General features: G+C 48.6%; 3 protein-coding genes across 3 annotated transcripts in view; 1 reads left to right on the top strand and 2 right to left on the bottom strand.

The window, feature by feature from the left end:
- Positions 1-333: 333 nt before the first annotated feature.
- On the bottom strand, positions 334-43,980 carry mtcl2 (microtubule crosslinking factor 2). The gene is made up of 17 exons (XM_062458369.1): positions 42,766-43,980; positions 40,462-40,686; positions 34,531-34,689; positions 18,272-18,334; positions 16,879-17,046; positions 16,603-16,704; positions 15,881-16,321; positions 14,954-15,646; positions 13,306-13,425; positions 10,936-11,061; positions 10,470-10,700; positions 9,948-10,100; positions 9,513-9,680; positions 6,315-6,584; positions 5,416-5,477; positions 3,823-5,305; positions 334-3,705 (listed from the first exon to the last, which is right to left on the bottom strand). The coding sequence occupies exons 1-17, from the start codon at positions 43,654-43,656 to the stop codon at positions 3,553-3,555; spliced, it is 5,508 nt and encodes a 1,835-aa protein (XP_062314353.1). The 5' UTR covers positions 43,657-43,980; the 3' UTR covers positions 334-3,552.
- A 4,715-nt stretch (positions 43,981-48,695) lies between these two features.
- LOC134018438 (oxysterol-binding protein-related protein 2-like) lies at positions 48,696-63,787 on the top strand. The gene is made up of 14 exons (XM_062458368.1): positions 48,696-48,850; positions 53,698-53,916; positions 56,291-56,414; positions 56,816-56,891; positions 56,978-57,112; positions 57,197-57,294; positions 57,467-57,649; positions 57,756-57,863; positions 58,261-58,350; positions 58,624-58,744; positions 60,019-60,144; positions 60,222-60,345; positions 60,595-60,685; positions 60,863-63,787. The coding sequence occupies exons 2-14, from the start codon at positions 53,880-53,882 to the stop codon at positions 60,963-60,965; spliced, it is 1,416 nt and encodes a 471-aa protein (XP_062314352.1). The 5' UTR covers positions 48,696-48,850; positions 53,698-53,879; the 3' UTR covers positions 60,966-63,787.
- A 4,426-nt stretch (positions 63,788-68,213) lies between these two features.
- bsna (bassoon presynaptic cytomatrix protein a) overlaps positions 68,214-106,433 on the bottom strand; it is a 67,383-nt gene continuing 29,163 nt past the window's right edge. Inside the window, exons 4-18 of the mRNA XM_062460491.1 lie at positions 88,468-88,941; positions 82,973-87,706; positions 82,295-82,333; positions 81,966-82,001; positions 81,538-81,717; positions 81,053-81,294; positions 79,981-80,869; positions 76,941-79,431; positions 75,416-76,245; positions 74,798-74,891; positions 73,986-74,117; positions 73,786-73,841; positions 73,264-73,418; positions 72,939-73,025; positions 68,214-68,822 (exon numbers count right to left, since the gene is read on the bottom strand). Of these exons, the coding sequence (XP_062316475.1) occupies positions 73,801-73,841; positions 73,986-74,117; positions 74,798-74,891; positions 75,416-76,245; positions 76,941-79,431; positions 79,981-80,869; positions 81,053-81,294; positions 81,538-81,717; positions 81,966-82,001; positions 82,295-82,333; positions 82,973-87,706; positions 88,468-88,941 (10,182 nt within the window). The 3' untranslated portion in view covers positions 68,214-68,822; positions 72,939-73,025; positions 73,264-73,418; positions 73,786-73,800. The remainder of the gene's footprint in view (positions 68,823-72,938; positions 73,026-73,263; positions 73,419-73,785; positions 73,842-73,985; positions 74,118-74,797; positions 74,892-75,415; positions 76,246-76,940; positions 79,432-79,980; positions 80,870-81,052; positions 81,295-81,537; positions 81,718-81,965; positions 82,002-82,294; positions 82,334-82,972; positions 87,707-88,467; positions 88,942-106,433) is intronic.

Raw genomic sequence — 106,433 nt, 5'->3', positions numbered from 1 at the left:
TTCGTCATCCTCTCTGCAGCTGCCGAGCGAGGGAGGAGTGGCGACAGCTGGGAAGGAGAGAGGGATGGACGGAGGGAGGAGGAGGCAGGAAAGGGACAAAACTGAAGTCATGTTCAATTCACGTTCTCTGGAAAACTCCTTCAACAGAATGACAGACTGGCCAAATCGCCGTTTTGTTGTCAACAAACATTTATTGGTGAAGAATGACAGGACAAACAGGAGGCAATGAAATCTCAGCTGACAAGCTGCATGGTTGGGCAAAAAAGCGACCAACCCCAAACAAACCCTGCGTCCCTAAAAATCACCCCTGCACTCACTGTTTCCCCCCCCACGTTGTTTTTGTTGTCTTCTTTTGCATCCTTTTTTCAAAATGAATCTATTTACATACGGCTGTTCATGAGTTTTGCTATAAAGGGAGAGAGCTACATACTTCTACAGAGGCTCTGTGGCACACAGATACTTTGCAGATATTCAGCCGATTCTCAAAGCCAGGATACAAAGAGTACAAATATCACCTTAGTGTTTTCTTCTCAAGTTACAAGATAAGCGCAACTTTTTTTGTTCAATTTTCTATCATTCATCACATTCTCCTCCACCCCCCCCCCCTCCCCCAAGTATTAAAAAGAGAAATTACAGTATATAAAGCATATTTACAGGCAATATGACTCATCAATAATTTAGCTAATATTATCAACAAGCTGAAGCTAAGAGTTCATGTACACAATTGCTAGTCATTAAGAAGGGGGCGTTGGACTGGGGCAGGTGCAGTAACATCACACTCTTGACCTATCAAACCTTTCTTGGTTTACACTGCACAAAGAACAGAAAAGGAATGAGGTGCCAGTTCATTGGATCGTACATGGGAGACACTTCTATAGAATCCTAGCTACACTTGACACTTCTTTTTACACTCCTTGACAAAATACAGGAAGTATCATGAGAAGTATCCTCGTGATTGGTTCGTGGGCCATGTTGACCCTACAGGGCTTGTCTGTCATTGGCTACTGTGCGGTGGGACTAGTTACTGTTACCTGAGGGGGAGGAGCAACTGCACATCAGATCGACAGCAGGTAGAAACGTGAGAGAGAGATAGAAAGAGAGACTTTAATGTCATCCTAATTTGAGAATATCTGAACTGTAAACATAAAACCTGAATTATCTCTGGAGGTTTTGTTACCTCACTATCTGAGACAAAACGTCTAGGAATCCTAGTACGTCAAGCCTGGGGGATAACTACACTGTATATTCTGTAAAAATATAGTGTTTCCAGTCTTTGAGTAAACCTCAACCTCCTGCAACAGTTGAATGCACTGAGATTGTGGATTTGAGTCATGTATACTGTAAACCTATTCAATGTCGCAACCCTAGCTTTGAAATGTCTACTAAATGATACCAAAGATTGAAAAACAGAAAATGCTGCTTTTATCTCTGTGGCATCAGCGCTGTTATCAAGTTGGAGACTGTCTCCAGGCGACATCGTATAGAGTAGAAAGGCACTGTTGACCTTCTCCATGACAACGGACAGTGTGGCATGACGACCTGGTGTTATCTCTTCCAGGTCACAGGACAGAGGAGGTAGCAGAAGAAGTGCTGTGGCAGAGAACAGTCAAGGCAGAGGGGAAGTAAGTATTTAGGTATGTAAGTATATACCATTAGTCAGGATTGGGAGGTGTAAACAAAGCAAGATGAGTACGTTAATGGGAGGCTGTTCCACGTTCTTCTTGATAAACGCTAATAAAAGGTTTAAGAGAGCCAATTTTTTTCTTTGTTTCTGCAGTAATCAAAAATGTTACAGTAGAAAGGGTCTGGCAGGCTAACACACTGATGCTGCTAGACCTGCTACACCAGCAGGTCTTTCTGAGTGTCAGGGCTCTATGTAGGTCAGTGGAGCTGGAGGAAACACAGGCTTCCACTTGTAGCCTCCCCTTCTAAACACACATAGCTGCCTGATGCCCTTGTTAAACACATGAGTCATCAGGTACAGCACACACACACAGCCTGCTGGCTAGCCAACACATGCATACCCAGCTTCTAGAAAACGGTGTGCTGTGTGTGTGTTTGTGTGACTGCTATGTGTGCATGTGTCTGAAGTATCACGCCTCCTAGAGCAGCATGGCGGGAGCTTCTTACAGTTTCTATAAACAACAGTCTGTGCTGCTAACAGCACTCAGCACACAGCCTGACACGGGGCTGGTCCAGCATCAGCTCAAATCCAAAACCTTTAGATATATTTATATACATATATAAAACAAATAGAAAGTAAATGTGTTTATAATTTAATTTCCGACAGTCTGGCCTCTCTCATGTCACGAATAAAACAGCAAAAACTATCTTGTCCTTGTCCCCCCCCCCGCAGTAGCGGTTGTTGTCATGGTGACAAGAGGCGCCGTGTGAGCTGGTGGTCTGAGGAAAGAGGGGTGGGGGGCGTTAGAGATGCATTCTAGAACTCTTCTGGAAGTCGATTCGCCCGTACATAGCTACGATACAAACACTCTCACATGAATCAGTAGGAGTAGTTGTTGTGTAATTACAAAAGAGGAATGCATTATCCATCTCCAAAGGGGACGAACTTGGAACACACTTTATCTTAACTGGCAGGGATTCGTCTTGGTTGCTGTATTTCTGGTGCTGTGTGTGTGTGTGTGTGAGAGAGTGTAGCCTTAAGACTACAGTCAAGCCTACAGTACAATACAGTACAGTACAGAACAATACCGGCATTTGGGACATCCATCTTTTACAGCTTACTGTTAAGAAGCTAACCAACATGGCTGCAGTAGACAAAGTCAATTCAGTACCGACAGTACCCATCCTGTTGAACATGGCGAGCCTGGAAACACACTGTGAATGATGTTGTATCCTGTCCATGTTGTAGTCTTGTTGGAGGACACAGGTTTGTTGACCTAAACTCACCATGTTTGACAGAGGTGGGTGTGTGATGATAGTTGACACAAAAGGCTGTCTGGTCTAGTCAGAGAGCCTGATCCACCCTGGAAACTAGGCCAGACTAGACTACTATAATATAATAGACTTGACTAGACCCAGGCCAGGCCAGAATCCCAGTCTGGTGTCTTTGTGTGTTTGTCTTTATGTAGTCCACAGTAGTGTTGTTGTGACATCACGATGTCTCTGTGAGGCAGTCTGATCCTGGGGCTTGTATTTCAGACAGGTAACCCTCAGAGTGGTCCTTGGGTGGGTTTCTCCAAGTTCCAATTGGAGATCCAGTTTTCAACTTCTCCAAAATGTCCATCCATCCACGTAGATACATCCAAATTAATTTTGGGGGGGTTGTGCATCGGTGTTGGTGCGTGTGTGTGGCAGTGAATCTGTGTGGCAGTGTGTGAAGGACTGTGTACATGGTAGGTATATGTACATGAACGGTAAGCACGTACAGTGTGCAGGAGTGTATGAGTGTATCTGTGATGCTGTGCTGTCTGTGGCAGTGTGTAGGTGTGGGGGGCAGAGTGCGTGTTTATATTGGTTTGCGTGGCAGTAACAGGATCTTTAGTATCAGTGTGTTTGTGTGTGTGAGTGTGTGTGTGTGTCACACTTCTGTCACTCTGGGATGGTGTCCCCTTTCTCTTCGGCTGCAATGGGAGACTCTTGGGGGCGGTGCTTACAGTGGCCCAGCGAATGGCGTGTGGCCGAGCGGGAGGGGCGGGTGATGCAGGAAGAGAGAGACTGGGAGGAGCAATCACAGGCCGCGTCCTGCGAAATGGGAGGAACCAGCTTAGGAACAGATACAGGGACATGTATTCCATGCGTCTGTGTGTGTGTATATGTGTGTTTCTGCATGTCGACATGTTAATGTGTGTTCAGACTTACCTCCGTGCTGGAGATGACAGGCAGCTCTCTGCCAGGGTTTCCCAGGTCCTTGGCTGTTACCGTGGTAACGGTAGCCACCAGCTCCTCTCGGGGGATGTGTCTCATGAACCTCTTGTTTACGATCCTGGTCACGCTGTCACTCCCTCCTAGCCCCCCAAGCCCCGCCCCCGACACACAATCTGGCTTCGGCTCGTCGACCATGCCCAGGGAAACCCCGACTAAAGGCCCCTGGGTCCGGCTCCCGCACACGTTCCGGAAAAACTCCTGGACCAGGCCGTACTTCTGGGCCCCGGCCTCAGGCCCCGGCACGGCCCCGGAGGGCTTGCCTGCGGCGGGCTGCTTAGCCGGGCTGGCCCCCTGGCTCTGGCTTTGGCCGGTTCCCGCTCCTCCGTCGGCCCTCCAGAGGGCCTCCACGCTGCCGGCGTGCTCTACCACGCTGAACAGGGACGACAGGCCGTCGTTGAGGCCGCTGAGGACAGGGCTGTCCCTGGTGGTGGTGGACCGTGCCCAGGCCGAGCCCCCCCCTCCACCCCCCCCAGCCCCCCGCAGGCTCCACAGGCTGCGGTCCCGCGATCCCACCGAGGTGGAGGATCCGTCCAGGCGGGAGGCGGAGCCGGCGGAGACTCGGCGCTGCAGCTTGGGGGAGCCGTACTTGGGGGAGCAGCAGGGTCGCTCGATGCGCCCGTGGACCTTGTCCAGGGAGGTGGAGATGTGTCTGGAGCGAGCAGCGGCCAGTGAGGAGGAGGGCCGGGGCGACCACACCTTGGAGTGAAGCCCCACCCCTCTGGAGGGGGCGTCGGTCTGCAGGCCCACACTGACAAACTGCGTGGTCTGGGTGGAGTGAGTGGCCACGCCCCCCGGGGTCTGACTTCCTGCGTCCTTGCTGCCCTTCCTCTCCAGCGAGCTGGAGCGGATGGCCTGGCGAACCACGTTGGTCATCTCCTTCATGTCGTCGCTCAGATTGGCCGAGATCTCCAGCCCCGCCCTGCTCTCCAGGATTGCCCGGTGCTGATTGGACAGCGAGCTCAGCCACTGCTGGTACGAGGAAGAGGAGGCCTCCAGGACCCCCCCGGCGTCTGAGGACGTCGAGCCCAGGGACGGGTGACCCTGCTGGGCTTGCTGCTGGACCTCCCTGGCCTGTCTGCGGCTGGTCTCCATGCGTCGGACAGCGGGGGGGCTGTAGTAGATGCGGATGCCCGTCCTGTCGGGCGCCGTGTGGCTCCTCTGGACGCTCTCCAGGCCTGGCTCCGCCCCCTGGCTGCTGCTGGGGCCGTCCCACGTCTTGGAGGAGTCGCACGGCTCCATCCCATGGGTCAGATAGGCCCAGTTCTTCCTAGTGAGGTCACCCAGGTCTGTGCGGGCCAGGAGAAGGGGCGGGGTCCTGATCTGGCCGCCTTCCTCCTCCTTATTGGTGGAGCCGTTGACCTCATGACAAGCCTCCAACAGACCACCCAGCTCTGACAGGGAAGGTATGGACTTTGTCCTGCAATGGAAAGAAACAGAACTGAGTTTATTACTACGGTCCATGGAGCGGAATAGGTAGAGACTGGGCACTGATTGAACTACAGAGAGGGAGAGCGTTAATAGTGTTACCTTGGTGAGTTTGTTTCGCTAGTAACTGATGCTTCTCCGTCTGACGGTTTGTCATGAAGAGACTGGGAGAGAGACAGATAGAGAGGAGCAGGACGAGACAGAGAGAAAGCGATAAAGAGATACAGAGAAAGCGAGAGAGAGGAGAGATGTTAACAACTCCAGGCCTCGACATTGAAGGCCAAGGACATGAACGTCAGCAAAGTAAACATGAAGAGGCGAGCTGTGTGACATCACCAGGTGACTGGGTCTCTGGGAAGGACGAACAAGCCCCGTTTGTCTTGGCGGTGGATAAACTATGCTTGCTCACACACATACACGTGTAGAGTTGCACTCTCATTTCCTCTCAGTGGGAGGATAGATAAGGGGGGGACGGGTACTGACACCATCAGTACCAGTAGAAAATAGTATTAGTAGCATGTTGTTTAAAGAGAGAGAAATAATGACATCCTCTTGGCATTGCTGTAATGTGTTTCCTGTGTGGTTCAGTGTAGCAAAGAGGGGGGAGAAAAGGAGGGAGAGAAGAGTAGGTCACTGTCCAGACAGTTCCTTCATTATTCTCCCATTTTGTGTGTGCTTGGGCATGCACACTCACACATTCCGACTCTAGGCAGTCATACAGCAACAGAGGCAGCTTCCTGAAGAGTCACACTTTACATCCGTGGCTGTCACCCTACCTACCCCCCCAACCCCCCGCCCCGTCTCATCCGGACCAACCGTCGCCCCCAGCCCATCGCCCCCTCCCACATGCCCCCTCACACCTGAACCATATTACCCCACTGCGCCCCCCCCCCCCCTCAAGTCACACCTGAGCCATATTAACCCTATACCCTCCACCCCATACCCCTTTCACTCCTCCTTACCCCCCACCACCATGCCCCCCCCCCCCCCCCCGGTCTCACCGGAGCAGTCTTCCCCTGCTGCTGGGCCTCTCTCAGCCTCTGCTCCCAGGCCCCTCTCTCCTGGCTCAGGCGCTCCAGGAGCTCCAGCTTCTCCCGGCTCCAGTTGCGCTCTCCGATCTGCAGCTGCTTGGTCAGGTCCATGACGGCGGCGTAGGAGTCGGCCAGCAGGTGCTGGTGCTCCTCCCTCTCCCTCTTCAGCGCCGCCTTCAGGTCTGGAGGGTCCAGGTCACCACACGCCACCGCTGCTGCCTTCCCTGTCTTACCATCCAACTGAGACGGGGGGAGAGAGGGGGCAGCAGGAGAGGGAGAGAGGAGGAGAAGGAGAGGGGAGAGAGGGGGCAGCAGGAGAGGGAGAGAGGAGGAGAAGGAGAGGGGAGAGAGGGAGAAACAGGAGAGGGAGAGAGGAGGAAAAGGAGAGGGGAGAGAGGAGGAAAGGGAAGAGAAGGGAGCAGAAGGAGAGGGGTGAAAGGAAGAGAAGGAGAGCAGAGAGAGGAGAAGAAGGCGAGGGGAGAGAGGAGAGAGGGGGGAGCAGGAGATGAGGAGAGAGGGGAAGAAAAAGAGCGTAGAGAAGGGGAGAAGGAAAGGGGAGAGAGGAGGAGAGTTGAGAGAGGAGAGAGGGGGGAGCAGGAGAGTGGAAGAGAGGAGGAGAAGGAGAGAGGAGAAGGGGAAGGACATGGGAATGAGGAGTAGGAGAGAGCAGGAGAGTGGGAGAGCGGAGAAGTAAATCATTATAAATTCCCTGTCCCTTTGCAGATGTGTATCTATACCGCATAGTTGCTTTTTTTAGCCGCTGCATGTCTATTCCCTCCAGCCTGTACACAGGGCCTTGCCCTCACCACCAGACCCTGAGCAGCTGTCTCTCCTCCTGGCTCACCACTACAGACGGCATGTCTAGGATGTGATGTCATGTGTGTTCCTATGGTGACATCACACACACACACACACACTGGAGACAACAGCTGAAACAAATGCTGGCCTGTGTGTTTCTCCTCCTCCTCTCTTCTCCAACCTCACTCTTTCTTCGTATCTACTCTCTTTCTCTCTCGATCTTACCCGCCAGTCTCTTGCTCACTCTCTCGCTTTTTCTCCTACCTCCTTTCTATCACTCACTGACCCACTGAAGTCTAACTTCAGAGGCCATTGAAGCAGGGGTTTGCTCATTGGTTTATGAGACTGATTCACAGTGCTCTCTCTCTCTCTCTCTCTCTCTCTCTCTCTCTCTCTCTCTCTCTCTCTCTCTCTATCTCTCTCTCTCACACACACACACACACTCTGGGGGAGACCCATTTATCGCTCGTCGTCTCAGAGGGTGATGGCAGGGCGTTGCCTTATAAGGGCTTAATGGAAGCGCCTGGCAGGCAATCTGACCATTACACACCCCGTCTCCGACGGCGACGGAGCTTTGCGCTCGTCTAATGACAAACGTACTGTAACCAGATTTTGTCTTAATGAGCCCCATCACTAACGAGCTCTCTCCCTGAGGGCGCCGAGGGGTGGAGAGGTGGCGTGTGGCTGTGTTTATGACACACAGAGAAACACATTCAACCTCAAGTCCCCGACTTCCATCCTCAGAAGACCATGTGACGAGAGACCTTGAGGCCTGTGCAAGGCTGGCATTAGCTTCCCCTTTAAAGAGATAGCCACGGATCACTGTAACACTGGCATCATGGATTAATTCATCATTCTATAATCACTCAGGACAGGTGGCACATTAGAAGAGTCAATGTGAAGTCAGTAGAATCCACTGGAGGAATCCACAGAGAACAGAGGACATTAGGAAAAGAGAATTAGAAACAGCTGGTGATGCTATGGATGCCGTGCCAGAATGCCATCCTGATGTTGTTGGCAGAGTTGCATTGATATGTGTGTGTGTGTGTGTGTGTGTGCGATCAGCTAGAGATCAGCTGCAGCTATGCCATCCAGATCTGGCCGCCAGCCCAGCGAGTCTTACACATGGATGAATGTTTGTATGTGTGTGTGTGTGTGTGTGTGTGTGTGTGTGGTTCAGTGGTTCAGTAGACCAGTAATTGTGCCTGTGTATGTGAGCATTAGTGAGTTGTGGCAGAAACAAATGGGTTTTGCGAAAAAAGGTCAAAGCAAAATGAATTAAGCCTTGGTTATGCCATAAAGGTTAGTCCGTAAATTTTCTCTCATAAAAACCAGCCTTCCACATGTGGTAAAGGCCATCCTGATATCTATTGTGTCTGGGGGCTTCTCATTTCCTACTGGTTAGGAAGTCACGTGTCACCAATCAGAAGACCGATTATCTTTGACCGGTAGAGAAAAGAGCCAATCACAGCTATTTTTCATTTAGGACACCTTCTTCAAAGCAATGAATCTCAACGTTTATTCACTTACACAACCAGATATCATTCTACCTATATTACTCCCATCTCTCCTGCTCTCCTTCCCTTCACCTCCCACTGGAGTTGAAAATAACATTAGGCTCTGGTGCAAGCCCGTCTCAGAGCTGCTTAATTGAAGTCATTGTGGCTGTTAAGAGGCTGTCTCTGGCACAGGGATATTAAACTCATCTCTCACTGACAGACCCCTTAGACACACTCACTGACTCACACACACACGCACACACACACACACACACACACACACACACACACACACACACACACACACACACACACACACACACACACACACACACACACACACACACACACACACACCCATGAAACACACAGGAGCCAGATAAAAAAAGATAGACTGGTGAAAATTCACCTCAAACAGTTTTCGAGGCGGTAGTCAGTGTGAATATTGGCTGTGATGAACGAGATGATCAAGTTGCTGATTTATATTTCAAAGGCTGACATGGGTCGATGGGTCAAACTCTTATCAACCCCCCTGCCGGCCCAGTCATTCTTGATCAGTCATACAGCTGTAGGCTACAGAGCAGAACGGAACAAGTGGGGTAAAAACAAACATACCCTTTCATCACCCTGCTCTGGTCAACTGGCTCATACGAAGGTCCAGGCAAAGAGAGAGAAACACTACCAAATGGAACGGTCGGTTATTCTACTCAATGGAACATCTCCGAAGGTTCTAAGGCTCCACACCAGACCCAAGACTCACAACCCCTGCTTTGTGCCCTCGGAAACCCTGTTGGTTCCCTCCATCCACGTGCTGGACGGAGCCAGCACGTGTTGTGAAGCCCCGGGCAGGCTGGGCTGGTGGTCTCCGTACCTGGGTGAGGAGGCTCTTGAGCTCGGTCCTCTCCACCTCCCAGGAGGCCTTGGCCCGGGCGAACTGCTGGGTGAGCTCCTGAGAGCCCTGGTGCTCCTCACGCAGCTCCGCGCTCAGGTCCTGCAGTGCCACGGTCAGGTCCGACAGGGTACCACTCACTTCGCTGGACTGGGGGGAGGGGGCGGTGGGGGGGGGGGTAAGGGTTAACATGTTGTTAACATACGAGACAAACGACCAAGCTGTAATCTAAACTATCACAGACAAGCGTACGTTATGAAGCATGCTTGTGTTCCTACCACAGAATAATGTGATGCGTATTCATCCAGTCATGGATGTGTGTGTGTGTGTGTGCCAGACTCAGGTGTAATCGGGTGTGTATGTGTGTGTGTATATACCAGACATAGGTATCATAATAATGAATGTGTATGTGTGTACCTGACTGTAACTCTTGTCCAGCAGACAGAGTTCCTTGATGGTGGGGCTAAGGGGATGCTCCTCCGAGGCGGCCATCTTGTTATCCGGCTGGTGGGAGGGGCTAGTTAGGTTCTCCTCCTCCAATAGCAGGTACAGATCCTTCAGACTGTTCACCTGGGGACACAAAGCACACACACACGTCTGTTAATCACTGGGTGAATCACCTAATCACTGGACTAGGACACAGTTATGTAATGTCTTTACACCAATAAATTAGTCAGTCAATCAATTACTCAATCCATCAATCCATCAATTCAAATCTATATATTCTTGTTCGTAGTCCTCGCTATTTTTCTTCAGTGAGAATTTTCTTCCAGTTCCTCCCTGCATATAAAGAACACCAACCTCCCTAGAACCAGTCAGGGAACGAACAGCTCCCCCCGCCCCATCACCACCCTGGAGAAGTCAAATCAAGCGCACCCTAAGCCACCAACCCTATGTGCAGACAGCATGTGAACCCAGGTGAGCAGGTGTGTTTCCTACCTCCAGGACATCCCTGGCCTCTCCCTGGGGGCGGCGGCCCAGCCGCCACTGCTTGAGGAAGCAGCGCAGCTTGAGGCTGAGCAGCAGCAGGCTGTGTTTGAGCTGCAGGGACTCCTGCAGCAGCAGGCTCCGCTCCTGGCTCCACAGCTTGTGCTGCAGGCGTGTCTGCAGGCTGGCGCTCTGCAACTGGAAGTCCCGGCGCACCAGTGCCTTCTGGTGCTCCTCTTGGAGCTGGAGCACACACACACACATGTAAGTACACGCACACACACACATGGGCACATGTATATATACACACACAGACATGCACATAGTCATACGCACGTACACATCAACACATCAACACCCACACACACACACACACAAACATGTACACACACACACAGAAGCAGACGGCAGTTAATTTTTCTGTCAAGCTTACGGGGTGTGTGAATGAGTGTGTGTGCAGATGTGTGTGCGAGCGTACCTGTGTGAGTGCCAGGGAGCTGTTGTCTCTGTGAGCTTGTCTCTCCAGGGCCAGATCCTGCTGGGCTCTCCTGGCGGTCTCCCTCGCCTCCAGCAGCAGAGCCTGCAGCTCACTCACCTGACGGGCCTGTACACACAACCCCACGAATCACCTTTCATTAGGTTCAAGAAGCAAATTTTGGGGGATTGTTTTAATACCTTAAGTATATGTATTATGGACTGATACCTACTGTAAGTATATGTATACATTTTTGGAACTTGGTTAAGCATTTTTTGGATGCATTGAATGGAAGTGTATGACCCACCAATGTCATCCAATGTTTGGTGTGAGAATTCAGCTGTGGATATTAAAGTAATTAATCTGGGACAGAATGGGACCCCCCCCCCCCCCCCCGCAGCACTTGCTGAATTTCACAGCAGTGTAACATGAAATGGTTTATATTTCACACAGGAATTCATAAACTTGGCTGACTGGATGACAAACTGGACTAAATGAGTTCAGGTCTTCAGTGGTCTAAAGTAGCATTCTGATCGACCAGTACACACCTTACATCCCCAGAACTGTCACATGCTTCGTTTGCCTTCTGAATGAGAGCTATCGACCCCTCCCATTACTGTCTGTCATCCTCCACTAACCAATAGCAGTCCAGGGGCCAGGGCGCACGCCCACAGTCCCGGCCAATAGGACACCCTCCACTCCACACCGGCTTAATCGAATCAACCCAAATTCAATTCTATAGCACTTTTCACACGGATTATTTCATGCTTTGCAGCATAACCAAGCACTCCTGCTGAACCATAACCTTCCATACACTCTCCAGAGCTCCACCAGCCGTTCCTATTGGCTCCCTGCTGCTAACCAAGCAGCCTTTACAGGGTGTCATAACTACTGTGTGTTTGTAAAAGGCGTTCGGTCGGGCAGGGTGGCTGACTGCCAGGAGGCTTGCTGTCTGTTGCCCCCCCCCATTGTCTCCATGACGACCTAATGACAGGCACAGGACAGGCAGCGTGAGCTTCTCATGACTTCCCCCCCTCTGCTGTCCCCTGCCCCCCGCCCCAAGACCATGCCACCTCCTGCCTATTAGCTGATGCGTGGGGAATGTTGGAGGGGGCGGGGGGAGTAGTTGGGGAAGAAAGGGCCACTGTAGAAACCTGAAACCCGGAGGGGGGGGGGGGGGAGCTAGGGATGCTATCTAACGCTGCAAAATGACCTGTTCAGTGGGATGGAAATAATATCACCGTCTGGTACAGACTGACTGGCTGGCTGTGTCTACGATGACCACATACTGCAGCGCGTCAGCGCGGGGCCTGTGAGCCAGCCCAGGACTTCAGCAGCTCAGTAACTCAGCTCTGGGGTTCTGCTGGGATTACATCCAACACATTTCTTTTGGCAGATGGCGAGTGTTTTAGCTTTGCTCAGCAAACCTTTCCCCCACTCGTCATTTATTGTGTGTATTTGTTGTATTTTGAGAGCAGCTTGGGTGTTGTCAGAGAGCTGTTACTGAGCGCTCATTCCAACACACTGCAGCCCTCCATGTTAATAAGAAGTCCTAGTCTGCAATATCTCCCACTTTGTTCATATCTCCTTTTGATTTCTCATACTCTCCCTCTTCAACTAGCTCCTCTTCCTCCTTCAACCACTATTCAGCCCTCACTCCCACCCTACCTCCCTACCTTATTCACTTACAGTGATCTTCCCTAGGCCCTGAGAGAGTGACTTCAGGCACATTCCATTCCTTACCCAAAGTGAGGAGTCTGTGTGTGTGTCTGGCAAAGTGAGGGAGAGTGAAAAGAGCTCAATTTCAGCTAGGTCCTTCAATCAGATACACACGCATGCACACACACACACACACACTTACAGACTCACACACTGAATTTCATAGCAGGGCAGCATGAAACGGTTTGTGTTTCACAGTCAAGCCTCTGAAATGAATCCATTCATATACGGGTACTTGGATGACTGGATGGCACACTGGAGATGGGACGTTTCCAGTGTGAGAGTGATCCACCAGACAGTCGTGTTTTGACTGCATTTCTATTCAGTTCTACTGTGCCTTCTGTCACACTCTCTTTTCTCTGTTCCTTGCCGCTACAGATGCCCTCTCAGGCCCTGCCTGCGCTACCATGGAGACGTCCTATCAAAAGGCCAAACAAACAACACAGACACTTCCTGCTCATATAGCTAATGAAGTCATCGCAGCAAAAGGATTCCAGGGAGAGTGTCGCACATTTACAACAAAAACCCACCACATCACGAGTCAACAGAGGGACTTTTTGTGTGTTCTTGTGTGCATGTGTGTGTTGAGGGTGTGTGTGTGAATAATGTATGAGCTGTGTGTGTGTGTGTGTACTGTGGCTTCATGTGACCCACCAGTGGAGCGTCTTTCTCCTCCCCTTCGTGGTCTTGGCTCGTCTCCTGTTTCCTGTTGCTGTCCGCCTCTTCCTGCTGACCTCTCACCTCGCAATCGGATTGGTCCCTACAGTCAGGCTGCTGCATGTGTGCATGGGCAAGTTAATGAAAGAAACAAAACAAATGAATAAAGAAATAAAGAGAGGGTGAACGGAAGAGGGGGACAGGATGGGGAGGTAGAGGGGGCGGGACAGAATGGTGAATATAAAAGAGAAGTGTGGGAAGGAATGAACAACACAACAAACCAAAACAAAACAATAAGACCCCAAATCATATAAACAAAAGGGCGTCGGAGGTGAACACAATACGATGTTGTAATGGCGGTCGTCACAAGATGAAGAAGAGGATGTAGAGGAAGAAGAGTTTGGTCAGAGAGGCGCAGGACATTGTGGAGAACAGAACCGAAAGAAGGATGAGGAGGAGGAGAAAAGGCTGGAGGAGGGAGGGACGGAGAGGAGGGGGAGGAAGGGAGGGTTTGAAAGAATCAAAAGTGAAGGTTCGGGTGGTGGAGGGACAAGTGCACAAACCGCCGGTCATGGTGCCCATGCAGTGAGAGAATGGGAGGGAGGGAGGGAGAGAGAGAAAGGGGGAGAGTTGGAAGAAGGAAGAGAGGCGGAAGTGAGGAATGAAGGGAAGGAGAGAGCGAAGGGTGTTGGGACTCAGAACAGTGGCCTCTAATGGAGCTGCAGTCTAAAAAAATATCACTAGATAACTACCATCGCACACACTGGTGAGTACTGGCTAGGTATTTTATTCATCAGCATATAACACACTGGTATCACATATTATCTACAAGACAATATATAACACTATGTGCTAGCTATCACAGTTAAAACACACTTACAGGTCATACATCGTTTATACAACTTACATCGTTTTCCTTATTGCTATCTTAGCTTAAAATAACAACACATCACTACGCGCTTCTGAGCTCAACCTGACTGCACATCAAAAGACACCACCACGAATCACCACAATACAACATGCCCAACAGCACAACACTGCTCGCTGACTCCATTCAATACTTCCTAACCAAATATCCCCAAAAGTTACACGTTCGAAACGGCACTGACGATGTCACGACAACGCGTTGCGGGAATGTGGGGAGTCGTGGGTATGCAAGGCTCAGGCTGCCGAGCTGCCGAGTCTAGGATGAACGGACGACAGCGTGGTGTGATGTCGTCCCATGTCATGCAGCACTAGGCTCCATTTGAGGCCTGAGTATCCAGAAGAAGCTATACCAAGTCATGCCTGTGGTCTATGGCAGGTTATAATGCATTGTCCGAGCATGTGTGCGGTCACAGCATTCAGTGCTGGTGGGGGAGGTGGGGTGAGGTGAGGTGAGGGAGGGTGGGGGCTTAGCGCGGTGGCTGGGATGAGGGGGCGGGGTTATTAGTAAGCCGTACCATGGTTTTAAAGAACGCAAGCAGAACAGAATAGAACAGAAGCGAAAACTTGCTCGACAAACTAAACCAAACAAAGTTAAGGAATCGCGATCCGGAGAAAGCGGTAGAGAGAGAGAGCTGGGGAGAGGAACAGAGGGAGAGAGAGAGAGAAGGAAAGAGAGAGAAACAATAGCAAGGGAGAGATCGGGAGCACGTGTTCTTACCTTATGCTGGGAGGTAGCATCCCCGGTCAGCAGGTCAGAGGGACAGGGGGCAGAGACGGGTGCCACGGCCGACACCCAGTCCCCAGACTCGGGCAGGGCAGGTGGGGGTGAGGCACCCTCCTCCTGGTCCCTCCCTGGGGAGCTGCTGAGAGTCTCCACCCGCTCCACGAAGACCTGGAGCTGGGTCTGCAGGGCCTGGAGGCGGCTGGTCAGGGCCCCGACCAGGGGCCGCTCGGCCAGCTCTGGGGCCTGGGACAGTGACAGGACCTGGGGCTTCTCCGGGGCATCTGCCTCGGCGGCGTCTCCTGTGGAGATCTTCTGGTAGAGGGACTGAGGGGAGAGGCAGTTGGAGTCAGGGGCGGTCAGTAGTTGGATCGCCGTGGTGATGAGGCGGGCCTGGTCTCTCATGGCCAGCAAAGTCTCGTGGTCCTTTAGCCCCAGAGCTTCGCCCTCTGCCATCATCATCCTCCTCTTCCTTTCCAACTCATCCAGGGGGCGGTTCTCGCCCCCGACGGGGCCCTCACGCAGAGGCACCTGGCTAGGGAGGCACTCGGCCGAATCGCCGGCCTCGGCGTCTGTCTCCATGGTGATGAGGGCGGGGCGTGCGGGGTGGGAGGGGCCCTGGTAGGATGCCAGGTCGCAGCGCTGCAGGTTGGACAGCAGTACGCGGTTCTCGTACTGCAGCTTCTTCACCTGCAACCACAGTTCAAATCAGTTCAATACCACTCAATTCAACTCAGTACACCTCAATTCAACTCAGTTCACCTCAACTCAGTTCACCTCAACTCAACTTAGTACAGTTCATCTCAAATCATCTCAATTCATTTCAATTCAACTCAATTCATCTCAACTCAATTCATCTCAGTTCAACTCAACTCAGAACAATGCAATGCAGTTCAGGTGAGTGTTTGGTGAAGGAGTAACCACCTTGTTGCTCAGCTCCCCGATCTGCATCCTGGCAACCAGTAGCTCCTCCTCCTGGGGGGGAGGGGCCTCGGCGCTGATGAGCGTCACGCCTTCCTCCTGCAGGCCGCAGGTGGCCGAGGGGTGGGAGGGGCCGTCAGCCAGCGTGAGCGTGGTGTGTGGCGAGAGGGGCGGCGGCAGCTCAGACTTGTAGCGGTTGATGTCGTTCATCAGTAGCTTGTTCTGCTCCTCCATCTCTAGGAGCGACCGTCGCAGTAGCTCCGCCTCCTCCTCCACGAATTGCAGGTGGCGCTGCAGCTCCATCACGTTCTCGGCAGAGGCCCCGCCCAGAACCAGGCCGGCTCCTCCCCCTCCCGGGCTAAGCCCCGCCCCAATGCCACCGGCGGCTGACAGGTCCTGGCCCTTCATGTCGTCCATCTCAGCACGCAGGCCGCGGTTCTCTACCTGGGGGGTCAGGAATGAGATATACAGGACTGTGCAGAAGTCTTAAGCACCCAAGATTTTTTACATTAATATTGTCTTCTGTATATATATAAAAGTTTTTTTAAATTTTTTTATGTTTCAATAGTGTCCAAGGCTTTTGCACAGTACTGTAAATACTGCCTACGTGAAGGGATTCACTCTGAGGGGCATTTACCTGACTTGTACGATAAGCAACCTAACTGAGGTATGTATGCAAGTAGTCTTAAAGAGATGTCCAAAAACATTTTTGTATTCAGTCGTACCTCCAGTTCCACGATTCGTCGGCTGAGCAGGTTGGCCTCCTCTTCCACCAGCTTCAAGTGAACTCTGACCTCTGCCTCTCTGGTGTGGGGTGATTCAGCCACCTGGAAAATACAGGAAGTGCCCGCACTCAGACAGGAAGTTGTCATTGCTCCACACCAGCCTTGGGACAGACTGATGGTCTCGTCTATCTTTCACTTAACCTTTTCATCATTTACATATTTTTGTTTAATTAGTTGAGTAGCTAGTTGGTTTTTGTTAGCTACGTCGCTAGCTACCTCCTCAACGGTCAGCGAGGCGTCCACCTCCCCGTAGAGCGAGCGGTACTTGGCCAGCTGGTCCCTCATGGCCTCGCTGTCCTTCGCCATCTTGGCCAGCTTCTTACACATCAGGGCTGACTCCTCCTTGGCAAAGTGGAGCTGGCACTTCAGGTCTGAACTGTCCTCCTGAGAGAGACAGAGAGAGAGACAGAGAGAGAGACAGAGAGAAAAAGAGAGAGAGAGAGAAAGAGAGAGAGAGAGAGAGAGAGAGAGAGAGAGAGAGAGAGAGAGAGAGAGAGAGAGAGAGAGAGAGAGAGAGAGAGAGAGAGAGAGAGAGAGAGAGAGAGAGAGAGAGAGAGAGAGAGAGAGATCGTGTCAGGTACAGATTTACTGTAAAGACTCATACATTTATACAGACTGTCAGTGGATGTCCAAACCCATTGGTCACAGGTCACATCTAGGAGGCTTACCCCTGGTCAGACTTCCATTCGCAAGATGTCTCAAATTTCCAGGCAAAGTCTAATCCGTCTGAAAAATCAGCCCCAAAGGATCTAACCGGGCCATTTTAAATATTGAAGTGCCACTTATATTTAGCAGAGGATATGACTCAAATCCCATTCCCGTGTTATGTAAGATCCAATGACCCGTTCTGACCCAACCTCCAATATGGTTATGACACCCCTGTGGTGCTACTGGGCTTTCTGGGTCTAGACGGTCTCCTAGGTCGTTAAACAACACTACTGGAGCCTTTTAACAACCATGTACAGTGTGTGGGTTAAACTAATGATACCCTGCAATAACAGAGTGTGGGTTTATGTTTGTGTGTGTGAGAGAGGAAGGGGGGAGACTCAGGCAGGGAGAGAGAGAGGTAGAGATCTATGCAGGATTGCAGTCAGGCATAATAGTTGTGCTGTCTCTCCAGCGAATGACAGCTAATGACCACCTCACAGTACATGATGTAGACATTACTGTTGATATACCACACTGTGGAAAACACCAATCCTGACAAAGATATCGAAGGCATTTTGCAAAACAGAGGGACCTCGTTGTTGCAGCTCCAGCTTAGCACAGGGACCTTGATTAGTATTTCATGGTGGTTATGAATTGCTCTCATTGATTTATCTTGAGGAAGATGTGTGTGTGTGTATGTGTGTGTGAGTGAGGGAATGAGTGTGTGAGTGTGTGTGCGTGAGTGAGTGTGTGTGTGTGAGTGTATGAGTGTATGTGTGAGTGTGTGTGAGAGTATGAGTGTGTGTGTGTGTGAGAGAGTGCGTGTGAGTAGGAGTGTGTGTGTGTGTGAGAACATGAGTGTGTGTGTGAGCGTGTGTCTGTGTGTGTGTGAGAGAGTGTGTGTGAGTATGTGTGTGTGTTTGTGTGTGTGTGTGTGTGAGTGAGGGTAAGTATGTGTTACCTGGGGAGACTGTTTCTTGTCAGCTTTGTTGTTGGGCCGGGCTCCTCTCTTCTTCTGAGAGTTCTGCAAACAGAAAAAACAAACACAGGAGATCACTAGCAGGTCTCACAACAGCACATCCTCAGCGCTCCCTAAGGCAGATCTCAGCCTCTCCCTCCACTGCACCAGGTCAGAGCAGCAGGGCTGCATGACTGGCCCTGGATCTGTAGACTGATAAAAGCTCAATAGCAAACCCCTCCATCCCCACTCCCACTCCCCCAAGCTGTCATCACTATGGAGATATTTATCACCAGGTTGACACTGATATGGTACAGAATAACACTTGGCAGCATTTGTGTAAATAGAGAGAGAGAGAAAGAGAGGGAGACAGAGAAGGATAGAAAGAGACAGAGATAGATAGATAAAGAGAGAGACAGAGAGACAGACAGAGGGAGAGAGAGAGGGAGAGAGAGACAGAGAGAGAGAAAGAGAGATGTGGAAAGGGAGAAAGAGACACATGTTGGATGAGATCTGATAATAAAATGAGTATATGAGTAGCATAACTAATGACACCTAAGAGTTAGCTCCTCAAAAATCATAATTTCCTGCACACACACACATACATACACACACACACTCTTTGGAACACAGACTGACATGCTGCAGTATGAGCTTATCTTGCCAGGACCGTTTCCATGGAAACTGGCAACTCTCTCCGCACTACGTGCTAACAAAGGAATGGGTGCTTGTTTGTGTGTGCGTGTGTCTGTGTGTATGCATGAGAGAGACAGGATGGCAATGCTCCTATCCTGTCTGTGCTTTATCAAATACAAGTCTAAACATCACACACTCTGCCAGCCTAAACAGAGAACTTTACACAACACATGTTGACCAAGAAGAGGAGAGGCTAAGCACCCTAGATAGAAAATCTATGTCAGATCCATTAGCCTCACTTCAGAGTGTCACTACAGCTCTTTTACATGCGTTCATCTTATTGCCCAAGCCCAATTACAACAGAAAACTTTAAACAACACAAAACATGTAAGCACTACCAAGATAAAACCGCCTAACCACAAACTGGTTGGCTACATGAAGCTAGCTAGGTCCTGCTGCTACAGCAGAATAGCCCAGGGTTTGCTGACGTTGTCCTGCTATAGTTTAACGAGCGGCTAACAGTCTTTTAATGTAGCTAAACTTCACTGTTCTGTCAATAGGCTTGTCACAGGGAGATAATATAACTATCGATTTTTAGGAGGCATCGACCACTGTGTGGTTATAGGTCTGGTGTGGCCGCTGTTGTTGTTGTTTTAGCTGATGATGTTATACTATTAGATATTCCATCAACATTATAGCTTGAGGATTAAACCTGAGAGAGAGGGATAGAGAGAAGGAGAAGGGACAGGTAGGAGACAATGGAAGCTGCCCAGCCCAGCCTGGGGCTAGGGACTGGGGGTCAGGGGCTAGGAGTTAGGGGCTAGGGCCAGGAAGGATTTCTGCAACTGGTTCAATAACAAATGTTCAAAAATGGACACATCAAAACACTCACACAAAAGCTTTCGACTGCTGAATGGCATTTGATTGTTCTGTGTGGGGGTGTGAGTGGGAGGCGGAAGAGAACATTGATTTGTATGCAGTGGACGCACACACCCAGACACACTGGCACACCCACACAGACACGCACACACACACACACACACACACACACACACACACAATCACACACACACTGACATGCACACACTTCAGAGTGAGTGGAGACGAGAGGCCTCCTCGGTGTGGAAGAACAGAACGCACCGAACCACAGAAACACAGAAACACATCACCGCCACCATGGCATGGGTGGCATTCAAGGTAACAAAGACAAACATGCCAGGGATTGCATAACCAGTGTGTGTGTGGGAGTCTGTGTGTGTGTGTGTGTGTGTGTTTGCGTAGGAAGATGAGGTGGGTGGGCAGCGAGGGGGATGTGAAAAAGAGAGAGAGATAATCGGACAATGGATCAAGTGTCTTTCATACTGACTGTCACAATTATGGTGGCCTGTCACCACCCAAGTACCACTACTGCCTAGCTGGCTGGAAGCAGAGTAGAGAATAGAGTAGATGATAGATATTTACATGTAAAGGAGCAGTGAGTGGACAGAGAGAGAGACACAGAGAGAGACAGAGAGCGAGAGAGAGAGAGAGAGAGAGAGAGAGAGAGAGAGAGAGAGAGAGAGAGAGAGAGAGAGAGAGAGAGATATGTGGAAAGGGAGAGACACATGTTGGATGAGATCTGATAATAAAATGAGTATATGAGTAGCGTAACTAATGACGCCTCAGAGTTAGCTCCTCATAAATCATAATTTCCTGCACACACACACATTCATACACACACACACACTCCTTGGAACACAGACTGACTGACACTGACTGAGAGAACGAGGGAGAGACTGAGAGAGGAGGGGACTCTCCTCCACTAGAATGAAAATACAGAACTGGGAAATAATAAATCCAGATAAAATACAGATAAATACAGACCAAAACCTTGTTTTGTAATTTCACTGTCTGATTGGCCCAGACATTACAGTACAACGAACCAATCGCAGAGCACCATCATTGGTGCCATTGTGCCATTTAAAAATCTCCAACAAACCCAGAGTGCTCAATTTAAGTTAAAACAGTTTTAGATTTGGAATCAGCGTGATATTGGATGAGGTATGTTAGCACTGTTTGGTGTACCCTCTTTCTTCATCATATAAAGAACTTTAAGTAAATAGCCTATTAGCATAGGAGTGTTGCACTGCTGGTGTGATGAGAATGGATATGACAGCACCAATCTGTAGCATGCTCACCCACACACACCAGATCTGTATAACTGAAGATGACAACAGCAATCTGTAGCACTCACAGAGGAACACACAGACGCACACATACACAAGCACACCCTCTAAAGAGGGGAGTGGAGGAGGGGAAAGTAGCCTTGTCGGTTTTCTTTGTTTGCAGCCTGGCTGCTCGCTCTCAGCCACTACAGGAGGGATGGAGAGGTGTCTCAGGTTCAGGGTCGCCTGTGTGTATGTATGTATGTGTGTGTGTGTGTGTATGTGTGTATGTACGTGTGTGTGTGACAGTTCTTTAGAGACATACACAATGAGAGTCCAAGTACTACTTCTGTGTTCATTTATGTGTTTGTACGTGCGCGTCTGTTTCCTCTTCTGTCTATCTTCTTTTGTGTTGTAGTGCAACAATAGGTGGAGCTGATGAGAGGTTGATGGGAGGAGGTGTGTGTGTGTGTGTGTTCATGTGCGTGGTGTGAAACCAAAAAGAGAAGGGAGAAGGGATATTTTCAATTTTCAAAACAATCAACACAAATGGGGAGTAAAGAGAGCGAGTGAGAGAGCGAGAGAGAGGAGAGAGAGAGAGAGAGAGAGAGAGAGAAAGAGAGAGAGAGAGAGAGAGAGAGAGAGAGAGAGAGAGAGAGAGAGAGAGAGAGAGAGAGAGAGAGAGAGAGAGAGAGAGAGAGAGAAGGATAATTCTATGCTATCTTGTAGAGTTGTTTGATAGCAAAGCCAAGATATGTATAAGTAGCCTGTCATCCTCCTTTCTTTAGGCCACACCACCTTGTAAAAGAGCGGAGAGACACTTATAGGAATTAATATTTGATTTCCCAATATGCCGTTAGGGGGCTTTCCATTAGAGGAGGGAGGTGGTGTTGGAGGGGGTTATACTCCATTATGCTACAGACCATAGCGGGTTCCCGTGGCAACCGCGTCTGCACTTGGGGTTCTGACAGTGGAGGACAACGCAACTGACTGGTGAAAAGGGGAGAGGAGGGGGAGGGGGAGGGGAGGAAGAGGAGGGAGAGGAGGGGGAGGGAGATGGAAGATGGCGGACAGAAATTGTAGCCCCTTGAAAGCCTCTTGAGTGGATTTCTCTCTTTCTATCCCTCTCTCTTTCTATCCCTCTCTCTTTCTATCCCTCTCTCTTTCTATCCCTCTCTCTTTCTATCCCTCTCTCTTTCTTTCTCTATGTAGTGAGGTCCACAAGACCACACGGAGCCAACATCTTGCCACACCTGAAGAGTGATTCAATCACATCAGAATCAGCCCTTGTGACACCCTCAGTATGCTGATTACCCACCAAACGCCGATGCAAAGGAACCATAGAATGGGGGGGGACCTCCCCAATCTACCAAATCAGCCTCCTGCTAGCTTGCAAGCTTCAAAGGGCCTGATTTAGACAACACGTCTCAGCGACCATTTGCTATCCGTTTCGGCGGCGATTTGAATAAAGAACATACCTTGATCAGAACTTTTGAGGAAAGTTCTTGAGACTTTACCACAAGAGTACAAGGTGGAGAATTATGAGAGGGATATTTGTGTTATGTTTGTTACTTTGTTTTAATGTTGTGTTCACTGAAATCTTGATTCTAGTAACAACTCCTTCTTCCTGAAAGATAACCACGTCATTCTTGGTATCTACACGAAGCTATCATAATAAAACAATCATTCAACTATATTTTGTAACTGTACCAAGATGTCCAGAACAATATTTGAACCATCGAATGATCAGCCAGAGATCAGATCACACCTTTGGTAGGTGTGAAGGAAGGAGGGGGGAGTTGAGAACCCAGCTTCCCCCAATCCACATCTGACCCCAGACGGGTCCTCCCTCGAACTGTATAAAGCCCTAAGATGACCATCAATCTCAGACTCCAGCGAAACCGACCATGGCATGAACGCCATCAGGATTGGCGTTCCAAGGACGTCGCCAAGCTTCTCCTGAGATTCAACTTTATAGTGAACGCGTCACTATCTGGACGTTTCAACAGAAGAACCAAAAACGCAATTCCAAATGCGACTTCACTGAGATCCCGCAGACTCAGTCACATGACCCAGCGCAGCCGCGCTGTGACTTCAGATTCTTCAAATGGACCTTTGGCGCAAACCGCCCTCAACATCATTGATCAACCCCTGATAAAACGTAACTATGGCTAACGCTCTTTCCTCCTCGACATGGCATTGGCGTGAGCTCTGTTTATGATTTGTAAGGATGTAATCACTGACTGTACAATTTCTGCCTTTCTTTAAGTTAGACCATTTCATTCTGTTCATTGAAACCAATCTCTCATATCAAACCCATAATCCAACTTTTCATAAGATCTGTTTACCTTACTTGAATAAATTCATTGTAAAGATATTTTGACGTGCGTGTTCACTGATGTTACGATTGGCTCTACTCTTAGAACGAATTCATTCCTAAAGATGAGACTGATTATTACATATTAAACATAGGATTCCCTAATGTCCTAAACCAATATTAGGGTGGTGCCCCAGACTTTATGATAAATTAAGTATTTCTATCTTTAAACGAGCAAACCCCGCTACATCTATCTGCCTGCCAATGTTTCTAGTGAAGTTGAAAATGAGACGATTTGCATATGGCTCCACCCAGTGCTGGCAGGTGCTCTAATTTAAATGGAGTATAGTGCACACACACAGACACACTCACGCGCGTACACACTAACACATACACAAACACAATAACACACAGCAACTGCCAGCAACTTTTATCAAGCATGCAAGTTTGAAGGCTTCAATACGACTTCCTCCATCCATTTCTCTCTCTTTTGCTCTCTCTCTCTCTGTCCCTCGCAACATCCCTCTACAGGACACCTGAGCTCATAGCAACTGTTACTACGGAGTCATGGAGAGAGCCCATATGGTAAAGAAAATACACAAACAAACATTTAGATATAAGCATACACACACTCAAACACATATCCTCAAGCTCTGCCAACACCAGCCATCTGTCCAGTGCTGTGTATCAGAGGGTGTTTCTCACTACATCCAAACACAGCCAACCCTCTTACGGCCTCTATATATATATATACACACACACACATACCCTGGCTGGCTACAGAAGGTGTGTGTGTGTGTGTGTGTATAAATAGAGAGTATAGTTGTGTGGTTGTGATAAACAACATAGTAATTATCATACATTTCAAGTGGCATTCAGAACATGAATACTGAAAAGAGATTTTTATTGAATTTTATTTAACTTTTATTTAACCAGGTGAGCCGATTGAGAACATATTCTCATTTGCAACGGCGACTTGGCCAAGACAAAGCGCAAATGTGCAAGACAACGTAACGAGAGAACGACTTGTTCTGTAACTCTGACCCAGTTATGCTGTAACACTAATGCCCCTTTGAACCAAATAAAGAAAACAAAGCTGTAGTCCTTCTTCTCTCTATTTTCACCTCTCGGTCTACCTTTCAGTCTCTCTCTCTCTCTCTCTCTCTCTCTCTCTCTCTCTCTCTCTCTCTCTCTCTCTCTCTCTCTCTCTCTCTCTCTCTCTCTCTCTCTCTTTCTCACTCTGTAATGTCTTGATCAAACAGACAGACAGTAACAGAGACCAAACACAGCTGCAGCTTCCCCTTTCTTTCATCCTTCCTTTTCATGTCAGATTGATGGGCTGGCTCCCTCGCTCTCTAAGGCCATGAGATGTTCACACACACACACACACACATTAACCTCACAAGGACAAAATGTCGAAGATTTAGATGTTCGACTTCTGATTTAAAATATGATAAAGAATGTACATATCCCAATCCCTCCATCCCCCTCCCTTCTCTTCTAGTTCTATGTAATGAGTGAGACGCAAGCTATTTGATCTGATCCTGGCAATCTGGCCTGTCTGACAGGAAATCAAATGGGAAGTGGCGTGTAAAGTTTAAACGGGTCCCCCAGGGAAGATTTCTGTCCTGACCTTGTCTTGTTCCCCTTCTCTGGGCTCTGAGAGGGTCCTAAGTTTTCTCTCGACCCTGGAGGAGAAAGGAGGTGAAGGAAGGCGAGGAGGAGGAGGAGGAGAAAGAGGAGGCAAAGAAAGTTTCTGAAAAAAAAACAGAGGGGAAATGAAACAAAGATGAAAACAACTGAAAGGAAGAAAAAGAGGAAAGAAAATTAGGGAGCGAGAGTCAGAGAGAGAGAGAGCGGGAAACTCGCCAGAAAGAAAAAAAAAAGCAAGTGAGAGAGTGATAGACAGAGAGGGAGAGGGAGAGGGAGAAAGTGACAGGTATGGAGAGGGAGAAAGAGAGAGGGAGGCTAAGTGGCAGGCCTGATATAACACATTTGTGTGCGGCTGCTTTGCAGTCACCATGAGAATGCCAGTTATTAGACTGCTTGGCTCGCTGCAGTGTCCAGATATTCTATTAGGAACGAGGGAATCGAGGAGAGGCCGAACGGGGAGAATTGATTCGATCACTTTGCTGAGATCGAAGGGAGTAAATCACACTACGAGTCAGCTGTCACAAACACACGGACACACCTAAAAACAAACACACACACACACACACACGAACACACCTCTCATCGACACTCCTCTACTCTTCCTCTCCCTTCCCTCCCCTCGGACTCTCTTCTCTTTCCTACCTTCCTCACCTCACCTCTCCGCGATTGCTAATGGAGTGAGATCCTCAAGACAAAGAGACAGGCACTCTGCTCATAGCTGGTCCCCTCTGCTAGACAGAAACAACAAACAACGACAACAGCATGAACAACAGGGCTCTCTTTCTCTCCCCTTCTCCCTCTCTATCTTTCTCTCTCTTTGTCTGTCTCTCGCTCTCTCTGTGTGTCTTTTGTCTCTCTCTACCACAGTGAGAGGGGGATGAAACAGAGAGGACAGGTGACTTCTCATGGTACTCTCCCAGCAGGCTACAGACCCACTCATTCTCATGAGTGTCCAGTGTTAGTGCTCAGGGTTTCCTCGCTCCTCGCTGGTGGCAGACGAGGATGTGGGGCTCTTCGAGAGGTTTTCTGTAGTCAGCACAGGTGCACTGTTCACACACGACGACACGCGTGGCATTTAGAAATGCTCTCACTCAGACGCACTCCATAAACACGTACGCGTGCAGTACGGGGCGCACACAACACCGGTCCACACACATTGATACGCAATCTGACAATATCACACACCAATCACCAGCTCGTCCAACAGCCACTTTACTCGGCCAGCTCCCAGGGCTGCCAGAAATGCCCTCCTCACTTCTGACTCAAAAATAGTTTACCCCCCCCCCTTCCTTCAACCCCCCCCCAACACACACACACACACACACAGGCCCGTCAGAGCCAGCAGGGAGACGGGCGCGTCTCGCTCCGCTGCTCTGATCTCATCAGCGGCCGGCAGACGGAGCCCTGCTCTGTGTGTGTTCGGCGGTGAGGGGGGCTGTGGCATCCGGGCGCAGCGGGGACTGTACGCACCTCCTCAGGGGTCAGGGGTTACGCACACACTCTTAGAACCCCGCCAGAGCAGTCAGCCTGAAACTTCACTGACACACCATCAAAGCCAACAAACAATTGGTTTTGTGTGTGTGTGTGCCTCTCTCTTTCTGTGTGTGTGTGTGTGGTTGTGTGTGAATTTTGAAGGAATCGACTTGATATAGACTCTTCCAATGATTGTATCCATTAATTATACATAACTTGCGATGCCCCGGTGTATCTATTCTGCCCAGAGTGATTTACCTCTGCGATAATCCCATCACTTCTCATTAATTATGATGGACAAACCTCTATAAAACCACAGGAGGGTGCAGTGATAAAGACGGCTGTTTGAATTGTGTCCGAGCTAGGCTGCTGTGAGCACCACAGAACTGCTCATTAATCTGGGTGATAATGACTTTAAGAGCTCTCTGGTCCATGTGTGTGTGTGTGTGTGTGTGTGTGTGTGTGTGTGTGTATACGCTGGAGCTCTGATAAGGAAGGCTGTGAGTTAGCAGATAACAAGAGCTCAAGGCTGGGATGAGGATGTGATGCTACATCTCTGTAGCATGTAAATACCACACACACACCAGCATGCACACACACACACACACACACACCGACTGTACAAAGGCACCTGAAGTGTGATCACAACAGTGATAGCAGCAACCAAGGGAAAGTGCTTAGCTAGCAAAAGCAGGCTGCGGCAGAGCAGAGGTTAATGTTGCATCCTGAGGGCTTTGATGATGATCTACTGACGTCCTCTGGAATCACCCCTCTCTCTCTCACACACACACACACACACACACACAATCTCTGGTGTGATGTGGCCTTATCTACTCATCTCTGTTCCTTTCAGTTGTTCCATTCATCCCAGGCACAGTAGAAATACAGTCTTTCCACTTTGACAAGGATCACTGAACGTTTTGCGAAGGTCGAGCCACGTAGATGTCAAACTCGATGATGTGATTTCAACCACACGCACACACTCAGAATGTGCGTGTGTAGGGGTAAAGGGTCAGCAGTCAGGCTGAAGGCAGGTTGACCATAACAGACAAGGATGGCCTCCGTGACAGCAGAGTCAGCACCTCATGACAGCCATGCCAAGTCAGACTTCGATGTAATAACACCTTCCAAACACACACACACACACACACACAGATAAACACAGATGTCTGTGCTCCGTGGTCAGACACACTAAAACGCAAACATGTTACACAGATATGAAAGCCAAAGTATTTTTGGTTTTGGCAGAGGAGGTGGTCTAGTCTTGCTGCATAATCAGCCTGGGTGAAACCTCTCAGATCAGCACGATTCAGAACAGCCCTCTCCTCCTATAAGACTCTTAAGCCTGACCCCTCAGCCCTGCCTGGGCCTCTGTCCGGCTGTCTTAACCATAAACGCCATGAGGAGGAAGAGGGGGGGGAGAGAGATAGAGAGAGTGCTGTAGATAGAGAGAGGGGGGATCGAGATAGAGAGAGGGCGAGGGCGAGAGAGGCAGAGTTAGGGGGAGAGCGAGAGATGGGGGAAGAGAGAGAGAGATAGAGGGGGGGGGGGGATAGAGAGAGGGATGGGGGGGTGAATAGATAAAGTTGATGTCAATCCAATATCTTAGCCGGCTGATGGGAGCAGTCATTTCTGTCTCTTATGTAACAAGCTGGGATGATGGTCCAGATCCAGGAGGGATGAGGAGGGATGAGGACCCTCCGTGTTAGATAAGAGTGAGAATATGACCAGGCTTCTGCTTCATTGAACGAGAGAGGAGAGGAGGAGACGGGGAGAAGAGGAGAGAGAGGAGATGGGGAGGAGAGATGTACCAATCTTCCTGTCAGAAAGAGAGAGAGAGCTGTTCTGACATGAACTAATGACATGAGTGCAGAACTAAAAGCATGGAAGTCAGACTTGTATAATGGACCCTGGATTTAGCAAGGCAGATGAACCGAGCGGGTGTAGATGTGTCTGACTATTTCCCTCCCTCCTCCTCTTCCTCCTCCTCCTGCTCTACCTGCTCCTCCCTGCAGACGGGCCTTCCGATGGAGGAGTTGATACCTGGAGGATGGATATACTGGAGACACAGCTTGCACTGGGACTTTCATGGACTCTCTCTGTCTCTCTCACTCTCACTCTCTTCTCTCGCTATGGACAAAGAGTCCACTACTACAGCGTATGGCACAGCCAAATCTTTGTCTGTCAGTCCGTCTGTCAGTCGGCCAGTCCGTCCTTGCCCTAACCCTGCGGGGGTGTCCACACGGGGGTAACCATGGCAACCCTGACCAATAAAGACCAGGAGGCCGGCGTGCCAGCACCATGATACCATGCAACAGATCACAAGACTGGCAACATGGCGATGATGTCAGAGAGACAGAGGGAGGGAGAGGGAGGGAGAGAAAGTAAGAAAGAGAGAGTGTGACAGATATGAGTGGGAGCTTTATTTGACCCTCAGCTCATCAAAGCTCATAAACAGCACTATTAATAGAGGGCAGTAATGTGGATCGAGGCGTGTGTGTGGTTGTGTGTGTGCCAGGTGACCAGCCTGGGCAGGGTTGTGGTCTATCCTAATCTCCCCTGCCCTGCGTGATGTCTGCATGCTAGTCTCCTCCCTGAAGGAGAATACTAATACTGTACAGTAGGCCTACATCCTCATTACTGACACATCTATCACACTTTTGTTTAGAATGTTGTTTTTTGTCTGTAAAATTCGAGTTTCTCTTTTAATGAGTAAGTAGGATCCAAAATGGTTGTTGTGATGTACGGAACTGGTGGCTAGCTGGCAGTTTTGACTGTCCAATTAGGATCTAAAGTCCAAAAGTCCAAATCTCCTCCTCTCTTTTCTTCTGTTCTCTTCTCTTGTCTATCCACTCCCTTTTCTCTTCTCCTCTCCTCTCCTCTCCTCTCTTCTCCCCTCATCCCCTCTCCTTATGTACTGCAGGCCTTACATAGAACCAAATCTAATCTCGTCCCATTTAGCAGAAAGTCAAGTCTAAATACAGACCTTGTAAACCAATCGGACTGAGCATCTCCACAGACAAACAGCCTGGCTGTTTATAACCATTCTCCCCTCATATTCAGATGACATAAGTATGTATAATTCATGTGTAATTCTCCACGTCCTGGAGCTGCTGGGCATCACTCACAGTCTAATGCACGCGGTCACGCCAGCAGACACACATGCGTGCAACACACACACTCACACGCACAAGCACCCCACACAACACTCACACGCTCCCCCATACACACTCGCTCGCTGACGCACACAGGCTGGTAGAAAGCATTAGTGCTCGGAGGAGCTATTAATCTGAGCCACAAAGCCTTGATGTGGACTATTGATCAAATCGTCTGTCTATAACAACCTCCTCAAAACACACACACACACTTTAACAGCTTCTCCAGACAACAACGGTCCCCGGTGAATTGAGCATAGCCCCTGGAATTTTCTAGAAGCCCCAGACTCCACAAATCACACCTGCTCTCAGCATGTTGAGATAATCTGACACTTTAGAAAGCTTTTAATGCCTATAAAGAGCAGGGGGGAGGGGTAGAAGGAGAGCTAGTCGGTTCATGTGAGGTGTGGTGGTAGCAGGCTAGGCTAGCTCGGGAGAGAAACAATGCTGGTTTAGATGTGTCTGTTCCTGTTACCTCATCCCTCCTGCTTTTCCTCCTCCTCTGCTCTACCTGCTCCATCCTGCAGACTGGTCCTCTGATGGAGAAGTAAATACCTGGAGGATGGATATACTGGACACTGCCTGCCTGTCTGTCTGGTAGAAACTGGATCTGAGGGAGTCTTCTCACATTTCAGGAGCATTTCACTGGAGCATGAAATTACTTTCCCAGACCTCTGGGGGCTAAATATGCACATCTTGAATTAAACTGAGTACTGGTGCAGTGAATGTTGGTGTTGTGTGCTGCATTTACACATCAGAAATTAATCAAATCAAAATTATGTTGCTTTAGAGGATCTATCTTTTCTTTCCTCCACCACTGTGATATTGTCTTTGTGTACTGTTATTTTTTTCTTTTCTCTCTCACTCTGTCTCTTTCTCTGTGTGTCTGTGAGTTTGTGTGTGTGTTAAGAGTTTCCAGCTCAGTGCAGCCCCTCTCCAACCCCAGTCTGTCTCTTAGGACTTCAGGCTCAAATCGACCCAGTAACACAGCACTGCTCCTGGGAGTGCTCCTTTGATCCTGGCCTCTCTCCTCCTCACCCCAAAACATCTATCTAGCTTGCTTTATTCTCTCTCTCTCTTTCTTTCCTTCCCCCTTTGTGTTCTCTCAGTCTTCCTAAGGTGTCCCATGGTTACATCCAGTGTTAAGTAACATCTTGTTATTTATTAGCTTCATTTGGAGTCCTCGTTCTAATCAATCACGATGACCTAGAAACACCAAACAAACCTCTACTGTATGCTTGTCTGCCTTGGTGCCATGGAGTGCCCCTACACACACACACGTGCAAGAGCACACACACAGAAACACACACACTCATTTAAGTGTGCTTGGAAAAGCCTTGGAACAAACCCAAAACAACAACTTTCTCCTCACAGACACACACACACAAACACAGACAGCTGGTGATTGAACCCATCATTAAGCAGAGAGGTTTAGTAGGTCACGGTCAGGGTCAGGGCAAGGGCGAACAGGCTCTGGGGCAGAGAAGGAGTCTGAGGTCCTGGTTGCACATTACCAGCTGCCTTGCAAACTAGTCCACGTCTGATAGGTGTACAGTCTGGAAGGTTCTGGGGGGAAGCTGTGATTCTAAGCCACCTTGACCACAGGGGACTGTCACTGTTAATGTAGTACTAGGCAGGGGGAGAAGGAAGGAGAGAGGGAGAGAGGGGGGAGTCAGAGGTAGAAACGGAGAGGGGACAGTCAAGGGAAGGGAGTCAGAGGGGGACAGGGGAGCCATATAGGGAGAGGGGGGTGGAGGGGGTGTTAGTGTGGGGAGTCAGGGAGGAGAAGAGGTTGTTTCTGGGTGATTTGGAGCCCAGGTACAGGCTCGGGGTGGGGTTCAGGTCCACAGACACCACTGTGACAGCCTGCAGGTGTAGGTCAGGATTACTAATCAGCACACACACACACACACTCACGACACACACGCAAACACACCCAAACAGACTCTGCTGGTGATGACAGCCGGCCATGTGGGACTGCTCTCCATGTGGCTTCGGCTCTCTGATTGGCTGATGAGGTCAGCAGGATCAGCAGCGAATCCCAGATTTAACTTGTCAGTTTGGCTGACTGAGAAGAAGCACTCAGGGCCCACCTAATGCAGCTCAACAAGTTTGGATGTGTGTGTGTGTGTGCGTGTGTGTGTGTGTGCGCGCACTATTACATAAATACACAGACACACATTCATCTCTAGCAGTATGCATGCCCTTAAACACTGGATCACCAACGACTGGCCAAAGCCAAGAAGCCACAGAGACAGATATAGAGACACGGCTCTCTCACTCTCAGTTTCTTTCTCGACCATATAAGGAGAGAACTGCTGTATTTGTTTCATACTTGATACAGACCGATGAGACAGAGACCATTGCTCTCATCAATCCAACCGGTTTTAAAAGCATGCGCCGTATTGGATGAGACAGAACTGAGAGATAAATTACTCCCAAAACTACTGCAAATTACTTCCATTCAGGAGTTCCACTGGTCCATTGTTGAAGGCAGCTTTGTAGGCTGAGATACTGAATCTGAAGGTGGGCCTTGACCAGAGTGAGGGAGGGACGGGAGAGAGTTCATTGTAGTCTTTTGTAAACCCCCCATTGTTGTTGTAGGCTACTTCTCCAGTTGTGAGAACTGAAGGGAGAACATGCAGCATAGGAGGAGCCTGACCAGGAAGTAGGAAGTGCCCTGTTGTCACATGACCTCATGTTCCACTGACCTTCCTAGTGCCTCCCTTTTCATACCCCCCCCCCCCCCAACCTCCCTGCTCAAGGTCGCCCCCCTCCTTTCCCCAGCCCCTACAAACAATGGACAGCACTTCCTCTTAGCAATAAATAACATAAGGACTGGCTTTCCATGAATAGTAATGGCAAAATAAAATGCTGTTTAGAGAATGGGAGAGAGAGAGAGAGAGAGAGAGAGAGAGAGAGAGAGAGAGAGAGAGAGAGAGAGAGAGAGAGAGAGAGAGAGAGAGAGAGAGAGAGAGACAGAGACAGAGACAGAGACAGAGACAGAGACAGAGAGAAAGAGGGAGAGAGACCACTAATCTCAACATCAGAAGGGCACAACAGAAGGACATCAAAAGAGAGAAATAAAGACAGAGACAAACACTGTTACTCCTTCCAACCATTTGTCACTGAGGATTTTCCAATTAACAACGTTATCTCTGCTGTCTCCTGAACCCCCAACCAAGAGCACACATGGTATGACCCAGACCCCCCAACCAGGTAATCACACATGGTACAACCCTCCCTTTCTCTCCACATTTGGAGCTACACCACTAACCCACCGACATAAGCCCCCTCCATCTCTTCACCCTACTTCCTAAAGCCCACTCCCCTCCGATCATGTACCCTTATATCCAGCCCAGTCACCTTCAGAGGGTCGGCACAGCTTTGGTAGACACTCCCTCTTTATTTTTTCTCAGGAGGGTGTTGGAATGAACCACCCTCTCCATCCCTCTATCCCTCTGTCCTTCCATTCCTCCATCCTTCCATCCCTCCACCTTTCCATCCCTCTATCTATCCCTCCATCCAAGCCTTGCCCAGTCACCTTCAAGGGTCAAAACAGCTGCTGTAGACCACCTTTCTTTCTATTCACTTTCTCTATTCAACATTGGAGTTAACTACCCCTCTCCATCCCTCCTGCCTCCATCCCTCCAGCCATTCGCTGTTTTATCCAACCATCCAGTGTTGCCCGGTCACCTTCAGAGGGTCAACACAGCTGGAAGGGGGATCAATGTGCTTGGAATGAGAGAAGGAAAAGGAGAGGGGGGTTGCGAGAGGGAGGATGAAGAGATCCCTTGATCAGCAGTCTCTCATGAAGGGGAAAGAGGTGGGATGGAGAGATTGAGGGAGGGAGCAGGGAGAGGGAGAGGAGGAGTCACATTCCAGATTCCTTTGTCCCCCTCTCGTCAATTCCCTGCTAATCAGAAAGCGTTGGCTTGCAAACAAAAGGTGCTAGCAGGCTAGCAGCAAGACGCTAGCACAGTAGCTGAACCCTTTCTCCCTCAGTTCTACAACTCTGAGAGGGCCTTCTAATATTAAAAGACCAAAGATATCGCCAGGCAATGTCCAGAAATGGAATTACGACTGCATCTCCAGGACACACTCGTTGGTTGCTGGGTGATAGAAGCACTTAAAGTAGCAGTCTGGCCACCCCTCACCACAGCCAGCCGCAGACAAGACAGAGGCTACACCAGAAAAATCAATACTCCATACATCTTTAATCCACCTTCATACACGAATGTCTGCCTGTCTTCTTTCCACTGCCTCTATCTATCTCTCTCTCTCCTACTCTTCTCACTCTCTCTGTTTCTATCTATGTATCTGATTTTATGTTCTTGAGATGCCTGAGCAACATTATATCCAAAGCCCAAACAGACATTCCTCATATGCACTCTTTAACAACCCCGCCACCCCATCCCCTCCTTCACACACACACACACACACACACACACACACACACACACACACACACACACACACACGCACGCACGCACGCACAAACACAACAAAGGGGCAGCTCTTGATCAGAAGTGTGTCAGCTATGCAAAGAATCTCCCTCTCCATGGGACTGGCACACAGCAGCTGTATTATCCCAGTTAGCAGAGCGCGTCGACATCCAGCCAGCCAGTTATCCAACCGACGTTCAAGTAAGAAAGAGAGGAAGATGAAGAAAGAGAGGAAGAGTCGAGAAAGAGGAAGTCCCTTTGCCCTCCAGAGACTAATCAACACGAGATAAGGGAGGGGAAAAAGAAGAAGGGGAAAGAGACAAGCCATGAGGAGAGAGATCTAGTGCAGCTCAGAGCCCAGCTCATACGCCTTTTAACCCAGCTCAGCCCGGCAGTCCACCCCAGCAGCCCAGCATCAACCCTCCCCCAGTTCCCTCACCTCTCTGCTCTTCTCCATCTCGGCCTGCAGCACCTGCTTGGCCACCTCCAGGTCCTGCAGCCGGACCCTCAGCTCCTCGTTCTCCTCCTCCACGCGCCCACGCCGCTTCTCCACGCTGTCCAGCTCGTTGTGCAGGCGAATGGACACGTCTTTGGCCACCTGGGGGGTAAGGGAGGGAGAGAGGACCGTGGTGAGAGAGCGGTTGGTCCTCGTCAATGTGACTCTGTGAAATGTGTGCGTGCCCACGTGTGATCGCGTCTAGGGCAATGACCTTAACAGTGACCGAAACCCATTTTTCGTTTTTGCTGTTCATGATAAAGCTGCTTTCTTCTTATCAGAAGGTGCTCTCTTTCCCAGTGGCAGTGCGTGCTCATTAGCAGTATCTGTATCACAGGCAGGCGTTGATATGGCTCTTAAAATCAACAACAGCATGACAGTGCAATTACCCACAAGCCCCTGGAGGTATCATATCCTCAACTCAACAAGTCCTGGCCTGCCCGGTGAAAGATGAGTCAGGTGGCTGAGCGGTTAGGGAATCGGGCTAATAATCTGAAGGTTGCCAGTTCGATTCCTGGCCGTGTCAAATGACGTTGTGTCCTTGGGCAAGGCACTTCCCCCTACTTGCCTCGGGGGAATGTCCCTGTATTTACTGTAAGTCGCTCTGGATAAGAGCGTCTGCTAAATGACTAAATGTAGATGACCAGGTAACTCAGGTCTGATGTAGGTCAGATCGGACCGAGCTGATAGGTCATTCCTGTGTAGATGTAAATACAGCTGAATCACACTCAGCAATCATGAACATGGACACCTTTTGGCAAGGACTTTTGTGACTGATAATCCACTGATTTTTTCTCTGCATCTTAAGACATTTTTATGGGATGTTTGGTCGATTGCTTAACCGACCTTGACAGTGCTGAGAGACAGTAAACTAATAAACGAATTATTATTAATAGGATCATTACTGCTACGATTATGGTGGTCACCCTCTCATAGGTCTGACTATGTCAACACAGATGCCATGGCTGTAGGTTAGATGTGTTTACTGAAGGACTCCAGGCACCTTCAGCCTGTATTGTTCTGGTTGGCAGCTACCAGAGGAGATACATAGTGAGCATTAGAGCTACATTAGCGCTAGTATTAAAAATGAAGCACTAGATTGCTAAATCCATGTTGAGAGCTGCTTCTTGGCCCCAGACAGAACAGTTTTTAATAGTATTTTATAACTCAGCTACAAATCACCAGCGGATCTTTGAATCTGCAGTTGTGTTGGTGTGTAGGTGTACGTGTGCTTGTGAGAGTGTATGTTTTGTGTTTGTTCATGTGTGTGTGTGTGTGCTGGGGATCCTCTCCTTGGCTCTGAACCAGAGCCAATGTGTAGCTGAGAGCCACAATGCTCCTCTGTGCTGCCCATTACAGGAGGAGACAAACCAACCGCCTCGTTCCACCACGCTCTAATTCACCCCTGTGTGTGTGTGTGTGTGTGTGTGCATGCCTCTCACTCTGTGTCTCTCTTTATCTTGCACTCATTCTCACCTTGTCTTTCTGTTCAACGTTCACATTCTGTATCTTTCTACCCCTGTCCCCCCCCCCCCTCTCTCTCTCTCTCTCTCTGTCTCCCTGCCCTCTCTCTCTTTCTCTCTGTCTTTTAGAGGGTCAGAGGTCTGGTGGAGGTACCACATGGTCAGACCACATATCTCCTCCCCCCTCAGTCTGGCCCCCCTCAGTCTGGCCTGGCTCCAGGTTGACTCCCCCTCCTCCGGGGGAGGGAGGTGGGTTGGGGGGGTGTGTATGGGAGGGAGGCTTCTTCTTTATGGAGGCCCGCGCCCATTTTGCCGTTAAACGTCTTTATTAATGGGCTGTTAACAGCCGCGCATTTACAGTCCCCCCGTCCCCCCCGCTGCTTTGTCTATCTGGGTTTCCAGATGAAAGGTGTTGCTGTTCTGATCTGCAGACAGTGAACACCTTGAGTGGGCGGGAGACAAGGGCTCAACACACACACACACACACAGCATCACTGTGTCAACACATCACATTACCAAGCAACCGTTAACGGCCAAACTGATTTATTTTGTGCATGGTTTGCGGTGGGCTAAGAGTGTGCGTGTCTCTTTCTCTCTCTCTCTGTGTGTTGTGGGGGTGTGTGCGCTTGTGTGTGTGTGTTTATAACAAACAGTAGCCTGTTCCTCCTCTTCCTCTGTGCCTGGCAGCGTTCCACGCTCCAGCTGCGCTGCCTGCTCTGCCCTGTTACCCCAACGGCCAACTAGGACTACCCCCCCCCCCCACCACCACCACCACCCCTATCTGATCTTATCTGTATGGAGGCAGTTAAAGCTGGGGGAAGTGTTTGTGTGCGTAAGAGGGACTGAGATGTGGGTGAGGAACATCAATGTCAACCATGATTTCACTAAACCCTGAAAGACCCAGGGCCTTGGGCCCTTTCAAAACCGTGCCCACTTCAGGAATCGGATGCTGTTCTTCAACCAGGTCCTGCTCACATCAAATATTTTCTTTACAATGGCTGAATAGCTGTGAACAACTGAATTAAATCGGTAATTGTATTCTCTGACACAACCTTGAACTTTTGGGTGAGGCTATTTTGAGCTTTTCTCAACTTTATGTATTGCTTTTAAACAACCTTAGCAAGCATATTGAATTTTCCTCTTTGATGATTCATGTTAGTACTAACAAAGGTAAACTCTTTTATTTACTGTATAGTCCAAAGGTATCGATATATACAGTCTAACTAAGCTGTTACTGCATGCTCAGCACCAACTGACTTCTAACAGACAAAGGCCTTCATAATTACTATGATCAGCACTTCAATGGAACATGGTTTACAAATGCATCTGTTTTAATAGATCTATTACCATTTTTTCCTGCCTGCCTTCCCTTCTCCCTTCCTCCACTCTGTTGACTGGGCAGATAATCTGCTGTCCTTATGACAGAGGGAGAGGTTTAAACCCTGCATGATAATGGTTTGGTGGTTGGACCGTGTGTGTGTGTGTGTGCATGTTTGTGTGTGTGGTGTGTGTTGCTCCACATGGTGCGCAGCAGCAAAACAGGCATGGTGGACCAGCAACACTTTCCTGGAACCTACAAAGCTTCATGAACGTGCCAGGGCCTGGTTAACACATGGATACTGACTCTATGTAATATGGGTGTTTCCCCATACAGAACCTCTGCATCGAATCTAACATGCACTAAGAAACAGAATAAGAACAGAAATAAAAGAGAGAAAAAAACACCTCCTAGCTTCCTCCTTCCACCTCTAACCCACCTCCCCTCCCCCCCCCCCCCGCATGGGTCTCTATGCTGTTGCTATGCAGGAGAGCCTCTCTCCTATAGGCAGGAGCGGATATTATTCAGACCAGCCAGCCTCACACCCCAGCGCAATGTAAACACAGGAAGATAAGGAAGAGAGGGATGAAGGAGAGCACTAGAACAGAGAGATGGAGTCGAAAAGAGACACAGTGTGGTCAAAACCTTATCTAAAGTAGCTATAAATACTGGACTTCCTCTTTAGAGCAGAGGAACAGCTGCATCCAGCCTCCGTCAGATAATATGGACTCTCAACTAGTGTGACTGAGCTGGTCCAGTGTTCATAATATGACAACTAAACTAAGCTAACACCTCAGTCTTTAGCTTCTAAGGCTAACGCGGTCTTGCGACACACCAGAAACCCTGTTTCAGAGCACCTCAGACATGCTGAGTCATGAAGGACTAATGCTTGCTGGTCATGCTTGAGTCTGTATGGTTTGAAGACATCGTGAGAAAACTTGTGGCTATGCTCCATTTCCTGTCACATGACGCAGATGTTTACTGCTGGATGTGGGAAGTAGAACAGCATGCGATTAGAGCACAGGACACACACACACACCTTCTTCCCCCTCACTCTCAGGATGCAAAAGGACATGGGATTTTGTGTGTGGGTGTGCTCTTGTTTGACTCAGCAGAAGTCCCCACAAGGACAGCAAACTAAGAAGAAAATGACCTTGTGGGGACAGTTTCTTGGGCTCTGCAACAAGAGACATATTTTCTTTTTTTTCAGGGGGTTTGGGGTTTGGTTCGGAATGAGTAAATAACACTTGTGTGTGAGTGTTTGTATACATATGCTGTCTTAGTGACTTATCTCTCCTTATATTTATATATTTATATGTATACATCTCATTATCTCATTGTGCTGCTTTGTCATAATGTTGCTCTGGTTTAATATGCTAATATGATACACTGCTTTTAAACTTTTAGTCATGTATTACTGTAATAGGTTTTAGGTGAGTTGCCTGTTAATTATTTTTAACTTAATGTATGTTTGTATATTATTTATATTTGATATAGTACATTGCTGGTCCTGAGTACATATTTTGTTCTCATGTGTCAACATGAAACAAATAAAAAACACTATTCATGTGTGTGAGTCATAAATCAAGGCTTAGCAAGGCAACACCATTTGTCTATGAGACGCTAAACCAAGAGAAAGTTCTGTTGTTGCCTGTGTCTTTGAAAAAGCAGGGGAGTGCCATGTCGTCTGTAAGACTAAAAAATAAGGAGTCATTATCATACAGACTGGCCACAGTCACAGGGTGGTTTGCCTGGGAGTAACTTCCTGAATTCTAACTCCAGGATTTTAACGACAGGCTTATTTCTCCATGACTCAACACTGAACCACATGGGGAAAGAATACTTATTTGATCCACTCCTTCTCTGTTGTACACAGGTGTAGTTAAAACTAGCAACACACACCATCCATTAGAAAGATGTTTATACTACTGTAACACACTAAACTGACTTGATAAACGCCCTTCAGGTCTGGGAACTGTTGTTTCAGAGATACAGTGTTGTGGTAGCCAAGGGGGCCAGAGAATGTTTAGAGCATGTCTGACACACACACACGTGCGTGCGTGCGAACACACACACAGAAGGCCCTGGTTGTGTGAGAGAACAGAGAACTGGAGGAGGGGGGGGGGGGGTGAAACCTGATCTGGCTTTGCTCCGGTAGCTAGGGGAAACAATCTGCTATGTGTTGAGAGGAGAGGGAAGAGAGAAGAGGAAGGGGGAAGAGAGAAAGAAAGAGGGAGGGAGAGAAAGAGAGAGAGAGGGGGCGAGGAAGGGGGAGGGAAAATAAGAGGGAAAATAGGCAAAGGGAGTTGGGAACACAGTTTGCGCGAAAGAGAGAAGAGAAGGAGGCCAGGGTGGTTTCCCAGCGGTTTGTTTGGGGTTTCCTGTGTTAATAGCCTCTCTAGACAGCGCCTTCGTCTCTGCGACCCAGAAAGCCTTGCAGCCTACTCCCACTGTGATTGGCTGTCCCAGACTTTAACTCGGCAGTGGAACAAATCTCCCAGAATCCCTTGAGTCAGCACTGCCACGCCGCGAGGCACAATGTTAGCTCGGCAAAAGAAGGGACACTATTCTTCTGTGCTTTCTTCTCTGTTTTCTCTCTCTCACACAATAAACAACGGGAGGCATGGAGAGGAACAGCAACAAGGACTGACCCCCGAGGAATGACATCATTACCCTCTTCCGAACATTCTCTCTCTGTTTTTCCACTCCTCTTTCAAGCTTCACACCTCTCTACCCTCCCTGTCTTTCCTCCGCTTCAATGTCCAACGTCTCTTCTTCGGCTGATGGAAGAAAGAACACATTGTGCGTCCGTGTCTGGATGGAGGTTGATGGAACCGTGTGAGTTTGGGATGTGTAACCACAGCCTGGGGTCGACAGCGGGAAAACCAACAGGCAGCGAGGTCTCTACTAATGAGACCCACGTATGACCTTTGACCTTATGACCTAACTGCGTGTCGCTGTTTCTTGTTCAGATGTGCTGCGTGTGAATGACCTAGTTGCTCGTCATTACTTCAAAGTCCCCCTCGTCGGACCGTTGGACTTTACTGCATCTTTTAACATATCAAACACACACACAGACACTCTCTCTCTCACCTTGACGTCTTGCTCCAGGGTGCGTATGAGCTCCCCATCCACCTGGCCGGTCTGGGCCACCCGCACGCTCCTCCGCTCGGCCTTGCGCAGGCGGTACTGAAGGATGCGGCAGGTCTTGTTGGCCATGTCCAGCTGCTGCCTCAGCTCCTGCAGCTGGTACACATCCTCCTCCAGGTACATGTCCCTCATCTCCAGCATCTCCGAACGCAGCTCCTCCATCTCATCCTGGGGGAAGGGGGGTGGGGGGGGTGGAGAGGGAAGGAGAGTGGGGTGAAGGGGTGGGGTATAGGGGGTAGAGAGGGAAGGAGAGGGGGATTGAAGGGTGGAGAGGAAGAAGGTTGAACTTGAAATGGCTCCTCTGCAATCAAATCTTCCTCAGATCAAACATTGCATCAGACCTTGATCCATTGACCTTCCTCGTGACTGGTACACACAGTACAGTACAGACATACAGTCAGGGAGAACAGCTGTAAAATGAGGGAGTAACTGTACAGAACTGGACTTCTGGGTGATAAGGTTGTCTGATAATTACCCACTGATGTGGACATAACTATTACATCATTATATCTGTAGTAGCTGTAGTAACTAACTGACAGCTACTGCACATGTGTTGCATAACAAGTGTGTAGGCTTTACTACAAATCCCCCTAACCTCAAACAGAGACATAGTAATAAGCCAGATAAAGTATTTATGCTGTAGAGTAGGAAGAAGAGTGTGTATGTGTGTGTGCGAGTGTGTAACAACATTTTCTTCTAGCGTAGCTGATGTGAAGAGAAAAGAGGGGGCCGCTGCGCTGTCATCCAGACCTACTACTACAGCGCCACGAGACGGGAGAATGTGGGTCACACACTGCGGAGGAGCGCGCGTTCACGCTGTGCGCGTGCGGTGAACCCCGGTAACATAAACATTATCGAGAGAGTGAAGATACCGGTGAGGCGCATTCAATAACTAAACATGGGCGGGTTGGACTGCAGTATCTGCACGATGCTACCATCCTGTAACGGTGCTAGCGGTTACCCTAGCGTGCTAGGTGGGGGTGGTACCCCCGGGGTGCCCAACATCTGCAGAAGAGCATGTCGGTGAGACAGAGGGGGCGGGGGGGAAAGGGGGAGGGGAGTCATACGAGTGATAAATGTGTAAGACACAGCACTGTGCTCCGCTACTCCAATGTCACGGATGACCTGATTTCCACAGTCAATTCGAGATGTATAGTTTGCGGAGAGCTGTCCCTGGTTATAGCTATGAAGACTTTCAGAGCCCAGCAGCCAGTTACAGTTTGGCGTGACCACGTAGAGAGTTCACCTCAAATGTCAATGAAGACTTCAATCTCAATGTGAGGGCAGTGTTCTTACACTCAAACACTATGCGGTAATCAATCACTGGTTGGCAACCAGTTAACATGGCTTTACTTATATATGCAGGCCGATTTTTTCAAGTTCAATTACTGATTTGAAAAATAATTTGTCAGAGATGCCTTAAGGATACTTTTTCATAAGGACATATTTGACTCTGTGTCTGATTCTGGCCTCGTGCGCATGTACAGCTACGCCTTAATTCAATTAATTCCTGTCGACCCCCCTCTGAGATCTGTCTACCCTGACGCACGTCACCTATTACATGAAAACGGATGACAGAGTGCAATTAGCCAAGCCGTCTTTACCGCGGTCACGGTAATCCTCTAGTGCGTAACAAGGGTGAACTGCATGACAGTGAAGCCACCTGCGTGCCCCTCCACCCACCTCCGGTGTTTTGATCACGCATCAGACAAGCACAAGCACCTGAACAACAGCTGAAGTAGTGTGTGTTATCAAAGATAACACCACAGACCACCTCCGCAGTCTTGAAATGTTGACTTTTGAAGGTGGAAGCTTGGACGGAAGGAGGCGAGGGTCAATCAATCAATTAGCCTAATCATAATAGTGGAAATATATGGCCTATATATAATATATCCTACCTACATTTAGTCATTTAGCAGACGCTCTTATCCAGAGCGACTTACAGTAAGTACAGGGACATTCCCCCTGAGGCAAGTAGGGTGAAGTTCCTTGCCCAAGGACACAACGTCATTCGCACGGCCTGGAATCGAACTGGCAACCTTCAGATTACTAGCCCGATTCCCTAACCGCTCAGCCACCTGACTCTTGATGATATTAATACATTTATTTATTTCGAAGGGTAGTGGGCTATATCCGAAGAACGTTTTATGTTTTACTGTAAAGTGTGTTTCTTTTAAACCCAAACTAAACAACGTAAACAAACGTAAACATGGGACACATTTGCAGTGGGGAAAACACATCTCTTACTTTGAGGTAATCATTCTCTGATCTCAGTTCCTCGATTTCCCTGACGAACTCCTCATGCATGCCATCCATGTACTCCTCAGTGAGGTCAGAGAAGGCCAGCGAAGTGCTGGCGGGCACTCGGCTGTCGAAAGAGGTGAGAGAGCGTTCGTCTCCGGGAGAGATGCTTCCCTCCCCCGTTTCTACTCCTAGCGAGAGTCGGTCCTTCTCCACCGAAGTCTTGGCATGTTGGTGTCCACGGCTTCTCTCTGATAGCACTTCGTCTTGGGTCCGTGTGTTGACCTCAGGCCCCCCGCCACGGCTGCTGGATTCAGTATCACTGCTGAGAGCGTCGGTGGATAGCTTGTTTTCTTCCGAGGCACAATCGGAAAGCTCCGAGCTGCTGTCCGTTGGAGACAGTTTCCCCGGAGCGCACCCAGAATCTTTACTCAGGTCGTCCGAGGCTATGCTGGCGTCAGATACCTTCCTCCGACCACTTTTTGTGCTTTTTTGCGCACTGGCAACCGATAATGTGGATTTCCCTGTCATTTTTGCTTTTTCTGATTTGGTTTCTTTCCCACCGCCCGGACTGCGCCTCGAGACCCTGCTCCCAAGATGTATTGAGCCAGGTTTGACGCTAAGAGTCGGGGTTCCTATTCCTCCACGAATCTTGGTCAGAGACCAACCGGGAACGTCCTTAGGTCTGGCAGGAGACGGAGCCCGGTTGATTTTCTTCTTCTCGTTCCGTTGAACGGGCGGCACCGCGGGCTGCTCCTCAAACTGGTGCTGCTGTTGCGGCTGAGCCAGCCCGCTGCCGGCGCTCTCGGTCCCGTTGTCCATTTTGAGCCGGAGTCTCCGTTCCTTTTGCGAGACAGAGTGAGTTGGCGAATGAACATCAGCCTTTGTCTTTGTCATTCATTCCGCTTTTACAACAACTGAACACAGAAACGAAACCTCTACATGAAAGAGGCAGAAGTTCAGTTCTATCAAAAGGCAAAACGATCTTTGCAAGCCCCAAATTGATACGCATGCAACAACGCAGAATGAAGAACCAAGGGAGCAAGTTAAACGCAATAAGGACAGGTTTTCGTAGTATTTCCCGTTAAAAAAAATCGAATTATTCCGTTAACTTTCACGTCTTTTGCGCTCTCCCTGTCTCTGCACGGTTCCTCCTTCGCCGGTGCAGCATAAAGTGGTAAAGAAAAGAGAGGTAGTGTGCTCGGGAGGGTATTTTTCTCCGCCCAGGTCCTAGCGGTTCTGTTGGTGACGAGCCGCTGACTGTCTGTCTGGGAAAAGAGCATCTTGGCTGCTCACTGCTGCCCCCCCCCGGCTTGGAAACAAACAACATAAAGAAACACGAGCTAAATTAAATTAAAACACAGGACAGGAGCAAAGAACACAGTAGCCTACTAGTCAATACAGTTCAGTCTAGAGAAAGAAACATAAATAGAAAAATATACGAAGCAACATTGGAGGAATGGCATGGCTGTGTGAAAAGGGGCCAACGAACGGGGCTGTCCTATAAGAACATTGCCACCAGACATTAACATAGTCTTTAAAGGTAGATGTTTATAACTAGCATAGCAGAGTTGGTTCTGAATTGATATTCTGAAGTCTTTCTCTCTCTCGCCTGCAGCCAGGCAGTTACATCAGTGTTTTACTTGCGAAGAGACACATGGAGCTGAGTTTCTTCTTCTTAGGTTACCATTCTGCTTACTGAGGCACAGGGCAGCAGGGTGATAGCTCACATACACAAGCACAAACACACACACACATGCTCGCACACACACACTCATAATTATGTACTCACACACTTTAGCACACACGTTAACTCGCACACGCGTACGCAGCCACACACAAAACATATGCAGACGCACACAGACACACACAAACACACACAGACAGGGCCCGTGGGTCAACACGTGTCATCTTTCGATAGTTTTTCTACACAAGCTACAAGTCAACTCATTTTGCTTCCCTCTTTCTCTGACATTTTCACTAATGCCTTCTTCTTTCCTTTCATTGCTGGCATATTGTTGACAATGAAATGTGCCCCCAGGCTCTATTATACAGAAGACTATCCAGTCACATGAAACATAGTAAGGTATAGTTATTACAGTACAGCACCTTATACAGAGGTGTCATAGACATCATCACCTTCCTGTGTACTAATCAAGATGTTTATGCTTTTGTAACACTGTAGTCATGTTATCCCCTGATCAGGTGCCCTGTCTCCAGGGCGACAGCAGTCAGCCAATCATAGAGATGTATAAGGACGGCATTCTACATGTAAGGGAAAAATAATACTTTATGCACACTGGGACACACACAGATACACACACATGAACACACACGCATACTCACAGGCACACACACTAATTAGTCCATAATGACTACTTAATAGCACCAATGTTCCCATTTAACCTCTCCAAAGGACTGCCATTACCTGGATCTAGAGGACTTCTTCTTCTTTGTATTTGTGTGTGTGTTTGTGTGTGTGTGCGTTGAGGTTGGCAAGACTAAAACGGTATCAATAGTAGAACCCACTGTTCCCTTCTATCTCTATATTTTTCTGTCAATCTTGGTAGTCTCTCTCTCGCACTTTCTTTCTCTCTCATGTTTCTCTGCCTCTGTCCCTTCCTATCTCTCTCCCTCTCTCTTTCTTTTTTTACTTGTCTGTCTGTCTGTCTGTCTGTCTCATCCGTATACTCTGATAGCACGTGACTTCCGCCTCCATTTTTGTACATTCTCCAGATTTTGTTTGCTCTTTGAACAAAAGGGAACTCAGCAAAACATACCTTCTGCTGTACTGGCTATCCTTCACACAAGCAGGTACGCACGCATGCACACTGCTTGGGTACTGCAGAGACAAAACTCTTCTGTGTAGCTGCCTGTTCCTTGGCACGGCAGAGATATGGGTGAACTAAACGTCCCTTCCAGTGTGGGTGTGTGGGACATCCTGCAACACTTGGTAGAAAAAAATGGAAGAAAACTAAAAACAAATCATTTTCATTTTTTGGGACAAAAATGTTTGGTCTTTACATGTAAATATAGACCAAAGAACACAGAGAAGTGGAGAAAAGAGTCCGTAAGGGCTGGAACATGTTAAATGTGTATGTGTGTGAGAGAGAGAAATAGAAAAATATAGGGAGACAAATGTGTGTGTGTGTGTGTGTGTAGGAGAGAGAGTGAGAAATAGACAAATAGAGACAAATGTGTTTGTGTGCTTGTGAGTATTAAGAGAGACCATTACCATCCAACCCTCCTCATTAACGCCATCCACCCCCCACATCCCAGATCCACCGCTTTCTGTCTCTGCCACCAATTGGAAGGAAAGGCTGAATTCCATCCTCCCTGACTGGACAAAGAGAGCTGAAGAACCGCTGAAGAGAAGTGCTGTCTAAGCAGATATGTGGTGTGCTGTCTGTAATTGGAACCCACTCATCCACACGATGGCTTTGGAGAGGTTGTTATGGCCACGGTATATCAGCGGGGCCAGTTCTGTGCTTATGAAGATGTATTCAGAAACAGTGTACCTTAGTGCAGATAGAGTATGGACAGTGCTACTGCAACTACAAGCAAAAACCCACGAGACTGATCCTCAGCATACAGGCTCTTTTCGAGGCACTTTAGCAAACTAGGATAACCAGCGTTTCCTCAAGAGTAAGCAGGTTTGCTAAAACATTAGGCTCATAAAGCCTTTTGCCTTTCTGTGAACAACAGCTTTTTTTTTAACTTTGACACGGTGGGCGCAGAGCCCTTTCGTTGCAAATCCTCTCTTTCTCAAGAGCTCTTCTTTGGACACAGATTCCTGTACTGTGCTGAAGCATTGCTGTGTGCTCATTTCTTTCTTTCCCCCCTTTTCCCAATATCTCCGTGGCCTAGATAAGAGAGGTGATGATGAACACTGAGACCCCCCGCAGCGTGGCTCTGGATCCTCAGAGGGGCTCTGTACAACTCTTACACACACACACGTACACACACACACACACTTACATACACAAACACACATGTACACACCCGTACGTACATATCCACCCATCTCTGCCTTGGCATGGGTTCTCAATCCGCAACCCATGCCTCCAAACCTTGTTCCATGATATGTTTTAGTTTGGCTCACCGGGCACCATACACTACCTGGAAGGAATCAGGAGACACAGGGTCATTACTGGAAATGATGGTACCGTATGGTTGAACTCATAAGGACTGGGATGGATGTAGGAAGGACTGAGTAAGGCATCCTGGGACAGTCCTCTATCGCCACCCTTTGGTGAAAAAACACCAAGCGAGGACATTGCAAGGGCAAACTGGGGCGTGTTTCACAGGAAGGTGAAAAAAAACAAAAACGAATTAAAGCAATCCTGGGTCGAAACAACAACAAACCATCAGTGACAACAACAGCAAGAACAAAACCATGTCCATAATGCATAATTAGCAATGTAAATATTATTTGTAACACAGTAGACACATCTTATCATCAGGACAACTCAGCATGTTCAATAAAATACTTTACATTTACTAAAATGCCAGTCATGTTCAGCAGCAAAATAAAAGACAGAGTGCTGATCCATGGTTGTAATGAGGGAGACAGAGAATGCTGCTTCTTATCAAAATCAGCTGTGGTATTCTTCTCCATGGCCTATTGGTGTAATTACCATGAATAATTCCATTTAAATGACTTTGCTGAATCCTGATCATCAATCTCTCTCCTTCTTTCTCTCTGTCTATTTCCCTCTCGGGCTGTCAAGAACTATTGAAGCAATGTTCTGACACAGCACTAATGATCTGTGTTATTAGTGCAGGCTTTGGTATATTGTTTATTTGTGTAGTCTGTGTGTGGGTGTGTGTGTGTGTGTGTGTGTGTGTGTGTGAGAAGTAGAGATAGAGAGAGTGGACAAGCAGGTCTGTGTTCTGCTGAGGAAGCCGTGAGAGGTCATAATGGAGAAGAGAGACAGTACTCGACTCATCTCATCTGATCACACCATCAGAGTTATGTAATCAGAATTTGTCTGGTCCACCCAGCATCTCTTTTCATACCAAAAATGTAAAACAATTGAAAACAAAAGAGGAGTACTAGAGAGAGAGAGAGAGAGAGAGAGAGAGAGAGAGAGAGAGAGAGAGAGAGAGAGAGAGAGAGAGAGACTGCGATAGGGAAAAGTGTTGCAGCTGCAGTAAATTGCTCTTTCTTTTTCTCTCTCTCTCTCTCTCTCTCTCTCTCTCTCTCTCTCTCTCTCTCTCTCTCTCTCTCTGTCTCTCTCTCTCTCTCTCTCTCTCTCTCTCTCTCTCTCTCTCTCTCTCTCTCTCTCTCTCTGTCTCTCTCTCTCTCTCTCTCTCTCTCTCTCACACACACACACACACACACACATTGACACACGCACACGCATGCCTAGACTGGGTCATTGCATGCCATGGCAGGCCACTGTGGTGATCGGGGAGGGCAGGGAGAAAAGGGGGGATGAGGAAGAGGGGAGGACAAGGCATATATCGGTGATTGCGATATGTCTTTCATTATTGATGAGGATAATACACAGCTGCCAAATATATCCCTCATAAAATATGCACAACATGCTGATAACTGATCCCCACCCCTTCTTTAAGCATGGTCGTTGGCGGTTCTGATTTTGGAGGAGAGGTGGAAAATGTGCTGCTTCTATTCCATGAGGGACTAAAAACTCGATGACACAGACATGGATCGTTTAGAAATGGTTTGATAATCAAGTTATCCGATCTTCTTAAAAGAATTATCGGAATGAAAAGACAATATGGGCATGCATGATCAGGGATTATACATACTTCACCCAAACAATTTATTTTTGAATGTCTCAAATTTCTGAGAAGGAAATCAGTGGCTGATTATCAGATAGTACACGCTGTTCTAACCTTTACACCAGGGGCTTTTCACCTGTCAGTGTTTTTGTGGGTGAGGTTGTCCATTCATCGGGAGGATAGGTCCCACGGATCGGTCGATAGGACCGCCTCTTCCACCCTCTTCCGCTATTGTGTCAATCCAGAGGCACACTTCTGATTACTCTGTTAGCCAGTAAGTAAGCAGCGTCTGCTCTTGGACCTGTCAAACCTCTGCACTTATCCAGGTGTTTTTGCGTCTCAGGTGAGTAAACTGATACCAACGCATTTTACAGCCTGCAAGTCAAATTCGCCAACTTGTTTTCATGTTCATGCTGTTGTTTTTTTTTGCTTCGTATTTGTTTTGATGCCCTTCCTCTCTCTGTTTAGCCGCCCGCTAGCCGTGGGCTAGCCAGTAGTAGCTAGTTAGCTAGTAGCTAGATTGTAAACTGGAAGCTGTTAAGCTCACCCTCTCTTCAAAATCGTGAAAGGGTCGTTATCTTTCTGTGATTGTTGAGCCACCTTACATGGTCCTACAGCACGTTAACACTGGTTTGACAGCTAGTTTGTTTGCCTTCATTTGATTGCGAAAGCAAGTGCGCATCATCTCCAGCTAACGTTAGCTAGCTAATTTCGCCTTGGTGATAGTTACGCCTTGGTGCATACTCTTCCAGTGGAACTAGGTATGTAATTATACTCCAGGTAGGTATAACTCCAGGTTGCACAGTCAGGTGCGGACGTACAGTACCAGTATTTCTTTATAAAAGTGGTTTACATTCTGTTAACTGTGAGCTTGTACATGTGTGGGAGTAAGTGGGCTTGTGGTAGAGTAGGAATGTGATTAAGTGAGGGAGACTAGTTTAAACACAATGCAGCATCGCTGGCATCATTAGGTCCTTGGACCTGTGTCAGTCAGTCTCATCCGACTGAATGGGCTAGCTTGCAGTGTGCGAATATCTCAATTGTCTGCCATGATGGCAAGTTTCATTCTCGTCTTCATTAACAGTAAAGTGAACTTTATTAATCCGTACCTTAGTGTTTCATAGTTAGCACCCTATAGCACCGAGGTCATTTAGATGAATAGCAGGCTGACTGACTGTGTTTGTCTGTGTTATCTGACTGGCCGTGTATTTGAAAGTGTGTAGCTAATAAGCTGGTTTTTAAGTGCAGGAGAGGGGAAGAACAGCCTACTGGCAGAGGAAGTTTTAGGTCAGCATTCTAAACAGTTGGACTATTTATGCTGTGTCCTGTGTTGATGTGTGTGCCAATGACATTGTCAGGGCTCCACCCAGGTTGGGGCTACATTAGAACATGCTGACTCACCCTATCAAGCTCAGTCTGCTGAGGTGTGTGTGTGTGTGTGTGTGTGTGTGTGTGTGTGTGTGTGTGTGTGTGTGTGTGTGTGTGTGTGTGTGTGTGTGTGTGTGTGTGTGTGTGTGTGTGTGTGTGTGTGTGTGTGTGTGTGTGTGTGTGTGTGTGTGTGTGTGTGAGAGAGAGAGTACCTCTTCTTAGTCCCACAGTTGAGAGCAACTTCTTTCGCATCCGACAAAGAGGTCCACACAGACAGTCCTAGCCTATGACATCCATGCTTTACATATAAGTAGCCAAGAATAAACAAGCACTTCAGACTGGGACAGGATCAGGCGTGTGTGCCTGACTGAGTGTGCCTGTTGATGTGTGTGTCGGTGATCTTACTGTGCACTTCCATTTGCTGACTGACTGTCTGTTCTCTTCTATCCTGTACATCGCCTACATATGTCTGGTTCCCAGAGAGTCTGAGTTAAAACTGTGTTACACATCCTCTTAAATACACGTCAGCATTGGCCTGGGTCAGCATGAAATGTTGAGGTTGGGGTAGATTGCACTTTCTGGATTGGTCCATCAGTTCCATTAGCCTAGTGGCCGTTGGCGGCAAACATGTGTACACTTTTACTTCTCGCGAGATCCGTGGCTTCATCGTGTTGTGCAACTCAGCTAGTTCCTCTTTATTTGTCGCAAATCGTCTCATCCAAACAACTTCACACTGTCACTGCACGTCCTTGCGTCCTCCTGACCAATACACCTGGAGAACTTCATACATTCTCTCCCCACACTTCATACAGTGCCTGGTTCTTAGATAATCCAACCGCAGGCACACAGAGATTCCTGCCTTTATAGATAAGATGGCATCAGACAAAACCAATCAAGCGTAGAATTGATTAATCGAAGGGATAGGCTACTTTCGACTAGGTCTGGTGTGTGGCCCACAGGTGAGAGTACTAAAGTGCCAAGAACGTGTAGAAACATGTTTGAGTTGCCCCTTTTGTGTTTTTATTGTCCATTGTTGTCCATTGTTGTCCATTGTATTTAACACCCACACTCCTCACAATCCCAAACACACAGGGGTGGTAGTTTATCTCTTAATGGGGCTCCCAGATGTGTGTGTCTGTTAGGGGTGTAACGATACACTCAGCTCATGATTCGATACGTATCACAATACTGGGTGTACGGTACAAATACGTATCACAATATTTTGAATGACATTTTTTATTAAACAAATTAAATTAACAGATTGCATTTAACATTTACAATAATTTTATTTGTTAATTTAGTTCACTCAGTTCAAGCGTTTTCTGTGAATGCAATGAATGCACGCATGACGCAGGTGCAGAGTAGGTCGCGTGCTGGTAGCTCAACCAATAGCATCAAACGGACGTCATATTGTAAAAATATTGCCATAACTCTACGATACATATTGTAAAAATGTTGTATTGCGATATATTGTTCCACAATATATTGTTACACCCCTAGTCTGTGTGTTTGAACACTCCAGTCATGACCAACAAGCCACTGGGCTAGTTCAGCAGGATCTTTCTCTGAGATGGATGTCTGCTGTTGATGTAATTTCCTATTGCCGTCAAACACACACACACACAAACAGTCCATTTAGACCAGCAGCGGTGTGTGTGTGCATGCAACTCTATTGTTTTCCTGGGTGTGTGTGTGTTTCTCACATGGTAACAGCTCTAGTCTCCCAGGCTCTCACTCTCTTCTACTGTGTGTGTGTGTTTGTGTGTATGCATGTGTGGCTGTCTCTGACTGGCTTGGCTGAGGTTGTTGTTGACAAAGCCCCAGAGGACTGAGCTAGCACAGAGGACCTTCTGAATGGAACAGGAACAAGTGGCAGGCTGAGAGATCAGACCCACTAACAAGCTGCCATCATTAGTCAGTCTGTCTGTCTGTCTGTCTCTGCCTGTCTGTCTCTGCCTGTCTGTCTCTGCCTGTCTGTCGTTTACAACGTGCGTCCTTAATAACATATTGCCAGCGAGTCCAAAACATTGTATTGATGGAAGGATGTACGCGGTCAGCAGTCTGTCACGCACAGAACACAAGTTGACTTTCAGATTTAAAGTTTTAGTTGAGTTGAACAGAGTAGCGCTTAACCTAAAGATGGAGCCAAGCTGCAGAGACTGGTGTGTGAGGAGATCCTGAGGAGACCATTTGTCTCTCTGCCTCTCTGTCTCTCTCTTTCTCTCTCTCTTTCTCTCTCTCTTTCTCTCTATGTCTCTCTGCCTCTCTGTCTCTCTCTGTCTCTCTCGCTCTGCCTCTCTCACTATCTTTGTCTCTCTCACTCTGTCTCTCTAACTCTCCCTCTAAGGGCTTCTACCCCTTGCTCTCATGAAACGTATCCTCCATGTCAGTGTGTGTGTGTGTGTTAGAGAGAAAAAGATAAGGTATTATGTATCTATGGCGTCGCCTACTGTATGGTGCCATGGCTCTCATGCTGACGTAATGACTCGCTAGTGCACGAGAGGGTGGGAGGGGCATGACCTGAGGGGAAGCTGCAGCCAATGGGAGCGCTGTGCGGGGTGGCCGTGGGATTGCAAGGTCACCCGGAGATTCGTGGATACAAGAGTGTGTGTGTGTTGGCGAGGACAAGGGAGCGTTTGTGTGTGTGTGTGTGTGTGTGTGTGGGGGGGGGGGTTCTGTCCCAGACCAGGATTCAAAGTTCAGTCCTGGAGCATCTTGCCTCATGGACACAAGACCGTAAGGTTCTGGGTTCAGTCCCACTGTACAGAGTGGCTCAGTCTGCAGGGAAAAGAACGATACCCTGGACCCTGTTCATTAGGTCAGCTGTCGTTAGCGTGATTGGGTGTTCTTTCGTGGTGGTTTGTGGTTGAGCAAGTGACTTGTTTCATAAGATTCATGAAGGATCCTGATGAAAATAGTCGAGGTACTGTTCTTCTCCAGCCTGGTACTGCTGTGTGAAGAGAACACGTCTGCTTTCCTGCTTTATAGGCTATGAAACACTCACCAGAAGGTGTTGTTAGGTATGCAAACCATATGCAGATTCGGCTCTTGCAGAACCTGAGTGCTAGGGTGAGGCTTGAGACATAGGATGAGGCCTGGGGTGGGAGGTAGGGTGAGGGATGGGAAGAGACCAGGGGTGGGAGGTAGAATAAGGGCTGGGCTGGGAGGTAGAATGAGGGTTGAGACGTAGGGTGAGGGTTGAGATGTAGGGTGAGGACTGGGAGGTAGGGTGAGGACTGGGAGGTAGGGTGAGGGCTGGTAGGTAGGGTGAAGGCTGGGGGCTGGGTTGTGAGTTTCTATGGCTCAGTTGTCATGGTAAACCCAAGAGGAACGTACACCCGATACTAACCTCACTGCTGCTCCTGGTTAAAGAAACAGTGCTTACTGGAGCTAGGAAAAGATAGGCTGCATGTTCTAGTGATGAAGGCAGACAGTAAAGAACTGCTGCACTCGCTGACAGGTACGTTGCAGAAGTTACTAGAACTGCTTTATTCCTCTTTAAGTTGACATTCACGACACTAACAGGGGGCTTCGTTGTAATGATTCCTTTTATCTTGATCACTTGTTAAGTGTGTTTGCGTGCGTGTTTGAAGCCTCGACAGCAAAGCTGCAGTCCCTCTCTTATCAATTGCAAACAAGCAAATGGATGGTTAGTCAAAAGTCCACCTGTGTGTGTTTGAGGCGTTCCTTCTTCCTGGGCAGGGACAGACCAGAGAGAGAGAGAGAGAGTTCAACCAGCCAGCCAGGTCGGTCATGCAGCTAGCCAGTTAGCTGGCCTGCTGTATGCTACAATAAGCTGATTGTGTTGTCACCTCTCCCTAGGTTCCTACAACTGTTCTGCCTCAAGGAAGTGGGAGTTGGCCGATGAACGTTGGATTGTGGCGTTCTGCTAACGTTCCAGGAACCTTCCGGTGGTGTCCTGCTGCCGGTGCCTGTGAGGTTCCCTCATAGAGACCATGTTCTAGAGGTTCTGGGTTCTCGAAGCCTGGCTGAGACTCTGGAAGATGAACAATGAGGACGAGTTCTACGACGCCGTCACAGGTGGGTTTCAAGACATAGTTAGATTCACTAGCTGTACAGATGGGTCTCAGGACTTGGTGTAGAGATGTAGAACAGCCCGGAGGGTCTTGGGAGAAGGATAGTGTTACTTGACCCAGAAACACATACAATTTCAGGGTATTTACATCCAAATCAGGTGAACGGTGTAGGAATTACAATACATTTTATATGTGCCCCCCCCCTTTTTAAGGGACCAAAAGTAATTGGACAATTGGCTGCTCAGCTGTTCCATGGCCAGGTGTATGTTATTCCCTCATGGGAGTTCGTTATTTCATTGACAAGGAGCAGATAAAAGGTCTAGAGTTCATTTCAAGTATGGTATTTGTGTTTGGAATCTGTTGCTGTCAACTCTCAATATGAAGTCCAAAGAGCTGTCACCATCAGTGAAGCAAGCCATCGTTAGGCTGAAAAATCAAAACAAACCTATCAGAGAGATAGCAAAAACATTAGGTGTGGCCAAATCAACTGTTTGGTACATTCTTAAAAAGAAAGAACACACTGGTGAGCTCAGCAACACCAAAAGACCCGGAAGACCACGGAAAACAACTGTGGTGGATGACAGAAGAATTCTTTCCCTGGTGAAGAAAAACCCCTTCACAACAGTTGGCCAGATCAAGAACACTCTCCAGGAGGTAGGCGTATCTGTGTCAAAGTCAAAAATTAAGAGAAGACTTCACCAGAGTAAATACAGAGGGTTCACCACAAGATGTAAACCATTGGTGAGTCTCAAAAACAGGAAGACCAGATTAGAGTTTGCCAAAAAACATCTAAAAGACCCTGTACAGTTCTGGAACAACAACATCCTATGGACAGATGAGACCAAGATCAACTTGTACCTGAATGATGGGAAGAGAAGAGTATGGAGAAGGGAAGGAACTGCTCATGATCCAAAGCATACCACCTCATCAGTGAAGCATGGTGGAGGTAGTGTTATGGCGTGGGCATGTATGGCTGCCAAAGGAACTGGTTCCCTTGTATTTATCGATGATGTGACTGCTGACAAAAGCAGTAGGATGAATTCTGAAGTGTTTCTGGCAATATTATCTGCTCAGATACAGCCAAATGCTTCAGAACTCATAGGACGGCGCTTCACAGTGCAGATGGACAATGACCCGAAGCATACTGCGAAAGCAACCAAAGAGTTTTTTAAGGCAAAGAAGTGGAATGTTCTGCAATGGCCAAGTTAATCACCTGACCTAAATCCAATTGAGCATGCATTTCACTTGCCAAAGTGACAAGTCTTTGACAAAGACAAAACTGAAGGGAAAATGCCCCAAGAACAAGCAGGAACTGAAGACAGTTGCAGTAGAGGCCTGGCAGAGCATCACCAGGGACGAAACCCAGCGTCTGGTGATGTCTATGGGTTCCAGACTTCAGGCTGTCATTGACTGCAAAGGATTTGCAACCAAGTATTAAAAGTGACAATTAGATTTATGATTGTTAGTTTGTCCAATTATTTTTGGTCCCTTAAAAAGGGGGGGGCCACATATAAAATGTGTTGTAATTCCTACACCGTTCACCTGTTTGGATGTAAATACCCTGAAATTAAAGCTGAAAGTCTGCACATCTTGATTGTTTCATTTCAAATCCATTGTGGTGGTATACAGAGCCAAAATGATGAAAATTGTGTCAATGTCCAAATATTTATGGACCTAACTGTATCTAGACTACAACTGATAGACAATACAAGTCAGACCTAGCTAAGACTAAGTGTGCTGGTGGTCAGGTAAAGAGTATGTCTCCGGGGCTGACGATGGCGTAGAGCCATCCAGAGAAACACAACCTGACTGCTTCGCCTGATCGCCTCATCAATAATGCAGTGGGCAATTATTTTGCCTCCATAATTGGCCCTGTCATCTGTCTCAGTGTGTGTGTGCGCGTGGTGAGAGAATAGAGTTGGATGACAGGGCGGAGCACAGATGACATAGGGAAAGTTGTGTGATTAAGGGCTGTTCACAGGAGGCACGCCAAAGCTTTTTGTGCACGTCTAGAGACGGGCCCTTAAGTCTTCTTATACCATGAGGTGGAGGGCGCGTGACTCGGAAAACCCTCATTGTTCCAGGCCTTTCTCTCCCCATCTATTCTTCTCGCCATCTCCTTCTTGTCCTCTCTCTTTGTCTCTGTGAAACACAAAGGCTTGCATTGTCGGTGTAGGTGTGTGTGTCTGCTTAGTTCATGGTGCTCCAGTCATCGAATGGGTGTTATTTGTTTAGGAGTGTTAAGGTGTGGATCTGTACTGTTAGGATACCGTATAGCATTTTCCGTGTCGCTGTGGGTGAATGGTTCTTGTAAGGAACTTGGAATCGTTCTGTAATTTGTGTCCACCCTTCTTTGTGTGTATGTGTGTGTGTGTCAGGCTTGGATTCGGATGAGTCATACGAGGGAGTGTCGGAGGCTAGTTTTAAAGATGCGGTGGTATTTGACGGCAGCCAGCAGAACAATGGCTCCGTTCCACAAGAGAACGGGATCAAGAAACACAGGTACGACTGCATTCCTGCCAAGTCCTCCCTCCTCTCCTCATGATTCCTTATGCTCCATCTCTTTTTCTTTCTCTTTCTTTCTTTCTTTCTTTCTTTCATTCTTTCTTTCTTTCTTTCATTCTTTCTTTCAGTCAGGTTCTCCTCATCGTCTCTCTCCTCTGTCGCCCAGTCTTCCACCATCTCCACCCTCCTTTCTCTCTCCCCCTCGATATCCGTTAAAAGACTGCCTAGTCCACATGCTCAGCTTATCTATCTCTGTGTGTGTGTGTTTAGTAAAAGCCCGCACGGTACTGTTCATCGTCCTGTATCACTGCCACTGATAGACATCATGGCGATACTCAAGGTGCACCACAGTTATGAGGGCGGAGTCATCCTGTCCCTCCTATCTTCTCTCTTCCCAGGGCCAGATTACCAGCCCCCATGTTCTCCAGAAACAACTTCAGTGTGTGGAGCATCCTGAAGAAATGCATTGGACTGGTGAGGGACCTGGCCCTGTAACTTTGGACAGTATTGTGTGTTTTTTTTGTGTTACCAAGCTTCTTCGTGTGTGTGTGTGTGTGTAGGAGCTGTCCAAGATCACCATGCCCATCGTGTTCAATGAGCCTCTCAGCTTCCTCCAGAGGATCTCTGAATACATGGAGCACACTTACCTCATCAACAAAGCCTGCTCGCTGTCCGACTCTACAGAACGCATGCAGGTAGGGGGGAACACGCATGCAGGGCCCTCGTTCGCTCAGTGTATTGTGTGTGTGTGTGAATCCTCAGCGTGTGTGTGTGTCCAGGCGGTAGCTGCTTTCGCTGTGTCTGCTGTGGCCTCCCAGTGGGACAGGACTGGAAAACCCTTCAACCCACTACTGGGAGAGACCTACGAACTCATCAGGTGACCAAACACACACACACACACACACAGATGCACACGTATACACCTCAACAGAGATACACACTAACAGAGACACACACACCAACAATCAACAGAGATCCACACACCTATTGATCCTCATACACATCATCACAGTTGTTCATGTCTCTCTGTTGTACCCCGGCCCCTTCAGAGAGGACCAGGGCTTCAGGCTGGTGTCAGAGCAGGTGAGCCACCACCCTCCAGTCAGTGCCTTCCACGCAGAGAGCTTGACGGGAGACTTTGTCTTCCACGGATCCATCTACCCCAAGCTCAAGTTCTGGGGCAAGAGCGTTGAGGCGGAGCCCAAGGGAATCATTACACTAGAGCTCCTCAAGTGAGTTGGGAGTGTGTGTCTTTGTGTGTGTGTGTGTGTTCTGAGGTATTGTGGACCCTCTTAATATTCTTTACACCCCACCTCTCTCTCGCTCTCTCTCTCTCAGGCACAAGGAGGTGTACACATGGAGCAATCCCTTCTGCTGTGTCCACAACGTGATCCTGGGCAAGCTGTGGATAGAACAGTACGGCACGGTGGAGATCCTGAACCACAGGTGTGCAGAGGTTCAACCTGACCTCAATTGACCATCTAACCAACTAACCTGACCATCTCACCTGACCATCTAACCAACTAACCTGACCATCTCGCCTGACCATCTAACCAACTAACCTGACCATCTCGCCTGACTATCTAACCAACTAACCTGACCATCTCGCCTGACTATCTAACCAACTAACCTGACCATCTCGCCTGACTATCTGACCAACTAAACTGACCATCTCACCTTACCATCAGACTTTACCAACTGACCTAACTAGACAAATTTACCATCTGACCTAACTTTTCTATCTCTAACTTTACTATCTAAACATACAACCTAACCTAACCTTACCAATTAACCGCACCATCTGTGCTGACTGTGTAACCAGAGCCTGTCTGTTCCCCCTCAGTACTGGAGAAAAGTGTGTGCTGAACTTCAAGCCTTGCGGCCTGTTTGGGAAGGAGCTACACAGAGTAGAGGGCTACATTCAAGATAAGAGGTAGGGGTCAACAAGAATATCTGGACTCCCCTCATGTCAACTACATCTGACCAGCTTCTGTGGCTATCTGTACACCTGATATTCTCTCCAGCTGTTAGAATTCAGAATGATTTCTTTTTCACTTGACCCAGTGACCCTCAGTATCTTTTGAACTCTTATTCCAAATCGTGATGGTGGATCAAACCAGATGGGTCCAGATCCTGTCAGATCGCTTGTGTGGCTCTAGATTAGAATGTTTTCCAGCCCCGCTAACATCCCCATCTGCCTCCTCAGTAAGAAGAAGAAGTGTGTGATCTACGGGAAGTGGACCGAGTGCATGTGGAGCGTCGACCCTCAGACCTATGACCTCAACAAGAAGGCAGAAAAGAAGGCCGACCCCAAGAAAACCAAGCAGGTAAGACGGAAATGGAGCCTGCCAGTCAGTCAGTAAGCCAGTCAGTCAGTCTGTCAACCTGCCAGTCAGTCAGTAAGCCAGCCAGTCAGAGCCAGACATCCAGCCATACAGGCAGAACTAGTCAGTCAGTCAGTCGGTCAGCCATCCATCCAGCCAGTCAGTCAGCCACACAGTCAGCCAGCCAGCCATCCAGTCAGTCAGTAAGCCAGTCAGTTAGTCAGTCAGTCAGTAAGCCAGTCAGTCAGTCTGTCAGCCACACAGTCATTCAGTCAATCTACCCGTCAGTCAGTCAATAGCCAAGTCAGTGGATATAGATGAGATAAGACTACAAGAAACTCAAGCTGGCGAGACACAGACAGCCAGTCATTCAGAACGCGCCAGTCAACCATTCACTCGAACGTATCAGTCAATCAATCAGACACATCCAGCTAGTCAGTCAAACAGACCAAGTACCTTACACCTGTACACCAAGTTGAGCCAAGGACAAGACACATGCAGACGTCATACAGCAGCAGTCTAGCAACTTCAAGACAAACACTAAATGAAATGGAAGCTCCGTTTAAACAAGAGCAGCCGACAGGCCTTTAGAAAGCCTTCTCATGGGAATTCCTCCTGAGGTGAGAAGTATGTCATTCACTGACTGAACAAGCCTAGCTATGTTCAGCTGTGTCATGATGACTCATTCCTGGTTTCGATTCTTGTTTGGTGTTGGTAGCGAGCCCACGACACAGCATCCAGGTAAACACACACAGAGATTAGTCTAGGCTGCTGTGGTGGTATTTAGCTGTGTAGTGTTAAGGTGTACTACAGCACAGTGCAGAGTAGTGAATTAGTGGAGTTTGTTGGAAAAACGTGTGAATGTACTGTCTGTGCTTTAGATATGACTGTGTGTGTTTAGTGTTGGTCTGGTGTGTATCTGTGTCTGTCTGTGTGTATGTGTGTGTTTTGTGTTGGTCTGATGTGTGTTTGTGTTTGATGTTAATCCGATGTGTGTATGTGTTTGGTGTTGGTCTGATGCATGTGTGTGTGTTAGGTGTTGGTCTGATGCGTGCGTGTGTGTGATTGGTGTTGTTCTGATGTGTGTTTGTGTGTATTTGGTGTTGGTCTGATGTGTGTGTTTGGTGTTGGTCTAATGTGTGTGTGTTCGGTGTTGGTCTAATGTGTGTATGTGATTGGTGTTGGTCTGATGTGTGTGTGTTTGGTGTTGGTCTGATGTGTGTGTGTTTGGTGTTGGTCTGATGTGTGTGTGTGTGTGTGTGTGTGTCCGTGTCCAGGAGGAGCCTGAGGGGGCAGAGAATGATGATGCGGATGACATGCCTGAGGCCCAGGAGACTGTAGCTGTCATCCCTGGCAGCACACTCCTCTGGAGGATCTCATCCCGACCAGCTCACTCCACCGAGGTAGCCGACTAACACGCAGTAAATACACACACACATGCACACACACATTCCACTGACTCATCTTTGCCTCCCTACAGATGTATAACTTCACTAACTTTGCCATGGCGCTGAATGAACTGGAGCCTGGCATGGAGGGCACGCTGGCACCCACAGACTGCCGCCTGCGGCCCGACATCAGAGCTATGGAGCACGGCAACATGGGTAATGTAGTCTTTTTTTCCCCACAGTACCCTCCATTAGACCCCCCACTGCTGCCTCCTACTGTTACCAGCAGGAGCTCATCGGTTATTGTGTCATAAACACCTTTCACAATCGTAGCCGAAGGATAAATGGGGCTTCATTCTGACTAAATTGCCCCTTTAACAACGGGTGTATCCTAAATAAACCTGCTGTACCAGAAGTAGATTACCTTGGCGAATGTTCCTTTAACTGTTTGTGCTGCGACCGCAGACGAGGCGAGCCGAGAGAAGGAGAGGCTGGAGGAGAAGCAAAGAGCTGCCAGGAAGGAGAGGGCCAGGACAGAGGAAGAGTGGTCCACCAGGTAGGAACCAATCCTCCCAGCTCTGGAGGAAGGAGGGAGCCCCAAACTGTTGCACCCATAGGACTTCTCAATTGTAAATGTGTACTTAGTGAAGTTTCGACGTTGACAGGCCACAGGTGCATCGGAGATTGGGAGTCCCGGTTCCTATCATTCTAACTGTGTGCTTCTGTGTTCCAGGTGGTTCCAGTCTGGCACCAACCCCTACACCAGCTCCCAGGACTGGCTCTACACTGGAGGCTACTTCAGCAGGAACTACACCGACCTGCCTGACATCTACTGAGCCGGGGTGTCGCCACCAACCCCCCCACCCTCCTCACCCACCAGCCCCTTGCTTCTCTTCATGGCCTCCATGGTCTAAGCATAAGATAACGTTTAGACCTTAACCACAGCACATATGTATCTATATGTTTGCAGCACAACCCCCCCTCCCCCTCATACACACACACACAGCTTGAGATGGACAGACAAGATGGAAGACAGAAAAACGGTCGCTGGTGAGATCAGGGCTGTGAATGCACCTTCTGACTGACGATGGATTGATGGACTCAAACGTGCACGTACACACACACTGTGTGTGGATTATGAGGGACAATACAATGTCACACTATTATCTGTAAACACGGACAGGAAGTGATGTAACTGAGTCAGGAAGAGATCATGTTTAAAAAGGGAGATTTTCCCCTCTGCCCCCTCCCTCAATTGGGCCAGAAAGAGAGATTTGACTCCTTTACCTACAGTGAAACAGACCCATGAAAATGGTCTCCTCAAAGTACCGAGGCCCACTCCATATCCATGTTCCCCATTGGTCAGTCATTCTCTAAACTCCGCCCTTCAGCCTGCCACCAACTCTAGCAGTGTTTACACTGTGTCCTAGCACACTTACAAAATGAGTTTTTCAACGAGGGTCATAAAAAAAAACATTGGCATCCACCTTAGTAGGCACTCATCCCCAGAACCCATTGTTTAATGCATATGCGGGTCTTTTAGATTTTTAGAACTGTCGGTCGGGTGCATGTTAGATTTGTTTGAGATCTATCTTAAGTGTATACTCACCTGCAGCATTTTCCAGTCTTCTCTGAACACCAGTAGACCCATCAGCCAGTGTGAGTGTCTGCTCCTCTGCTGCATGGCTCTCTGCTCCAGCTGCACAGCCTGTCCTCACCCCTCCCTGGCTCTCTGCTCCAGCTGCACAGCCTGTCCTCAACCCTCCCTGGCTCTCTGCTCCAGCTGCACAGCCTGTCCTCACCCCTCCCTGGCTCTCTGCTCCAGCTGCACAGCCTGTCCTCAACCCTCCCTGGCTCTCTGCTCCAGCTGCACAGCCTGTCCTCACCCCTCCCTGGCTCTCTGCTCCAGCTGCACAGCCTGTCCTCAACCCTCCCTGGCTCTCTGCTCCAGCTGCACAGCCTGTCCTCAACCCTCCCTGGCTCCTCTGCTCCTTGCCTGCTGCTCACCACTCTAGCTAGTCTGCTTGGACGTCCAGTAATCATGGCAAGGAATGATGATTCCTGAAACAAAACATTAAGGGTTGATAACAATAACAGTTGTTGAGAGTAATTGGTGTGTGTGTGTGTGATGGGTGGATGTGATTGACTAGCCATTTGTACAGACTCTAAAGCCATATGGGTAATTTTAACACCAGGGTGGCCATGGCTTACAAACATGGTGTTGCCAGTCAGTTTTCTGTGATCACGACAGCATGTGAAACTCAAAGACTTAACCAGAGCTATCATTAGAGTATGATCGTAAAAAAAATGTAAATAGTAACTTCATGAGCTATAAATCATTGTAGTTCAGCCTTATCCACTCAGTGAATTTGATATTAGATGGAAACAGTAGTTTCATCAGCTATTTCACATAGCAGTTGTCACCCCTACCAAGCTCACTGAATTATAGCCTTCCTGGTTAGGTACTGAAAGTAGTTTTAACCAGCAAAAAAATAAAAAAATTGTATTTCAACTGTCTATGTCCATGTTAGAGAATGTCTGAATGAAATCTTTGCTCCCCTGCACCAAGAACTATAGCTTGGCTCCAGAACAGTGTATGCATAAGCCAACTGTTTTATAGGATTGAAAGTAATTTACCAACAGCAAGCCAATGGCAAATAAGCTTGACTCATAGCTAGTTAGTTGACCAATAACTAGCTCTTGTCACTTGTGAGTTTAATCGTAGCTCGCTTTCAAATCTAGCTAGATTAAGATAAAACGTCAAAACTATCTAGCTAAAGAGCACACCGTTGAGGAACCAAGCTATTAGAACTTTTCTACGCTCCCAAACCACACTGTGCATTCCAGGTATCAGCCAGAATCTATGCAACCAACCACTCCTAGGCTCACCCTCCTCCGTAAATGAACATGCATAATAAAACCAAATAAACAATTCACTAGTTCTTCACGACCACAAAACATTCATTTTTTGTCGAGTAACATTGGGAACTTCATTGACCTGTAAACCGCAACAACAAATCTTAGCAGTGATTGTGAATACGGTATGATCTATAGATCTCTGTAGTGTATTGTACTTAAAAGTTCTACTTAGGTAAATGGATACCGTAGAACAAATTAATTGTGACTGAAACATTTGACCTGCGCCCCCCACCACCACATCCACAGTTAGCTACTTATTTTACTTTACATGCAACACTTTTTTCAAAATCTTTTTTTCTTATTCAAATGATTATAGATGCTTCGAAGAAGTGATTCGTTTTTGCAAAAGGGTGTGGTAAACCAACAAGTCATAGATAATGATGTAATTCTTCAGTTTAAATGTTATTACCATGTTATTCCTTTTGCCTGGATTTACGTAAACCTTTTAAATGTACCGTTATTTCATTTGATATTTATGCGTTAGGTTTATTGGAGAAATGTTTTGACAAATAATTAGTTTGTTAACTTATCTCTCTTTGTCTATATATTATCATTAATAACAAAGTGAACAGTTAAGTTTAGAGCAGGAGTGTATATCTTCACTGTCTGTGCAGAAAATGTATGTGAAATTGACCACACTACTTCTATCACTTCATCACGGTTAGCTACATGCTAATATGGTTATCCACATGGTAATGCAGGTAAAGACTAATGTACCAACATTAAAAAGTAGATTTTATGTGTTGTCTTGTGTTTATTTCTGTTTATTTGTAACTTGTCTTAAATTATAGTTTGGGGTATTCCATTCCACTGTATAGTACAGTTTTAGTGTACACAATGGATGTGGGCAATGGATTAATATGATAGTATTTTACACAAGTGTTTGCTAACATTTATTAACAGATATAACATTTTGACAAGGAAATTGAAAGGGAAAGTACATATGCTAAAGATAATGGTGATAAAAAAAAATTTTTATATAGTTTATTTTTAAATGAATAAATATCAGCAATTAAAGTATTATCAAAGTATTTCGTCTTCATTAGGAGGTAAATACTATACACAGCAACACACGACATATACAAGAAAATATGACAGGAATTATGTTTTTAATATTATTTCTGTTTATTCTTTTCCTGAAATGTATTGTAAGGTCATTTTATTCATTCATCACATAATTACATGACATGATGCACCAAGTCTACTACAACTGTTTACAGGAATACACTGAAACATACACAAGGTTTTACAATGGGTACATGAAGTAGAGCTCATTGCACTTACAACAGTGAATGTAACATTTTATTCATTTTAGGGTCTCCGCCTTTTATTTTCTGTTGCCTTTTTCATTTGAGTGTTATTTCAACACATCTCTGTCCAATTTACCCCTTTTCCCCCTCAAAATTACATGGAAGCCTGGATGTCTCTTTAGAGGAAATGTTTCTTTTTTTCATTTCTCGATTTACAAACACGACATGTATAGAAACTCTACACAGACCAATATGTTTCCGAATACAACTTTTTTTTAGTTTTTAAACAGTCCGCACGAGCCAGCCACACACGTACACAATGCATTTATTTTAAAATCAATAACTGCTCTTTTTCGTTTTTCGTTTTTTTTATACACAAAAGCACAAGTTGGCAGGTCGGCGTGCACGTGTGTTATTCCACTGTGCACGTTGCCGTGTTCCATGCCTGTGAGATGGATTCATGTGTGTGTGATCATGTATGGCATTTACATGTTGTACAGAGCGTCTATGATCCCAACTATTATTTACACTGAAGATGGCTGCCTGTGAGGTCAAGGGGCGGGGCTGCTCTAGGTCATGCACTTGTTACTTTTCATTTATGAAACTTCAGGTGAAATATGACAGCTCCCTGATGGTTGTGAAAAATGAATTTTTGTAGCTTTTTCTTTTTGTTTCAGAATTTCTCCTGTAGCGTCTCTCACCCTTCTCTTTCTCCTCCGTCTGTGGCCTGGTTTTAGACTGAATATCCTCATAGTAACGACCCGACAGCAAGAGCCAATGATAACAGTAAGAATATGCGACTGAAAAGCAACACGTTTTTGGTTGACGTTTAAAAAAAAGACATGGGTGTTTCTCAGTCCCTGGTTGATGCTGTCATCACGAGCCCGGGCCGTTAAGGCCAAAGCATCGTAGGCTGTAGTCAGATGGAGCTGGAACAGGATGGCTTTCTCAGTTGACCAGTATTGTTATAAAGCCCTTACTGCTGTGCATATTAAAGTCCCCCTTTAACTTCGCCACGGTGCATTTTGTGTGTGCTTTCCTGAGGCAAAAGTGATTGAGTACGATTATAAACTCCAAAAACATAAACATACAGTCATATTTCCAGTTCTTGATAGGATATATCGTTTTCTTTCTCTTGTTTTTTTTTTACAACTTTTGATCTATACTATTTAATTTACATTGAGTTACATCAAGACCTTGCCTGTCTCTTCAGTGAGCCAGTCAAGGATCCTGGCCATGCAAAACCTCACCACTAGGGAGCATACGTAAAGGCTACATTAGAGGAGAATAGTGGTTATTTATTCACTTTAAATTTCATAAGGATCTCTTCATTAGGATACAGTCAAACTCATCTATCTACCCATCCATTTGTATGATAAAATAATATTTCTGTATAGATATTCCATAAACATATGCTTTAAAAAATATCTAGTTTTAACCAGTTAACAAATTTGCCCATATTGAAAGCAGCAGTATCTGTGCTGAGGGTGGTGTTTACAGACTTGGAGCTTGAAACCCAGTGGATCAAAAACTCAGAATATAGTTCAACTGAATACAGTGAAATGAGGTCCACGTGTTTAGAAGACTCCAGTCGACCTATAGACAACTGGGCCTCACTCTCACCTCAAGCATTCTCCTGTCTAGCTCTTCTCTCTGCACGTGTCTGGGGTAGGTAGTGGCAGTGAACATACACACCAGGTGAGCATGTGTAGGCTTCCCTTTAGTGTTTTATCATTACAGCATATCAGTGTTTTGTCTATTATTATAATATATCTATCTTTATATTTATTTCATATATTCTATACATGTATACTTCTATATATTGGCTTTGAATTTTTAAATCTGATCTTAAAATCTGTTCCCTGTACATTCTCCAGCAGTTTCAGTCTGTAAATAACAAGATTAGCAGACTGGACAGCCAATCATTATGAACCGTGGCAATCATCTGACAAAGCTGAGGTTGCTGATTGGACAAGACCATCCACTGAAACCATCGGCTGCCCATGATATATAAAAAATTTGAAAAATGAACCAAAATGGCAGATGCTTATGACACTTTGTAAAACTGGTCCAAATGCACAGAAACTTGTGGGGACTTGTAACGAGACAGAAAACATTCGTAATTGACTGACTGACATACAGCAAACTATGCAGACACACTGGAAAATTTCTTCTCTTTGTGTCAGGAATGCTAAAACAACCTTATGTGGCCTCAGGCTTGATAAACAATGGTTGTGGTTTATCCAGTTGGCTGTCGTCCCTTTTCAATCATTCTTATTCGCATTATTCATTGCATAGAACGTTGGAGATGGGAGGTTTCTACTGAACCGCGGTTGTATTTAACATTATTATTGTTATCATTATTATATTCCTTTTTTGTCATTGGATGATGAGTTGAATACACACATACACAGTACTCACACACACACATACATACTGTACCTACAGTACGTACAAACAGACATCAGGAAAGGGAACAATAGACTGTGAGGTTCCCCGGGGCATGCGTAGATCCCGGCCTTCACAGAGAGAGACACACTGTACAGCAGGAGCGTGTAGGGCCTCCAGAGCATTTTAGTACCTGACCCAGTTTCCCACGATGCACTGCAAACAACCGCAGGAAGTACACTGACCTGAGAGGTTTCCATGACAGCTATCCAATAGAACGTTGCGGTTCACGGTTCAGGTGCCAGCATGAAATAAAACTAAAAGGCAACAGACTCAAACTAAAAGCCAGAGGTGACAATCCCAAACAGAGGTTGAAGCTATTTTCAAGTCAAATCCCATGGTGATGACACACACACTATTCTGTGTACAGTGCCTCTCTGCTGTCTTACAGTGCTTCCTCATCCCGTCCCGATTGGCTGATAAAACTAGGCTTGTCTAATCATTGGCTGATATGACGAGCTGTATGCGGACGGTACCAAACTCTGCTTTAGGGCCCTGTTGATGTGATAGCAGAACATTGCACAGTTCAAATATACAAACAAGAGGCAACACATTCCTGACCACTAGTTGAAATGACACAAGATTGTGCTCTTTACCGCCTTCCCTACGCACACTATTGCTTTTTGTTATTGAAAACAATAAATAAATAGCTCCATGGATGGTATTACAGTAACACCATAATATGAAATGAAAAAATAAATAATATATAAATAAATACAAACATAAAGTGAATCAAAATATAATCTGAAAAATACAAATTAATCTCACAGTCAGAGTTTCAGCTGACATCATTATTATTACGTTAAAAAAGTGCATTGAAAATAAGCTTTATGGGTGAACAATCCTGGGTAAAAAAATATGTCACTTTACTCTTCAAATAAACAAACAATGGAATGATTAAGGCGATGTTGCTATGAACAACAAAATAACTGTAGTAGAAAAATAAACAAGAACAAACAAAGAATAAACAACATCAAACATTTAAGACCCACAAATTGTGGGCTGATTGAGAAAAAAAAATGTTTCCACCAGTGTTGTGTAAATGTTGTCTTAATGGCTTTGTAATGGCTAAAAAACTACCCAGCCTCTTCCAGCTCTTAGTAAGCCACCTAAACTTTACTACCGTCCTCCTATCTCGTGGCCAGACCCACTGTTGTTCTTTCTTGGACATAATTTCCAGAAAAATCTCTCAGACTTTTAGTATTGTATCCATCTAATTATTCATATGTTACCAGTGTCTTATGGCCTCTGTGGTTGAAATGGCAAACAGTGTGAGGTCTTGGATATAAAGTTCCATGCATTCCGAATTCCTAAATCCACTATAGTACACTTGGTTACCGCATCGCAAGTGGAGAGAAAGTAAAGTGAAGACGAACTGAGAGCGAGAAGTCAGCATTCAGAAACGTAGGGAGGGCCTTTCCATTCTGGAATGTAGAGATAGAAACAGAGCAAACCATGGAGATGGACGTCCGAAGCGTCAACATCACCAACATTTTCGTCATCATAACCTCTTTTTTTCTTTTTTTTTTAAAGTCATCTTCTCTCCTTTTTAAATGATTAAATAAGAGGTCCTTATGTACCAGAAAAGCCTATGAAGCACAACATTTCTTTTTCGAGTAGAGTGGACTTCTTTGTGTTTTCCATTATTTTCTATCTGAGCACAGGTGTCGGGAACCAAGGATCCTGCCAGGCCTCCAAACCACCTAGGAGGCGATAGTTGCTCTTGGCACAAGCCCCCCACAGAGCCCAGTATCACCAGCACATGACAATGGAATCCCAGCACTGCTCCCCTTCCTTTTCCGTACAAGCTCGTTTAGCTGAATCCTCAGCAGAGGGACCAGCCAGGCAGTTTCCTCAGAGCTACTCTACTCTTCTTCTGTGGCAGGGACTGGTGGTCTCAGCAGCACTGGCCTGTGAGGTACTCCCTCTAGTGGTGGGAAGGCAGAGCAGCCGAGAGCAGGTTCTCTGCAGGTCCTATGGTGGAGCTCTGTGGGCGAGGGGTTGTCTGGGTCTTTGACATGGGGAGTGGCTTCATTGTCGGTTCCTTTTTAGAACAATGGGGGCCCTTGAATCGATCTGGCGGGAAAAAACAAACCTGATGTTAGGGGATAGAGTGCAATATGTAAATGTTGTCATTTATTATACTATAGCAGTAATGAATCTTACCATGACAGAAAATACTGTCATTCTATTGAGGGAACGGAAATGAATGCCAGACTGAGTGTTTGTGCTGTATATATTATAAAATATCACTCTTTGGTCCATCCATGTAGATCACATTGCAAAACCTTAGACCATCGCTATGAATATTTAACACTGTAGAGCAGGGGTCCCCAAACTTTTTTCTGCGAGGGCCAGAACATTTTTCCTTTCTTTAATGTGTCGGTCTGTAACAGAAAATTGCATGGGCCAGAGTGACTACCAGTATTATTGTGGAGATTATATTATGATTGTAAATGTATTTATTATGCTAAATGTGTTTATTATTTTGTTATGCACCGTACATCCGTACATATCAAGGGATGTATAGCCTATTAAAACAGCATTATTACCATCTTAATGACCTTTTTTCATATTCATTGCTATTGAAATCAAAACATTCACTTACTTATATTAATCAGTGTGAACTGAGAGAAAGAAAAAAAAAATATATAAAAAATTACAAAAAGTCTCTGGCATTGTTCAGAGGACCGGTCCAAATGCGCGGGCGGGCCGTATTCGGCACCGGGCCGTAGTTTGGGGACCCCTGCTGTAGAGTATCACAGTGCAGTTCTATAATCCCACACCAGGTGGCAAAACAGCCAAACAAGAGAAGTGCTCCCTGCCCATGCATGTTATGCAATCACATTTAATATACTGTACATTACAGCATATTGCATCCAGTTGGTCCATACAATAAAGCAGAGATTTCACTGTCTGTTCGTGGTTAGCTATAGAGTTCTGATACTTCTACTACCACTGCTTGATGCTTCAGTTTGCATCTGTTTCTATGGAGCCATCATGTCGGATGTTGGGCTCCTGAACCAGAGAACACACTGGTGATCTTCATGAGATGGTTAGAGCCCCGGCTTGGACATATTATGAATGTCTTCATTCGGCAGACGCTTTAATCCAAAGGGACACACAGGGGGGGATTTGGACAGGCGTCCTCTCGATCTGCAGTCAAATGCTCTACCACCGAGCAACACCCATCCCAATACACTTAGACAAGGCTAATTCAGCTCCTTAATCATGTCTGGGTTATTCAATCAGACAGATGGACGATCTACCCCTCCCACTCTAGTGACATGTCTGTCATTCTGCATCAGAGCCTTGACCGCTAAATGCATTAGCATCCTGATATACAGTGAAAGACAGGAAGTTCTCTCCCATAACTGTAGCTACTGGGGGGGGGGGGGCTGTTTTCAAGGAGAGCACAGCCTGATGTGACTGAAGTGAAGTGAGCAGTAATTGGGGCTGTAATTGTAGATGTGAGCGGCTGGGCCTGTCTGTCACAGAGCTCCCCTGAGCGGAGCGAGACAGACGGAGGCTGCAGTCACTCGAGCCTCCCGGTGACCGCACAGCTGCGGCGCGACCTTGCGCTGCCAACACGCCGCCCAGCGCTGCCGCGTGTAGCTGTGCGCCGCACTCACTGCCTGAGTTTTGTCCCACATCACTGTACGCCACTGTTACATAGACCTACACTGGATATGGTGCACACAGCATGCATGGTGCATTCACTGCCCCACTAGGTGTAGCAGTTCACCACACACAGTACAAGTCTGGCATCCATCACTGCATGCACTGCACAAATTAAAAAGTCACCGCTCTGCAAACAATATCCATCAAAGTTGATCACATGTTCAGTAAAAACAGCATGGACTACAGTGCACACATCGAGCCACATAGCGCTGCAGAGCACTGCATATTAACAAGGCCTGTTGTCTGAGCCTGTTGGAATTCATTCGCATGACAGAAGCTACTGGCGCTATGATTCCACTGGGGGGCTGTGTGTGGGATTAGCCCCCTTCAGTGCAGGCTTCTGTGTCTCTCTCTGTGTCTCTCTGTGTCTCTCTGTGTCTCTCTGTGTCTTTATCTGTGTCTCTCTGTGTCTCTCTCTGTGTCTCTCTGTGTCTCTGTCTCTCTCTCTGTGTCTCTGTGTCTTTCTGTGTCTCTCTGTGTCTCTCTCTGTGTCTCTCTGTGTCTCTCTGTGTCTCTCTCTGTGTCTCTCTCTGTGTCTCTCTGTGTCTCTCTCTGTGTCTCTCTGTCTCTCTCTCTGTGTCTCTATGTGTCTTTCTGTGTCTCTCTGTGTCTCTCTGTGTCTCTCTGTGTCTCTCTCTGTGTCTCTCTGTGTCTCTCTGTGTCTCTCTGTGTCTCTCTCTGTGTCTCTCTGTGTCTCTCTCTCTCCTGCTTCTCACTCACACCCCATACACAGAGGGAGTCTACTGTAGATGGGGAAACAGGAGAAGGCGTCCCACAGGCAGTGAACTCACAGTTGGTGTATGTGTGTGTGTGTGTGTGTGTGTGAGGGGGCTCACATTTGAGTTTGTGTGTGTTGAAGGACAACAGACGGGACAGAACCGGGGTCTGTATGACGGGGGGGGGGGGGGGGGGGGGGGGTCTTAGAGGATGTGGACATCGGATACTGACTGGGCCTCCTGTGTGCAGATCCAGTTACGCAGCCAGTGAGCCCCAGCTTCACATTCATATTCAGACTGGCATAGTGGGATCTGGATCCACCAAGCCCTGCTTGACTGATGACTGAACCCCAGCCATGCATTATTCAGCACAGCCCGCCTAAAAGACAGTGGCTTTCTGACTCTTGCTAAATCCCGGATAACTTTTGGAATGTTACCCTCTAGCACACCAACCTTCTAAACACTGCAGTTTACCCCGAAATCCCAATTTTAACATGCGGTTGTGGTTGTTGCAGGCCTAGTGCTATGGGGTGGAGGAACAGTATCAGCGCCCCCCATGACAGAACTTGTGTTCCTATAATGTGCCAACAAAAAAATCTACAAAACCAATAAATCGTTAGCAAATGGTCTGAACGACCACGTCTCTGCTGACTCAGCAAGTCGCCATGCATGGGACGAATGCAGATCCTGCGCTGTGCTCATGATGGAATTATTACTCAAAAAAGTGTCAATTATGTTTCCCCACACAGTATTACAGTGTCTCAAGTCATTTGACATTTTTTGTGACACTGGTAATCTCACCGAATTTATGAATAGTTAATAACGAGAAAGGGTGGTCAAATGTTCAGAATCTATTTTTGTTGTTGTCTAGCGCTAATGGCAGCTGCGGTATGTTTGGCTGAGCTACATTTTGCTATTGTGACGGTCGGACTGTGGACAGACAAAACAATTCTAGCAAGGCAAAGGTTAGACATTTTTTGCAACCTTTTTAAAGCAAGCTAGCAGTGTTCGACAAAGCTAAGTACATTCCGAAAGGCAGGAGAACTACTTTGTATGGATCTGGCTGCTGTGTCAGAAGTGTCACGCTGTTTCATGGCTGGAGGTTGTCTTTAGATAACACCAATTTAGTCCTTATGTTCCACTTCTAACTTGAGCGGTGCTGAATTGGGCGGCACACAAACACTTAATTGTTGACGGGTACCATCTGTTCAGACCGTGGTCCTGAATTGTTATGGTAGCTGTTCACTTCTTGGGTGGTTAAACTATCTGTCCCATGTGCACAGCTACTGTTTGCCTATGGCCGGACAGGCCTTCGGTGTTTTAGATAAGTCTAAATTCCTATTATACTCACAATTATATATCATTGTGAGTCATACATTAAACAACATCTTATTTGGGCTCTAAATGTATCAAGTTGTGCACCTTGTTGAATGAATAGGTTATGCCCTTTCAGCCAGCTCATCCTGACTCCAGGCTGAACTGTCGTTAAGTCATTAGAATTAGCTGTATTATGTAGCATGCAGTGCTATGTAGCATTGAAGCTATCCTATGTGCGCCCATACAGACTAGTGTCCATTTTAGCAAGCAGTTGTGCAAGTTGTGTATGCTATGAACATGATACTACAGCTATATACAATCTTAAAAGTTTGAACTTCTGAACATGTTGAATAAATCGACCACTGGGAATAAAGTTACATTATGACATAAATGACACACGTAAAACCTACTCCTACGATGGAGAATGGTTGGAACTAAAATCTAGTTAGTGCTTGGTGTATTGGTGCTCGTAACTTACTGTCTGGCCTGCCAGAGAAAACAGTTTGTTTCTCTGACATTGTTTGTTCACGCCTGAGATCTGCAGCATCCATTGATTCCTTATTGGCTGTCAGAAGAAAGGAGATGAAGAGAGCCTAATTCTTGTCATTTTGTCATCCATAAACTTGTTAGATTTAGCTTTTGTTAGTTCCTAACAAAAAATCGAATTGCTTATTGCAAAAGGGAATTGAAAGAAAGGCTGATATAAGGCCTGTGTTATTCCTCAACATGCTTCTGAATCACAACAATACTGAGAACGAGAGAATCCATTTCAGTTTTTGAAGTGTTGAATTTCTCACACTCACCAGTGCTTTCAGATGTCCGCTCCCTGATGTTCTCTTCCTCCCTCTCTCCTCCTCTCTCCTCTCCCTCTCTCCATCTCTCTCATCAAAGCTATGGAACTTCATAGGTTTTTTCTGGTACGAGGCCTCGTGACATCATCCGTAACATTTACAAACACCTGCCAGCAAAACAGTAAATTACAGCACAGACAATAAACACAATTAAACAAAGAATTCAACCAAGAAAAATTCAATAACAATATAAAATTGTTTGTATTAGACTAAGGTTGATTATACTGCTTAACTGTTCTACACATTCCAACTCACACAAGTAGAGCACTGGAAAACAAACGCCACTGATTTGTAATGGGCACTGGTCACTTACTCTGAATCTGAAAAGCTAAATTGGGCATGCTTGATTCTGCTATATTTTCAGTTTGGACTCCAATCCACAACTAAATTAGTTTTAAAGAGCAGCGTATTATGCAAAACTATAAATCAAATGCACCACTTCTGCTTTGAGATGAAGCATCAAAAGAGACTCACCTTCATCTCAGCACCTCAGAACATTGAGGTGAACTTCTTGCCAAATCCAGAGATAGCTGGGAGAGAAAGACGTTATAACACGGTTACGGTTACGGCAAGAACAGGGACCGGTTAGAGACAGATTTACAGAAAAGGCCAGAGGTCAAGAGGTCAAGTGTGATAGGTCAGAGAAACGCAATGCGCTCCAGTTTTCCTTCTACCTTCTCCAAGTTTCCCGGCCTGTTCGGCGGCTGCTCCTGGCAGGATCTTGGAGAGGACGCTGTCTCCCTCCGCCCCCGGCAGGCCTGCCGCGGCGCTGCCGATGCCTCCTGGTCTAGGGCCCGCCTTGGAACCTTGGGGGAGGGAGGGGGGGCAGATGAGGTGAGGAGGGAGAAAAGAGCAGTGGGGTAAGTGACACAATGCTAAATCCTATATCAACCCACAGGCCAGTAATCCCGAAGGACAGATACCACACTCAAACTGAGTTACCTCAAATCTGAAGGATCGTAAATAAGTTCTTTAAACACACAGAGTCTTAAAGCAACAGAATGGTGTATGTTTATTATGATCTCACTGAATCTAAAAGGCCAGACAGCTATTGGCCCCGCTCCCTGACCCCAGCTGTCAGAGGACTAGTTGCTGTTGGAGCGCAGCTCCTGTGATGATGACATCGGCCAGCTGACACTGACACAGAAGTGAACCGTTTCTCTGCGTTTCCTGTTTAGAGATTATCCAGCGGCGTCATCTCTCCGAGGCATTCTCTGGATTAGTCCCCAGATTAAACTTGTGATACCTCTTTACGTAATCCACTCCCACTGAAACATGTGGCCGTGGGAATGAAAGGTCTTTTACCACCTACAGTACAGTAAAACAGTCAGCCAGCCAGTTTGACAGCCAGCCTGCAAGCCAGTTCCAACACTCAGCCAGCTTGACAACCAGACAGTTGGGTAGCCAGCTAGACAGATAGCCTGCTAGATAGGGAGAAAGTCAGCAGCCAGCCAGCCAGTTAGACAGACAGGCAAAGTATGTTTACCTATTCCTGTGAGGGGGGGCTGGGCTGTTTTTGCAGGTTGCGCTGTTGCTGCCTTAGCTCCTATGGCAGTCATTGGGGGGGTGTCTGTCTTTGCCTGTAGGAGATGCAAAGTAAGAGAGAACGAGAGAGATAGAGTGCAAAAGCAAACACAAGAGAGAGGGGGAAAGAGAGAGAGAGAGATAGAGAGAGAGAGATGATTAAAAGGGTGAGGGATTCCCTTCATCCTTTTGTGATTCACTTAAAGTGACAGTTCCCTCGGAATACAAAACAACAAGATTACTGGCTACAGTATTTCCTGGATACACAGTGAGAGGTCACACCAGCACAGGGAATAATTGATGGGAGCCTATGGTCGTTTGCTCACACATCATATTTTCTCATTCATTACACAACGTGAATGCAAGACTGGTCTACTGGTCTCTGCCTAGGTTTTCATTTCAAAATAATGGTTGTAATCATGGGATGGCTGTACCAATCAAGGCCTCTTCAACCATTACAGTTGGAGTGGATAAGGCTCTGGGCAGTTTTAGATGTGGAATATTTTCTACTGAGGGTAGAGGAGAGAACAAGAGATCTATTTTTAAGGGAATGGACATTAGTAAATGTTAAGGTACTTACCGCCATAGGTGGTTGTTGCCCTGCAGGGCCTGGCTGCCGGCCAGCCATACCAGCCATTCCAGGCTGACCAGCCATACCAGGCTGACCAGGCTTAGCCTGAAGCTGTTGGGCTTGAGCTGAGCCTGGGGGCTGCTGCTGGGTACTGACCGTCCCTGATGGTGGCTGGGTCTGCCTGGTTGCCTGGGTCTGAGGCTGCTGCTGGAGCTGGGTCCTCTGACCTGGAGCTCCATCTGGCTGGGGACCACCAGGACCCTGCCTGCCTGAGCCGGGAGGCCCACTGGCAGGGCCCTGTACCCGGCCTGAGCTGCTGCCAGGCTGCCTGGAGGAGGGCGGGTGACCCTGGAGGTCCTGCTGCTGCTGCTTGCTCCGGGAGGAGCTTCCCTGGTTGTGGGAGCCCTGCTTGGAGGAGCGCTGGCCATGGTGGTGCCCCGATGGGTCCCGGGTGTAGTCTGACGAGTGGTACCCCGAGGAGCGAGACTCCCCTCTTTTCCCAGAGGAGGAGGACATCCGTTGGGAGTCGTGGCGCAGCGAAGGGTCCTTGGGGTGGCCTTTGGAGGAGCGTGACGAGCGCGTCTCGTCCCCGTGCCTGGACGAGGAGTGGCGCGAGGCGCTGCCTTGGTGACGTTGGTCTCGGGATGTCGTGTGACGTCCCCCATGTCCGTACTCGTCCTGCGGCCACAGGTCCTCTTCAGGCGGCTCGTCGTAATCGTGATAGGTGTGTTTGACGTGCCTGCTCCGCCCCGAGGAGGAGTGGCCACTGCTGCCGTAGTGACGGGAGGTGGAGCGAGGCTTCTGGAACCAGTCGGTCTCCTCCTGGCTCAGGTGGTAGGCTTGAGAAACCAAGAGCAGATCACAGTCAATCTCCAGGTCGCTAGGAGACAGAGGCATGCAGCCTGACCGCCGTGTCATGCAAGAGAACGGGATCAGAAACGGAAAAGAGGGAAGAGAGAGAGGAAGGCCAAACAGAGGAACAAGGGAAGAAAAAGAACAAGAAAACAGAAGTATGTTTACACCCATGCATGGTACAAACACACATCACCACCAACCACAGTTCAGAAACGATAGATCCACACCACACACGAGTGACTGCAACGATAAAACAAGCGAACACCAGCGAACACCAGAGGACAATGGTTTTACACCCAAGGACGTTTCCTGAAAGGAAAAGGGATGCGACTCCCAGCATGCTGGAGAGAATGTGACAGATGAATTCAACGCAAAGACTCATGCAAGTCTCAAAAGCACGGACGGACCGACGAATAGGCTGGCAGGCAGGTAGGTAGGCAGGCTGACGGGCGGGCGGGCGGGCAGGCGGGGGCCGAGCAGACAGACACCTGGTCCCTATGATGAGAACTGTAACTAGCCCTTGGGACGCAACACCACAGCATGCAACTCTCTCTCTCTCTCTCTCTCTCTCTCTCTCTCTCTCTCTCTGGCTGCACTATTCTACTCGGGGTAGGTGGGGGATGTCCAGAGAGGAGGTGGGAGGAGCCTGCTTGTGGAATGCATCCATCCTCCTATTTACCTTCGCTGTCTGACACAGCACAGTGCATATCGTCTATTATGTACGCATCGTCGGGTTTGTAGACGTGCGTCCGCGGCAGGTCTCGGATCATGTGGTCCTGCACGTCTGGGAGCGAGTGGCTGGACCCGTAGTACTGGCCGTAATAATACTGACTAGAGCGGGCCGGGTCGTACGGGTCAGAGGCTCTGCCGACCCCCAGGGGGCTGAGTGAGCTCTCCTCCTCGGAGTACTGGCGTGTGGGGTGGCGGCCCCGGCTGTAGCCGTAGTTGGAACGGTAGGAGGAGGACGAGTCTCTTTCGTAGGAGCGGCTCCGGTACCCAGGGTAGTCCCTGGACGCCACCTTGTCCATGCCGTAGCCGGTGGAGCGTGAGCGGCCCGAAGTGTAGTAGATCCTGTCGTCCTCCTCCACCACCATGCTGCCGTAGTACCTCGGGTCGAAGGCTCCGCCCTTCCTCAGCCCGTAGGGGTCGTCGTGGAGGCGGCGGCCACGGGTTACCATGGAGACACCTCCCCCAGTGGAGGAGGAGTAGGAGGCCATGTCGGCCTCTACGTCACGCGCCTCCTCGATTGGGGAGAACTTGGAGACCTTCTGCTCCATGCCGGCCTTGCGGTGCTTGCTGCGTTTGGCCGACATGACGGCCGGCGCCAGGCTCCTGGACGAGGGCTTCTGAGACGTGCGCCCCCCCGCCAAGCCCACCGGCACGCCGCCATGTTTGTAGTCATCATAGTAATAGGAGGATCCCCCACCCATGCTAGCACTGCCGCTGCTCACTACTCGTCCGTGCGTGTCTGACCCTCGCGGGTGGTAGCTCTTACCCCTGCCGTGGTGGTCGTACAGGTCTTCCTCCCGTTCGTCCTCCGGCCTGCCGTAAGTGCCTCCGCTGCCTGTGCCTCGTGCCGGACCCACACCGGGGCCAGTCCCGGGGCCCAGGACGGGGCCAACGTCTCCGGGGTAGCGTCCTCCGTGGCCGTCGCTGTGGGGGCCCATCCCCTCCTTGGTCAGCTCGCTGATGTCATCGATCATGACGTAGTTCCTGGGGATGCTCTGCTCCAGGCCCGAACCTCCGTAAAGGCCATCGCTGGCGTAGGTGGAGGGGCTGTCCACAGAGTGGAGGGAGGGGTCTGGCTTGTAGTGACCTCCGTAGCTGTTGGCCACTGTGGAGGTGTACTGACCGTAGGAGCTGGCCGTGGTGGTGGTGTAGCCATACGTGTTAGCTGTGGTGGTTGTGTACTGTCCGTACGTACTGGCTGGAGTGGAAGTGTACTGGCCGTAGGTGCTGGCTGCTGTGGTGCTGTACTGGCCGTATGTACTGGACACAGGGGAGGAATATGGGCCATAAGAGCTAGCCATGGTTGTAGTACCTGTGTACTGTCCATAGGAGGGCGCTCCGCTGGAGCAGTAGGTGGCGTCCTGTGCCGTGGTGGTCACTACCACTGTGGGGTTGCTGATGATCTCATAGTTGGTGGGCATATTGTGTTCTAAGTCGGCTAGAGATGTCTGCCGGGGCCTCTGGTGCACGGTGAGAATGTCAGCCTGGGGCTGGTAGGTGGAGCTCTGGGTTCCTGGGTAAGTGGACGTCTGGATGGGGAAAGGGGAGCTGTGGGTTGGGTATGGGGGCTGACCGGGTTGGGCAGGGGCAAAGCCCCCGTGGCTGGGCTGGGACTGGGAGAGATGCTGGGGGAGGGCGGGCTGCCCATGGTCTGACTGGGGGTATGGGGGCAGGGGCTGGTGTTGGGGCTGAGACAGGGGATAGGTGTGAGAGGGATAAGAGGGTTGGGTCTGGTAAGAGGGAGGGGCGGGGGTTTGGGTCTGAAGCGGGGTAGGTTGGGGTAGGGTCTGGGACTGGGAAACTGTTGGGTATGGGGGCTGGTTGTAGCTTGAGGGCTGATAGGGTGGTTGTGGCTGGGGGACTGAAGCTGACTGGCTTTGGGCATACTGATAGGACACAAAGGAGGAAGTGGGGGGAAATTGTGCGGCCGTGTTGAGGTCACTGGTGAAATGGCTGAGTGGCGCAGTGTTGGGCCGCGCCAGGAGCCCGTTGCTCTCATAGCTGGCTGCTGCTGCCACCAGGCGCAGGTTGTTGAGCTCACTGTCGGACATGTAGTCCCGGGCGTCGCCCATACAGCGCAGGTAAGCGATATCCCTCCTCTCCCTCTCCTTCACCAGCGTGTCCTTCCTCTGGGTGATGCCCAGCTCCAGGTAGCGCAGCTTGGCGTCGATCTCTTTCTCCTCTTCCTCCAGCTCGGCCTGTTGCTTGCGTAGCTTGGTGGACTCCTGCTCCACGGCCTTCAGCTCGTGGGTGAGGTCCTTTAAGAGACTGGCCTTGGCTGCCAGGCCGGGCCGGGAGGCTGCCTTCAGGCTGGCCATGGAGGGCATGTAGAGCTGGGGGAGTGCTGGGGTCACCATGGGTAAGTGGGATTCTTCTGGAGGAGGGCTGGGTAGGGTCCGCTTTACCTTCCTCAGCAGTGAGCTTTGCTGTAAGGCAGCCAGCTGCCAAGACAAACACACACAAGACAGAGAGAGAACAGTGGGGTTAGCATTGGGTTGGATTTGGGCTGGAGAATAATGGTTTGGCTGAGGTTGCAATATCCAGGCTGCTCAAACCATTATATTCTCCTAATCTATCTTTAAGGTACTTCAGTATTGGACTGTGACACACACATAGCTCTATCTATGGGCCACTACTTAATTATGCAATCATTAATACATCAATTGGGATCATTGAACAAGGATTTCTGTAGGGGTTAATCAGCACCATAGTCTTAAGGAAATTTGATAGCCAAGTATCTGACAAGGGATATTAGCGGTTACTGATCTGACAACAGCCATAAAGATAAGATCTTCCCACTAGGGCTGTGCTGAGGCAGCAGCATCCTACATTATATGCTGCTGTGCTGGCAGCTGTAGTTACTGGGTTATTGCCTTGCCCTGGCATTGCTCTCTGTGTGTCTGGCTATGGGAGTTCTCTCTGAAACTAGTTCCCTCCATGTGAGTTTCTCGTTCGGACGTCTGGGGTCTCCAGGGGTTCTGCTCTCCTACCTGGCTCTGCAGGGCCTGCTGCTGGGAGAGACACAGCCTAGCCTTGGTGTGCTCGTCTGTGGTGGGGCTGAGCGGCTTGGGGTCGGACATGGACCTCTGCGAGCTCTTGATGGGCCGGGGCATGGTGGGGTGTCTCTGGGGCGACTCAGTGGTGTAGGACTTCTGCTGTGGGGTGACATGGGCCTTGTTCAGTCTTTCACTGGACAGGGAGGACTCTAGCAGTCGGTGTGGAGAGACAGGAGAGACAGGAGAGTAGAGGACCTGGGGGGATTTTGGGGGCGCCTGGCGGATGAGGCTGGAGATGGACTCGTTGTGGAGGTGGTGTGGTGGCTGATAGCTGATCTCCAAGGGGTCTGGCCGGCGCCTCTCGAACTTGGCCGCGGCGGCATTCTGCTGCTGCTGCTGCTGCTGCTGGTGGTTGTGCTGGCGCAGCTGGGAGTGGCTGAGGGTCTCTGTGCTGGAGGAGTAGGGGCTGACAGTGGTAGGCACGCTGAGCTGGGGCACCACCACCCCCTGAGACTGGGCCTCTGGATCCGTCTGACAGGCTAGGCTCTGGCCCTTCTGGGTCCGCTCCGGGCCAGAGATGTAGTGGACAATCTCCACCTTGTTGGGGTCTGGGAGGGTCACGTGGATGGCCGGGGACACCCTCCCAAGTTGCTCTGTCTCTGTCTGGCATGAGAAGTCACAGATGGTCTGGATGGCGATGCTGGAGGACGCCATCTTGGTGTTGTCGCTTTTTGAGTCTGGGGCAGAGGAATCCGAGTGGCGGGAAAATCGCGAGCGTCGACGGCGTACGGGCTGCTCCCACTCCACCTTCTCCTCATCGTCGTCCGTCTGGACGCTGCAGTCCACGCTACGGCGGTTGCGTCTGCTGCGCCGGGACATATACCTGGGAGGAGATGAAAGGGGAAAATAACATTGATTCCAAAGTCAAAACCCATAATGCAAGGCAAGGCTAGCTAAAGATCTCAAATCCATATTGTGGATTATCCTAATGTGTTTAACTCCCCCAGGCATGCCTTTGTGAAGCCATTTTCTTTCTGACAGCCTTGGTTGCAAATGTTCTCCTCACCTCTCCTCGCCATCCTCATCGTCCGTCTGAACACAGCTATCTACAATACGGCGGGCGCCGTATAATTGAACACTCTCTCCATCACCACCGTCCCGAAGACGAGGCATGGAATTCTGCTTCCTCATGCTGCGGCTCTCCGGGGGCTCTTCTCCGCTCCGCAGGCACAGCTCAGACGAGGAGTTGGGCAGAGACCTGGAAGTGACTTCTGCATAGGGATGCAACGTCTGTCCGTTCAAGTCCACCTAAAGCCAGACAAAGAGTCAAAGAGAGATTTACAGAGGACAACCTTGTTTCACTTTTCAGAAATGATACTAATTGAAACTTCGGATGCACTTGAACTAGAACTATTTGGACCATAGCCAACAGTATTTGAATAGATTTCAAATACTGCGATTGTTTGCGTGGAAAGGGATAGTTCACTCAAAATATCAAGCAAGCAATGTAAGGTGTTTAGAGATGTAGGCCCATGTGACTGTGCCATGCACCTGCATGCCCTGGGCTGCGGCCGTGGCTGCAGCAGTCTTCTGTCTCTTCTGCTCCTCCAGTTGTTGTTGGAGCTGCTGCTGCAGTGACTGTATCTGGTCGAGCTGGGCTTTCTGCTGGGCTAACTGCTCCCTCTGCATCACCAGCTGGTTCTCCCTCTCAGCCTGCTGCTGTTGGATGACCTGAAGGACAGTATGAAACAGCTTTAACACAGACTTAAGCTACACCTAAAAGGGCATTTCCCCTCAAAGGTCCTTTTGGACTAGTGTGGCAGTGGGTTAGTAATGCCTGATGTTATTTTGGTTACAGAGCAGAGAATGTGAAAGGTTTGCCAGATGCTGGGGATATTTGCAAGACTTGGGGTTCACTACCCAGAGCAAATGCGCATTCTCTTAATTTCTAAAGCATTCTATAAAGAGGGGCTCCACACCTTGTGAACTTGAAAGAATTGCAAACCATGCTTGTTCTATCGGAAAAGAAGAAAATGGTTACACAAAGCCTATGATTTACCAGCCAGCTAAAACATCAGCTAAAACAGACAAACAAACACATATAATACATATTAGACAATAATGACAAGACGTTAAATGTATTTCAACGTATTAAACTCATTGATTGAAATGGACTCTTCTCAATGAAAAAAAAGGCAACTGAAGTTGTACAACATCTATGTCAATACGAAAACAGACAAAACCCCAACAATTCTATTCTTCAAGACAGTGCTCAGATGTCTGTGGGTGGTCCGAGGAGGAGACCTACCTGCTCCTTGATGGTCTGCAGCTCGTGGATCTCCCTCTGCACCAGCATCTGCTCCTTCTCCCTGTGCAGCTTCAGCTCCATCCTCTCCCTCTCCAACTCCTCCTGCAGACGGAGCTGCCTCAGCTTCTCCAGCTCCACCCGCTCCCGCTCCATCTGCAGGAGCTGCTCCTGCTGCCGGTGCAGGCGCTCCTCCTCTGTCTCCCCTTCGGGGTGAGCCAGGCCCCCCGGGAGGCCGCCTGAGGTGGGGGCAGGGTGTGGGGGTGGCTGGGGGTAGCCTTGGGCGGGCTGGGTGTGGCTGGTGATAGGAGGGTAACCGTGAGCGGATGGGGGTTGGTGTGGGGGAGGTTGGGACTGGAGTTGGCCACCCTGGGGCTGGGTGGGGGGTTGCTGGCCGGGGGGCTGCTGGCTTCCTGGCCCATGGGTGTGGAGGTGGGTCTGAGACAGGTTGATTGGCTGCTGTTGGGTCTCTGTTGGCACAGTCGCAGGGACCTGGGCGTGGTCTGAAATGGCGGGCTGGGATGAGGGTGCGGTCACGGCTGATGATGTTGTTGACGGGGTCGCCTTCCCCAAGTACATAGGTGCATCCTGTACTGTGGTTACAGGGGTCAGAGCAGGCATGCAAACTGGTGCTCCAGTAGTGGCTGCTGGGAAACGGCTGGGGATTGGGTAGCGGAATGGAGCCTGACCTGACAGCGGCATCCTTGGATTGACAGGCATTCTGCTGAGGCTGGTCAAGGGCACAGGGGTCATATTAGCGGTGGGGAATGGGCGGTAAACTCCTCTGAGGAGTGGACGCATCACAGAGGCTGGCTGGGTGGTGATTGGCAATGTAGAGGCAATGGGCGTGTTGATGGTAGAGTAGATCATACCATCAGAGGACCTTATGGCTGAAGGATACATGGCTCTAAGGCTAGCTTGCCGGGCATTGATCAAGTTTGTGAGGGCCTGGCTGTGGGAGATGGGCTTCCCATCCGGCCCGTACAGCATGTTGGGCCTCATTCCCGATAGACCTGAAGATATTCTGCTCCCTGGACCCGACCCTCTTCCAACCGCAAACTGCATCAGCTCTGGGTTGCTAGCATAGCGGTCCATGGAGTTGAGGGCGGCACACATCCGGCTGATCTCCCTGGCAGTGGTGGCGCTGTATTGAGCCAGATTAGACTCCTGGAAGTTGGCCAAGTCGCGGGGGGAGTATCCGTAATCGGAGCTGATGTTGGACAGGGAGTTGAACCTGCGTATGGGCATGCTCTGGGCGGTCACATCCCCTCCGTGTCGAAGGTCCGTGTAGGAGCCGTACTGCATGCCCATGCCCATGAACCCACCCTCATAGGCATGCTTCATAGCTGTCAGATCCATGGCCAGTTCTCCAGTGGCCTGCAGGTGAGGGTCCATTTTAGAATGATAGGACTGCAGCCCAGGGTCTGCCAGGTTGGTGTCAGACATGGAGGGCTGGAGCCTACCAGGGAAGGGCAGGGTGTAGCCCTTGCGGGCATCCATCATGGGGTACTCATTGTACTGCTGCTGGACCTCCTGGTCTGAGTCATAAGGATGGGAGAGAGGAGGCGCAGAGGGTGGCCGAGGTCCTTGGCTTTCCTCCTTCTCTTCCACATTGGATTTCTGAGAGAAGGGATCCCCAACACAGCTACCACCAAATGGGAGATGGTAAACGACATCGCAGCAACCTGACTGGTTCTCTGGCTTCATCTGGCCCGTCAGATCAACGGCATCCTGCCCCTCTTCTGGCTTGACCAACTGGGTAACTGGCCCCATCTGTCCTGCCCCGGCTTCCATTTGCACCAGCATGGCATGGGGAGGCTTTCCCCCAGACAGGTTCACCACCCCTGCGGGGGTAGGCTGGCCCTTCAACTCCAGAGGACCTCCAGAGACATACAGGTCTGGGGCTACGGCTGAAGAAATGGCACTAACCACAGCTTGGGCATCTCTGGTCTGGCTGACCAACAGATCCTTCTTCAGTAGTGGCACCTGGCCAGGCATGCTGAACCGTGCCCCGCTGGAGACGTGCTGCATCTGGTGGTGCTGCTGGAGCTGCTGCTCTAGAAGCTCCTGCTGCTGCTGGAGCTTCTGCTGCTGCATCAGCAACTGATGCTGCTGGATGCTGAGGTCCTCGAGTCTGGCATCAATCTTGGGGATGGCCGGGTCTATGTGTTGGGGCTTGTTCTGGGACAGACACACGGCCATGCCCATGCCCTGGCCCAGGTCCACCCTGTTCTGGAGCGGGTCTCCGTACACCATGGGCTGCTTCGGCTGGGAGATGAACATGGAGGCGGCCACGGTGACGCTGACGGTGGTGGGGGTGGTGGAGGTCATAACAAGGGGGTGCTCCTGGGAATTCAGGTTCATGATGAGCGGCTGGACAATGGTGTGGGAGTGGCGGCTGGGGCTGCCCTCAGGACCCCCCTGGTACCTTCTCGTCTCTGTGGCCAGGGAGGTGAGGTCCATCCCTTGGTCGGTCATGATGATAGGAGCCATCTTGGCGATTGTTCTCAGATCAACCACACTCCCCCCCTGGATCATCTGCCCCTGCTCCACCCTGGAGGTGCCTGGGACGGTGGAGATGCGGCAGAGGGATATGTTGTCCATGGACATGGAGCCTCGGCTGTAGGTGCTGGCAGTGGTGACCATGCTGGTCCCCACACTGACCTTCTCCACCCGCTGGGTATGATAAAAGGTGTGCTGGGGGGACTGGTGGTAGGGCGGGGTGTCTGGAGGGCTTGCTGCAGGAGAGTAGTCAAACGTGGAGTGTCTGCTGAACCTCGTGGGTGAGGACAGAGGGGAAGTGGCTGTGTTGACAGTCATCGGCCTAGCGGGGCTGCGGGGAGGGGAGTAGGGCACCTCCTGAGAAGATTGCTGTCTATAGAGTCGTGGAGAGACAGACCTGTTAGGCGTCTGGGTTCCTTGGGCCATCACTGGAGAGGTAGATCCCGATCCGGATGACTGCACCTCCATGCCAGAGTTCAGGGTCTGGGTGGAGAACTCCACGGTGTGCCTCCTGGAGGGGGAGCGCCTAGGACTGGTGGGAGGCGAAGGGGAGAGGGGAGGGCTGGAACTCCGGTAGTAAGAATGCGTCTTATGAGAGCGTGGCTCGATAACGCGCTCTGAGGAAGTGGAGGTATCTCTGGCCTGGACCCCCCTGTTGTCTCCTGCCCTTTTGGTGACCACCTCCCTCTGGCTGTAGGCCTGGGTTATCTCTGCTATCTTGCTGCAGACATTGGAGACAGTAGTGGTGGATGTGGCAGGGCCCCCAGTGTGCCTGCCATACATAGTTGACTGGGTAGTGGTCATGGTGTGACTGGTACTGGTCTGGGATATTGTCACTGCATCCCTGGCATAGACGCCATAGGCTGCTATGGTTGTGGCAGCCACCACTGGGGTGATGCCGTTTTTACCAGTCTGGCTCTTTATCCTGTCTTTGGAGTAGTGCTGGGTCACCTTGACGTCAGGGATCCGGCCAGTGGTTTCAGAGAAGGAAACGGGAGCAGAAACCTGGGTGGGGCTAGTACCGGGAGTCAGGAGAGCATTGCTCTGCTCCAGGAGCTTGGCGAAGGCAGATCCCGTGTCGAGCAGCTGTTTTTCTGGGCAGGCACTGCCCTCCACGCCCTCCATGTCAATCTCCACTTGCTCGTCCGTTTCCTGCTGCATCTTGGTGATGTTCTGAGACGTCTGGCGGATCTCCTCGTAGATGTCCGTTTCTGCCGCCTCGTTGTCGTAGCCGCTCTGTGTCTGGTCGTACTCAAACTCCTCTTCGTAGTCCTGGCCGTTCACGTCCTCCTCGTAGTACTGCCCTTGCCTGCCGTGCTGCTGCTGCTGTTGCTTCTGCTGCTTCTGAAGGATTTCTGCTTTCCGCATCATCTCTTCATACACCTCCTCTGCGCTCTTAAGAGGCTTGGATGAGGAGGAGGATGAGGGGGCGGTGGTGGTGGTAGTGGAGGAGGACTTCTCCGTGGGGGAGTAGAGAGACATGAACGTGGGCAGGTTGTACTCGCTGCCTGACTTGTATAGTTTTGATTCGTAGCCTTCGGCCTCAGAGTCCAGGCTCTGGGGGGAGTACTCAGAGGCTGAGGAGCGGTGCAGCTCCTCCATCTCGGCCGCCTGTCTCAGCTCCTCTGTGGGGGAGGCGTCCTCGATAGGGGAGAGGTTGCTCGGGGGAGTCTTGGACCTCTCACGACGCCTCTGGGCCCTCAGCTCCTCCTTGTCTCTCTTGGTCTTCCTGGCGGTGCTGCGGATCCTATGCTGCTCCACCTCCCTCATCTTCTCCTGCTCCCGTAGAAGCTCCTCCTCTTCCCTCAGCTCGTCCTCCTCAGAGGAGTCCTCAATGGTGGGGAGGAGGGGCCCGTGGGAGCGGTGCCGGGCCTTCCTCTGCTGCTTGGCCTCCTCCAGCCTCTGCCTGCGGCTGGGGCTGCTGTCGCTGTCCTCCTCCATGGAGGAGATTGAGGTAGGGGACTGTCCCGAGGTGTAGCTTGAGGTGGTGGGCGGCAGAGTGGAGGAGTAGTCGCCCCTGGAGCGTTCCTCGGGAGACCCCGTCAGGCTCTCCATCTCCAGTTCGGGCTCGCGGTCCAGACTGAGGTCATTCTCGCTGTTCAGCTCCATGTCACGGCTGTAGCTGCTCGTGTTGTTGAGCTCGATAGTCTTGAAACGACGCAGGCCACCCTGTGAGGCCATCAGGTCCTCCTCGCCTTCCTCTGCTGAGCCTTTATACACGTCTGAGGAACTCTTGGTCTCTTCTTCGAAGCTGCTCGAGTGGTGGGTGAGTCTACGCTTTTCCTTGGCCGAGTCAGACAGGTGCTTGTGGTGGCTCTTCTTGGGTTTCTGGTAACCATAGCCTTCATCCTCTTCATCTTCTGCCTCCACCATCTCATCCTCTTCCTCCTCCTCCTCGTTGTCCTCATCAGCGCTCATCTCCATGATTTGCCTCCTCATGAACTCCTCATCGGTCATCTCTGCAGGCTCCGGAGGAGGAGGAGCAGCTTTCTTCTCCTCCTTCGCCTTGGCCTCCTTCCTGTGCTCCCGTTTGGTTTCCCAGTCTCCTCCTCCATCCTCCTCCTCCTCTAAGATGTCCTCCAACTCCTCGTCTGAGTCGTAGGCCTCCGGGGTGATGGACAGGGAGCGTGGCCGGTCCCGGTCTCGGTGGTGCCTCCCACGGCTTCGCTCCCTCTCCTCGGGCGGCAGGGCCTTGGACTCCAGAAGGGGCCTCATGGAGCTCTCCAGCTTGGTGATCTCTGAGGGGCTGGGGGGGCTGGCGCTGATCCCTCTCTCGCTCAGCTTCATCTCCTCCTCCTGGATGAGGCCGGTTATCTCACTGTGGGAGCTGGAGATGCCGTCGGAGGAGTAGCCTGTGTCGCTTAGACTCTGGGGACTTCGAGACAGGTCATGAGTACTGTTGTTCTTTGTATCCTACAGGATGAGAGAGAGAACAAGGTAAAAAAAGTGTACAGCAATCGAACAAGGATTAATTTATAGTCAAAATATGGAAGGGGTGCACACGATGCACATTATTAATTTTTTCGTATCGAGCTAGCGATCTAATATATGGAATATGCTCAACTGTAAATTCAAGGCTAACAAAATGATTGTGGATGCTAAAGTTATATGGTACTCTAGCTCACTGCACATAATTTATATTCATATCAGGTCTAATTTAATACCACTAGGGCTTTGATGGTTTGGCATATTCATACGGTGCCACTTAACACATTGTATTTCAAGAGGGTTGATGGATAGTGTTGAGAAGGAGTAAGAAAAAAACACATTCATTCTTTCTTTCTAAACTAAATCTATCTAATGGCTTGGCGTCCAAGCCCTAAGCATTATGCTGTAAGAATCAATACTAAGGTCCAATAGAACTTAATAACCTTAAAGGGACGTTTCACCCAAATGACAAAATGGGGTGTTTCCTTACCTTGAAAGAAACCTTTAGACAAAGGGGAGGACAGAGAGGAGACAGCAATACAAATCAGTCTACTCCAAGTCATTGAGCTTTCAAAGTCAGATAATAAAATAATTTGAATAAGTAAAACATGCTTTTTGCAGCAGGGGCAGGGGAATTGAGGGGAATGATGCATTTTGTGATTTGGGTGAACTATCCCTTTAAGGTAAGTGCTTCATACCAGAATGTTACTGTGGATGTGGGAAAGACTGGTAAAAGAGTATCTTACATCATAATGTCTGGACTTCTTGATGTCCTTGATGATCTGCTCTCCCTTCTTCTGAGAAAACTTGGGTTCTGTGGCAGGTACAGGCTGGATCTCCCCTTCCGTGTCCTGCTTTGGCGTGGTGGTCTCCTCTGGGTCATTGGCTGGTTTCTTGTCTTCAGGGGCCGGTGGGAGGCTGGGCTGGGTGGTGGGCTGCCCAGGGGCCTTGGCCTCTTCTGGTGGTTTGGCTGCAGTGGGGCCAAAGGCTCCCGTCCCTGGCCCCGTCTGGGCCTTCTGCTGCTGGGGCTGCATGCCCCTGGGCCCCTGCTGACTGATGCCTTTCTGCTGAGCCGGCTGCTGACTTGCCGGTGCCTGGTGGCGGGGGGATCCTATCGGCTGTTGCTTTGGAGACGGATGAGGAACAGGAAGGGGTGCGTCTCCCAGGCTTCCTGACATCAGCCGCTGGGTCTGGCAGTTCAAACATAGCCACTCCTTCTTCTGCAAAACACAAACAAAGGGTCACACTCCTATACAGCCCCAGGTAAAATGACTATCTCTACTAACTACTTGAAGGCTTGATGCAAACAATAAGGATACTAATCCATGTTTTTTAAGAGATATCAGAGAGTGTGGAGAGACACAAAGATGGTGGTGAGTTACGTGCAGAGAGCCCCTGTATTGTCTCGCTTGTGTATCTCGAGGGAGTCAGGTGGCTGAGCGGTTAGGGAAGCGGGCTAGTAATCAGAAGGTTGCCAGTTCAATTCCCGGCCATGCCAAATGACGTTGTGTCCTTGGGCAAGGCACTTAACCCTACTTGCCTCTGGGGGTATGTCCCTGTATTTACTGTAAGTCGATCTGGATAAGAGCGTCTGCTAAATGTAAATGTATCTCTGATGGTGCACGAAGAAATCAGAAGAGAGACAACACTCTCAGGCCCACTCCTCAGCCCTACAAAAGTCACTCTGAGCCAGTCTGGGACTGACGGTCCACTGGGCTCTATGATGACGCATACTCTCAGCCCAAAAAATGAGCGGTTTATTTGAGTAGATTATTAATTAGTTTGATATGAGTTGATATTAACACGTCTTATTAATAACTCAACTTCCTCACAACAGGAATCTAGCATATACTTATGTCATTAGTTCATGAAAGGACTTAGTCTCAATCCTTCAATACTGCACCCAAAGTCACGGAGATAACACATCCTTTGAGGGGAAATTTAGAAACAAAATGGGATTGCAGTCTTAATCGATGCCAGAGCTGGAGGTTTTAGCCTCTGCAGAGCGGGGTAGCTACACCACTGCGCCTTGTGTGTGTGACAGTTTGAGAGAGTTTCCGTGACTCAACCGGGTCTCTGTGCCACGATAATTATCAGCGTTAGCGCTCACACATACTATCTGGAAATGAGATTTTCAAAGGCACCTGTCAGGGTTGCTGCTGGGCTGACGCACATCACGGAAAGGCAAAGTGTTGATGAGACGATAGAGCTTTTTTTTTTTTTTTTTTTTTTTTTTTTTAGGAGAATTCGGTCCCCTATTCTTCCTTGGTGATGGATCCTACTGATTTTCTGTGTTTACCTTTCGGTGTAACTTATGTTTCCCTTGCGGGCACAGGCAACAATACTAGTCTTTGTAATTAAATGTCACAGAGATGGGTGGATGAGTAGCTTTTAGCAGCTTCCCCAGTTTCAGTTCACTGGACAGACACATTGTACGGAGATGGTTTTAAAAGTATAGCGTCATCCTCTCTCGGCAGCATGGTCATTGAGCAGAACGAGGCCCCTCCGATATAAAGAGTGCAAGAAGAGGAACGATTCCACTTCATTAAGATGCATCAAATCGTGGCACGGATTACAATCCAGCTGGCAGCCATCTTGAATTGACTTTTTTTTTTTTAAGGAGTGGGGAAAGAGAAAGCAACTATCACATCGTAAACATCAACGGGGGACAGGTTTTTTTCCCCCTTCTATTTTTTCATTTGAGATCAAATGAGTTATTGACAAACACATAAAAGCTCTTCTGAATGGGCTGCCAAACTGCTTACTGGTTTATTTCAAGTACTTCGTGCTTTCCCTCTCTGTCCCTCGTTCTTCATCTCTCTCTCTCTCTGTCTATCTCTCTATCCTCTCTCCTCTGTCTCTCTTCCTTCGTCTCTCAGTATCATTCTCTTACCCCCCCCCCCACACCCCCACCAAGCTTAATTGACAAAACCACAAATCAAGCTGGTGGACACAGCCTGTTGTGACAAGAGTCCCCCCTCAGAATGCTGCTACCAGCCACATTATCTGGAGCGAGATGTGAAATCCCTCTCATCTCAACACGGCGTCACCACACACACCCTGCAGCCCTGCGGACAAGAGCCATACCCTTCCACACACCATCAAAGGCCCTCATGGTGTGTACAATGCTCCAGCCGCCCTTCCACATAACCCAGATACTAAACAGGGAGCTTTTCTGTACGTCCTCTCTCACGGGGCTCAATACCAGTCAGCACACCTTTCAACACACAGAGAACACACTCCCTCTCTTCTCTCGTGCCTCCTTTCTCAAGACGGAACAGGGAAGCCAACATCTGCATCCACACGGTCCACTCCACTCGCATCCCCCCTCCCTCTGATGTGTGTGTGTGTGTTAAGAGCGCTATTTTTACCCAGGCTTCATTGTTCTGCTCTGGCGCACACTTCCCCGACACAAGTACGGACTGCTTCAGGCAGCACTCAACACAACACACAGATACACACACACAACATGTACTGTACACATACAGTACTACAAGACGGAGTGACACTCTATAGAACCAAGACGCCAGTGAGGAAGAGGATGAGTAGCAAAAAAATAAGGAGGAAGGTTTTATAATAGGAGGGGATTAGGAAGGCGAAAAGGGGAAATAGAGCAAGGAAGATGGGGTGATAAAAGACGGATGAGAAAGAAGAGAACTGACAAGGAAGAAATGAAAAGATCTATACAGAAGAGCAGGAGAGAGGGAGGGAGAGATTAAGCTGAGGAGGAGTGGAAGCGAGAGGCAGAAATAAATAAAATGAAAAATGACAAATCTGGACTTGATAACAAACTGCATGTGTGTAGCCTATTAGCTCTGTCCATGGTGCTGAAGCTGCCTGGCGTCTCTGCTGACGTACTGCAGTTGAACCTTCAAGGTACTGTGCTCCATCGCCTTATTCACACAGAACCAACCCTTTGCTGTAAATCAGCCTTCAGTGTCAGAGCTACAGCAATCCCCCCCACCCCCCTCCTCGCATACACACAAACACACACACACAAACACACCAACATCGTCAGGAACATGATGAGGATGACTTCCACCCCAAGTGACCCTATCAAAGCAGAGTGAGTTATTATGCTGAGGTTCAATGCTAGACTTTGGACCTCAATAACCTCCACACACACACACACATTTACCACACGCATACTGTAGATACACACAGGCACACATCCACGCACATAGACGGTACACACATTCACATACTGTTGTATGGTGCAACTCCTGCAGACAGGGCAGGAGAGGAGATGAGGGGAGGAGAGGAGGGAAGGAGACAGGACTCTCTGAAGCGAGAGACCCTGAACAAGAACCAGGGAACGAACACTGATAAGAGGATGGGAGGTGAGATGGAGCTGAGAAGAGAATGAGAGAAGGAAAGAAGGACTGGAGGAGTGAGGGGGAGATTTTAGCAGGTAGCGCTGTCAGAACATGGAGGAGACTGATGGAAAGATGGAGAAAGGGAAAGATGGAGAAAGGGAAATAGACAGACTCAGTAATGACACTTAGAAGCAGCTGTGAGGTGGACACACCACACATTTGCCACTGGCCTGATAAAGCACACACACACACACACACACACACACACACACTCATTCGCTGAGGTTGCATGATGCAGGGAAGCCAGTGTCCTCTCCAGCAGGTCCACGTGAGCAGCCTACAAGAAGAGGCAGGAATGCAGAGGGATTTATAGAATTTCCGAGACGGCGTGTAATCTAAATCCTGACAGAACAGGGGGAGGAGGGGTTGGAACTGTGTGTGTGTGTGTGTGTGTGTGTGTGGGGGGGGGGGGGGTGAATGGTTGTTGATTGCCTGCCCCCCCCCACACACACGCACACACACAGGGACAAACAGCTGGATTAGAAATAAAGGATTTCAGCCGACACTTTCTTCGCTCAATGGATCGACGGAGAGCCAGAGAGAGCGAGCGAGAACGCGAGAAGGAGTGAGCAAGAGAGAGAAGACAAAACGACAAGGTGTGACTCTTCCACTCCTGTTCGTACCGCCACTAACTTGACTGTTCTCTCCCCGGTCACAGCTCAGTGGTTGGCGGTTATGCAACGTCAGGTTTAGCCTTCAACTCGTGGCTTCACAGACAGTGGCATTATCATGACAAAAGAGCTGTTTAATGACATAGCCTTCAGTCTGAGGGCATTAGGACCCTGGGGCTGTGGAGCAGGGATGGCTGGGGTGGCAGGGGTGTCTGTCTGCTTACAGATTGGGCTCTGATAAAGATCTATACTTTAGTTTAAACAGGCTGTGTGTCAGCGGGTGGAACAGGGGTGGGGGGGGGGGCGGGGGTGAGGAAGCGATGTGTCTGCCTGTCTGTCACACACCTACAACACACACGCAGACACGCACACACAACCAGACATGAGGACAGGAAGCTGGGCGTGAAGGGTCCCTGAGAGGACAACTTAGACTCGGGATCACAGCCCCCCTCCCTCCCCCTCCCTCCACCCTGTCCATCGCTCCATTTCTTCGTCCCTCCATTGTGGGGCTGGATGGGTTGGTTATGGTGGCGGGGTGTGGGGAGACAGGGCTGTAACCGGGCAGCTCCGGAATGGTCCGGGTCCGGCCTATCTCCCAGACACATATGTCTGGTATCAGAACCGCTGCTAATAGGATTAGAGTCTCATCGGGCCTGCTGGCCTCCATCGCTGCAGAGGGGTGGAGGGGAGGTGGAGGGGAGGAGGGAGAGGGGAGAGGAGGCGGGGAGGAGGAGGAAGAGAGGGGAGGGAGGGAGGGAGGGAGTGTGTGGGGGGGTCTCTGAAGCCTTTCCAGTGATCGGAGGTGTTGGTTGGCATTAATTGTCTTTAATCACTGCTCTGGTTCTGGATGAGTTTGAAGAGTAGAAAGACAGAGGGAGGGATGGAAAGAGAGAGAGAGCAAGCGAGGGAGGGAGGGAAGGAAGGAAGAAAAGAGAGCCAAGTTTGTGAGTCGAATATGTGAGTTTGTGAGCATATTGAGCTCTTTGAAGTGTCAAAGTGCTGAAGTGTGCTGTTGGACTGCAGAGAGCAAAGAGTTCTATGGGGCAACTGAGGAGAGCCCAATCACACGAACCCAACTTCCTCTGAAACTCTGATGCTAGCGAGGGGGAGACAGAGAGAAAGAGAGTGAGTGAGAGAGAGAGAGAGAGAGAGAGAGAGAGAGAGAGAGAGAGAGAGAGAGGGAGAGAGGGAGAGAGAGAGAGAGAGAGGAAAGGGAAAGGGGAGCGTGGGACAGAGAGAGAACAAGGAAATGTGTGGGGGGGGGTTGCAGGTATTTTAGAAAACTAGAGATAGAGGAAAGAAAGTAGCATGCAGTTCAGAATGTGCTACACCCCCCTTGTTATTCCCCCTAGAGGAGGCTGTGTGAACTGAAGGTAATAATCACCACCTCCACCTCATCATAAACCCATCACTCCACTGAAATAATGATGGCAGAAAAACAACATCAGGATGCGTGTGTGTGTGTGTGTTTGTCAGAGTATGTGAGTACATGTATACTGTTGACAGGCTTTGAGAGGCTGATTCAGCAGACTAAAACCCAAAAGCGGTAGGTGGTGGCCCTCCGGTGTCACACACACACTAACACTCACCCACGCTCTGTGTGTGACGTGGAGAGGTGACGCATGGGACACTGAAGGTCAGTCCACATTGACCCGTCCTGTCTGTCCCTCTCTCACACACAAACACAAACACACACACACACATTCTCTTTCTCTCTGCCTGTGTGTCTCATCTCTGAGGAAATGTCTGGGAGGAAGGAACAGTTGTCACGGAGACAGAGATGAGTCTTTCATCGTTCCATAAGCTTTAATCCATAATTTAATCTTACTAACAAACACACTGTCACAACAAACAACACCCTCTGTCAGGATACCACAAATAATCAAAAACGCTCCACACACACACACACACGCACACGCACAGAAAGACCAAACGATGTGAGATGCTAAGCTAGGGAAAGACTTGGAAGTGAGGAGAGAGACAAAAAGCCTGCTACTATCTACAAAACACGCGCGTGCAAGTGTGTGTAGGGTACGTGTGTGTACGTTTCACACCTGCAGTGAGATGTTTTAGCGTTTGACGCCCCCTTCCCCCACTACACCGCCTCACACCGAGCGCTGAGCCTGTCAGCCAATCAGCTTGCCCTGCAGGAGCGCGCTCACACTGGGCTGGTGGAACTCTGTTTTAACTCAGGAAGACAAGGGGATTCAGTCCACTGTGTGTGTGTGTGATTCCGATATGTGCGTATGTGCATGCACCAGGGCGTGTGCGGGTCTGACTCAGATACGTGTTTGCGCACACACATGCGTGTGCGTGTGTGTGTGTGTGTAACATCTAATGCGTACTATGCCCAGACAGTCCGTCAGTATAGTGGAGACTGTATGATCAAGCTTTTGATACAATCTATCAGTCCAGATGAAATGAACATGGATTACATGTCACTTCTCGTCCAGGACCGATCCTTCACCACGCACACAGACCCAGAACGAGTCCCTGCAAGCCCTCACACTCACAGCCCCACTCTGAAGGAGAAAATCTCCATTCAACCTCAAACAGACTTGTTTGAAATGGTATGCTGCATGTGTGCAGTGTGGCAGTGTCATATAATTTCATCGGGCGATATGCATGACATATTAGATTAGATGACAAGGATTTAGGAAACAGAAGCACTCGCGCCCTCCCGTGCACGCGCACACACTCGAACGCACACATCCTGGGTGATGTATCGGACAAGAACAAAGTAAGTACAGGCCTCAGATTAAAGCCTATGGATCAGGCTGTGTAGGAACAGGCCTGGCTGACCAGAAGAAGTCCCACGGATCTGATGGGGGTATTCTTGGTCTAACACACCTGTGAGGAGGAGGAGGAGCCTGGTTTAGGTGATTACAGTTTTTTTTGTACCTTGGTACAATTCTCAAAGAATCATTTGTATTTTCATACAAGCAAACCTCCAAACCACTGGGCACTTGTTTGCAACAGATTTTAATATTTAATTATTTTAAACAAATTACAAATGTTTATCCCAATGAGTGGCATAATTACCAACTGAATACATCTTGCTGATTAAAACTGATTAGGTTGTTTCTCAGTTGAATAGTTTTACTCTCCAAAACATGCATGAATTATTTCATTGTGTAAGTCATCACATGCACAATACTGCATTCTGCTGTCAGAATCTGTCAGGCTTATACACTATCAATATATTTTCAGTATTTTCCATTTTTTGTTTGTTGATGTATTTGTATTACATTGCACTATTCAGTTCTCTGTTTACTGTGGTGCTAAACACAGTAACAATTTGTAATTTTTTGAAATGTGAGTAAAACCTTGTGTTGTTGAAATCGGCATCTGAATAGTGTTCAATTTGGTGCACATTAGCATTCAGTTAGTTAGACCAAAAAAAACATTATAGTAACAGAAAACATTCAGTGTCACTGAAAAATAGGACAAGACTTAAATGTGGATCTAAGGAACAGTTCCATGGTCCTCTACCATACTGATAAAACATCATTCACAACAAGGGAGGAATCTCTCTCTCTCTCCTTCTCTCTCTCTCTCTCTCTCTCTCTCTTTTCTATCTCCATCTCACTCCCTTTCTGAAGGTATCCAGGGTGGCTACAAAGCAAAGAGCAAGATGACAAGGATTCCCTCAGACCGGGAAGCGTTTCTACTTAAGTACCTTTTTCTCTCCCATGTCATTTCTTTCCACTTTGTCAAAAGAGAAGCCATTTTATTTCATACCTGCATGCCTGCCTCTCTGGTTGTCTGTTGTATTGCCACACACCTGATACCCCACTCTGCTTCTGCTAATGATCATATGAAACCCAACATCTCATATGTGAATGATGCGTGCATCCCCCCCACCCCCCAAACGCATGATCACACACACAAACACGTACACACACGCCAGATGTCATCAGTCAGAGTGGAATGTGTATCTGTGTCGCCTTAGACCACAGATGTCAATCAACAATACACGGATCACATCCCTCAGTGATACTGCGTGTGTGTTTGTGTGTGTGTGTGGGTGAGAGAGAGAGAGAGAGAGAGAGAGAGAGAGAGAGAGAGAGAGAGAGAGAGAGAGAGAGAGAGAGAGAGAGAGAGAGAGAGAGAAAGAGAGAGAGCAAAAATGTCTACCCTCTCCACATGCCTAAATATGGACACTCGAGAACTAGAACAGGAATGGTCATACAAGAATAGACATATGGATATTGTACACTCTTCTCTCTGCATAACAGCACTCAAGCATACACACCCAGCCACAAGCACACATATGCACCAAGATGCGTATTGTAAATACCTGTAAACATACTTCACATACCCCTGGATCTCCAGCCTATCAAACCACACTCCACACTACTCCAGCCAATCAAAAAGCACTAAGGACCACTTGTCACCCAATCAACGTTACGTGAGATTCGACACATCATAACCAACCCAGAGGCTGGAGATTAGTATGGAGTAGCTGGTGTATTTCCTGGAGAGGGCATTCACTCTAATCCTCAGGAGAGCTTTACATATAGCAAACGGCTAGGCCATCTGATCTCTCTCTCTCACTTTCCAGCTCTCTCTCCATCTCTCTCTTTATGTCTCTCTCTCTCCATTTCTCTCTCTTTATCACGTTGTCTATTCATATATATATTAACATTACTCACGAACCATCCGAGATTCCTAATATTGGCTACTACATGGTAGAATACAATATATAGTACACCATGGACAAACTGTATACTGCATGTACACTTTCACTATATACTATGATGGTATACTATCCTTATATACTTTCCGGTCACTATACACCATCATTAAACACTATCACTGTGTACTACAGCATGATTACACATTATGGTTATGTGCTATCGCTACACAGTTGTGACAGCTGTGAGGGTGTTTCCTGGGTTCAGGCAGCATCTAGGGGCACTAGGTTCAGTCCCAGTGCTGGTTGTGACAGCTGTGAGGGTGTTTCCTGGGTTCAGGCAGCATCTAGGGGCACTAGGTTCAGTCCCAGTGCTGGTTGTGACGGGCAGACAGAGCCGCCTAGCATTGTGTCAGGGGTCTCCCAGATCTCCAGTCAATCCAGCAGACAATCACATGATGGAGCAGACCACAGTCACCAGACTGGTGGCCCTGTGTGTGTGTGGGCATATGTGTTTGCGTGTGTGTGTGTGCATGTGCGTTTATGTCATTGTATGTGTGCATGTGTTTGCGTGTGTGTGCGCACGTTTGTGTACGTGTATACGTGCGTTTGCATGTGTGTGTGTGTGTGTATGCTGGATATAAATGCAGAAGAGGAGGGCTTCCCTGGGTCTCCCCCTCCCACCTCCATTTATCATCACAACACAATGGGACCCAGGGAGAGTTGGAGTCTCATGGAGGGCTACTGGGTCTCTATCCTTCACCCCCGTTTTCATCCCTCAGTTTGTCTAAAATTAGACATTTATACATTGTTACCGCCCCTGTCAGTAATACTGTCGTGGGGGGGTGGGAGTGTGACTGATTCTCTCTCTCCCTCCCTCTCTCTCTCAGTCCCTCTTCATCTCTCTCTCTCTCCCTCCCTCCCTACCCCTCCCTCTCCCCCTCTCTCTCTTCCTCCCCCCTTCCACTCTCCCTCCCTCCCTCTCCCTCCCTATCTCCTTCCCTCTCTCCCTCCTTCCTCTCTCTCCTGCACGCTACAGTCAGGAGGCAGCAGTACAGCTTTGGCATACCAACCAGGCTCTGCACAGTACTGAGGCGGATACAGCTGGATTATTCTAGTTCTCCTTCTCATGCTCCTTTTCATGCTCCCTCTCCTCCTCCAATCTCTCTCTCTCTCTCTCTCTCTCTCTTTCGCTCTCTCTCTCTCTCTCTCTCTCTCTCTCTCTCTCTCTCTCTCTCTCTCTCTCTCTCTCTCTCTCTCTCTCTCTCTCTCTCTCTGAGTGGGAGTTTCCCATAAAGAGATGGGAGGGGATGCGTAAATTGCGCCTAATTATGTATTCCGCGGTATGTACAAAAACCGCCTGTGAAAGCGCACCTCTATTTTGCAATGAAAATTCTCCGCCTGCAGGCGTAAACCAGGATGCGCCAGGTTGCATTTTTTTGTGTCGGTGTGGAATTCTGGCCTTGTATAATATTTAAATTCGCTGTTACCTCATAAACAAGCACATCAATTTCGTTATCACTAAATCTTTGTCAGAATCAGAATCACTTACTGTTATGACTTTGGTGGCTGATCCATGATAGAAAGAGAGAAGGAGGCCCATTCAAGTGTGCGTTTAAATGATCGCAATTTACGGTATAGTGGTCGGAGAATGGCGCTGATTACCTGATGAACTGCAGGTTTCGTAAAGTATCACAGCGTGCGCAATCTGCGGGTTGGCCATGGCGCTAATAATGCTACGTTTGCAAATGTACGAACATGAGGCCCTCTGTGTGCACAGACAAGTGCACACATAAATGCAGACAGCATACAGTATGTACGAGCACACACACACACACACACTGATCCTTCCAACCCTTTCACCCTTTCACACACACATGCAATCCTTCTGAGTTTCCTTCTTCACATTCACTGGTTACATTTCTCGTCCATTCTCAGAGTCCAAAACCGCTATTTCTTCTCCTCCTTCTCTCCCTCTGTGACAGACGTTATTGCTCAGATCTGCTCTTTTGAGCCCAGTAAGATTGGGGGGGGGGGGGGGGGGGGTGGAGATGGGGGGGGGGGGTTAATGGCTGTGTGTGTGTATATGTCTGAAAGGGTTGGGTGCTGAACAGATGGCCAACTGAAGGCCACCACATATAGGTCTTTCCAGGCAAATCATGTTTCAAACCACAATGACTCATTTGCCACACTGTACATCTCATTGGGTAAACAACACACACACACACATACACACATTCACTTTCAATTAGCATCCACTTCTGCCTGTGTTTTTATCTGTTCACGAAGAAATGTCAGCCAATGCAGAAATATGGAGCTGGCACTGGAGTCCGTCTCAGCAGTCCACATCACTCTAACCAAAATGTCTGCTACTGATGTGACACGTACTACAATTATCATTGTGTGTGTGCGAGTGAGCATGTGCCTGTGTGTGTGTTTGCATGTGTGTGCGTGTGTGCGTGCGTGCGTGCATGTGCGTGAGAGAAAGGGACCGAAATCTAAAGGCATGTCTCTCATCACTGATTCTGAAATCGCTGGGTTTGCAGTGAGCTGATACAGGCCACACACTGAAAGTCGTATTCACCAGGCAGAGAACAGGCGAGGGAGGGATGAGAAGAAGGAAAGAGGGAGAGAGAGAGAGAGAAGGAGGAGGAAGGACATAAAGAGATGAAACACCCAGGGGGAAGAGAGTAATGAAGCAGAAAGGCGGAACACCCCCGCAAACATCGGCGAGTGGTACGGCTCGCATTGGGGAGAATCCATTCAGAACGGAAAGAGAGAGAGGGAGGGAAAGAAAATGAAGAAATGGGTCACCCTCCCTCCGTTGTCGCCTCTCTGTCCCCATCTCTCCCTCTTTCTTCCTCCCTCTCTCTCTCTGTCTATTCCTCTCTCTCTCTCCTCCACCTTAATTCTCTCCCCTCTCGTTCGGTCGCTCCCTCTATTCTCTACACCCGTTCTCCATCCTGTTATAAAGGTCAGTTTAGCCTTCCGAGGGCCGCCAGTCTATAATGCCATTACCACTACCAAGCTGGCTGCATGGGCAGGATAACAGAACCCCATCTCACACATCCCAGGACACACACACACAAGCACATACACATGTGCGAGGGAACACTCGCTAGCGGGGACCAGCATGCCCAAGGACACACACATCCGGATAACGACGGACCCACATACACCCACGGAATGGGAGTACTCCACAGATTGAGAGCCTGTTAACATGGGGTCACACACAACATGCTGTGAGCTCCACAGTGCGTCATTACCCCTAAAATGTGGCTCCACTTTGAGTCTCTCCGATTCTATTGAACATACTTTGAGATCATTCTGTATTCTTAAGTCCCGGTCCAGGTGCGAGGGCAAATTAGTTTCATGGAGGCTGACCCACCAGTGGTGTGGAGAAGAGAGGTCACAGCAGCCAAGGAAATTGGGTTCACAGCAGACAGGGTCTTGGCATAGTGAGACAGGAAGAGAGACAGAGTCAGAGAGAGAGAAAGAGAGAATGGCAGAGAGAGAAAGAGAGAAAGGCAGAGAGAGAGAAAGAGAGAGAGAGAAGCAGAGAGAGAGAGAAAAGCAGAGAGAGAGAAATGCAGAGAGAGAGAAAGAGAGATTCAGAGAGAGGGAGAAGCAGAGAGAGAGGGAGAGAGAAGCAGAGAGAGGGAGAGATGCAAAGAGAGGGAGACAGGGAAAGAGTAGACCCAGTAAAGTAATGGCTAGTCTTCCTGCGACAAAACCCCTCCATCTCAGACAGATACATTCTCAGAGTCAGAAAAGGAGAGGGGGAAATGGACGAAGGAGGATGGGAGAGAGAGAGAGATAGAGGGGGGGGGGGAGGGAGGGTGGCGGTAAGGGAAAGAGAGGGGAGGGAGGGAGAAGGAGGACAACACAGCCGGTCTGAGTCACAGGGTCTTTTCATTTGCTAATGAGTCATGATTTGATGAGCGTGTGTGTGTGTGCGTGTGTGTGTACATGTTCGGATACATCCCTGTGTAATGGGTCCCTCTGAGGACATGTTTGCTTTACGGCTTTGCTAATGGAAAATATTCCTCCATTTCACACATGGGGCCTAGCAGTAGATCAATGTGTTTGGCTTTTACGAAAAGCCTCCCACTCTTCCACTCCTCATATTCTGTCTATCTCTCTCTCTTACCCTCTCTCTCTCTTCCTCCACTCTCTTACCCTCTCTCTCTCTCTCTCTCTTCCTCCACTCTCTTACCCTCTCTCTCTCTCTCTTCCTCCACTCTCTTACCCTCTCTCTCTCTCTCTTCCTCCACTCTCTTACCTTCTCTTTCTTACCCTCTCTCTCTTTTCCACTCTCATTCTTTCCATATCTTTCTCTCTTTCTCTTCCTTCGCTCTCTCACTCCCATCTCTCTCTCTCTCTTGAAATCACAAGTGATTGCGTGCAGGACATACAGTTCTGGAGTTTGAGTTTGAGTTCAAAGTTGTTTGTCAGCAATTGTATGTGTTTATCCAAGCTGCATGATGATGTAGGCGATGATGAAGGTGATGACTAATTTGATGAAGCGTGTTTTAGAAAAACAGCAAACTTGTGAGTCTTGCAGTTTTACTCTTGAATATTGCATTGGCTCTACAAAGAAGCATCAGAGTTAGGTTTGATAAATAAGTCAGAGGATGAGCAGTACTGGACTGTAGGGGAGAGGAGCGGAGAGAGGTGAAGAGAGGAGGAGAGAATGAGAGAGGGGAGGAGAGGAGAGGAGGAGGAGTAGAGGAGGAGGAGAAAGGGGAGAGGAGGAGTGGAGGGGAGGAGGGGAGGATGTGGCGAGAAAGAGGAGGAGAAAGGAGAGGAGAGAAGAGGAGGAGGAGGAGGGGAGAGGAGGAGGGTAGGAAAGGAGAGGAGAGAGAGGGGAGAGGAGGAGACAGGAGAGGAGGAAAGCGGTGAAGAGAGGAGGAGACGATGAGAGAAGAGAGGAGGTGAGGAGAATAGAGGAAGAGAGAGGGGAGGAAGGGAGGGAGAAAATTTCTATTATTGATGCAGTGTAGATGTAGCTGAGATGCAGCAGCCCTCTGTCCATTAGGAGTGTTCAACACTCAACTCTATTTCTGTAGAGGAGGGGGGGTCACAGGCTAGGCTAAGGGGCAGGCTGCCATCACATAAGACTTCAAGATGTCTCTGTTTGGCAGAGGTGATACAAGGGCTAGAGACAGTCCAACTGTGGACAGCTGAACTGGTGGGCTGTTGATTTGGTCCACACTGTAAACACAATAAGGTCAGAATACTCATAGCTTTTGTGGATTTAATCAAACTACGGTATTTAAGTCATCAAATTTTTTAAGTGAACAATAATTTCAGAAACAAATTCAACCTAATTGATTCAATTAAAAACAAATATTTACTTTAGAGATTAGATTACTTAAATGGTTCGATGTAATCAGTTTCCACAAAAGGTTTGCGTGAACCCCCTCTCATAAGGGTTTACAGTGTCATGTTAGTATCACACCGGTACTGACATGGGTATGGTTTCAATAAGAAATGTATTTAAACCCAGCAGTGAAACACTCGTGAAAACCCAATTGTTATTGTTAAGACCCACAACTGTTTGACTGATTCTACAAGTCATGAACATTGAAATCACAAATCAGGAGCTCCGGAAGACAGATTAGCAGCCTCATGAATATTCATTGGTTCTTACTCCTTATTTGGACTCTTCCTCTGTGAATTTGCGTTTATCTGGCCTATCAAAGCCGAGATAAGCTCTTCCCCAAGTCACTGTAGAAACGAGAATGCAGCAGAAACAGAATCCAATTATCTCAGTCTGTACAGGCCTCAGAGAGACAGAGAGAGAGAGAGAGATAGAGAGAGAGAGAGAGAGAGAGAGAGAGAGAGAGAGATGAGAGAGAGAGAGAGAGAGAGAGAGAGAGAGAGAGAGGAGAGAGAGAGAGAGAGAGAGAGAGAGAGAGAGAGAGAGAGAGAGAGAAGAGAGAGAGAGCAAACAAAAAAGGGATGGAGGGAGATAGAGAGAGACAGAGAGTGAGAGTGAGTGGGGCTTCATTTGAACTGAAGCCTGAATAGAAGGCTGTGTGGGAGAGGACATCTGCTTTACCTTTACTGAAGTCTTTGTTGGAACATAAAATATGCCTGCTAATGACTGTCTAAGCAGTGCTAGTGGAGTTGAGTAAATTAACACACATACTCATATAATACACACAATCACACACACACACACACACAATCACACACAATCACACAATCACACAATCACACACACAATCACACACGCAATCATACACACAATCAAACACAGCTGCATATGCAGACATACTATACAGGGATAATGAAACGCACACACTACACACACACACTCACACAGATACGTGTGCCATTATTGACCCCACTTTAATTATCTACTGTTTATAAGATGAGCCCTTTATCTCTCCCTCTCTCTCTACATACCACATGCTCTCATCCATCTTCTTCCTATCTTTTCTCTCCCTGCATGCCCTCTCACTTTCTTTACCTCTGCTTTCAGCATATCTTCTCTCATTTATTCTTCAGCATGCATTCTCTCAACTCTTCCTCCATCCCCCCTCCTTCTCTCCTCCTCCTCCTCCTCCTCCTCCTCCTCCTCCTCCTCCTCCTCCTCCTCTCCTCCTCCTCCTCCTCCTCCTCTTCCTCCAGAGCTAGCCTCTCCTCCTCCCTCCTCCCTACTCCTCCTCCTCCTCCCTCTTCCCTCCTCCTCCTCCTCCCTCCTCGCTCCTCCATAGATAACCTCTCCCACCTCCTCTTCAGGGTCCATGCAGCCAGGACTGAGACAGCTGCTCTGCTCTATTTTCAAGCTCTCACAGTAGCATCAGAAATAGGGCAGGTTCTGCGTTAGCACTGCACAGTGTCCGTCACACACACACACACACATCACTTTGCACACGCACACACACGAGAATACACGCATACGCTCAGCTTTACCTACACACACATACACTAACCTACGTACACGTATGCGCACGCACACACGCAAGTGCACTCATGCACATGCGTGTCCGTCAAACAGATTACACAGATTACATACAACCAGGACATGCTAATTAGCCCTCACACACATGGACTCTCAGGAAGACTGGAGTAGTCAACTACTCATCTACTCTCACAGCAGTGATAATTACAACCCAACGACACCCACTTCTCTGGGAGCATATACAGACACATACATACTTACAGCACACACACACATATCCAAACTTGAATAACCTCTGCTTATAATGCATACATTTGAGATACTCACAAACATAAATAAGATTCAGACAGATAGACAGACAGAGATGGACATAGTTGTCTTGGTTTGTGTCGCAGTAGCTTTTGCAACTAACCAGTGGATGAATAGTGTTGGGGTTTGGGGGTGGGGGACTGGTGGTGGTGGGGTTGGGCGGTGGGGCTGTGTTAGTCTCAGTGGGGCTGTGTTAGTCTCAGTGGGGCTATGTTAGTCTAGGTGGTGCTATGTTATTCTATGTGGGGCTGTGTTAGTCTCAGTGGGGCTATGTTAGTCTAGGTGGTGCTATGTTATTCTATGTGGGGCTATGTTAGTCTAGGTGGGGCTATGTTAGTCTAGGTGGGGCTATGTTAGTCTAGGTGGTGCTATGTTAGTCTAGTCCAGAACACTCTGCACTACACACAGAGCACTCTGATACTAACATAGGGACATATTCAAGACGTGATGAGAGGGAGGGGGAGGGAAGAGAGAAGAGAGAGAGCACAGAGATGGGTGGAGAGGAAAGGAGAGCACACAAGATGGAGTGTCATGTGTGCCTGTGTGTTAGTGTGTATGTGTATATGTAGTGTGTGTGTGTGTGTCTGTTAGTGTGTGTATGTTGGTGTGTGTGTGTGTGTATGTAAGTGTGTGTGTGTGTATGTGAGTGTGTGTATGTTAGTGTGTGTGAGTGTGTGTATGTTAGTGTGTGTATATCCTGCTGGGGTGTCCTCTCGTTCAGCTGTCATGTCCCTCATACCCCCTGATTGGAGAAATTAGACTCCTGTTGGTCAGACCTCCCCCTCAACCCCTCCAAAACACACACACTCAGTGCCATCTGTTTCCCTCCTCATCAGAACGTCAGGTTTGATGGGAAGGTTAAAGTGGATGAGACTGGCTGTGAATTAACCATCACTGAGTCACTCTGTGTGTGTATTTGTGTGTGTACACGTGTGTGTGTGTGTGTGTGTATGTGTGTGCATGTGTGCATAGTCATCGACCAAATGAGTAATCTATTCGCCATGGTCAACGTGTCATAGCACCAGCTGATCTCTCTCTCTCTCTTCCACCTGCAGAAGGACAAGAAGACATCACACACACACATTGTCTCTCTTTATCTCTATCTCTCTTCAGCACAAACATTCTCCATCTTGCCCTCCATCTCTCTCTCTCTCTCTCTCTCTCTCTCTCTCTCTCTCTCTCTCTCTCTCTCTCTCTCTCTCTCTCTCTCTCTCTCTCTCTCTCTCTCTCTCTCTCTCTCTCTCTCTCTCTCTCTCTCTTTCTCTCTCTTCCTCTCTCTATCACTCTCTATCTCTCTCTCTCTTTCTGTCTTTAACACACACACTCGCAGGTGGAGAAGACTTAATTGTTTGGACACCACTCACAACATCCATGAACTCCTTGATGACATAGACTTCCTGTGATGACCTAATTCTGATTCCTGTTTCATAATCCCCCCCCCCCCCCACTGCCCCCTCATAACTCCATAATTGCTCCCCCAAGCCCTCGCTCCATGGTGTGTGCTTAATGGCGACCGATTAAACCTCAGTCAGCCATCAAGAATTCAGTCCAATCAGTCCAATTAGTTGCACACGCCATGCACACACACACACACACACACACACACACACACACACACACACACACACATGCACACACACGCAGTGTGATCACCACCCACCCCCTACAAGGAACACTAGGGTTCTGCCTATTGAAGGCAAAGTGACAGCAGTCTTTCTGTCCATCAACCTCAAGGACACTGTAGCTGGGAAACCAGGTTGCCTAACCACAGGTCTAACCATACAGTTGTTGTTCAGAGACATACAGTAAGCTTAGATGATCAAAATGCAGGGACAGAATGTGTCTGGTTGAGATGTAACTGTGTGGT

Source organism: Osmerus eperlanus, chromosome 4 (genome assembly GCF_963692335.1).
Source record: "Osmerus eperlanus chromosome 4, fOsmEpe2.1, whole genome shotgun sequence".
Taxonomy (NCBI): Eukaryota; Metazoa; Chordata; class Actinopteri; order Osmeriformes; family Osmeridae; genus Osmerus; species Osmerus eperlanus.
Note: the sequence above shows the minus strand (reverse complement) of the source record. Positions and strands in the feature narration are given on the sequence as shown.

What these genes read in the sequence shown, in the direction of transcription:
- mtcl2 (XM_062458369.1), bottom strand. Translation starts at nt 43,656, where the DNA reads ATGACAAAGACAAAGGCTGATGTTCATTCGCCAACTCACTCTGTCTCG. An exon ending in AGGAGAAAGACGCTCCACTG is followed by an intron (nt 11,062 to 13,305) that starts GTGGGTCACATG and finishes TTGTGTGTACAG; the next exon opens with GCCCGTCAGGTGAGTGAGCT. An exon ending in GCTCCCTGGCACTCACACAG is followed by an intron (nt 10,701 to 10,935) that starts GTACGCTCGCAC and finishes TGTGTGCTCCAG; the next exon opens with CTCCAAGAGGAGCACCAGAA.
- LOC134018438 (XM_062458368.1), top strand. Translation starts at nt 53,880, where the DNA reads ATGAACAATGAGGACGAGTTCTACGACGCCGTCACAG. An exon ending in GTGGAGATCCTGAACCACAG is followed by an intron (nt 57,864 to 58,260) that starts GTGTGCAGAGGT and finishes GTTCCCCCTCAG; the next exon opens with TACTGGAGAAAAGTGTGTGC. An exon ending in GAGGAAGAGTGGTCCACCAG is followed by an intron (nt 60,686 to 60,862) that starts GTAGGAACCAAT and finishes TCTGTGTTCCAG; the next exon opens with GTGGTTCCAGTCTGGCACCA.